Below are 143,064 nucleotides of genomic sequence, written 5' to 3'. Positions count from 1 at the left end.
GGAGAGGTGGTTTTACATGGATGTAGTGAGGTTATGAACAAAGCTTTGTGAGGAACCTATGTCTGGAATAGCAGAGGACATGCAGGGCACATGCTGCACGGGCACAGATGTGCAAGAAATCTGGAACTGGAGTAGTGCGTAGAAGAGGAATGCAGCAGAGCAACCTTGTAACATGGCAGTTGAGTTGTGTAGTGAGACTATGAGATTAGAGAAGTAGGTTACAATACCTGGTAAGCAACGGTGAGCCCTCCAACGTCAGCTGTATTCTCCAACAGTGTGAAAGTACCATTGACCTTAAAGCTATAGCTTTCATAGTGTTCAACCAAGCAGTCTATAGATTTCTGTAGTGCACTCCTGTTGCATGTAGGACAGCCCCCAGGCTGCACTGTGGGGAAAAAAAACACCTAGAAAGTAAAGGTATTTCAGGCATACACCTGTATTCCTCACATTAATCACAGAGTCTTCTTAGTAGCCAGCAGGGCCCGGAATGGGTTTTCCGTAGCTTCATCTGCCTTAATAATATATATATACATTTATATAGGGACCAGGATTTAAGATCCTCGGAGGAGAAGTACCAGTGGGGACCTAGAAGAGTAAACAAAGACACCACAGCCGGTACCCACCATAATCATAGAATGTGTGAAGAAGTTCATGTGCCATGAAGACCCCGATAGCTCCAAAGTTCACAGCACTGTAAAGTAAACATGGAAAGAGTGCTTTGGAAAAGAAAAATAGGGCAGGTGAACATTCTTTATAGCCACTGAGCACAACTGTGGTCTGCACAAGAGCATTCTACTGAGACCATACAGAAGCACTTTCTATTTATTGTCTCTCGGATGTGGTACACAAATACAAATTCAAATACAAGTGTAAATTACTCTACCAATGCTTAAAATTGTACTATGGGCTTCATTAAAGTATTTGTAGCTAACAAGCCATCATAACAATGAAGAGTCTGTGAATAAGATTCTGCTTTATTAACTCGAATGACACGTATTGTTGTTGAGATATGTCCTTATTTACCCACTACTGGCTGAACTGCTACACAAACAGTAACTGCAATGGTAATCCCACAAAAGCAGGATGGTTGGAGAAGCAATCTTGCAACAGTTGTCTAGTGAAAAATCATACATAAAACTAGCAAGACAGATTGAAATCATGAAGGTTTGACTACAATTACTTTGGTCTAGCATTGGTGATCTTGCTACAAGCAAGAGATTGTACTAGAGACCTCCAACAGTTCTGTCCAATCAGAATTTCTATGATTCTAAGAAATGAATTTACAAATAGTCACACAAGTAAGAGTACATTTAAAATGCATTTCCATAATATGAAATGATGGGCTCATTCTTTCTTTACATGCCCTGATTAACGCTGCTGAAGCATAAAATGATTGTACTTGATCATTACTACATCACTGGAACTTAGTAGGAAGTGACAAGAACAGAACTACTCATCTTCTCTTAGAACTGCTCTTTCATAAGCTCTATACCTGATAACATAATTGTTGCCCAGATAAGTTGTGGATGCCTCATGATTGGAAATGGTCAAGGTCAAGTTTGACAGGGGTTTAAGCAACCTCATCTATTGAAAGATGGCCCTGTCCATAGCAGGGCAGTTGTACTAGGTATCTTTCAACTTGCCTTCCAACCCAAACCATTCTATGATTCTATGACAATTGTATTGCTTTGCTGACTTCTTATTTTAAAAACTATCCTCATAGTCATCTGTATTGGCTTTTGTCAGTAAAGTTTAAACTTTGGAGAACCATCTGAGAAAATGCTATTATGCCAACTCACCAAAAGCTGATCAAGTTTGAGTTATCGGTCATCTCAACTGGGATGACAGTGAGAAAAATATTTTTTACTAACACTGAATAAAAAAGGAATATGATGCTGTAGACAATTTTTCAGAGAGGCAGAATATGGTAACAGCCCATACCACTCGAAAAAAAAATTATTATTCTTTTGAGGTGTCCTGTTCTTCATACTACAATGAATTCATGAAATAGTGCAAGCACTAGAAGACATCATACAGCTAATGGTATAAGATCACCATGGATAAAATAATTACTTTTAACTGAGATACATTTCTTTCAAACTTCAACCTCTTTCCACAGTGTGAGTTTATTTTTCAGTACAATGGCATTAGGAGAAGTATCTATCCATAACCATGCAAAAAATGACATCAAATAATATTTTTACAGTCAACTGTTTTAAGTGCTTTTAATATCAGAAAAATATTGTTTAACAATTCTGTTGCATATGTGAAAGAACCCAACTATAAGAGTATGGTCTACAGAATTGTCATTGTTGCAATGGAATGTATTTTCTTATTAGAGAAGGTTTCATTAAAAACAGGAAGAGAAGAACTGTGTTTGATCCATTTGAAAAAGATTTCTGACAAGAAGTTGCTCTGGGAGGCTCCTATTTTCTCTGGATTAGATTTCTATGGGTTATATTTCAGGAATTCTTGGAATTTAGAAAATGAGAAGCAAAACTGAAATGTCTTCTTTGAAGTTCACCTACATAAGACTTCTGCCTCTTTGCTCTGGAGTAATATATTTGGCTTCGTTTAGTTTTCACCTAGATTCTAATTTTGCACCACCAGAGTCAATGACCATACTCTTTTAGAATTCTGAAGACAGTATCCATATGGCTTTAGAAAAAGCCATTTCCCACCCCCACCCCCCCACCCTCCCTTTACTGTCTTTCTGGCATGCAGTAAGAAAAAGAGGGAAACGACAGACTCGTTAAGATTCTTCCTGGAAACATGGTGCAGCCAAGGGACTGCATTCACTTTCCACCTTTGCAGCCCCTCCATACCTGGGAAAATCCATGTGGAAAAAAGGACTGCGGAACATTCCAGCAGGGAAGACCACCATGTGGTGCCTTATTGAGTAGTATGAATGCACTGCCCAGGGGGACACACGCCAGCTAGAAGCAGAAAAAGAGAATGAGAGAAGGTATTAACTCCTTATCTCGTATCTTGCTCCTTTCCTCCACTGGGCTTGCAAAAATGGTCTCTCAGTACAACTGTTCATAGAGCACCAGCAAATGATGAAATTCACATTATCTAGAGTTAAAGGTGTTTTAAATAAACCTTCACTTGTTTACAGATGATCAGAGCTAGTAGTTTAGCTTTCATAGACGTTAAGAGATTCACCCTCACGACTTCCTTATCAAGTAAGTCAGGATTAGTAACCTCCTGTTAAGTCCTGCACAGAATACTCTTCAGGCAGTGTAAGGTCCTAAGCATGCCTGTCTTCTAAAGCATCCTATGTCCTGCCTTTGAGATGACCCTGCCAGCATTCATGTCATCAGAGCATTTTGCTGGGTTTTTTTGCTGCTAAATTCAGGACACCCAGCTAGCCCCTTTACTAAAGGGTTCATGAGAAAAAAAGGTCCTTTTTTCAGGGGTCTGGGGCCAGTGGCTTTTTTTGGTAGCATGAGCTCAGCCTGCATACAAGACAGGCTGCCAGATTCAAGGCTTTTTTTAAGCAGGATGAAGCAATGCAGCCCTGCAGGAAAGGAGGACAACGACATCTTGTCTTTCACTAGAAGAAGTGTTGCCAGCAAGTCAAGAGAGGCGATTATGCCCCTCTATCCAGGACTAGTGAAACCACATCTGGAAGTGCTGTGTCCAATTATATCCCCCATCCCCCCACCTGCCCTCCCACTCCTTCCCCAGTAAAAGAGAGATATAGACATACAGGTCCTGAGCGACCTGCTCTAGCTGATCCTGCTTTGAGCAGTAGGGTTGGACTGTGTGATCTCCACAGGTCCCTTTCAACCTCAGTTAGTCCAAGAGTCTGTGATTCTGTTATATTTTTCACATCGGTATCTGACACTTACTTATCCTGCGAGCGATGCTGAAGGAGTTTCAAGTAGGAATTTTCCCTCAGTACTTCCAAGCAAGCCACCACATTGAGGAAAAAAGTGTCTTCATTTATCTCCAACTGAGGGAAGAGGCAGGTAATGTGACTGTCTTAGGGCATGAATGAGGAATGAATTGGAGAAAGAGAAAAGTCCCATGGGTGACTGAGAAAAAGAAAAGTCCCATGGGTCAAAAAAGGGTTCATCAAAAGACAAACCAATGGAATACTTGTGTTTTTTTCTCTCCCAGTTATGAAGACCTTCAATTTAAGATAAGACAGGAATGTTATTTGCAGGCCAAACACAACATACAAGCAGGTCACAACAAATGTCTATCAGGCCAGCCACTCTGAATAGGAGACAGCATAGGCAACAATATAGAAGCAATAGATAAAGGTTCTCCGGGCCCATACGTTCTCAGAAAACAAACAGTAAGAAATCTGCATTGCTCCAGAGGTCATAGACTGTTTTAGCAGCAGACAAGATAGCAGCTGGTACAGGTAAACTGCCAATAACAAGGCAGGTATGTTTACATTATAAAGCTCACATTCTGGTATTCCAGGTTCACTTTGGCAGTCTGGAGTATGTGAGCTGGATAGCCAATCTCCACTTGTAGTTTGGAAACCTAAAATCATAATAAATAAACAAACAAAAAGAAACGTGACCAATAGGAGGCTTTACATTCTAGAAGTCCTTTTTCTAAAGTCCTGTTTCTAGAAGTCCTGTTTCTAAACAACTGAAATATAACCTGTGAATCAGCCCTTCACAATGACAGCTACTCTGTTTCAACAATACATCTTCTCTTGCTAATCTGATTTCTTAAATCAATTACCTGAGGCCTAATGTTGTTCCACTCTTCTTTTTCTTTATAGAATGGTGTTTTGGCATTCACCTTTATAGTTTTTAACCTCTCTAGGTGTATAAAACTGAACTGTATCTCAATACAATTAATTCAGAGTATCCATGGATAAACACTGAGCCTCTCTGTGCCTATACATCAATGTACAATCATACGTGTGTGATGGCACTTATAAAACCACCTACAATTTTCCGTGTGTATAAGACATTTAAGATTGTGTGCCTGTAGAAGCAGGTAGGAATATGTGAAGGTGCAGGCCCCTTCCATTCCTTCTCCAAAGGCTTCAGGGAAAGGAAGGCCTCAGTAACTTCTGCCTTCTGCACGCACCAAGACTTTAGCTTCTTGGCGAGTCTGTTCATCCATCCACTCCAACTGATCCAGTTGGCCATAGAGGGCTTCTTGGATCTCAGAGAACATCTGCTCAGCCTGCCATGGAGAAAAGAAAGCATGGTTAGAACTGCAGAAAAACATTGTTTGGGCTTAGCTACCATCTTCCCATGTTCCAGCAATTAAACCGCAGAATAACTGGGGGAAAATCCCTCTTCTTGTGATGAAAGAGATTCCAGTTTCTACAATGATTTAGGCTTAAGTTATTTGGCATCCAGTGGTTCCTCACAGGACTCACCATTCTCTCCCACACAGCTTTTCATCTTGCCTCTCACGGGAAGTAAGAGGGAAACATAATTCTTTTTCATTCAGTCCCTGTTACGATAGGAACGGACCAAATGATTGCCCCACTTCTTGAGTGAAATGAAAATACAGTATCCACAAGTATTTCACACTGGTGTCTCCCTTTCCAAAGTTATGGCAATCGGAGTCTCTCCTTCACAAAATCATGGTTTTTCATTCAGCTTTGTGCTTCACTACACGTAGTCTTAGTTTTCCCATTAGCGTTTCTTGGGGTTATTTACTCTTGTCACTTTATACGCTGCAAACACTTTATAAAACCTGGTGCCTACACAAACTTCCCTCAGAAGAAAAAGGAACTCTGCTTGTCATAGGATAAAAAAGAAATCTTTTCCACACTACAGGCAGGTGTTCCTTTCACTGTGTATCCACTCAGAATGTTTTGGCGTTGATTTGTTTCTGTACAACTGGTCATATGATGGCTTACTGGCTTTGCAGTCAAAAATCTTATTTAAATATGTAAGATTGGTGACTGACTGTCATTCCAGGAAGCATACTGAGATTACATGCATTTGTAGGTCTGTCATAGGTATTGGTGCTGCACACATGACCGCTAACAGTTGAGATAAAGATAATAACAGGTATTTTAGCATTCATTATTCTAGCAATGACAGCAATGTCCTGTTCTGACATCTTTCATTCCCCCAAAAAAGCAGGGGAAGTGCATAACTACAGGAATATGTAAAAAGGTCTAAGACCTACACAAGATTTTGCTGTCTTGATGTGGTCTTAAGTTGGCATGTCAAAAAAGAGAGAGAGATGAAGCTGAGCTCTGCTTGGGGGTTAAGAGTATGAATACCTACAAGTTTCTTGGTCTGCTGAGGGAAAATTTGTTTCACAATCATCTGCCCTAGAACTGGCTCAAAGAAAAAGCTGGTATCAGTCAAGCACTTCCTCCAGCGTTCAGCTGGGATCTGTAAGAACAGAGAAACAAATAGAGACATATGAGAGTGAGGACAAAGAGACAGGAAGACAGTAAAAAGATATGTAAACGTGCAGTCAATAGCATATATGCTGCCATCTAAAAATAAAATGACATCAGTGAATAAGTAATGTAGTTTTGTTTAAAGTACCTCAGAAAGCTTTAATCAAGTAAAACATCGATTTCCTTATGATTTACTCCGCTTTCACACAAGATGAAGATTCATGTGCTAGCTGAGACAAATACATAGAAGGAAGGTAACCATCTATATATTGTTCCCTACCCCATGATGCAGTGAACTTAGCTCTCTAAAGTTTTGAGTACCATGTCTACCCCCCCGCCCCCATTTCTTTGAGAAAAAGGAAGCATTTAATGGCCTAGTGAGAGTAGTTTTCCTCCCCAAATCTGACACTCCATCCAGACAAGGCACCAAGAGAACACCCAGAAGGCGTGTCCTAGGGTGTTCAGCTGTTGGGGAGGCTGAAGGCTAACTCACCATGCTAGATCCCTTTTTTCCATAAAGAATCTTAGATAGCTCCACGCGTGCATCTTGGAATCGACTGTCAAGGGCTGGGAAGAGATTCCCAACCAGACAAACAATCATATAAATATGAAGGACCCTGTAGGAAAATGACATTTAAAAAGACTGAAGATTGAAGGCTGGTCACTATAAACACAGAGACATGGCAAGAGTGAGAGGAATAATTTGAGGCAGAGGAACACTAGTAACCTGAACAAAGACAACAAAGTACTCTGAATGGGCTACACCTGGGGCTATCAAAGGAGGATGATTTGACATGAATCAACGAAAGAAACTCTCTCCTCAGAACACCATGAAGACTCAGGGGGTAATTGCCTGATGGGCCACAGGATTCTTTATGGTAAGCAGGAGAAAGAGCATTTTTAGGACTGGGTGAAACTTATTATAGAGCATTTTGAGGGGTCTGTGGGATTATGTGAGACATATTAGGGGATGTTTATGGGAAGAGCCAAAGGCAGGGAAAGGGAAAGATCATGCTGGATTGGGGTGAACACACGTGGGAAAATGGAGAGGAAAGGTGGTAAGAGGGAATGGTTGAGCATAAACTTGTGGGTTGCCAGGATGACTGTCTGATTGAGCCCTGCACATGGTCACCAGAATCTGTCCTATGTTATTAAATGGTATTCTTAAATAACACTCTACTCTCCGGCGGGGGGCTGCGGGGGGACACTGGATACTGGAGAGATAAGGAGTCTGAGAGTTGGCCACTGGAAGGACTTTAGTTCAAGCCAGCTTCTGAAGAAAGCAGGGGTCTGAGAGTTGGCTATTGAATACACTAGTGGTTTGGACCACCTACTGGAGAGATATGCTCATATAAGTGTGTTTGTAACAGGAAGAGATCAGAGTACCAGCAACCAAAGTAGGGCTGCAAGACTCAGGGGCCCATGTACCCAGGTTCCAGCAGCTGTGGACACCAGGGGATCTAAAGCCAGCTTCTGGATGGACTGAATATCTAAAGACCGGCTATTGGAGTGATCCATATTGTTTGTGTACATACATAAATTTCACTAGTATACACCAAACCTGATCAGCTGGGCAGGAGGAATAGGATCAGACCATCTGAGCTGTTTGTACAAGTGCTAGGGGTGGGTGGGTGCCAGTAAAGGCACTGTGTTCCATCCCTGTTGATCTGTGTGGTGCATATATATACACACATATATAAATATACTTATACGTGTGTACATATATGGTGCATGCATGTGCAAACCTCTTGGGAATATATGCTAAGCCTTAGTACTGGCTAAACCTGGTGATATAGAGCCACAGCAGCCTTGCAATTATTAGGCTACTGAATTCAGGAGCCTCTAACATGGACCTCTTTAATTGATGGTATCTGATGTTAATATTTCTTGAGGCATGAACAACTAGAACCATAGATATTGACTCTTACCTTTCCTTTTGCCATTCTTCGATGAGCTGTGACATGCCTCTTAAATAGTCCATGTCATGCACTACAATTGGCTGAGAGAGGTTCATTGGCATAGGATGGAAGACAGCCTGGAGACATGACAGCCAGTCAATAGCAGGAGCCTTTTCCTAGAAGTAAAACAAAGCTTACATGCTGAACTATGAATCTAAATTGACTGACAAGAAATAATAGGGAAACTAGGATAGTCCTTCTAATACTGTTAAGACATACTTTCAACAAGTTAAACTGGTTTTATGATGTGGGTATTGATTATAGTAGAAAAGGAGAATTTACTTTTTTTTATTGAATTAGCACTGGGAGGGGAGAGAGTTGTGGGCCTGAAATATCCAACTGCTGTCAATAAAAGACCGTAAGTTAATAGATCATTTAAAGCTCAACAGACTCCAAGTGCAGGCTGCAAGGGAATGGCATCTAAACAGAGTGCCTCGTATCTCTTTTGATCTACATCTGTAAAATATGAATGTCACGGGTAATTGTGTTGCCCAAGTTCTAAGGCATAGATACCTGTAGCTCTCTAATGGTAGTGCGAAAGAACAGCATCCCCCTCTGCTTTCTTTCTTGCAGTGGGGTGACAACTCGCTGGAGCTTAGAGATGAAGAACAAGGTAGGGGAAAATAAATCAGGGGAACCATCCTGTGGTACTCCAAGTAGGCCCCCCAGTTTCTTCAAATATGAGAGATACACACGGAGAACCTGCAAAACAGAGGATATGACCAGTGGGAGAAACATGACTGAAAATTAGTCACCCCATTCATCCATCCATCCAACCATCCATCTTGACCATATAAGCTTCAGTCTTTCAAAACCACTGCAGACCCATTCCTGAAACTGTTTTCACTGCAACATCCTTAGGTAATTCTTCATGTGGAATACACTAGCCAAGTACATCCTTTTTCAGGATTGAAATTCCCAAAAGGTTATTTTTGTCCAGTTTACAATTACATTACATACTGGAATAATTTGAGAGATGTAGGCCTGCCATCTCTGGAGTCAAAGGAGGGACGTGTAGTGATATAATGAGACAGTATTTTTGACACAGAGAAAATGCCAGCTTCTTGCCTCTGTGTTCATGAGGTATCAAAGGAATGCTCGTGATGGGTAGACAGGCTTATTTTATTGAGGACTCTTCTGAAAGAGTCAGATTGAGAAACTGAAATCAACTCAATTTTTATAAAGTTCAGAAAAATGACAGAGCTGTGATGAAATTAACTTTGTTGCAATAATTCTCAAGGTCAAAGAACTTGTTTCCCCAGCTTAGGTTAAAACATTTTAAAATAACTTTACAAATGCTAGCTACCCCTCCTCCAATACACAGATTTTAAGTTACAAAGCCTTACTTTGGACAAGAACATTTTTTTTAAACATTCATTTAAGGTGAAACCTAGGGGGAAGCCCAGGTTCATATTACTTAACAAATACCAATTAAAACGATAACATTCTGTTTCTACACTAGAAGTTTTAAACCTGGCTTCTAAAAATGGGTTACATTTTACAAAGTATCTTTTTGGAAAAGTACAGAGTTTTGTAAATAATTCCTTCTGTAGACATGTTCAGAGGTCACTGACCGTAACCCATGGAAATAGACCACTTTTAACCTGGAGGCAATTCAAGGAGATCCCTACACCAAATAGCTATTTTTACCTTTCCTCAGCCTTTGATATGTTACCTCAAGATAATTTTTCTCTTTGAATTTACTCTCAAGTGGCACCTCAAACTCAGGATGGTCAATCTGCAAAAAGGAGTAAAGAAAAAACATCTTGCTATTTCCAGAAACAATGGAAATGGGAGGATATCCTCAACAGGCTTTATTAATTTCTGTGTCACAGAATTTGAAATAATAATAAATTACTTTTACTTTTCAAAAATGTTTGCTAAGTAATTTTTGTGGATCTATCATATTCTGCAGCTCATTAACAAGCTCATTACAAATCTGCAGTGACTGATATTCAAATGTAAACCACATTGTTAAATATTTCTACATGGCGCACTGGTTTTGGCTGGGATAGAGTTAAATTTCTTCATAGTAGCTCGTATGGGGCTATGATTTGCATTTGTGATGAAAACAGTGTTGATAACAAAGAGATATTTTAGTTATTACTGAGCAGTGCTTACACAGCGTCAAGGCCTTTTCTGCTCCTCACACCACGCTGCCAATGAGTAGGCTGAGGGTGCACAAGAAGTTGGGAGGGGACACAGCTGGGGCCGCTGACCCCAACTGACCAAAAGGATATTCCATACCATATGACACCGTACTTAACAATAAAAGCAGGGGTGAAGGAGGTTGACCAGGGCTGCCATTCCTTGGGAACTGGCTGGGCAGCAGTCAGTTGGTGGTGAGCAACTGGGCTTTTTTTTGCATTGCTTCTTTTTTTCTTTCTTTTTCTTTTTTATTTTTAATTATTAATCTGTCGTCTTCTCAACCCATGAGTTTTCACACTTTTACCCTTCAGATTTTCTTCCCCATCCCACTGGATGGAGGAGTGAACAAGCGGGTGTGTGTTGCTTAGCTGCCTACCAGTTTTAAACCACAACAGTGAGCTGCAAAGTTCATAGTACTCTATGCGTATTAGACACTTAGCATCTATTATTGTACTAGTCATACCTGTGAACACAAGAAGAACCAGACCTTTCCATGACAAAGTACAATCTACACTGTCAGGCAGAAGAGATGAGAGAAATTAAGCAATTTATTCTTCCTCATCTGCTCATTTTCCACAAATAAGTGCTTTTTATGTAATAAAATCTAGTAGTTTACTGAAATTTAGGAAAACTTTCTTTAGACAAGAACATAGGCTTAACTTGAGCAAGCCTGGGTCTCATGTGCTGTGTAACTGACTCTTTATTCAGGGTGCTTGCTGATATTTTCTCTCTTTAGTCCACTCACCTGAATAACATTGGCCTTGAGGTCAAAAGGACTAGGTCCCACATGCACTCTGAAAAAGGGAAAGGTGCTGTATCTGCCCATGAGAGTCTGAAGAGTTTCATTAAAATCTTTTGCTTTCCCCACATCTGTGATATTCCATCCACCAACCTAGAGAGGGAGAGAGACAGCATGACACCAGGTGAGAAAAACATTTGTTTGATCTATCTTTACAAAATCTTTTTTCGCTCCTATGAGCTCAGTCATTATGACAACGGAGAAGCAGAAAAGCAAATAGCAACAGAGGAAACTCATGAAGATTTCTATATACCCTGTTGGCTTTAAAATGACCTGTCACTTTCACTTAAGCAAAGCAACTCGCTGCAAAATGACACAGGGAAAAGAAATTATAATTATCAACAGAATAAGATGTACAGGAAAAAAGCAGGAGAACAAGCAGAGAGGAAAGGGGTCTCATTTTTCTAAAGCCATCCAGAAGGACAACCCAGGATCAGGGATTACAAGTCCCAGCTCCCTGCCAAGCAGATTCACAGGTGGGCCTGCAGTCACTATTCATTCTGCTGGGAGGTTCTACATCCTCCTTGGAGACGGGGCATAATTGCCCTTTGCCAGCAAGAAGATGTACAACCCTTCCTGGCACTGAGAGGAGTCTCCTGGAATGGAAAGAGAAGCATTTTTCTCTTTAAAACAGCTCCCTTGAAGCCTGGAGCAGTGGATGGCCATCAGACCTTAGACATAAAAATTTCACCTGTCTTGAAAGATATTCCCTGATCTGTAAGTTGGATCCTATTGGCCTGAGCTTCTAAGTGATCCCTCTTTGTAGTTTTGGTTGTTGTACAGTCCTGAAGTAATATGTAAGGTCATGAGGAAAGAGTCAGGTAGCTGATGTCAGAAAATCAAATCTTGAAACAGCATTTAAAGCTAGAAGATTTGTCATTTAGAAGTTGTGCTGTGAACTATGAGGTTATTTCAGGGCCAGATGCTAGCAAAATTCATCATGTAGGACCATACGACCCTAACCTCACACTTTCCTTTTTCCTGCAGGAATTATCTTCTGGAGGGAGAGGAAATACCACAAACATTCACCTGATTTAGGAGGTCCTTCAATGGTTGACTTCCTTGGGATTCTATCCGTTGGGTATCCATGCAGGAGCGATAGAACTGGATTGCTTTCTCTTTAGCTGAACCTTTTATGCCAAACTGTGGGCTCTCTGAGGAAAAAAAACATATTAAAAACTACAAAAATGGTAAAAAATACCCTATAGGGCAGTGTTAGAGCAGAGAAAGGTTGTAAGAAAATATTACACTGCACTTTGATTCAGAACAATTTAGCAAATACATCTACACTTTCCACCGTCACTCAAAGCAAAAGGCATTCTAGTGCCATGACTCTTCCTGAGGCCAAATATGTGAGTTTCTTTGCATGGAAACAGGAGTACAAAAGGAAGGTCGTGCGCATCTAGGCTTCAGTCACACATGGAGCCAGGACACATGACCAGAGTGCACATTCAGACAAGCACAGCAAGAAACAGTCTGCTTTTACAAGGCAACAGGCTTGGGTTGCTGTCAGTATTTTAAAGTGTGACTTTCATCTGTTACACTTGTCAAGGGCAATTAAAATATTTAAAATGCAGCTATTGTAAGATGACATGCTCAAGAATAAATCTGTACCTGTAATGATAGAAGAATTAAGAAACTGAACTCAGTCTCTGTTCGGAATGATTGTGCTCTCAGTTATTAGTATTTTCAGCTCTGACTGAGGAAGATGTTGAAGGTAACACACCAATCATCTGTCCCTACCTAAGAGCCTCTTCAGGATCAACTGGTTTTCTTCCAACAACACATCAAATACATTTAGTGATTCTTCTGTGGTTCGGCTTGAGTGTTTGCCTTCCCAGCTGCCACAGGCGTATTTGTAGAAATCCTCACACGGGTCTACAGTGTCATTCCTAGAATTCAGGAGTCTGGTCAACAGTGTAAGACCCAGCTTGGCATCGCAGGATCCTGGGCAGGAAGTAAATAGGAGAGAACTGAGCAGTGACAGTGGAGAGCGAGAACAACTCCAAACAAAACAAAACAAAACAAACAAACAAACAAAATAGGAACTATCTCTGGGACATTTTCCCCAAAAGATTTATTTTTGGTACAAACTCCTTTGCATGCAGAGTGTTGAATTCCTTGTAATTTTTTTCTGAATATGGAACAAAGTGTCTTCTGTCTTTCACTTCACAGGAAGATTTTCTTTGCACTTTATAAGGGAGATTCTTTAAATAAAGGACAGGTTATCAGTCCAGAGGTGGTGTCCTCTGTTCATACTAACTAGGCGGTCACAGGTTGGATTACTCTGCCTTCTCAGTGTATTTTCTCTGAATCAGACAAATTTGGCCAAATGATAAACAAGAAGCAACTGATGGTGCCAACACACGAAGAAAAAGGAGGACATAGCACAGAGAAAGTAAGGAGGTAAGTTTAAATCATGGAGGGAGATGTTCAAGCATGGGAAACATTTCTCAGCAATGACATTTGTTAAAACAGGACCAAGACTTTCTAGTATATCTTGCTTTGATCTAAAACTCCCTTTATCTAAACTGCTGTGAAAACCGCTGTGGGTATGTGTTCTCGTTTTGGTTCAGTGTGATGTTTCAACATCAGATCAGATTGATTATTTACTGAAATAAGCCACTTGTAAATCAAAGTAAGACTTTCCATACTATGGTTTAAACTGTTGACATGGGAGGAGGCAAACAGAGTGGAAATCTAAACTAACAGTTTTCCCTTGGTCTCTGTAACAAACGGTCTCCAACACACAACAGGGGCTAAAGAAAAATGCTAGGTGAAGAGTCAATAATGTTTATTTTGGAGCAGGGAATCTCTGTATCCACCTTCAGTACTGAGCATTCCATATGCATAAGCAATTACATGGACCATTCTGCAGATAGTTGATTAGCAAATTTGAAAAGCAAATTAATATTTCTGATCTATGCTCACAGCTCCCCCATTAGCAAGAGACTATGACTTTTCTTTCTACACTATGACTGCACTGGTCTGTGCTAGAAAACTAGGACGGGACTTGTTAAGTCAGAGATGGAACTGTGGAGGAGGAGCTCCAAATCTCACATTCAGTGCAGTTTGCTGGAGGTGACTACAGATAGAGCATGACATGACGATGACATGCAAGAAAATATAATGATGCTCTCCCTCAAAAGTGAGCCCAGGCATATTAAATGGCAGGCAGAGGAGGAGGACAGGTGTGGGGATCTCTTCCCACTATGACTCAAGGAAGAGGCAGAACAGTGTGCCTTTTTTGCAACTGATGCTACAATTCTTTGAGATTCTGAAAGTCTGATTCTTAACAGAGATGTTAAGCCTAATACACAATGGAGGCAGATAGGAGAGAAAGCAGTCTTACAAATGAGGTGGATGAGGAAGCAGGAAAAGGATATCCCATATTATACCTAGACCACAAGTCATCACGATGTAGGTGATAAGTAGTGTAAAGCCAAGGAGAGTACTGACAATAAGTGTACACAGAAGTAGGCTTTTCCCCTGAAGGCATCGTTCTTTCTTTGCACCTGTTCTCAGCTCCTGGTCACAGGTCTAAAGAGAGAAAAATGAGACAAACAGAAAAAATGAAGAAAGAAAAATTCATATTACAGTTAGCACTGGTCATATACTCTGTCTTCTGCCTAATCTACGAGAAAATCACTCAGAGGACTATTGCCAGAATACCAACAGTCGTCCAAGTCATCTAGGCAACTGTACTCCCGAGGGCTTTCTCACCTCCTTTGTTTCCTTGTCTTTTCCACCTACAGCTGGTGCACAGTGTTATGAATTATGCATCAAAAAGCCAGCTTGCCATGAGGAGGCCTGTCCCTCCATTAGCTCCTTCTGGTTTACGGAATCACTTTGCATATACCTCCTGAAGATATCAAAGCCTTTTTGGGCCCATAAAGCTAATAACAGGATGGCTAGAACTGGTCATTCTTTATTCTGTTACAGTCTGGCAAACTGAGCCCTAATTTCAGATTTCTCCTCAAGAAATAACTCCTACATCCTAAGTCCTCCAGTCCAGTTGAAGTGGGATAGAAGACTTGCCCTGTTCTACAAACTGCAGTAAGCTGTAAGTCACAGAGAAGATCTTGTACACAGGTTTTATGTCACTTAAATTTAGTTGTGTTCATAAACTAGGTGTGTCTTTTTGGTCAGAGGAGAAGGTTGGGCACAGTATGACTACGGTTTCTATTTTAGACATCGGTCTTAGGATCCTCCAGAGTTACCGGTCTTTTTCTACATTGACTGCAAAGGAAGACAGATGGCTCATAACGTCTACCTTCATAAAGTTAGATAAAATGACATTTATCGTGTGTGTCCACCGTTTCTACCTACTTTGATGTACACAAGACTGGAGAACAGCATATTACAAGAGAATAGACGTGGGAATGGATGCTGGTAATATAAGGAAAGGGGTACAAGTGGAATAACAGAATAAGAATATACAGTGAGAAAAAGGAGGCAGAAGGAAAAAAACCAGAAGATAATGGAAAACCTGGGAGGAAGAGGGATAAAGAAAGCAGTATAGCAACGAAGGAGTAAATCTTATAGGTGTGAAAGCTTATGGAAGTGCCACTTTGAGAGTCTTACATTCCAGTGCCAGGGCCTGGCCTCTACTGTCCCCACAGCCTAAAGTTTAGCTCCCTGTGCTCAAGCCTGGTTCTCTGAAAGCTGTTTGATAAACCTTGACAGGCTTTGGAGCTCTTTCAGAAAAAGCTAGAAGCAGCCTTGGTTGGAGGTGCCCACTTCTTCACTTGGGAGCTGCTTTTTGTAGCTCTCAAGTGATCTTCATCTGAGCTATGCCGCGGTGGCAGCCATGTGCCCCATTGATCTGAATCCTGACCTTAACCTACAGACTTGATTCTGCAGGTTTGACCTTGGACCTGCCTCCTCACAATGCACTTGCCTTATAGAAAATAGAAATAGAAAATCAGAGCTCAAACATGCTTTTTATTCATCATTAACAGAAGCCTCTCAAAAGCATATGTCAGCTTACTTGACTCATGGAAACTGCTAACAAGGGTTAAATACCTAACTGCTTTTCTCCCTTTAATATCCTATTCTCCTGACTTCCTTAGGCAGGATACAGTATAACTAAATGGAGAGCAAGTACATACAAGTGAATCCTGGCATTAAAAGGTGCTAGATACAGAACATGACCATACTGGCAACATACAGCTTAGGAAATGTAAAGGAGGAAATCCAAATTCCTTTCATACGCCCCTGTAGTAAAACACTTCAGCTTTTACTCCTCAAGTAGAGAGTAAATGTCATGACCTAATAGTATGTCAGGGAAGTGAGCAACATAAAATTTGCTCGGCTGAAAAGGAAGAAGAAAAAGTATTCTTCAGTGTGCAAGTCCCCATCTCTCACTATTTAGGTGAGAGCGAATGATTTACGTTCACAATGCTCCTGACTTCTCTGTTGCAATAGACTTCTTGTTTTTCACATTGAAAATCTGGCCTATTCCTACTATGGAATATTTATAATTTTGCAATTCTTTGGTCCCATGTCATCAGAGGATATCTTTTTCTCTCTTTCAAGTAGTAAATACCAAGGCTATGGAGATACTAATAAGAAATCTGTATTTCAAGACTGACATTGCCATTCTGCTGAACTTCTGGTAAACAGTACATCTATATTTGACCTATGCATTATATTCTTCAAACACTTCACCTTTCATAAGGAATATGTATCTAATCTTGCCTCTGTTACTGGGGCTCAATTTGAGAGAACTTGTGGACGTACGTAAACAGAAAAAAGAGGAGGGCAGTCATGCTTCGTTGTCCCTTATATCTTTTTCATGACAACAGTTTAAAGAAACCTAGACAGACAAATACCTGCTCTTTCAGTACTCTTTTAAAGATACTGACCTGAGCAATATCCCTGTCAGATTCTTTACCTAGCATGAACTTCACTTTTATGCCACAAATGGACTAAGTGGTTCACAGGCACTGAAATACAGAGCCCTTCCTAATTCAGTGATCCTTGATCAAGGAAGTGTGAGTTTAACTAGGTGGAACTGGAGGTGGGATATAAGAACTTCCAGGGTACAGGATGCAGGAACGTTACATAGCTTGCAGGAAGCAGATACACTTTGTTGTGGTATGTTTTCAGGCTTGTTTGCCTCTTGCAGCATGCTCTGTATAAAGAGACAAGTGAATAGTTTGAACAAGCCTGTGGAAAAGGTCAAACAGCCTTTAGTTTCTGACAGAGCTTTTCCATATGGGCCTCATTTATGAGTAAGTGAGAAGAATGATTAGTATTTGCATGAAGTTGAAGATGAATGCAATTGCCAGTACAGTTTCAGTCCTTTCATGCTTTTCTTTGAGATGTGTAAGTGCTCAAATTTAAATGGCTTCTCTGTAGCTAAGTGAGATCAAGTGGCTGTAAAATCACTAAAAGCTGAATTCTAATTGTCCTCAAATATAAAATGATTAATTTTGAATTTATGTACTACATGAATCATCCGATTCAATGCAAGCATGACTTTGGCGAGCAGAATCTTAACAGGTACTGTTACCACTAAAGAAAGAACAGTTTGATGCAGCTAAATCAGCCAAAGAATTTGATTTTCCTTCAGCATCTCCTTCTTTCTGTGTGTGAGCTATTCCTGAATTCTGCAGGGACGTTGAAGTTCCTCTGCCTAATTCTTCCTCACCTTGCATTTTCCCAATGTTTAGTGTGCTGTTGCAGAAAAAGAAACATCTAACTGTTATGAAAAGAAAGTAAATTAAAATAAAGAGATCAAAGGCAGAGAGAATCGGAGTTATTTTTCATAATTATTTACCAGACAATTTAGGGGTATTATTTTTCAGCCTGTAGATTATTCGTGAATTACTGACTTTGGCTGTTTCACAAATTGTGTTTATCACGTTACTCACGTGGATGACATGTTTTCAGACTAATGCCCCAATAATCACAAAAACTTCAACATTTTCTTAAATTTATCTTTAGTCAGCAAATCACTTAAGGACATAAATTGAGCACATTAAATGCCATTTGAGAAATAATATTTCACCCTGTGTTCAAAACATAGTACCTGCTAACATGAGAAACTAAACAGAAAGTTTGCTGAATTATATTCTGGGCTACTGAAAGTTTGAAGCATAACAATGGCCAATAACTATTTAAAATTATGACTGTTGTCTGATCTTTATCACACAGAAATATGAGAATGGATATACAAACCAAACATTTTTGCAAACACTCCAGCCAGAAAAATATAAACAAGATAAAGTGAGCATTTGCATTATAACCACAGCTCTTGCAACACTGAACGGCTCTCAACATAACAAAACATACACATTTCTTTTTTTATATTATTTAGTTACATAGAAAGCTTTACTTATCTCTATTGTCTTTGAATGTTTTGTACTTTTCAGCAACCCTGAGCTAACAGTTCAGTTCAGTGTGATTTGTCTGTAAATATGCAATTAACACTTTACTAGTTATTTATATAAGACATCAAAACAGGAAAATGACACTGTGCTACATGGGGAGCAATTAGGCTGTCATTCTTACATTCAGAAAACTATGCCATGTTTACCCATAATCATTTGTAGGGAAAAATATTGCATGTTTCTGCGTAAGTAGTTTCTTAAAATAATTTGTTGAAAAAATGGAGATGCAATAAAAGATGCAAATAATCATATTATTACTACTACTACTACTACTTACTGGTCAGTTCTTCAAACAGATATGAATACAGCCTCAGAATGGCCATTAGGATCACTAAGAGGAAGAGCAGTAACCCCTAAATCCTCACACCACGTCCCACATCATTAATTCTGAGACCTGGACAAGCCCCTTCTGGATGCAAACTGTCAAAACCTCAACTGCTCCAGCTCCCTAGGCCAATAAGCAGTTTAGCTGTGACAGGGGAAGAAAAAAGAGAGGGATGCAATGAAGGTACCTCAGCGGACTGCAAGACAGACCTGTTTCCTTACCTCTGGAACAGTCCTCATCCTTGTCACTGAGCAGGCTTTGCTCCCGTCGTTGACACAGTTGTCAATTCTGTTTACTTGTTTACTATCAGTCTTATGTACCAAGACACACTCCGAAGTTCAGAGACAATCTCTTCTTCCCAGCTTGGCTGATTGCTGTGGGGAGGAGAAAAGAGAGGAAAAACTGTGAGAAAAACGCCCTTAAAGAAAATGGGAGGGAGGGAAATGGATACATTTCTGCAACTCTCCACCCACCTTCTCTTTCTAACACCTCCGCTTCTCATAAAACTATATTTTTTGTTCCCTTCTGCCTCTCCCTGTGACCCATGTGTCTTTGTGTCTTGTGGAGCTGCACTGAAAACTTTTTGAACAGAAGTATGTGATTCACTCTCCCCGCCCCAGCCTCTTCTCAACCGTTTGCTGCTTCTTTTGACTCCAACAGCCTTACTATCCTGCGCACCCAAGAAGCCTGTTTTAGTCTGATATTCTCGCAGCTACTAGCTTGTTTCAACCTGCTGCTCTGGGGCCTACACGCCTCTGCCTATTGCAAGATAGCGTGGGTTATGGATCCTAGTGCTCCTCCCCCTGCGAAAGAAAGGCCAATGTGCTGACTGTCTTTCTGCTCTCTCTCATCTGCATCCAAAAGTCCATTCAAGAGGTGAACACAAATCCCCTTCTGATTCTTTTTCTTTTGCATTGAGGCATAAAAGAAATCATTCATTACTGATTCTATTTACAGCTGTTCGTTGCTTCTCAGGTGGTGGTCAGCCTGTCTGTCTTTGCTTCCTTAAGGATGCATATTGGAAAGATTTGGGAGGGAAGTTTCTCTGCTTTGAGGACTGGGAACCAGAATCACTTGCCTGAGGCAATAAAAACTGAGTACTGGGCATTGGGAGTGGAGACCTTCTCAAGTGGCAGTTGGGAGCTGAGAGAGATGGTGGGGACCAGTTTGGTGTCAGCTTCCAAAATGACTGAAACAAACAAAATAAATACCAGGACAGAACTGCTTACCTCCCCACCTTGCTAGTCCCTCAGGGGAATATGATATCTTGATTCACTAGTATGAAGATAATTAGATATCTGTTCAAGTTGTTCAGAGCTTCACAAATCTTTGGACTCTCTCCTAAAGTCCAAATCTTCTTTCCACCTTCATCAATCTGATTTTTTCCCTATTCCTGTAGTGCTTGCATAATTTCTTAACATTTTTGATTATACTGCGACAACAGGATTCTTATATAGCCAAAACAAATTACTTACTCCCAGTTCTTTCTACCTCTTAGGTCACTGGTAGGTATATATTTCAACCTTTACCCAACAGCTCTAAATACTGCAAAAAAGGTCCTTTCACACTGCAAAAAAATGTCCTTGATGACCTTTTTTTCCTTGCAATACATCACTTCTCTTCAGCGTAACATCAGAATCCAATTTGCAAATACTTCTTGCATAAATGATTGAGACTCAACTTAGTGGAAGTAACACGACACTCTTTTGGTAGTCACAACTCTTGCATCACTGCGAGGAGCATTACTGTGGTCCATACTGTCCAACAGATAGGCGCTTTGTTCATTGTAGCCTAAGTTAATCTACAGCTAGTCAAATCACAAATCTTTGTGCAAATGGAGAAATGGGAATATGTAACAAAATTATTTGTTAGCCCTTATTATCCTTTGTTCCAACACAGCTTTAAGTCTTCCATGTGTTTCTGCCACATTTGCCTTCGAGCCTTTTCCACACTTCCCTACTTTACATCTTTTTTCTCACAATAGCTACAGTTCTAGTACTCTCTCACAAACGCTTTTCAGTAATTGCACTGACAGTACAGACAAACGAATGGTATGCAAATGCACGTAGTGACCTGACTAGGTTTAACTATAAGTGATCTCACAGTGGAGATATCTTTGTAAACTGACTGGACAAATTGTTCATGACAATACGCAGTTATTTATCTGTCTTTTCTATGTATCTGAACTCTTCCATCTTCATAGTTACAGCATCTAACAGCTCCCAAACTTTAAGTAACAAAGTTAATTTTACCTCTGTTTTCTCTAATGAACACTATCTAAGCTTTAAAATTTCACTGGGCAAAGAATTTATTGCCTTTTTGATTATAAAATGGCTATGATCATTTTAAACACAATGTGATTTAAACTAAAGCAAGTAATAAAACCTTGACTGAAGTATTCAGTTTTAAAATGAAACTTGAGAAGACCAAAAATATTTTGGTCAATATGCCAATGGGATATGATTAGAGTTAACATGGTTTCGTGAGCCAGTATCTTTTAAACACGTCCTCTTTGTCCTCTTGATTAAATACAAATTTACCACATAATTTGAAAAAATGTTACATTGATATTGCTACACCATATGGATTGACACACGCACACTACCCAGAAATAATTTGAATGCATATATATGGATGATTTTTTCCAGACCTTGTAAACTAATCAGGACACATCTTGAAAAGTAGTTGGATGACAACCTCGTTTTAAGTGAGCATAGAATGTTTCAGGAAATGAAACGCACATCACTTTCTCAGTAAAGAGCGTGGGTCTTTGAATTAGTACGTGTTTCAGTGGTCCTGTGATGCTGAGAAAGCTGTCTTGCAAGGTCTGGCATGGAGGTGTTGTTCCTTCTCCTAAGTCATCGCAGACCATAATAACATCATATACTGGATGTAGCAGACACTACTGTTGGTTTCCATTGGAAGAGTATGTTCCTGAGTAGCATTCTGCTGCAACAGAGTCTGTTAAATAATTCAGTAGGAAAGTTGAACTGTTATGGAGACAATCAAGTTGTTAAAACTTTTATTTATTCCAAAATTAACATCTCTCTTTGGAGAGAATGTGGATTTATTTCACATAGGTGCTCTGTCTGTCCTTGTGCTCTGAGATATCCAGGTATAAGAAATATTTTATCCAAAATTATGACCCACACTTCAGAAAAATCTGTTTGACTGTGGTCATTAGCTGAAACTGAGTAATTCACACACTGTAGTCATGTACCTTTCCACGCAGAATTTCTTGCATCTGTCAGAGTAAGGACAGAGCACATTTGCATCTGTCAGCAATAAGCCAGGGAAGCATATCTTACATTTTCCACACTACCAATTGGATATGGAAGTCTTCTTCAGGTTGTGTGCCACAGGACAGTGTAGTGTCTGTGTATGCATTTAAGCCTTGAAAAAGGTCTCCCTTGGAGGGGATTGCATGATGGCAGTGTGCCGTCAGAGGTGTTTATTGAATATACAGCCTATAGAGCTTTGGGGATCTTGTGAGCTGAATACATGAAGTATTTGCGTATACAAGAGTATGTGCTGTATACCTGCAGTTGTTTTTTCCTGCTAGCACATAAGTTTCTTTGAAGACGCCTTTATCAACTACCTAAAGTGAAGACAAAAAGTTTCCCTGTAAACTTTTTCTAACTACAGAGGCAGGAAGAGGGGTTGGGGTGTGTGTGAGGGGGAAACGTCACAAATAATCCTTATCAACTGATTCCCTTCTTATCTCTAAGGCACAGATGCCAGCTCTGCTCTCAAGTCGACAAATTAGTGAGAGGACCTCTGGCTTTTTTCTCTGTGACAGACACTTTCTCTTCTCTATACAGTGCACTAGTTCTTCCAAATGTAACACTGATCAGCCCATTGTAAAGAATACAGTGTTGGACATGCCTTCCAGCTGTCACACATGAAAATGTTTAATGGCAATTATCTTTTAGATACCTCTTAGATTTAAATAGATGTATGATGCAAAGAAATGTGGAATTATTAAGTGCATTGATGTGCATTTGACAGATGTTTTTGCAAGCTTTTCTTATAGTTTCAAGATGGTTAGGAATCTAAGCAGATTTCAGAAAATTATTTTCTTACTATCTGTCCTGAAGTGAAATTGAATTGGGACTTTGATCTTCTATACTGTGTGAATAGTAAACTCCCCTGCAACAGTCTGTTAGGGTGAAGTTTTGCTTCATAGATTGATATTCCAGCTTCAACCTTCCAAAAATATTTATATATCATAGACTGCACAAAAAAAGCCAGCTTTATGTAATTAAATAAATAAAGAGCATTAGAAAAGCATGATACAGCAATGTTAATGTCACCAGCCGTCTTGAAAACTCATGTGGAAAGGTTATCGCTTACAAAGAGACTGTACGTAGTTTTAAAAATAAATTTGTCTAACTCAAACTTTTCTGCCCCAAATGGTCACTGATGGTACTACCAGTGACCAGTGGGATTTGTGGATTAAAGTAACATGAAAGAAATTTTCATATTCTCATTTATATGAAAGACAGTTTGCCAAAGGTTAGTAATAATTTTGGTAACAATCAAAAGTACAAATTTGTTTTGAAAATGTCAGAACACTGTAGCGCTGTGCGAGCTTGTTATTTCACTAGAGAAGTTCAGAAAACTGGAGGCAGGATAACCCGAGAGCCATAATGGATGGGAGGACCAACAGAAGGATAAATTCATTTTAAACAGCCCATAATTGTAGCTGCCAGTCAGGCATCTAGCAGACTATTCTAACTGCTCCATGGGTGACAGAGAGATCCCTCAGGGGCAAAAATGCTCTCAGAGAGTCCTAGTCACATATGCAGACAGGAACTTTTCACTACCTTTTTTTCCACCAAATTCTTGCTTTCTCATCTACCTTCAGTCCATCAGTTACATAGAATCATAGGATGGTTTGGGTTGGAAAAGCCTTTTTAGAGATCATCTAGTTCCAACCCCGCTGCCATGGCCAGGGGCATCTTTCAGTAGATCAGGTTGTTTAAAGCCCCGTCCAGCCTGACTTGAACACTTCCAGGGATGGGGCATCCACAAATTCCCTGGGCAACCCCTTCTTCCAGGTTCTCTGGGCCACTTGTTCAATACCTTTATTCAGGAAAAAAGGACAGAAAAGTGGCTGATACTTCTAACCCCTAACATCAGTCAAAAGATTTTAGGTTCAGAAGAGAGAGGAAGAAGGGGAAAGGCCAAAGGTTGCAACCACAGACTAGCGCAATGTGTGGTAGTTCAGTTACCTGGTTGAATCAGTTCAAGATGATGAGAAAAAAAGGTGGGACAGCCTGACCTGTGTGGGTCCTTCAATCTGAAGATTCATCAATCCACCCAAAAGGAAGAGTATACTTGACTTGGAAGCCAAGTGGATGCAAGGTATGTGAATCAGGAAGTAGACAGGAAGGGTAGCCTTGATGACAGAAAAGAAAAGGGGTTGGTTTCAGCTGCTAGAGAAGAGAAGTCTGAGAATGAAGATAGGAAGGTAGAGAAGATAAGGCAAGAAAGCCAGGTGAAGGGGAAAGAATTAAAAGTAAGAATGGCAGGAGAAGACATTGAAGCTGAAACTACAAAACATCCACCTTATTTGCGTGAGTTTCCCTGGGCATAATCCTGACCTACATTAATGTCTTGTATTATTTCTTATGTTACTTTAGTATCTCATTTTATTGCTTCACTGGGCACAATCTCTAAGAATTAATAGGCTTAATTATAATATCACTTCAGGCTATTGTTAATGATTTTGTAGTTTGTTGTAGTTACTGTACTAGTGAGAACTTGATCTTTTTCTGTGCAACAGGGTAAACATTTATATTAAAAAAGATTTTTTGTAATTGTATATCTTTTTACATATTCAGACATTAACTGTGGAACCATCCCAAAACACCCATGAGGCATTGTTTTCCATTCAGAAAAGCAAGTCCTAGCCTCTGAAACTTTTATTTAAAATGAAGGAGGGCAAGAAAGAATAAAAACATAATCCCTGAATAAGCAGACACACTTAGCATGCCTCCTCAATAGCAGGCTGTGTGGCTGCTCAGAGGACAAAAGAGATGGTTGCCCCCATAAAATTTTTAGAAAGCTGAAAATGCAGTAGATAAAAATAAAAAAATATTGTGGTTCAAGCTATAGACAGAGAAACTAAATGAAGAAATATTCAAATGAAATGTCTGAGCCCAGGAGACTGCCAAAGGGCATCTGTTAAAATTGAGCCTGTAACAACTCTGTTCTTGCTTCTTCGCAGTGCACCACTTTCCAAAATACATCCTAGAAAACCATTTTCCACAGTTCTTTAAAGTACTGACTACCTACTTTGCCTTTTACAATTGCTTACAGGCTGATTTAAAAGGATATTTGCTCTAAAATTCAGTTCTGATTCTGAAAAATCAGTAGAACGAAAAATCCCCTTTCGTATTCAACATAATCAAAAGTGGTGAATTTAATAATATAAAATCTATGTGCTGTGTTTTACTGCATTAGCCCTAAAGAAACAATCTGAGATGAGAGGCAACCTTGTGTGAGATGTGCAGTTGTTCACTAATATCTACTTACGACAAACTCAGGCTAAATTCTGTGCTTGATGATAGTAAAATAGAACTAAGCCTTAGAACTTGAATGATAGGTGCTAACATGTGAGGTGAAAAGGGCCTTGAATTTCAGAGATTATGGGACTCACAAACAGAATCAATTATATTTCAGATGTAGATTAAATTCTCCTGATGCAGACTCACTTGAGTCATGACTGTTAAAATGCAATAGTCACTTGACCAAAACTCAGAGACTTGTGTCTCAACATGTATATTTTAAATGCAATGCCCCAACAAGAAATTACATGGAAGTATTGTGTTCACAGTTAATTAGAAACAGCAGGAATTCCATAGGCATTGGCAATGCTTTAGAAAGTGTTAGCAAGAACAGTGTTTCTCAATATTTTTTTGGATTGAAGTACATCCATGTTATTTACCATTAGTTACAGCTGTGGACCAGATATTGAAGTTTCATCAGTCATAAAAATCATAGAATCATAGAATGGTTAGAGTTGGAAGGGACCTTAAAGATCACCTAGTTCCAACCCCCCTGCCATGGGCAGGGACACCTTCCACTAGATGTCCTTCAAAGCCCCATCCAGCCTGGCCTTGAACACGTCCAGGTATGGGGCATCCACAACTTCCCTGGGCAACCTATTCCAGTGCCTCACCACTCTCACAGTAAAGAATTTTGTCCTAATATCTAAGCTAAATCAACCCTCTTTCAGTTTAAAACCATTACCCCCCATCAAAATTCTTCTCTTCTGTTCGGTCCCCAAATCTGCTGTCCCCATTTGTGGTTTAGATTGTACTTGATACGAAAGCTCTTCAAATAGAATCATAGAATCACCTAGGTTGGAAGGGTCCTTTCATATCATCTAGTCCAACCATCAAGCTAACTCTAACAAAAACCATCACTAAACCGTATCTCTAAGCACTATGTCTACCTGTCTTTTAAACACCTCCAGGGATGGTGACTCCACCACTTCCCTGGGCAGTCTGTTCCAGTGCTTGATAACCCTTTCAGTGAAGAAATTTTTCCTAATACTTTGCAATATCATAAATAATGCTTGTGAAATGCAAAGAGAACTGACATATTTTTTTCAAAAAAGAAAAGTGACCTCATGTCTCCTGGGCAGAACCCTCAATTTCCTTGCCCTGTATTTCCACCAAGTTTTCATTTTATGTCTTCTCTTCTAACCCTTTTCATCCTGTTCAGTATCTCTAGTTATTGCACTGTGTTTCAGTAGTTAAGGCCTATACTTAGGATGCTGGAGATTTCAAGTTCCACTGCTAACTTTGATCCTGACATGATATGTGGTATGATTCGATGATCTGCTAACTTAGCAGTGCATGTGTAAAAGGGAGTTGTTTCTATCTGCCCAGCAACAAAGCATGTTTTGAAATTTACTAAATAATTTCCTATGTGACTATGAGGTATTATTAAGTACCAAAGACCCCAGTACACAAAGTCAAAAGACAAACTGAACACCCTAATTAGCAGCAAAAGATTTTCTCCCAGACTGATGAAATAGAAACAAATGCATTTTTAGTAGGCCTCTATGAAGTTAGATGAGTAAGCTGTGCTTTCATTCACTTCTCTTCGCAAAGGCAGGATCAGCTTTCCTTGTGACATTCCTGCAACTTCTTGCTCAAACTCTTCTAAAAAGTTTGCTGTGAGAATACATGTGACTTTTTTTTTTCTCTTATAGTAAAAAGAATCTGACTTTGTCATTATGAAGCCTGTTGCTCCTTGGCCTCTCCATAACGGACATGGAGAAAAGCTTATTCCTGTATCTTCAGAGTTATTTTTTGCATATGTAAGCCCTTTTGCAGATTTCTTCTCTCTAAACTAAACAAGGCTGGTATTTTCTATTTTTACAAATGTTTTAAATTTTTGCAGTTCTGCAACACAACCTTAATAGTGCTACATAGAGCACTACAATGCCTTAATTTGTACAACAAAAAAAAAAATTGCTCTTTGTATCCCAGCATGCCACTTATCTTTTTTACAATTTTCTTCACAACTGTTGCTGTACCTACCAGATCCTTCTCTGCAGTTCTGTTAACTGACAGCTTCTTCCCTATCCATTATTTATGCCCATGTTTATTCATATCTATAAGCATTTGTCCACATTTTTTCAGTCTGCATCTCCAGTGTGTCAAGATAATTTTGAATTCTGAATCTGTCTTCCGAAAACTTTGCAGCCAGTCCAAGCCTGGTGTTACCTGCAGATTTAATAGTTCTCCAGTCACGAGAAAAATAAAAGTACCCCTGAATATTGGATGCAGTATTCCAGATACTGTCCTTAGAAGTGCTGAGGGAATCACTTCCCTTAATCTACTGGCTATGCTTCTGTTAAAACAGCCCAGGATACTGTACACTGTATACTGTGTCCTTACTGTCCCCTCCTGCCCTGTAGTGATGCTAACTTCCTGGCTCACCTTCCCTTATGGAACAGCTCCTCCTGCTGCTCCTTGACACACACATGACAATTGTAATCTATGCTTCATTGATAATTCCCCCTCTGGTTTTACCCCATGTCGTGTAGCTTTTGAAATGGATGTACTGATAGCAGCCTCTCAATAAAGAGCATATGAGGATATGTGCTTCGTTAGTTGTCTCCATGAAGATGGGGAGTTCAGGTTCAGCTACCGCCCATCTGATCTCCGTGATGTTCCCTGGGGAATACCGTTACAGGCCTCCAACTAGACTCTTCGCTGCTGATCACAGCCCTTCGAACTCTGCCGTTCAGCCAGTTCTCAGTCCACCTCACTGTTCACTCATCTAACCCACACTTCCTCAGCTTGCCCATGAGGCTGTTATGGGAGACAGTGTCAAAAACCACTTGTACTTCCTGCCACAGTAAAAATGACTGCAGTAATACACAGACAGCAATATGGCGGCAAACTAACTGCATTCCTTCATCAGCAAACACTGTTGGAAGACACATAGAAAAGATTGCTGGAGGTTTGAAGAAACAAGCATCAGTACAACTTGCACAGTGTGAGAGCCTTGCTATGCAGCTGGATGAAAGTACAGATGTTTCTAACATGTCTCAGCTTATGATATTTCCTAGATTCTCTTTTGATCATGAAATACATGAAGAACTACATTCTGTGAGCCACTAAAGGGAAGATCTACCAGAGAAGCTATATTCGCTACAGCAAATTACTTCTTTAATAAACATGTTTTATGGAAAAACTGCAAGTGTAATGACAGGTGGAGCAGCTGCCTTTTCTAAGAAAAGGATTGCGTGGTAAGGTTACGCAGACAGCACCACACCTGAAATTCAGTCACTGCATTGTCCGTAGGCAAGCTACTGCAGCAAAGAGATGGGAGCCAGACACGCACAAAGTGCTACAGGATGTCATCGACGTGGTTAATTTAATAAAAAACAAGACCTTGAAACAGTAGAAACTCTACAATACTTCATCATGAGATGGCAAGCGACCATGGAAATCTTTTGACCTTGGCTGGCTGCCAGGTGCCCACCAAGCCACTCTATACTGCTCCTCCGCAGCAGGAGAGGAGGAGAAGATACTGTGAAAAAGCCCATGGGTTGAAACAGGGAGATCACTTAGCAATTACCATCACAGGCAAAACAGACTCGACTGGGGGAAATTAACTTAATTTATTGCCAATCAATAACAGAGTAGGGTAGTGAGAAAGAAAGAACAAAACCAAAAACCTTTTCCCCCGACCCCCTCCTCTTCGTTCATGACTCTCCTACCTCCTCCCCTCTCCCCCCGCCCCCCCCAACCGTGCAGGAGGATGGGAAATGGGGATTGCAATCAGTTCATAGCACTTTGTCTCTGCCACTCCTTCCCACTCACAGTATTCCCTTGTTCCAATGTGGGCTCCCTCTCACGAAGTACAGTCCTTCAGGAACTGCTCCATCATGGATCCTCTCCACAGGGTGCGGTCCTCCAGGAACAGACTGCCTCAGCATGGGTCCCCCACAGACCACAGGTCACAGGTCCTGCCAGAAAACATGCTCCAGTGTGGGCTCCTCTCCACAGGTTGCAACTCCTGCCAGGAGCCTGCTCCAGTGTGGGATCTCCACAGGCTGCAACTTCCTTCAGGGCACATCCACCTGCTGTGGCATGGGCTCTCCACGGTCTGCAGGGTGGATATCTGCTCCAATGTGGTCCTTCCTCCATGGGCTGCAGGGGGACAACCAACATCACCATGGTCTTCTCCAGGCGCTGCAGGGGAATTCCTGCTCTGGTGCCTGGAGCGCCTCCTCCCCATCCTTCTTCACTGACCTTGGTATCTGCATAGCTGTTTCTCTCACATTTTCTCACTCCTCTCTCTCACAGCTGCTGTGCAGTGGTTTTAACCCTTTCTTAAACATGTCATCACAGAGGCACCGCCAGCATCACCAGTTGGCTCAGCCTTGGCCTGCGGTGCGTCCATTTTGGAGGTGACTGGAACTGGCTCTGTGTGACATGAGGGAAGCACCTGGTCTCTTCTCACAGAAGCCACCCATGCAGCCCCTCCCACTACCAAAACCTTGCCACATAAACCAAACACAGAATTACACAAACATTTGCTAGTTATCTTGTGGCAACGGGCTTAAAAGAGTTGTTGAATTTAAAGACCAGTTACACATTTTTCTTTTACAAAAAAGTGTTCTGAATTTTCTGACCTTTTTTATGACGACGAGCATCTGTCAGCAGCAGGTTACCTAGCAGTTATTTTCAAAAAAATAAACACACTTAAAGTATCCCTTCAACTTGAAAGTGACATCCTAACGGTGGGTGAGAAAGTAACTGCTTCTCAAAAGAAATTTGTGTTGTGGAGACTTTTGTGATTTTCCTGCCAAAAATGATGTGTGTCACCTACAGAAACTCTCATACATGTGCACTTACAAAATTTGAAAACAGAACTTGCTAATCTGTTTAAAAATCTTCCAAAGGAAGAGTTTCAGTGGCTTTTGAACCCATTTGTTAAAAATGCAACACCTTCTGATTAGTTTGCAAGAACAACTGATTGACATCAGGGAAGATGGGCATTTACTAGCTGAATTTCAACAGAAACTTTTGCATAAGTGGTGGATGGGATTGACAAATGAGCATCATGATTTGGTCAGTGCAGCCAACAATATACATCTTCCATTTGGATTTATGTATGAGCCAACAATATACTTCCATTTGGGCTTCTGTATCTGTGTGAGATATGCAATCACATTTCTCTGACTAAAAATAATTATTAATAATATTTTTAGTGTGAACAAGAAAAGGCGTTGTACCATTAATAAAATAAAATAAAAATTATTTTTAAAATATTGTTAATTCATCTTTAATCCCTTTTTTCATTTCTGGTCTTGCGTGTGTTTTATAATGTACATAATAAGTGCATTATAGAAGAGGCCATGGTAATTATTTCTCATGAACTCAGAAGTGATAATTGTGCAATCCAGGGAGAGGTTTAGGCATCAGATATAAAATACAAATATGGGCATGTAAAGTGGGACATCAGACACCAGAGTTCAAAACTGTAGTTGTAAAAACAATTCAGCTGCTGCATAACCCCAGACATGTCTGTATTTCCTAGCGTTAGGATGTCGGTATGTCATCTGGTCTGTCACCTCTTCCTCTGCCAGTGCAACGGAAAGCATCTGGTTTCCCAGTGATCATTGAGCAGACCCAAAGGAAGAAAAGGAAAGAAAATGCCCAAGTCTCTCTCAATGGAGTGAAAGAGATGTAGATACTTTCGCATCCAGCGTATTGTTCACCTTGAAGTACCTTTTCAAGGTAGAGAGAGATTTCTGTTCTTCTTGGTAATGTCACTTTCAAATAATTTCTGAAATTATAAGGCCTTTTTGCCATGGGAAATGAGGCAGGGACCCTGTGTCTTTCTCTTCTACTTTATAGCAGTCAGGTCATTTAACTGAAAGTTGGAAGGCTTGGACAGATTCTCTTCTGACCTATCCCCCAGACCACTCTGCTCCAGCATGGTGGGTGAATAAAAAGAGGGACAAGAAGTGGGCTGGCAGCAGTCAAATCAAAGAAACAATGCAGTAGATCAGATCCACATCATGACGTGATGATCAGCAAGAGCAAATTGTGTGCTTGCTTCATAAATTACCTGGTAGGAGTGAGTTGCCAATCAGTGTAAACTGTACTTTTCTTTTCAGTTGGCTTTGGTGTGATTAGTCCTTAAAGGTGTAGTTAGGCTGCTGGCCACAGAACTTTAATGCTTAGGGGCTAGCTCTTCTGACGGGTCAATACATCAAAAAAACCCACCACAGATTCAGTGGTGGGGGGAGAAGAAGGAAAAAAAAAAAGGCTGTAAAGCAAGTGCACTAAGGTTCCCTGATGGATGGGATGCTCTCCTTAGATAACACTAAATATTCCATTACAAGTCCATAAGTGGAGTTGAACCAAGCTCTGAATCCTTTGTTTTGTTAGGAAAAATCAAGCATATAGTAGCCAGGCTGTGAATGTCTTTTCTGCAAACTTCAGACCCACAGTGAGAACGCTGGTGAAACAGTTGCAGGAGCGAGGGAAGAAGAATATTAACTGCTTGATGGTCAGATGTGGAAATCAGATCAGGCTCCTCAAACATGTTTAAGAGACTTCAGGCATTTGTGTACAAAATGTAGTTCATTGTGTATTTTCTGAAAAAGTTTAGTATTTCTTGCACTTTCTGATGTTGAAACAATCTTTCTCTCCCCCCAGATAGGGGTATGGGGCTCAATCCTAGCATGAGGGAGAATACACACATCTGAAACTCTTCTCCATCTTTACATACATAAATTCAGAGGGTTCTGTGCAAACTGGACTACAACATTTTTTAAAATGTGTCTGAGCCCCTTAAATGCAAATCCTTTCTCTGAATTGCAAAGACTGTAATTGAATCTTTATCCTGTTTGCATGCTTAGAGAAAGCATCTGAGCTATTAATAACCCCCCAAAAATGTAAAACAACATAATATTAAATTACTTATTATGATACTTCTTCCTCTGAGATAAATAGGTGAGCATGTGCTGATAACAGCTAGTTGGGATTGGCATTGACCTGCAAATTTGAGGCTTTCAGGAGCCCATGAAAAGCCAAGTAAAAATTGTGATTTTTTGAGTTGCTATGTTCACAGTATTTTACCTCCTGTTTCTAACAATTGCTATAATTGAATCCATAGCAGGACTTCTAGGAAATGGAATTATCTTGACTGTCAGTTCAACTAGCTGCATCAGGAGCAAAATATTGTCCTCATATGATATGATTATGATCTTTCTGAGTTTATCCAGATTCTTTTTGCAGTCCTGGCTGATGTTGGATTTATTCCTAAGTCTGTTTTGCGAAGGCTCCTATTATCAAGAAAATTTGTTTGTAATTTTCAAGACAGTTTTTGTGTTTCTGAGCTACTCCAGCCTCTGGTTTGCTGCCTGGCTTAGTGTCTTCTATTGTATCAAGGTTGCTAGTTTTACTCAGTCTATCTTCATCTGGCTGAAGCAAAGAATTTCCAGTCTCATGCCCTGGATGCTGATAGCATCATCTCTTTTCTCCTTTGCAACCTCGCTTCCTTTCGCCTGGGATGTCTACAACGTACAAGACAACATCACTGCTCCTTTAACCATGACAAACTCTTCAGAAAGGAGAGTCACAATGAAAGACAGGGTTTTTCTACTGATTCTTCTCTGTAATGCTGGTATAGCTTTGCCTTTAATACTGTTTGCTTTTTCGAGTGTCCTGCTGATTAGGTCTCTGTCAATACACACCAGAGAGATGAAAAACAATGCAACTGACTTCCGGGATCCCAGCTTAGAGGCCCATATTGGTGCCATCAAGTCAGTCTTTTCCTTCCTTATCTTCTATGTTACATATTTTATTTCTTTGGTTCTCATTTTATACAGCATTTTTTTACCTTTTAGCATTGGGGAAATCATATGTATAGCTGTAATGGCTGCCTGCCCTGCAGGACACTCTATGGTCTTAATCTGGAGCAACCCCAAATTTCGAGAGGCGCCAGCTAGGCTTTTGCACCACGCAAACTGCCATGTCAGAACTAGATACATATAAAAGATGCAGGGCTAGCCTGGACTTTCTAGTTTAGATCCAAACTAATTAAATTGAAGTCACCAGAGGTACAAAATAATAGAAGCACAAATGAGTGGATTGTGGCCCTGACCTGGAATCATGAAGAAGCTGGGAATTTGCTTCACTTGGATGTGATCCTTGTAATGAAGATTTCTGTAAGTTCTCTTCTGTTTTAAAAGACAGTTGCCTGCAGAATAGAAGTACTGTACCTGCTGTACTTTCTTCAGAAATCATCACCATTTCTCAAAGACAGCAGAAAAACAAGGCCAAGACTCAAGATAATAAGGTAATCAATTGAAAAGGTTTAAGTTACAAATCAGACTCTCATCAAACTAAGAGAACAGACCTGCTTAAGCACAGGCACGCTCAATTCAATGAAGCCTGGAGGCTGTTTCTGGTTAGTACAAGCACACAATGAGGATGCTAAGTAATACCCAAGAATTTGGTAATTTCTTACTGATCATTTTTGACTGCTTGTTGATTCTCTAAGTTGAAAAATATTTTTTGATTCTAAAAGCATCTTTAAGATTCAAGCATGATCCAGTAAAGAATGACACAGCCTTTTGAGCTTCATGGTATTGCTGAACTAGTAATCAGTGTCTGCATTACCAACAAAAAGACACACTGGAAGACTCTCCAAAATCCTGTGATTAGAGCTAACAGGAAAAAGATTTTCCTTATATGAGACTTTTCTGAAGAATTAATTAAAAGGTTAATATTTCAGGTTTTGTTATGGAGAATATATTCCTCAAATCAGAGGCATGGATTTGTGTAATTTAAATATTGTCAAATATATTTAAATTACTAAATTATTAAAATTAATTAATTAATTAATTAGCATTATTGAGAAAATAGTTCACCAGTGTTTACATATATGGCTTGAAACGCTCTTTAAAAGTTTCTAGAAATCGCACTTCTCCATGATGTGTCTCAATTTTGACAAGCTGTCCCCTGTAATTTTTTCTACACAGGAATTCCTTCAACTTTGGAAATAAATTAAAATTTCCTCAGCAAAACTCAGCACATTACTGTTACATTAGGACTGGAACTTTATGATCCTTTTCAGTTGCAGTGGGAGCTTACATTCTTTTAAAGTGATCATCACTGAAATATATATGGCTTGAGCCTTGTGTTGACTAAATGCATTCTGATTTAAAATATCTGGTTTTGATGTTGTCACAGTCAATCTGTTTGAAGCAATGTATCTGTTTAAACTGAGTTTGTGCCAGAATTGCTTTTTTAAAAAGATTTAAAAATACCAAGTTAAAGAATTTTTTCTGTTGGAGTCTTTCTTCCCATTATGACATACACTGTTCCAGAGGTGACAGCAGTGGCTTGCAGAAGAATTTTGTATGACGTTTAACAGACACGGGGAAAACTCAGGACGTGGCAATAACACCATGACAAGGCATTTTCACCATCTGTGAAAAATGGTGAGAGATTTGATCTATCTTCTCTATGGTGTCCCCTCGCTGGCCTTAGGGAAAAAAATCTCAGATCTGTCTGACCACAGGAACAAGCAAGACACATGGGGTCTGGTCAACCCATAAAACATATTTTTTCCTGCTCCAGGGTGAGCTATAAGGTATGTGGCTGCTCAGCAGGGATACCCTGAACAGGGTATCACATAAGTTGGTTTACGTTATATTATGTCTTCTCTATTTCCCCCCTCATGAGTAAACAACCTAACCACGTTCCTCAGTGGACATGAGATTTGAAAGAGGTTCCTGTGTTATTTTTCAGACTCTTTAAGTGGGTCTTCCCTCCAAAGCTTTCTTTGCATAGAGCTAAATGAAAAAGTTACCTGTGCATCAACATGCATTTTGGAATCTAAGAGGGAAATTAGACAGAAACACTGGAAGTGACCCCTTACAGGGTCAGTCTTCTGGTAGACCTTTCTGTAACTGACCAGCTAACTAACTTGGCATACTGATAAAAATATCTTTAAAATGAGTTTTATAAACAGTCTACTAAACCCTTGTTGTTCCATTTGATAAATTATTAAATAAGATCGTTAAACATTTGTTCTGGTGAAAAAAAACCAACCCATGTACTGGTAGGAAAACAATAGTTGCTAGAGTTATGATTCTTTGATGTAATGCACCTTATCTGATAGTAGGCATTTTTCTCTTTTCTCTGTTTTGTTTGTAAGCTGGGAGTTGGTTTGAGTCCCCCATCTTAAACTTACGAGTTTGCAAGCTGAAGAAAGTTTGAAATTCATCTTATCAGACCCTTCTAAAACATTTCAACTATTTCCACACACACCAATGCTACTTAGAGATACTGGCAGCTCTATTTAAAATCTGGTATGATAAATCAACTCAGGAAAAAAGCAAATTCAAAGCTCATCCTGTTCTAACACTAGCAGAATGAAATGATACAAATCATGTTTTCTTGTAGCAATTTTCATTGAGGATCCAGAAAAAAAAAATACAAGATTTTCTAGAAAAGTGCTCAAACATAGCATAAAACAAAGATGCCAGTATTTGAAACAAAGCTCTTTTCCACTAAAGAGACTTTTCTGGATTTCTGTAATTTACCAGTTTTACTAGAAGCCTTTCTTTGTGCCTGAGCAGCAAATTCCTTGTAAACTCTATGTGATGGGATTCCTGTTCCCTGAAGGAGAAGTACTATAAAATTGCAACATTATGACCGTATTTTAACAAAGTGTATTGTCTTTAGATTCCTTTGTATTGGACAGACAGAAAATTAGTTCCATTATACTGCATGGGTCTGTGGACTATCAGATACTGATGAAGCCATACACAGAAAAGGCCCCGAACAAAATGTTTACCGGTTCACAGTCAGAACTTCAGGTTTGTGACAATATCAATATATTGTATAAAAGTAGCCTGCAGATGACTGGTAAATCATAAAATCCTTCGTAATGATAAAAAATAATCAATGAGAAATTCAGAGGAAAAAGGACAACAGCCCTCATTTGTTTTCTGAATCAGAGTCTGGCCTCTTTTCCAAGTAATGAAACAGTAATTTGATTCTAGTCATTAGCTCAAGGCAAGAAATGCAAAGATGTGCTATGTAATTGATAGATCACTACGGGATCATTCTCTGATTTGCATACCGGTAAGCACAGCTGGAATTTTCCTAACTGAAATTCTAGAAAACATGCTATGGATTCTACTTTCAATGCACATCAGAATGGGATTTTAAGAAATAGGAAAACCTGTCAATGGTACACAGATACAGCTCATTCCTCACAGACCTTCCTGAAACGAACACTGCACGTGCACACCAACATATACCTGCACATGCACACACTGGCAAGCAGGCGTCTTGTATGATGGTTCCTCATACTTTTGCATGTGCGCATAAAAATGGACGGCAGGACTTCCACATTAAGCTGGATAGCAACTTAAAGCAAAATATACATCTTTTAAAAGGGCATAGTTTCTTCATTACACTTCATTTTCTTTCATCTTCATGTGGCTTAATTTGTGGACATATGGAAATGCAACTGTTAGTCATGCCTAAACCAGCATATCTGATATGGCAGGTTACAAATGTCTTCCACAAGTCCAATTTTGCTGTTTATTTAAGCCAATTCACTGAGCTCTCTTTGTGTCCACCCTCTTACTTAAGCAGGGATACCTCTTAGAACAGTATCTTTGTTGCACAAAGGGGAGTTAAAACAGTGATGCCTACACTTAGCATTTGAAATATTTCCCTCTGTCCTATGAAATGGAATTCTTTTCTTTCCTTTTTGTCACCTGGAACGCTACACTAAGCTCAGAGAAGAAAAATGGGATTGCTGTTACTTTCAGGTTGTTGCGAAGATATGTGTTGTATGAATCTAAATTACAGCATGGACAGAAATTCCAGTTTATTGTGATAATATATATGTGTTTGTAAAATCCCAGGAGCCGTTAAGATCAGTTCCTCCAAAACGGAAGACATTTCTGCTGAAAGGATTTGTCATCAAAACACAGTTTGTCGAAACAGAATCACAGTAAGGCTACATCTGCAAGTATATCTTACATTCATATGGATTCCTACATCACTTATTTTAAAGGGCAGAAAAAGACACCTGAATAGAAAACCTCATCTTTCCCAGAAAAAAATGCTCATTTTAAAACATCTCAGCTTCTGTGTGTCTTTGCATTTTTGTGTGTGTTTGTGAAAAGCTGTCCTGAAAGTACGTATTTGCCAAACCCATTTTCTGCAGAAATCACTTTTGTAAGGCTTCTAAATTTAAACTTCTTCATTGGTATACAGACACTGAGGTTTGAAAAGCTGAAGTGACAGACATCAGCCTTAATGGTATAAGAGCTACCAAATTTTTTTCCAACATTGTTTGATCAAAGACTAAGAAGATGCCACTGTATAAGAATAAGGCACGAAGTAACTTACACTCTCTAAAGTGGGGAAAGAGTTGAAAGGGAAGACAAACATGACACATACTCAGTGCAGGACAGAGAAAAACTAAAGGAAAAAAGTAGACTGTTGTAAGACTGGTTATGAGTACAGGAGGCTAGCAATATGAGGGGAATTAATTAATTAATTGGTGGGACTTTCCTTAATCATCTGTACCGGCTTTTTCTCACCATCTGAGCACATGTTTCTTCACCATTTTTGTTGGAGGTCACCACAGTTTTCAACTCCTGGACAGGCAAGATCATCAGAGTCTTCACTGCTTGACACATTCCTTCCAACCAGGGGCAGGAGCAGAAGGACACGTTATACAAATAGCCGATATCATTTCTCAATGGGTTGTATCTTTTATGGCAAAACTTGGTCATCATATGGAAGTAAAGCAGAGGGGACAGCATGCTCAGACATATTTCAGTTGCTAGAAGAACAATATAGACTTTCTCAGGAAGAAAGAAAGTAAGAGAAGGACATTGAATTATAGAAGAATTTCACATACATATGGATTTTCCCTGCAAATTTGAAAACAATTAAGACTATTTTTGAAGGAAGCCACAGTTTTTGTGCCTAATATTTTTTAGCAGGGTAGCTTAGTCTTGTAGTTACACCAGAAATGAGGCAGAATTTTGGATAATTCTGTGCTCATTAAACACAAATGTGTCTCAAGGGTTTGGTGGGTGACTTGAAACTCCATACATACTTTTCTATGTACCCAATACTTTAATGAATGAGTAAGTGTAAGGTAATCCTTCAAATTGTTTCGAAACGCCTTTGTGCGGTTATCATATAATTGTATAATTATTTGGTTTGAATGTAAGTTTTTAGCGTAAATGGTATTATAGTTTCACACTATATACACTGTATTTACATACCGTTTCAGACATTTTTTTAGATAATTTCCTAAATTTGAATAATTCTAGCTTTTGCATTTGCAAGGAAATTTTTATGATTAAATAAAAGTAAACTGTGCTTAGTCCTGTAATTTTTTTCATCAAATAATACCATGTTATGGATTAAAGTGTTCTGCATCTCACATCCAAGATTACAGGCATATGGTATCTGTGGATGGATTTTTTGCAGGCTGTTTTTTCACAGTTTCCTGACAACAGTGACTTTGAGAATTTTGAAAATAAAATGACTGTTGTAACTGCTGTTATCTGGTGTGGTTCATCTTTACTAACGGGTTAATCAAAACACTTATGAACTGTGGTACACGCCTGCTCCCTGATCACAGTAAGAACTCACAGATACCAGGGCTACAGGTACTACAGATAGCTACGTATTTAGGAGAAGGCTACAGAGGAATTAACTTGAGAAGCAGTAACACCAGTCTCACGTGTGGGCATCATTATGCAAGTAGGTTTGATATTCTTGAGAAGTAACTTTTCTCTGATTATTGTTGCACTTCTTTATATTTTTGTGACTTGCCAACAACAACTCATCCTAAACAAGGGTAGTGTCAAATATAAAGTCATTGTCACTCTGTTAGGAGCAACAACCATGCTATTTCTGCAAGCCAGAAGAGGACTTAAACCTTACTATTTCCTTCACATAACATGTTGTAAGAAAGCCAGATTTGAAACAGAAGTCCGAAAAACACTGGAAGAAACTCCTAAAATTTTCTAGATCTCTCATTGCTTATCTTTGAAGTTTATTTGCGCCTAGAGCTTCAGTTCTGCAAGCACCAAGAAGCAGTCTACACTATTTCTGACTCAAATTCTGGTGAATAAAAAACAACACCTAGGTAAAGCAGCACATACATTTGCCATGCGTTATGTTTGCCCTGCCCACATGAAGTGTGAATCAATAGAGTTGAGCAGCTTCAAAGATTTAATACCAGCCACCTTATATTCGTGAAGAGTTAGTAGGAGAGGAACATGGCTCTCCTCCCTTTCCTTGCCTACTGTCTAGAAAACTTCTTCAAGGAAAAGAGCCTGGACTGAGTGTCTTATGAAACCTGATAACATGCAAACAGACATACCAGCAAGAGGTTATTAGGCTGTAAGCATGAAGGGGCTTGGGCAAGTAGGAGGTTCTCTCCACTCACTTGGTTGAGATGCTTCCTAGTATAAGACTAATGGCACACAACAGAGAAACTGCCTGCCACTTACCATAGTAAGTGTCCTGAACTAAGAAGCAAAGTCCTTGTTTCCAGTTCCTTTTCTATCCATGGATTATTAGATTTAGATGAAATGTTTGTTGGACAAAAACCCAGTAGAAATGGGGGAAAAAAACCCAGATGCAATCCTACACGTAGGAGCTGAAGTGTCTTCCTGGGAATCTGATGTCATGCTCGGGTTTGGGCTACACACCCTCGGCCTACATTTTTCTATAGAACAGTCTTAGGTGTTCTTTGTTTGTACATGGGTTATCAGTTCCCTATGGGGACCCTATCCCTTTGCTTTACCAAATCAATTTCATACAACCTCCAGAGACTTGGTTACTGATATTAGCTAAGTCAGCTTAATTCTAGGTGTATGATATTCAATTTTTCTTCTGTAGAGTGTTAGGCTGCAGTTACAAATCAGAAGCATTTTGACTGGCACATCTTGCAAATGAATTCCTGATTTTTTTATTGCCTGTTCTTTCTGGGTACAGGATGGAATTGTACAGAAAGATGATACACAGGTTAAACATAGAAAGATTTAAATGATCCAAACAGGATATGCAAACAGCCAGTCACCGTAGTTTGCATTCTTATGATTACTGATTGGACTTTTACAATCAAAACATTCTTTCCTGAGATAAGAGAAATGTCTTTGGGACTTTCTGGGAGATCCACAACTTCGTCTTTATCTGAGTATGTATTGTAAGAGCAGTACTATCATCCTGATTTTAGTTTGATTAATATCTATATACAGATGGTACTTGTGAAAGGCGATAAATAATTTTAAGGCAGCATCTTGAAAATATGCCTAATATATGTTGTATAAAAATATAAAAACCTCTAAAGATCAGTCAAAAGGGACTAATCATACTTGATGCTCAAATTTTCAGTGCTGAAATTATTTCCTTGAAAAGATATAGGCATTCTTCTATTCTCCAAACTTGAAAATGTAACAATTCAATCAGACATACATAACCGGAGCATTTAAAACTCTTGAATAGATTTTCTGCTTCTGTATATCAATACATGCGACATCAGGGTTATTGCAAATTCTACTTTCCTTGACAGAAGATTATGTCATGGAGAAACCCAGATCACAAACGGTATTTACTTTAATGTCTTTTATTAATTAAGCTGCTATTTTATTAGAATACATTTTTCATTAGTAGATAGCTATTCACACAGTACAGACACTTAACTCCTTACACAGTTCCCTCTCTCTCTCTGTCTCACACACACGCACACACACCCCCCTCTATAAATGCTCACTCATAGTAACCTGGTCAGAGTAATGGCTGAGACCAACCCCAGCTGTTTATTCAACAGCTGTGCAACAGTAGCTTTTAGGTCAGTGCTCAGAAAATTCCTAAAGAGATCCTTTATCTCATCAAGTATATATATATATACACACATATATGTGTACATACGTATACCTATATTTGTATATCATCTTCTCCTCTTTTTATAGAACAGCTATCGCCACCTCGGTTGACAAAAATTTTTGTGCTTTTGCTGATTTTCTTACATTTAGGGGGAGTTTGTAGCCTAATTTGGCATTTTTTTGGTGTGCCACCATGTAGATGCAGATGAAGGTGGTCATGGTTTCTTTCTCCCTTTAAGCCTCTCTGACACTTTATGGAGGGTCATAAGTCAAATCTGAGATCTACTGAAGGAGTGATTGTTTCTTTCAAGTGTTTGGTGACATGTTGCCTAACAATAACATTCTAGAAGTTCAAGAGTACGTGCTAATTCAGAGTTTCCATATTGTAAACCTCAGAACTATTTTTTTAGCCTTTTTAAGGATCAAGAACCCTGAGACACAGCTAAGTTCATAGGATAGGTATACTTCAGATTAATAAGTAAAAATCTGTTAAGGATATCTGACTAACAGCTATACAAATAGACAGAAAGCAATGAGCGGAAAATCAAAACTCAGTCTAATCCCTCTGAATCAGCTACTCCTAAAACCACTGAAGAGTACTAATTTAGTAATTATCCCTGTTGTAAAACACTCAGTGGTGATTCAGTTCTCTTTGGAATGCAATGCAAGTGAAGACAGACTACTGCATAAAGGAGTACAGAGGTTAAAATGGGGAGCTTGGGGGAAGAGGAGAATTTTGGGATTAAACAATGGAATTTTGGGAATGTAGAGGAAGAATTAAGGGACGTTTACAGGGAATAGGGAGGATCATCTTATGGAGGAAATTGGAGAAATTGGGAAAGGGGAGTATAAAGGATGCCATTGCATATAAGCAGTAAACTTGTCTGATCATTACAGACTGTCCTGTCTTCTTATTAAGTTCTAACTGTTTTCATGTGAGTATGCTCTCTCTTTCTTCTGCGTGTGTGGTCTGCCAGCAAACTTCAAGCTTGACTCTCTAGTGAGTGAGAAGTTCATGAGCTAGGTACTGGAGAATCCGAGGGTCCAGAAGCCAGCTACCAGAAAGACCCACTGGTTTTTGTTGGAAAATTTCTGACGGCCACTTCTCAGAAAGCATTTGGACCCACGAGAGAGTAACAAAATGTACAACTAGCTTTTGGAAGTTTTTGACAAACACATTCATAAAGATTCACAAATGTAAATACTACTCCAGATGACTTCATTTCAGATGTTTGTTTAAACTATTGTCAGTTTGAGATACAGAGATTAATCATTCTCAAAGCTCAGTTTTAACTTAACCACAGGATACATCTCATTTCTCTGAAACTTAAAATCCCTCCAGCACGGTCTGAGTAAGGAAGAAAGTGGTTTCCTTCCTAACTGCTTGTTTTCCTTCAGACACCCCCATCTTTACCTTAGCATTAAGTGTATTAGCTCCATCTCTTAGCTCCATCTATGTTTTATTTCAAGATAACATCAGTTCGAAGATATGCATACTTATGTAGTCCCAAAACAAGTTCTGAAGCAGCCTATATTAACTTTGGACCACACGACATGTGTTTGCGTGTGTGTATTTATCTTCCTCACCCACTTTCATAGATGTATGGGACTGAAGGTCTTAAGACCTGGAGGAAACTTTTTGAAACATGTACAGCCTCCTGTACAAAAGGGTTCATATTCTGATTAAATCAATTTAATAGCACTGTAGGACAAACATATTCAAGAATTTGGTTTTACTTGTAAGCCTAATAGTTTGAGATCTTACCAGAAACCCTTACTGATGGCACTGTCTGGTAAGCAGAGAGCACAGCATCTCTTCCTGAACACTGCAGAGCAACAAGTTGCCCCAGTGCTGGGGCAGTAGCTCCTTCACCTGCCTGCCTTTAGCAGGCTGGAGAGGCTGACATGGATAAGCAGCCAAGGGGCAGCAAAAGCAGCTGCAGGATAAGAAACGCTGGAATGCTGTCTGGGTGGAGACCAACAAATTACAGACAAAGATTTGCTGTGCTCTGCCAAAGTTAATTGGAAAACTGTGTGCCCCTGGAGTCAAAAGTATGGAAATACAAATACACGGAAAAACTTCTTTACAGTGAGGGTGACAGAGCACCGGAACAGGCTGCCCAGGGAGGTTGTGGAGTCCCCTTCTCTGGAGATTTTCAAGACCCGCCTGGATGCAGCCCTGAGGGATGTGCTTTAGGCAACCCTGCTCTAGCAGGGGAGTTGGACTAGATGATCTCTAGAGGTCCCTTCCAACTCTGAAGATTCCGTGATTCCGTGATTCCGTGAAAACAGAGCTCTATATGGATACAGTTCCTGTCATTCTAAGGGAAACACTGTGTCAGCTGTGGAAACACAGCCACCCAGCATGGTAGAGGGAATTAAACAATTGGCGTAGAGCTGTTTGCCTCTTAGTTATGTTGCAGTGAGTGACGTATTTTAAAATTCTAAGTTTTAATGTGCAGCAACCATAAGACACAAATTTCACACAGATAGAGGAGAACTGTGTCCAAAGGGACTGGAGGTAAAGATTACTGCTGCAAGCTGAAATCGTGGGAGTGGAGAGTGTCTTGTGGAAAACATTTTGGCTTATGGGTCAGCTCTGGTACTGCATTTCTGTCATAAAAGCCTGTATTGGGTGAATATGTATGAATGAGCAGTGCCTATGTGTGTGAATGGAAAGACAGTAACCAGAAATCAGATCAAGGAATGGACGGGTAGGTGCTGAGAGGCAGCATGTTGAAGTCTCCCAAAAATATATACGGTCTGGAGAGTCTCAGTCCTGTGGATCCACAAGAACAGAAGAACTCAGAACATCAAGAATCTCAAGTCTGTCAGGGCCACCAGCACACAATGATACCAGCTTAGATAACTTAGACCACATCCTAGGATGCAGTGTCTTCTGTATACAAAGACAACACACCTGCTGAAAAATGGGCCCTAAAGGACCTTTCTGAGCTCAGTTGGAAGCCCTTGGCATCACAACCCTTTGCTTTTGGGATGGGCCTCCCAGTCTTGCCCTAAACGGTAACTGACAGTGAGTGCCTGAGTGTGAGGCAGTAATTGAGCGTACTGTGTGAAAAGTTATCTGCTATTAATAATAACAGCTTGTTTCTATTAACGTTTTAACTAGTAAAACATCATTTAATAAACATTGATTGTGATCTTTTTCTCCCCTGACTTGAACACCTATCAGGAAAATTTACAATTCTACTGATGAAACCATCCTGTCCTTGCTTGACTTTTTAGGATTAGCACAGGCTCATCAGTGGTTGTCTGCCTGAGTCCCACCTGTACCTCACTTGACCAATAAGTATTCCCTTAGTACTGCTCATTCCCTCTTCACTGACCTGCCTCCCCTGCACTTTGTTGGTCACGGTATAGGGAAATCTGAGGGTTTGCATGTCCATAGGGGAGGGTCCGTTGCCAAGTACCAGATGAAAATGCTACATTGTCACGACGAAGTACGTTTTTTCGGTCTACTCTACAGCAATCTTCCTTGTTCATATTCAGATTTACTTCTCTGGATAATTCCAGGAAACAGAGGAGGTTGTAGTTCTACCACATCTTGCACTATGCATTCTCTAATGTTTCTACAGCAAAAGTATGATTTATACAGAAGGTCTATTGTGGTAAGGGATTTAAGGGGACAACCCCAGTCATCAAGTCTACATTTGTGTTAACCGAAAGAAACGTGCCCAGTAATTCCTTTCAGTGATTACAACCTTAGTCATCACTAAAAAAGTTTCTTTCTGTTACCATTTTTGTTGGAAGCTTATTGCAGGACCTCATTTTTCTGATTGCTAGAAGCCTCCTTGTGACATCCAGTCTTACATGTCTTCACAGCATCTTTATACTTTTCTTCACATTATACAGTTCTTGTTCCAGTTAGTGTTAACCTGTCTGAAAATACTTAGAAGCAGAAGTTTCTTTTGTGAGACTGGCATTTTTTGTTAGTTTCTTCATCACCCTTTGACCGTAAGACAGACTCTGTATTCCTCTGATTATCCTTAAAGGCCTTCTTTGTATTGTTCCAACTCTAGTACATTATTTTACTTATACATGAGCAAAATTGTTAACTGCAGAAAATACTCTGTAGAGTAACCTTAAGAATCCTCTATCTGTACTGCAAATTCTCAACTAATACAGCCTAAAATTGCATTTGCCTTTTTTTATAATGATATGATTCCGCTTCATTGATTACAGAATGAAAAGATCTAGGCATTTTTCTTCCTTTTATGTAGTAATATGTTTCATCCAGTCACCTTACCCTCATCCTCAAGTTATCTCCTTCCTCCTTGGTGCTGTTGGTGCGTCCTAACTTTGCATTATCTACCCATACTACTCTTACCACTGTCTTAAGGGAACACCATGCTTGTTTCAGCGGAATGTCTCAACAAAAAGTCCTTTTCCTCTATATGGAATTGTAACAGGTCTGCTTTTAAAAATATTTCCCCAGAAGAACAATCTGAGAGCTAACACAAAGGGCTGTTGGTAACCACAAGGGTGTCTTCCTCATGAGCAGAAGAAAAAACCTCATAACAGAAAAGATTTTGAGTTAAAATTAAAAACTCACGTCCAAAAATCCATAATGGAACAGAGTCTTGATAGGATTAATGTTGCAGCACAACCAGGGTATAACATGACCCAGAAAACAGAGGTAAAACCTGAAATTAGGAATAGACAAAAATTACAACCCAGACAACAGAAGGAAACAAAAGAAAAGGAGCTTTAAGGGAAAAGGGGAAACATAGCTAATTGTAGAAGAAGGAACTACTACAGATTCAAAGAGTTGTCTCTAAAAGAGAACACTGAGAGCCTCCTGAATATTTAGAACATGCCTTCCACCTCTGTTATACATACAAGCAGAAATAACAGACACCATATTAAATCCAGCGTAGCTTTCTGTGTCCCTTATTCAAATCAACAAAATATCTTTAACAGAAAGGGAGATTTGGAAGAACTGGGACAAACGATATACTCTACATTTAAAGACGTCTCATAAGCTACTTCTAAGGAAGGAATGAATTAAATGAGATTCCCTATTTGTTTAAGAACGCAAATATAAGATGGAGATAGAACCTGCCTTTCAAAAGTCTCTTTACCATCAAGAAAAGAAAAAAAAAAACCACAACACAAAAGAAAAGTTAAAAAAAGAAACATTCCAGTTCAGAGAAACTGAAAGACTTGTTCTCTAGACTCTTCACCAGCTTCATTACTCTTCTTTGGACGTGCTCCAGCACCTCAATGCCTGTCTTGTATTTAGGGCCCAAAATTGAACACAGTATTTGAGGTGGAGCCTCACCAGTGCCAAGTACAGCGGGACAATCACTTCCCTTGTTCTGTTGGCCACACTATTTCTGATACAAGCCAGGATGCTACTGGCCTTCTTGGCCGCCTGGGCACATTGCTGGCTCATATTCAGTCAACTGTCGACCAACACCCCCAGGTCCTTTTCTGCCAGGCAGTTCTCCAGCCGCTCCTCCCCCAAGCCTGCAGTGTTGCATGGGGTAGTGGTCAACGGCACCACTGCCTTCTTTTTATCATATCCCCAGGTATCTTCTAGATACCATTGGCCTAAACCACTGCCTGGAGGAGCAGCTTTTCTCTCATCCCATTGCAATCCACCAAATATGTGGCTCTCAGCGAGGCAGCTGAAATGATTCCAGGTGCTGCAAGAGAGACCAGGCAATTCCCAGGGAGGTGATGCCTGTCTGTGCTCCCTTGTCACCACACGTTGCCATCCCTGTGTGTTGAGCCACCCTCAGGCTATCCCTTTGGCTATGGCAAGGCTGGCAAGACCTAAGTACTCCTCTGCAGCAATAGTCAGGAAATTGCAAACGGCAGGCCTAGCAGCTCACCTCTGTTTCTGAGAGAAAGTTCCTCTTCTGAATTCCTGCTGAGGCTGCCATTGGGTCTGCTGTGTGAAAGGTTCAGCAAGGTCTAGTACTGATATGCCTAGAGCTGAGGAAGATGATGGCATCTCTGTTGCTCCCTCACTACTAAAGCTTCTGGCAGCAAGAGCCTCAGAAACAGTGTACATCAACATCCCTGATTTAGCCTTCTTGAAAAGCCCTGAGTTAGAGCTCGAAGCAGTTTGTGGCAGGAGGGCTTCTTGGTATGCAGAGATCAAACCTGACAGTTGCAAAGATGGATACACTGAGCTTTTTGTGACCTGAAGATCTGCTGATGTCCTGGATCTCCTGTCCCCATAGGTTCCCTGTGTCTACCTGCTGGACAATCCTGTGTCAGTGCAGCTGAGGTACCCATTCCCATTGTCTCCCATCCCTCTATGACTTTCTTTGCTTCACCTCTGTTTCTCGGGAAATGGTCTCTAACAAATGTTTTCTGTGTTTTCTTTCCTATGTTCTAAAAGGGCCTGAACTGCCTCCTTTGTTGCTTACCCTGCACCAGTGTGCATGCCTGGAATCCTGCAAAGGCTCCTTTGTAGTCCAGATGATCCAACAGAGAGCTTGCTAATGGGTCTTCTTAGCCATCTCCACTACAACTGCTTCCTAAGAGATCTCCCACTAGACAGCTCTGTACTGCCAGGTCTTCAAAACTCTTTTAGAAAGAAAGTTTTTTACAGACTGCAAGGACAAGACTTTTCTTGCTGACGTCCTACTCTATATACCTCATCTTCATGTGCGTGGGGAGGGATGCCCCATACTGTCATGAGGATGAATCCTGGCAGGTGTCAAGAAGGTCAGGGAGCTCTTCAGCTGGAGGAGAGAGAGATCGGAGGGACTGTGTGGGTACAGCTACAGGGCACGATAAGCAAGCAAACTCAAGCACTTAACCTCTGCCCATGGCTCAGGTGCTCGTTCAGCCGCTAGCTTTGCTTTGGCACACTTCAAGGGAAATGTGAGATAGAGGGAATTAATCCCATGCAGTGCTGGCACAAGTCAGTCTGTGTCACTTGACACCAGTCCCAGGAATCAGTCCCTGACCAACTTTTACTTAGCACTGTAGACAATACTTGTGCTGACTGCTTCAAAAATGAGATGAGCCTCTAACCACATCCTTCATTGCTTGCTCCAGAAGATGAAAGCCCCAGTGTCTCCATGGTACTTGCTGCCTTAGGTGAGTCAGTGTGAAAACAGTCCCTGCACACCTCTCAGCTAAGGGGTCCTGCCGCACAAGCCTTCCAACTACTCTTGCTACACAACCCACGGGTGGTACCCATGCAGCCTGCTTCAAAGCCATGCAGCAGCATCCTTATGTGTGTCAGTTCCCCATGCTATCTTCCTTTGCAAATGCAAAGTGGCAAACTAAGGAGCATCTGAAGAGAAGAGAGAACTAATGTCTCACTATACTTATGATATAAACCAGTGATTTCTTTATGAAACAGAGGGCTATTTATTGGGCTTCTCCCACCACCCTCCTTTTGCAGGAAGGTAAGTATCTCCTGTATATGGACAGATCCTGAGAACAACAAAGCTTCACTTTGTGCTCCAACCGGATTGTAGGCCTGCCCCCTATCTACTTTTCTTCTTCCTTCCTTGCAAGCCGGAAAACAGTGGGCTCTGCCACCTCTAAATTTTTGCTTATTGCAGTAAGGAAAACTTTCTTGCAAAAGAACCAAGAAGTAATCTTTAGCCAGTAGGTACCCCCAGAGCTGACAACAGGAGCCCCTGGAAGAAAGTGCTGCTTGGGTGTCTTGAAGCACCTACTCAGCAAACACAGAAACAGCTGTCAACCAGTATCCTCAGACCCCATTTTCATTTCTGTGAAGAAATGTACTTCATTCTGCTCTCAGAATGTGTAGTAGGGAAGTCAGACAATTGATACTAGTACGATGTTTCTCATACAGCACAGGAAATTCTCTCTTTATTTCCTTCCTGCTTTCTCATGCAATCTAACTATTGGCTGCAAAATTTCACAGTTTATTTGGGATCCTGTAAGGGTCTTCTATCTCTTTCAGATTCTAGACACCAATACCTGTTACATCTTCCTGTCCAAGGGTGTGTGCTAAACCAGTGTCCCTGCAACTCTATATGCAATATGATTTTAAGTTACAGAGTTGTAAAGTTTGTTTTCAAGTACTCAATGTTGAGTCTTGTCCCCAGCACATTTTGTTGCATGCTTCCAGACCATAAGGGTTAGTTTTTGTCCATCTTCCCAGGCTTTTCTGGTGGGGAAACCAATTCTGAAATAACCTTCACAAGTGACAGAAACCATCCAGAAGTCCCAGAACTCATGTGGAGTCAAAAAAAAGAACACCAAGAATTCAGAAATGTATGTTCACATTGGGAAAACTAAACCTAAAGCAAATATACTTCAGTATTTCTTCATAAGTCTTGAAGTCATTCCTAGTCTTCCAGACCCTCTTGATGACCTGCTATCAGCTGCCCTTGTTTTAAACTTCCAATTCCCTCTCTTTGTCCCGTTACAAACTTTTGCTGTGGTGATCAATGTTTTGTGGAGGAGAAGGCATCTATTTCTAAGGCTAACAGCAGGAATACAATGTGGAAAGCATCAGGGAATACTTCTGAAAAGGTGGGGATGGACCTCCAGAGGGATGAAACTGATGGCAGAGAATCTTTTCCAAACAGGTACTCACTTTATGACATTTGAACTCTGCTTTAAAGACAACTGCAAGATTCCTGCTCAGCATCCCTATTTCCAGGAGAGAAGAGACAGAATCCTCAGCCTGTGACTGGCTTATAAGCGGCATGGGAAAGAAGTGAAGAAGGGAGACAGTTTGACTGGAGGGGGTGTGGGGAGACGGGAGGTAGGGGGACATAGGTGGGTTCCTTAGAGAAGAAGGAATTGTTTCATCCATCTGAGGAAGAAGCAGAACTTCTGGACGCGTAGAACAAGATGTTTGTGCTTAGTGGAGATGATGCTGGTTTTCCTTCTGCTATCTGAGCGTATATGGTGTCCCAGAATGCCCCTCTATCCAGACAAAGGATACAAACAGTTCTGATGGGCTGTGGAATGGTAACTGATGAGTTACTGTTCCATATAGGAACATTCTGTATACAAGTCTAGTGAGAAGATACCTTTAAGGTCCTTCACAAATATTGCTAGATGGATAAGGCTGGATGAAAGACATGATGTCACGTTTCCACTGAACTTGTCCTAGAATAGATGTCTTCTCCTGGTCATTTGGCTAGAAGCACACCCTGGTCTCACCAGACATATTCAGGACTTGTTAAAGTCATCACGGGGACTGTGGTTTTTAGGTAAGCCCTCATGGCCATTGGGCACAGGAAATCCATGCTGCCAGTCCCAACCCAAGTGAATACTGATCCTGATGGCATCCCTGTCTGCAGTGGGAAAGAGAAGAAAAGGAGAGTAACAGCTTCTCCCCAGAGAATTCTGGAGTTCTAACATCCATGGGCATGTACCTGGTTACTTGGTCATAGTGCCCGTGAATGAGACTCTGGTTATCAACGGACAGCACGCTGAGTAATAGATCTCACTCTTAGACTTCCTGGAGTGGGTTTAAAATGTCAGTGAAAATTCTGTTGATAGCTACTAATCAGCAAGGAAAAGAGTGTTAAGTGAAACCACTGAACTTCAGTACAGGAACAGATATTATAATGGATACCTTGTCTATCTCTCATTAACACATCTGTAGTGGTTTTTTCCTCACCCTGGCCACATTTCAAACAGAGTGGAAGCGACTTTCTGTTTTTCAGAGATTTATATCAAGGAGGAGAAGCAGGCTGCTCTGCAAGGGAAGGTCAGCCAGGAACTGAAGTTGACAGCAAGCCAGGCATGAGGCAGGATCCTCACCAAGGGGTACAGTCCCATAGTACCTGAACAAGAAGAACCAAATAGGTCCAGTGACTGCACCCAGGTTAAGTCAGCAGCTGAGGCAATCCAAACAAGACCATAGTAAGGTGGCAGGTACAAGATCAAGCCATAAAGTCAAGTCAGCAGATCAGCTGACTAAAGTCAGTCAGCAAAGTGCATGGCCAGACCCTAGTTTGTGTGCCATATAGCTCTAGCAGAGACCACAGGCAAGTGTCTGAGCTCCTGAGCAGCTCCTGAGCAAAGTATGGGCAGCCTCTAGCCAGACTTCTCTCTGCTCTTCCTCATGCAGCTCTTTCCCCAGCAGTCTGACCCAAGGTTACACCGCTGCGAGGTTATACAGACCCTGCACAGGCAGTCAAAGCCCAGTGAGAAGGGAAGAGGTTGCAGAGCTTACTGGTGTACTAAGGACCTAACAGCTTGGACATCACTGAACTTGGGATTCTGGATAAACACCAGATAGCTGCCATCAGACAAAAAGAGCATGTGCGTTGCTGTCATAAAGAGGATTGTGTGTTCAGACCAGTGTAAACAGATCATGCTCTGCAACTGGTTCCAATTGCAAGAATGAGTCTAGTAGCCACAGTTTGATTAACAGCAGCTTTTATTTCCCTAAATTCATCATCATAAGAGAGTGGGCAGAACTACCAGCAATGGTCATACATAACCTGAAACAAAAAGAAACTCAGTAGACGAAACAGGAAGTCCTGTAATTCGCATCCTAAGGAAGATGGTCTTTCAAGAGCCTCTGCCCATATAGTTCTCAAGTTTTGACCGAATAAGGAAACTCCGAGCAGCGCTTGCCTCAAAGACTGAGTGAGTGTCAACTACTTACGTTGATTTTACAGTGGGGGTACAATTGGTCCCAAGGAGATGGATGAGCTACAAATCTAGGGATTTTCTTTGCCTTTTTCTCTTCCAAAATGATTCACAAAATGACCAATGTTCTGGACTTTCACATTGTTTTGTCAGGTGAGAAATAACCATTTTGCGTACTGCTCTGCCTGTACTACCAATGTTGGTCCCATAGTAAAACAAAACAATATCGATAATGACATCAGAAGCGCAATCATCCTTCATATATGGTCACAGGCAAAATTTTTGAATTTTATTGGAGGTTTTGGTTCTTTCAGATTTGAGATTAATCTGTTGATAATGTCTAAAAAGGTGAACAATATTTCTATTGGTTCCTTCATGTAGTTCATGCTATCATGTGAATCTATATTTCCTCCTTTGTAGTCATTTGTGAGACACAGAGAAGCCCATGCAGAGTTTGGTCTAGGCAGAGCCCAACAGAGAGTGAAGTTTCTTCTGTCCACAATCAGAATGGCAACAGAAGGACATCTTTCTACTCCAGTGTTGTGGCTGCTTCTCCTCTCCGTTCAGGTCTCCCTGGGTAAGTACACACTTCATTTCACGTAAGGCAGTGAGGTAGGAAAACTATGTAAATTCAGTATAAATACATTGTTATTCCATCAATATGTAAGGCAAAGTGTCAAGAAGGTGTTTAAATACATTTTTGTCTTTGATTCAGTCTCCTTGGTGATCCTGAGAGAAAGAAGGGTAAACCATTTGTAATAGTTTTCTATTTTACACAGACGTCAGTGACCGGCCATTCTCATAACAATTCGAATCCAAGCTTAGTAAACGGCCGAGCTGTAATGGAAGCCAGCTGGGTATTGTTACTACTGTCTTGCCTCCCCTGTTGAGCTCTGTGTAGACAGAATTAATTACTCCAGGTCTTAATTCAACACCAGTTAAAATGATGTTGCTGTGCTCTGTGTGTCCAGTGGAGTTTGGCTGGGTAACATACCGGCCCTTCAGTTATTCCCGTGTACCCGGAGCTTATTGCTATTTGTCTCTCTGCTCTTTTAGAGCTATGTGTACATGTTTGAAGCTGATGACGAGAGCCAGATTTTGGAATCCCCATTTTTGTCTCTATACACATGGAGGTGGCGCTACGGCATTGTGACTGGTGGTCGCACCCTCATGTGATGAGAACAAGACTTCATGGTTGATACTTTGATGTAGCGTGGCCCTAATCTTAATGGTTCTCACCAGTTGTGTGGATGCAGTCACCGTTGAAGCAGATGGGAAGAGACGGCATGGGCCTTTCTGTGCAAAGGAGCGTGAAGAACCATATTAAACATTTGTACTTGGACATCTTCATAGCAATGTTTGAGCGTCAACTGACCAGTACTGTAGAAATGAGAGTGAGTTTTCTGCCAACTTCTTTTTATTAACAGGGGATAATACCCGAGTGACTCACTGCCAGATGCAGACACGAGTAGCTCTAGCTTGACACCATGATCAGCACCCGCAATCCACGTCTCTGCTCTGGCAGTACTTGCACTCTCCGTGCTGCCTCAGCCCCCTGCTGTTCCCCAGGGAGGGTGCAGCCCGCAGGCAGTGCAGGAGGCATGGCCCTCGGGGAGTGAGCAGGCAACCTGCGACCGAGGTAGCACGTGTGCCGAAAACCTCCACTGAGGCTCTGGGTACGGGGCTGCACGGCTCATTCTCATCCCTGGCCTAGGAGAGGAACGAGATATTCAGCTAGAGCGAGCCAAAATCTGATGCCGCCTTAGCCAAGCAGAACCTCACTCTGGGACTAGTACCACTGAATTCAATGAAGGGTGGGACATGCTACGGACCGTGAGGGATACAAAAGAGTGTGCCTGTAGGTATCATAAAAAAGCACATAAGACTGATTACAGCAAATGATAGTTTTGATTAGGGAATATTTAAATCTGTTGATCGGGTTATGCCTACTTCTGCATCCAGCCTTGCATGCTGTGACACGTTAAAAACATCAGATGTTGGATGATTTAAAACTTTAAATGCAAAGAGGTCGCTCAACCAACCAAGCGACAAGCTGGTTTACTCCTGGATATGGCTGATGGAAATACATTATCTGTTTCCTTTAATAATGTATTATGAATTTAATTTTTCTTAGAAATTATTTCTCTTTTAAATATATATATATATTAGCTAAGAAAACTCCTTTCTGGGATATGTTCTTCAAGTAAACTGTGGGTTGTTCTCCAGAATGTCTTTCAGAAGAGTCTTAAAAGACTTATTACAGAAAGATTATACTCCTGAGACAACATGTGGCAAGTACAAAGGGATTTCGTAGTTATTAGAGACTTGTACTATGTATGTGAGAAACTTTCTTACTCAGGAAATTTGAGAAGAGAGTACAGTTTGCAGAAAAAATTGGTTTTGGGAGTTACTAGTTGTCAGTCACTTGAATAATCTCCCTTAAATTTTTTGCATTTCTGAATCTAAATGATAGGCAGGAAATTGTGAGGAAGACTAGCAGTATTAGCAAAGAGGTAAAACCTTTGCCTATGTACAAGAGGTGATCATGTATCAAAGGTGTATTGTCTGTGTGTGATGAAGCAGGGAAGAAGCAGGCTACAGACCATATGGAGATGGAGGCAAAATTTTAGTTGATTACTGCAAGGGCTTTACTCCGGAATGAGAAATGAAATGATGGTTAGTTACTGAAGGAAGTGGCTGCATTAGCATCAGTTACGGGCTAAGACTGACATACTTACAGTGAATAGAGAGAGGAATTATACTTGTTTTCAAATGCAAAGAAAAATTATATATTCTTGTTTCACAATCTCAAATGACAGCAAGCAGTGTGATACGTAGGAACCCCTCTCTCTTGATTAAGAGAGGGAAGGTAATATTTTCCACACCAGATTGTTTTAAAAACTCTTACTGGAAAACCCAAGGGTCTTAGTGCAAATTAATTATCTTTTGTCATTTATCAAATGCCATGATTGATAGGAGATGATCTCTGAGAGGTGTCTTCCTGGACTATTTGCAAGATGTGCATAGCTGGACTGTTTTCTCTTCACATCACTGTCCAGTGCTGGGTCATAATGAGTACTGCAGGTTTCTCTTGGTACCTGGTCAGGTTCTGACACCTTTCTTGCTTCCAGTGCAGTCTTACTAAGAATTGTGGTTGTCTTAGCTAACTGTGTCACCTTTGGAGAGGTGACTCTGATGAGTTATGAGCTCTAGAGTTGGTATGAGGGCAAGGGCCAGCTGCTCCATCTGCAATAACATGTCTGGCAGGGTGAGGGCCTCACCAGCCCAGGGCCCAGCCCCGGAGAATGGAAGAGCAGCAAGAAGGGCAGACCTAGGGGTGGCAGTTGGGTTCTACTCTTGTTGCCAACTTGCCTCATATCATCAGGCAAGTTCATAGAGATGAGGCAGGTCCAAGGTCAAGCTGAGAAGTCAGTCTGTGCCTCAGAGTGCCGATCAACAGTGCCCATGGCCAGGTGCAGCTGTGCCCAAGTTGAACACAGATGCACCAACGATGTAGCTCAGGCAGGACAGAAGGTCCATGCTTGTGCTTAAATAGAGGCCTGGGCCCATGGACAGAGTGTGTGGGTGGGGACCTCAACTGGAGAAGCTCAAGGCCATTAAGGATTATTAGTGCACTCAGGGCACTGACAATTGGATCAAACCTGTCCTATAGATGTTTGCTTTAATTTTCCATTGTGTGTCACGTTTTGAAACAGCGCTAATTTGAGACCAAAGTTACTAGGCTTCCTATGTGACTGTCCTGTAAGCGTTGTCTAGCTATGTGGTCAATCTGAATGATCCTCCAGGACTCAAAAGAAGTTGCTGGCCCTCTTCAGGCATTTCCCTGTTTCCTGACATGCTGAAATTCAAATCTTGTCAAAATGAAGACAAGTCTCACATGTAGTGGCTAAACTCTTCCTGAGTGCACTTAGTTTGTAGTTTGTCCTTAATATGGAAATACCAAAGTCTTGCATGTGGGTTTCTACCATTTGATTTCCTACCCATTTTGTTGTCTCCTCTTTCATGCTCTAAACACCAGTGGCTTTGCATTCACCTGGTTCAGTAATGTCAACACAGCTTTTTTTTCCATTTTCTCCTTTTAAGTTTTCACCTTGAGAAGCACAAAGCTCATATCCAACAACTTGGTTACAAGGGGTGTATGAGGTGACTGATAGATTTAGGTTGAATATAAGGAAGCCATTTTTTACAATGAGGGTGCTGAGACACTAGAACAGGTTGCCCTGAGAAGTTGTGGATGCCCCATCCTGTTATCCCAAAGCGGGGTCGTTTACCCGATGTGCAAGATGCCACTATACACACAGAGTAGAGGTATTTATTGAAATCATTGCTGCTGAGATGGGTGCTAGGTGGCAATCCTCAAAGACAGCACACAGGCCTACACACTCCTCAGAATATTTATACAGTTCAAAACACAGAAATACACACCTTTAATTACAATTATTGGTTAATACCTTATCTTAACAATCTGTATTGGTTAGTACAGCGTCTCGCTTTCATTTAAAGCCACAATGTCTTTTAATTGATGTGCGCATGCTCCAGTACAGTGGGAGGGGCTAGTTCTGTTCAGTCTCTAATTGAGTCAGTGGTCGCGATCTCCCACTGACGCCTGTTCCTTTCCCCAGTTACTGCAGATCTTTGTTGACTTTATGCTTCATCCAGCAGCTGTCCGGGTTTCAGCTGGTTTCAGTGCCTTCTGCGGAGGGATGTTCCCTTGTTATCAACCTTCTTCTCCAAGGGTATATTCTTTAGCAAGCCATGTATTGTTTAAAGTGTCCTGTTTCACAAGGCCTTGTAACCTTTTCACAGCTCTTTGCTCTTGCTTAGTGAGAGATTCTACCTTCTGAAATACATTCTACCTTTTAAAGTTCATCAGTTCTTGGAAGTGTTCAAGGTCAGGTTGGATGGGGCTTTGAGCAACCTGATCTAGTGAAAGATGTCCCTGTCCATGACAGAGTGGTTGGAACTAGATGATCTTTAAGGTCCCTTCCAATCCAAATCATTTTGTGACTCTGTGATTCTGTTTTCTTCTCTGACTGATCAGAATAAAAATCCCTCAGTGGAAATACAATCTGGATTCCTCCAGACACTCAGCCCATCCAGTATCTGGTCCTGGATCCTCAGCGTCTGTAGCTCATGCACTGACACAAATGCAAATGGGTCTTTGAGTTGACACCCTGACCCTACCATCTCTCCAGTAGTTGGTCCGGACCCTCTGGTCCTTCTAGTAGCCAACTTCTCCAGTTACTCGCTTCCAGAGACACATACTTCGCTCCCAGGCCAATTAACTTACTCACTGGCTAGTCCAGCTTGATATTCGCTAGCAATCACACACTGTCATGCAATACCCTCACTCACTCCAGTTGCTGGCATCTGTTGTGGCTTAACACCAGTAGACAGCTAAGCACCACATAGCTGCTCACTCACTCTCCCCTGGCAGGATGGGTATCACAATCCATTTGGATCTCTTAAATTTACAGGACAACATATACTCTGTGAATTAATCTTTGTTTTAGCCGCTCATTAAGAAATACAATAAACAAACACAACTACAGGGGCTCATTTCCCCTTTGCCCAGGCTAGTCTGTCATCTGAATTCACTGATTCAAGTTATAAGGTTTCATAATTTATAACCCGTAACTCTTAATTTGTGCACTTATGAGAAAAAAAAAACAAACAATTTAGTTACCTAGCCAACAGTGAGAGTCCTCATCCTTCCTCCTCCATCACAGTGTGGGCACCCCCTGTATCACACTGGGAAGCATGAACGCCTCAGCACTCCAGCTGCTGCTGCATCTCCTTCAAAGGCTTTTTGGGTAAGCTGATGTTTTATAACTTCCAGCTTGGAAGTTTTGTCTATACCATTTCCATAAATTAGCAGATTCTGAAGAGACTGCCAGACAAAAGCCAATGGCTGCAGGAACCAGCAATCTGCAGGTGATAATGGCTGTATTATAATGGCCCTTTATCTCTTTCTGGGCACCTAGACCGCCTACATGGTGCTCTCCCTTTGACCTAATGGCTCTCCTCCCAGCACACATCAGGGTTTAGCATGAGCTGTGTTAGCCAAAATCCGAGCAGGAGTTGAGTGAACAGTCTCAGATGGGGGAGAGGTTTGGAAGGGTAAAAATGAGAAAAACTCATGGGTTGAGATAAAGACAGTTTTATCGGTAAAGCAAAATCTGCGTGTGCAAGCAAAGCAGGGCTCCATCACTCCTAATGGCTACTTGGGAAGACAAACGCCCTAACTCTGAACATCCCCCCTTCCTCCCTCTTCTCCAGCTTCTATTGCTGAGCAAAGTGTCATATGGTATGGACTATCCCTTTGATTAGTCGGAGTCAGCTATCCCAGCTGTGTTCCCTCCCAACCTCTTGTGTACCCCCAGCCTACTCACTTGCAGTGTGAGAAGCAGAAATGGCCTTGATGCTGCATAAGCGCTGCTCAGCAAGAACTAAAACATCCCTGTGTTATTATCAACACCGGCTTCATGACAAATGCAAAACATAGCCACATACAAGCTACTATGAAGACATTTAACCCTATCCCACCCAAAACCAGTACAGCACCAAAGACACGTGCTTCTGTGACCTGTGGTCCAGCTCCAGTTGCTGGCACTTGAAACTCCATACACACACATCCACACTGAATAGAGTCACCTTACCCAGGAAAACAGTTAGAAATAGATTTTAATAGAAGGACACAATGGACAGTGCTGATTAGGTGCAGGGCATAACCAGACAAGCATGCTGTCCAGCAGCCTGCTTACCCACCACTGGACGTTTTCACAGAATCACAGAATGGTTGAGGTTGGAAAGGACCTCTGGAGGTCATCTGGTTCAACCTCCCTGCTCAAGCAAGGAAGCCAACTCCACAACCTCCCTGGGTAACCTGTTCCAGTGCCCAGTCATCCTCATGGTAAAAAGCGTTTCCTGATATTCAGACAGAAACTCCTGTGTTTCAGTGTGCCCATTGACTCCAGTCCTTTTATCCACTTACCCTTCTATTTTCCCATGCTTGCTCCTAACTTAACATCCTTGATCCCTCCCTTTCCCCACCTTTGATTCCTCTTCTAAACATCCCATAATAAACCTTATGCAATTCCAAGATGCTCTTCTCTTGCATCCCACAGAGTGTCCCATAGCGTCTAGACAGTAGCCCCCCTCAGTCCCTAAGGTGACACAGAAAGCCCTCATGTTGATTCAACTGATGGGTTTCATACCTGGACAACCCTAGAAGGGGGCAGAGCAGGGTCCTGACTAGATTATTGGTGTTCCCCCACCTGCCATTGTTCCAGTGTTCTTCGCACATGGAGACAAGCTTTCTATCACATAACCTAACAAATGAATGCCATCCATATTGTTGTTTAATTACAACAGTGACTGCTTTTGGTGGAATTTGGCAGAAGGTTTGGGCTTTTTTTTTTTTTTTGCTTCAACATTTGTTTTCACAAATATCTACAGAAAATCATTGTCTACATCAATTCAGAATGTAAACTCAACATGTTCTATGATTCTGCAATTCTGCATGTGATTTTTACTCAAACAGAGTTTTACCTTTCTGCAGGTAAAGAATCTTTTTTATGAAAAGATGTTCCAAAATTCTTGCCATAAAATTCCTGACTGGGAAAAAAACCTTAAGACAATTCCTGAAAAATTCCACTTTTTTTCTTTATGTGTCATTACATCTTAGGCTACACACCAGTTTTTCCAGTGTTTACTGTGTCTATGGAAGACACAATCTCAGACCTGTTCCCCTGTGTTTCTAGGGTCCTAGCAGGCCTTTGTGTAGCTTGATTTCCTAAGAACTGCTTCTGTGTCCCACCATCATTCCTGCATTTGAATGTAACAAAATGGTCCCTGTGTTTTCTAGCCTGTAACTCCCTGTGCTAAGCTACTGTATAACATTTGATGAAGCATCTATAGTAGCAGCCCAACATTGTAAAGCAAGAAACCAACATGTGGATCTTCCCTCTTCTGTCCGTCTCTTTATCAAGTGCTCTGTGATGACTGTAATGTTATTTTGTAAGTCCACGGGTAAAAGGACTGGGAAACGTGTATCCATATAAAAGGAAAGAGGCAGACCTGGGAGCAGAGGAGGAACAGAGGTTCCTTTGGGCATCAGACCCACCCTAAGAGATGGCGGGGCATGAGGAACAACATGAAAACCTACCTATCTGTCTTCTGTTTATGCTGCTGCATCTCCTGAGATAGTTTGCCACCGCTCATGACTAATTATCTTCTCTCCTCAAGTACCCCTGACTAGGGGACCCTGTGGCTAGGGCAAGAGAGAAGAGAAAGAATAAAGAGTATTGGGACACTGAGTTGCAAGTAATAGTTTATCTGAGGGGAAGAAGTTGAGGCAGACAAGAGAAATTGCTTCTTCACACCATATGGAACACGGGAATGAAGAAACTGGTGCCCAGTGAAAATTTTCAGCTGGATATCATCATGACAGAACAACAAAGAGAAAGGAGGAGTTTCTGTTGAAGCCTTTGTGAATCACGCAGCAGGGATATTACTCAGCATTTCCCAGCCCTGGTAGGTCAGAAGAAGAGAAAGCTCACCTGTCATTAAAAATAACTTACATTTTAGCAGTGCAGTTAGCTCAAACTTGTAAATACAGACACAATTCCCTGCAAGAAACCTTTAAATTGGACTACTTAGAAAGGTGAGCCAAATAGCTCTGATTTAAGAGTAAATTAAGAGTAATAATAATATCATTAACCCTCTGGAATAGATAATCATGATTAGGCACTGTCCTTTCCATAACCTTGCTCTGTCTCTGTGTATGAAGGTGCTGATGAATTGAGGTTGTCAAATGGAACTGGCCCCTGCTCTGGGAGAGTGGAAGTAAAACACGAGGAGGAGTGGGGAACTGTGTGCGATGGTGACTGGACCATAGAAGATGCTGAGGTTGTTTGTAAGCAGCTACAATGTGGATCTGCTGTTCAGGCCCTTAATCGAGCTCCTTTTGGAGAAGGAACTGGACCAACATGGTTGTATCGAGTTGATTGCCGTGGTGATGAATCTGCTCTCTGGAACTGCTCACACACAGGATGGGGTGCCTTTACCTGCCCTCATTACTTTGATACTGGAGTGATGTGTTCAGGTAAGAAGTCACCCAACCTAATATAATAGAAAAATGCTATGAGGCCGAGGTCAAACTTTGTCCTAGCTGGATAAAGCCCAGTATTGCACAGAGGTAACACTTCCTCCATGGCCTCCACTCAGCTAAAGCAAGTTGCACTAGCATTAAGTCTTCTGCTGACTACAAGTGTATGTCTCCTTTGCCTAGGCACAGCAATGACATAGCCTTAAAGTACACATAGTAAATGACATAGAGCAGAAAAAGAAACACTATTTGTTTCTACCACAGCTCTCCCAGGCAAGAGGAGAGCAGTACTAAACTTGTCTTTGACCAGGCATGGGGGCTACAAAAGCAGGTGTAGATAGAGAAGCAAGAAAATGCTGTGTTTTGCCATACAACTACCCTTCTTCTCCAGATCTCTGTGTAAGCTGAGATGGGACAATCTGCAATGGCAAAGAAATCCAATGTCTGTCTGGCTGCCTTCCTCTGCAAGATGTGTTTGGTTTTGCTTTTTGGATAAAGCACCGTTGCAAGAGTTTTTTTCTTCCTGACTTTACATTTGCCCTTTTCGATTTTTGGTTGTGGTCAGCCCATTAATCCAGCCTGTCTACGTCCCTCTGAATGGGAGCTCTGCCCTTGGGTTTATCTCCCACCACCCCCAAATGCACTCCATCACCTCCTCCAGGTTGTTGGTAAAGATTCTGGTCCCACAAAAGACTCAGCAAGTGGTACTCCACTTGTTTCCAGCCTCCAGGTAGAGTGCAACCCACTAATCACTACTCTTGGAGCCTGACTGCCCAATTACCTTTTTAACCATGTAGTTGTCCACCTGCCCAAACTGTAACATCCTAATTTGGACACAAGAACATTGTGCAAGACAGTGTCAAAGGTGTTGCTAAATGTGAGATAAATGATATGCACTGGTCTCCCCTCATCCACAAATTTAGTCACTTTTACCAGAGAAAGTAATAAGTTGTTGGCGTGATTTACCTTTGGTAAATCCATGCTGAGTCTTCCCAGTCACCATCTTGTGCCCAGAAATGTTTTCCAGGAGGACTCACTCCGTGGTTTTCCCAGGTAGCAAAGCGAGGCTGACCAGCCTCCAGACTGTCTTTTCAGGCTTTTCTGAAGATGGCTGCAACATTTCCTCTTTCCAGTGTGCTTCAGCTTCCTATTCATTTGAATAATGACATCTCAAGGACACACAGTAGTACATGGCTTTTTTTACTTTTTTTTTTTTTTCATTTGGGGATTGCTATTTCTGAAGCATTTGGCAAATGCTCAAAATTTCCCTCCTTCCAAAGGATTCAGTATTTTCACATATTAAGAAACAAGCATTCCCACACACCATTTTCTCTCTTGTCAGTGGCATACAGGAATTGCCACAATCGTTATTTAAAAGTGTCAGCAGTCCTCAGAGAACTTGTCCATGAAGGTATGGTAGTTATTAAATTAGGTCAGTACAACCAGCCCTTGATGCTGGGTTTCTTGGGGGTTTATTTCCAGGTTTCTCTGGGCTGCATCTGACTGGAGGGGACACTGCCTGCTCAGGACATCTGGAAGTAAAGCAAGAAGAAACTTGGGCTACAGTCTGTTTTTCGCACATTGATTTCAAAGCTGCCTCTGTTATTTGTAATGAGTTAGAGTGTGGCCAGGCTGTGGATATCTTGAGAGGAACTCACTTTGGAGACAGACATGAACTGATCTGGCAAGAAGAGTTTCACTGTGAGGGGAATGAGACTCACCTCGCCCACTGTCCCAGGATACTGCACCATATTAAGACATGCTCTCATGATGCCACTGTTATATGTTCAGGTGAGACTTTGGACTGATGGATATAATTTATGTGTGTCCTATATGTCTTTGTCCCGTCAACCCACAGTTCAGAGCCTCTGTATATTTCTGTGGTCCTCAGGGTGCTTGAGTGCTTCCCCTATCACACCTTGAGCCATCCAGGGAAGGCCAGGAAGTAATAGAGAGCAGCCCCACGATCTCTCATTTACTCTACTGAGAGTCTACATTTAACATGGGCTGTTGTTACCTCTTCACTTCTGCACCAGGGATGCAGATCTCAAAAGGGCTGTAATTTCTTTTATACTACTAAAGGTATGCACTCAATAGTGCTGAGAATTCCTTCTTACATAAAAGGAAAGATGGCCAGAGCAGACAAATTGAATGTATCTTCTGTGCTGCCAGTGTGCATGTTAATCTCTGGCACTTCAGTTAATTGTAAAACTGGAAGAGGTACCATACCTCCAAAAAGTCAAAGGAGGCACAAGTTACAAATTTAAGTTATTAAAAAAAAAAATAAATAGAAAAGGTTGTCAGAGGTCTGGATAGCTTTAGTTGTGACTGCCAGGTAACATTATTTAAGAACTCCCTAGAGGCAAGGCTGCTGGGGACTCTAAATACAGTTAATTTATTGCCACCCACTACAAAAGTGATGATTAGACCTAGCAAATGCAACTTTTTTCCTGAGGGCACAAATCAAAAGGGGCAAACTGAATGTGGGGCAGAGCTGCTGGCAACACCCTGTCACAAAACAAGCCTGGAAAGGACTGCAGTTCATATCCATTTCCCAGCCAAAGGGCTGCAGTCCGTTTCAAGACTGTCTTGGACACTGTCCCACTGGCCATGGCTATCTGGAGCACTGGCTGGGGACCTGTCACAGCCAAACGGCCCAGTTAAGGTATCAGTAACTGATAGGTCTTGGTTCCTGCCTCCATCTTGCAAGAGTCACTGCTCAGAGTGGAAATACAGGTCTCATTAGGGGGAGTATGATGCAAGGACCAGGCAAGGGTGAGAAATAACAGCGTGAGAAGATAGAGGGACTGCACAGGGCTGGGAGTAGGACACCACCTACCCATGCTGCACTTAAATTATTGTGAATATGCCGATGGGCATGGCCTGTTGTGTTCAGAACCTTGTGCTGTGGCATGGGTGAAAGTTGAGAACGGCACGCTGCAGTTGCTGCTTACCAGGTAATGTGAGATGACTGAGAGAGTGCTACTAGTAGCTCCTACTCTGAGTTTCTCACATGCTCCATTGCATGGCAATGCTGGAACTGCCTCTGCAAGAAACGATGCTGCAAGGTAGCAGAGTATTGGGGGGTGGGGAGGGGAGTGCGGGGGAGAAAGCAGAGCAGAGGAGGAGAGACTGAACTTAAAGAGTCAAAAGGCTTTTAGTCATGTAGCGCAAGCTACAACATGGACAATAAAGACTTTTTTCAGAGCTGGCTTATGAGCATCCTGGTCTAACATGCTTCCCAGCAACCTGAGACATACTGAGTGCTAGTTCCTTGCAGTTAGATCTCTCTTACAAATTTCAATGCAATAGCACACCAAAAAAATGACAAAACCAAAAAAAAACCCTAACAGCTAAGTTCCTTTATTCTTCCTGCAGGCTATGGTGGGTACAGGCTGGCAAATGGCAGTACCACATGTTCAGGGAGAGTAGAGCTTCTTCATGGAGGCACGTGGGGAACCCTGTGTGACTACCTGTGGGATTTACCAGCTGCTAATGCCCTCTGCCAGCAGCTGGACTGTGGAGTCGCCCTACTGATACCAGGTGGACAGTCCTTCGGGAAAGGAAATGGATCTGTCTGGAACGGCACATTCAGCTGCAAGAAGAATGGCTCAAGCCTGGGAGCCTGTCCTGTCAGTGTGTTACCGCAAGATGAATGCCCTGCTGGAAAAGACGCTCGTGTGATATGTTCAGGTGAGCAGCGGAAAGGACTAAGAGGAGAACTGAAAAACTCCTTCTTTGAGGAAAAATATGGACCCAAAACCCAGAGGGCATCTGTGGAGCCAAGCTTTGTTTTTTGTCTGCTACGCCAGGCATTTCCAGGGTTTGAGGCTGCACTTTGAGCCTGCACAAGGCTGCCCTCTGTGAAATGCTCCCGGTGTCAGGCAGCAGCAAGAACAGGGCTGCTCCACAAAGTGGGATGAGCTGGGGGCAGAGGGCGAGGACAAGACAGACAGTGTCCTTACCCACCAAGGCACAATCCAAAGCATCTGCACAAAGGACAGAAGGAGGTACTGATAATAATGTCTATGGACAGTCCTAGACAAGGCAAAGTAATCAATCCGATGCTGGGTCCAACTGGAGAATAGTCAGGAGCAGCAGGAGACAAGACTGGAGACAGTTACACCATTCACAGACTGCAGGCATGGTCCAGGTTTAAGTGAGGCCTTGGACCAGTAGGATGCACAGCTGGAGGCCCCAGGCGAGGCTGGTCAGAACAATTAAGGTCTATTAGTTCACCCAGAGCCCTGAAACCTAGTGTCCCGAGTTTAAAAATTGCAAAGGGGACCAGATCCTGATTTCTAGTCATTCTTCTTAGTAAAACAGGGTGGACTGAAGTCTAGTTATGAGTATGGAAGTTCCAGTGGCCCAGTGGAATCTTTTTCACTACTGAATGATAAGAGAAACTCATTTCCATTTCCGAGTCACTTTCAGGCCATGCCCATGAGCAGTTACTAACATGACACCTCAGTACCCACTTTCTCTTATATTCAGGGTGCCCAGGGGGCAGGCTGGTGAATGGCACCACATGCTCTGGCAGAGTGGAGATCCGCCATGGAGACACCTGGGGAAGACTCTGTCGCTCCCACTGGAATTTGCAAGCTGCCGACGTTCTCTGTCATCAGCTGAACTGTGGCTATGCAAGGTCAATCCAGACAGGAGATCGTTTTGTGGACGGGAACGGGCCTGTATGGAGGGATGCTTTTCACTGTGAAGGGACAGAGTCCTGCCTGTGGGACTGTGCTCAGGTGACTTTGGGCAATCCAGCCTGTTCAGCCGAAGACGCAGCCACTGTTATTTGCTCAGGTAAGTCAGGAGTGGCCTTTTATGGGCAGTGCGACTTCAGACAAACGCAGCATTAGTGATCTCACTCCGACAAGTAAGTCTGGTTTGTCAGCCTGTCTCCAGTGCCCCTTCCTTTCCCTCACCCAGCCAACCTTTGCTTCAGCATAAAAACTTCATTTAGTAGAGGGATTCATATTGTTTAGATGTACTTGACTCCTCATCTAGTCTTTGAGCTGGGGAAGCCTTTCTCACTTCCCGTTGCAGACTTATGTACATGAAAGCAAACAAAGCCCTAACAGAGGTGGTCTCCTTAACCCGCGGTGAGAATTATTTTCTTTACCAACATAGAAATTTGTCTTCCATCTCTGTCCTGCATGTTATTTCTATTCTATGCTCTTACTGCAGTAAGAGCAGTAAATTCAATACATTTTTCAACTCTCTTGAGCCCAGGTCTTGCTGAATCACTCAGACTCTTAGGTGGCGAGAGCCGCTGTGATGGGCGAGTTGAGATCTCTCTCCATGGCACGTGGAGCAGAGTCCTGGATGATGACTGGAACATTAAGGATGCTCATGTGGTATGCAGACAGCTTCAGTGTGGAATTGCCGAGAAAGCCTATTACCTTCCAAGGTCCGAGCGAGGCAAGGGTCTTGTGGCCTTAAGGAATGTCCAGTGTGCTGGAAATGAGACTCAGCTGATGCTCTGTAAGACCTCCCATTCTCAGACAGTGCCAACGGGAGTTGCTGAAGACGTTGGTGTGATTTGCTCAGGTGAGTTACTGCGCGAGGGGAACAGAATGCTTCCTGGGTTGCCTCTAGCCCCGCCTTGTGCTGTGGTCTCGCCAGATCTTAAATAGGCATGGGTCTGAGTGTGTGACACCCACCTGCCTGTATAATGATAGTTAAAGAAGCAAGTGTAATTTATATAATGTTTTCTTCTTCTGAATTTCTTAAAGAATCTATCTCACAGAATCAAAAAGAAATGATAGAATACAGAAGTCATAAAAACATTAATTTGGCCATGACTGCCACACATTCTGACTTGGCAGTTAAATAGGTTTTATGTTGTGACATTTCTATATGTATAGATATCTGCAGGCTTTCTAAAGTAAATTAGAACTGTTTCTAATCTTCTCGTATTTTGTAACCCATCTGTAACAGAAACTGTCTCTGTTTATGTAGAAAATAGCTTCTCAGGCTTTCTAAGATAAGATGATCTCCTCGTATACTTATTATGACTACACACTCCTTGTTTGCAACAACTCACAGGAATTATTCAAACATTTACCTGATGCAGGAGAAGGCCTTTCCCTTTATGAGGTTTTAGCATCACAGGAGTTCTGCCCAACAAATCATAACAGAAGAACTGGAGTATAACAGGAACATGACATGGGTATAACAGGGAACTGCTAGAGAGGGTGCAGCAGAGAGCTACCAAGATGATTAGGGGACTGGAACACCTCTCTTATGAAGAAAGGCTGAGGGATTTGGGTCTCTTCAGTCTGGAAAAAAAACGGCTGAGGGGGGATCATATCAACACTTATAAATACTTAAAGGGTGGATGTCAGGAGGATGGGGCCAGGCTCTTTTCAGTGGTGCCCAACAACAGGACAAGAGGTAATGGGCACAAACTTGAACATAGGAAGTTCCACCTAAACATGAGGAGGAACTGCCTTAATTTGAGGGTGGCAGAGCACTGGAACTGGCTACCCAGAGAGATGGTGGAGTCTCCGTCTCTGGAGACATTCAAAACCCGCCTGGACGCGTTCCTGTGCAACCTGCTCTAGGTGACCCTGCTCTGGCAGGGGGGTTGGACTAGATGATCTCCAGAGGTCCCTTTCAAACCTATGATTCTATGATTCTATGATGATTCTATGATACCTTAAAAGTGTTTTAAACATACAGTCATTACACTGACCTGTGCGTTGTCATTATATCGCATGTTGACAGCTGGGTTTTCTTCCTGCAGGTAGCAGACAGATCAGGCTGGTGAATGGAACAAACCGCTGTGCTGGGAGAGTAGAGCTTTATCATGACGGCATCTGGGGCACCATCTGTGACGATAAGTGGGATCTATCAGATGCTAATGTTGTTTGCAAACAGCTGCGATGTGGACATGCCATCAAGGCATTTGCCTCTGCTCATTATGGCGAAGGCTCTGGACAGATCTGGCTGGACGATGTGAACTGCACTGGGGCTGAATCTGATCTCTGGGCATGTCCCTCTAGGGCATGGGGCCAGCACAACTGCCAACACAAAGAGGATGCTGGAGTCCTCTGCTCAGGTCTGTTCAGAGATTCTTTTTCTGAGCCTGTGGGTTGAAAAGGGAGGGTTACATGAAGGGTAAGCAGAGAATAGTGGAGACTTGTTTGGACAGCCTCTTGCTCTCTCTTGACTACAAGCATAGTTGGTCGGCACATCCCCTTGGTTCCACCAAGACGCAAAAGGTTTACAGAAGTCCTTCTTTTGCGTTAACAGTCACACACAAAAAGTGTGTGGTGGGGTGGGATACTTGGGGGATAAATTGGAGGGTTTCCAGCAAGGGGCTGTGGGTGTTCCTTGTGCAGGAGGAGGTCATCCACTGCCGTGTGCCCATTACAGTCAGTTACAGCTGGCTCTAAAAACAATGGAAACAACCCACTGTGCGCCAAAGCATCAGTCAATCAGAGGAGCACATGGCCGATCTGCTCCTGTGTATTTAAGACAGAGTTGCAGCTGCAATACAGAGGAGAAATGAAGAAGTAGGAAAAGACAGAGATGGGGACATGGCTGGAGACATGGTTTCCATGCCAGAGGAGGTATGCCTCTGAGAGGGCTGTGTCCTGTGGATAAGCCACACTGGAACAGATACACTCCTGAAGAGACTGCAGACGGTGGAGGGCCCACGATGCAGCAGGTACCAATCCTGAAGGAACTGCAGCCTGTGGTCCACAGTTGGTCAGACATGTTGGACCAAGTACAAACCCTGAAGAGACTGCAGCCATTGGAGAGCCCACAATGGAGGAAATACAACCCCTGAAGGGACTGCAGCCTGTGGAGCATCTATGCTAGAGCAGAGGAAAATAAATAAGAAGCAAGGAGCAGCAGAAAAAAAACACAGCCTCCTGCACTGCCACCCTCACTGAAGGAATTGGCAGGGAAAACAAAGGAAGTTAGGACTAATGGAGTGCATCAAAGGTGTTTCCCTCAGTGTTTATTTAATTGTTAATGTTTCTTTTTTCTTTTCCTCATCGCCTAAAGCAATAATTAGGATTATGTTAAGTGCAAAAAGTAAAATTAAGTTTCCTAAGTGGAAACTGTCTTGCTCATGATAGCAGGCAGTAAATGTTGGAGACTCTCTTGCCCAAACACGAGTACCCGGCATGCCCTGAGACTGCAATAATTGTAGTGACTTCAAAGCTCCAGAGAAGCCTTGATTGTGATACTGGAAAGTTGTTGTGGTGTGGTGTAAGTGGTACACCTATTGTTGGGGGAGTGGGGTGGAAGGATATGGACTATGTGTAAACAGGTGGGAAATGGAGAGTGTGACAGACCTTGTTGAAGGGCAAAGTGATTGGGAAGAACTCCAGCGGCCTGTAGCCTGGATATTTTTCTGTCCAAGAATATCAGCCTGAGAGATGCAAAGGGGTTTTACTGCCTGTGAAACACCAAGAGAGTGGTGTGTTGCTTTGCTGTGGGGTACACCAGAGCCTACCATGTGTTCACAGCAGGGCTTCAAGAGGCACTGGGACAGCTTAGCAGAGCTGGGCAATCTGGCTGACAGTCTCAGTCAGAGCAATGGTCTGGTAAAAGTGGTATTAACTAGCGCTCCGCACAAAAGGGACAATTCCGATCAGAAATTAGCAGCTAGTAGCACTGAAATGGTCAAATTTCAAGCTTCAGGCTGCTTGTGGGAACACCTAGAGCTTAAATTCATGGAACTAGACACATTGGGAGGTGAAAGTAGGGGCTCGTCATGAATTAAAAAATGAGTCCTTTCAGACAGCCCTAGTTACAGTAATTAAGGAGCCCCACAGAAAAGGGTACGCTGCTCTCCAGACTGTGACCACTCAATGGGTCTTTACTCTGAGTGTAAATGAATAGAGAAATGTGGAGAAACTTACAGTCCCTGCTCTGCAGTGGCATTGCTGGGACACCAGAGCAGATGAGATACAGCTGAAAGCTTGAGACAGCAGGACTTTGGGGAGCTTGGGCATAAGACACTTGTAAACACTGTCCTGAACAACGTAGCAGGGCTCTGGGATCAGTTTCTGGAGAGATGTGTTGAGTGGTGCCTGATCCTGCTGATCCTACAAACAAAATACCCCTTTGAAAGGACTGGGAAGAAGGAGATAATCAACAGCAGTCTCCTGGACTCCTGGAGTGTGGTTACAGGCAAAGGGAGAGGGACCCTGAAAAGCTTGTGATCACTAATGTTAGGGCTTGAAATCTCCAATGGCTAGGCACAGTTGCTAATGCCCCTCTTGTACCATCTGGCGGGATGGCCTGTTGATCAAGGAGTAACCTATGTTTACCATTCTGGAGTGAGGACGCCAGAAGAAGAGCGCAAGCTAACAGCACAGATGAGGATAATACCGAGGATCCAGCAGTATGGTCAACCTCAGGAAAAACATGAAGAGAGAATGAGAATTCTGCATGTTCCCCTCCTACACGCCAGGACTTTAGGATGTATCTGAAAGAAAAGGGAGACAATATGAGAGACTGGGAGGAAAAGCCCTTCACAGACCTAGCATTGTGGGCACAGGAGAGAGGTGAGAGCTTATTTAAACTATTTTCTTCTGCTGCCCCCACTTCTGGACCACATACTGCTCTGACAACTGATTTGAACTTAATGCATCAGGGGGGTTCTCCCTGGCCTGGCAGTGGATGAAGCTAACCAAATAATTTTGACTGTCCAGACAAGGTGGCCAGGCACCCTTGCCTCAACAATACTGTGCCCTAGTGGGTACCTAATAATTGCGGTGCTCAGTGCACCTTATTGTCCTCTTTGTGTAGCAGTGATAAACAAAGAGTTCTTGGAGTAACTAGAGGATGTTAAGTCCAAAACATGCCCAGCTTTCGAAGAAGGGAACCTAAGCTTGAATAGATGGGTTTGGTACACCTCACTTGTGGCCACTGGCCCTACTGTCCCTGTCATCCTTGCTTGACTATCTTGACCACTGAAGATGGATGGATGTGTAAGGAAGGCTTTGGGTTTTTTGGAATAGGCAGTGTGGCTTGCACAGGTAAGAACCAGCTATGGGACTCCCCAGGACTCTCTAATCACCCAAACATTGCTGAATTTGCTTAAATAAACCCAGGTGTCGGTCCCTTGGCAATACAAGTAATTTGCTGAAAGTAGTATCAAACTGACCAAGGGGACACTGATGAAATCCCCAAAATAATTGTTTCCCTGGAAAAACAAGGGTTGGTCTTAAACAAACAGTCACCTTACAACAGTCCTGTCTACCTGTGTGGAGATCTGCTGGAGAATAATCGTTTACAACAGCCTTCAGAGCTCTGAATAAAGTCACACCTCCACTAGCTGTTACAGTTCCAGACACATTGTCACTTTTGTATGAGCTAGAAGCTAAAGAATACATCTGGCATGCTACAACTGCTGCTTTTTTTTTTTTTTTTAATCCCACTGGTCAAAGAAGCAAAACTTCAGTTTGCCTTCACCGCAGTGGTATGCAGTACGCCTGGAACCAACAGCCCTTTGCATCTGCCATGGCAGCATCCACAAAAATTTAAAGCAACAGAATGCCAAAGAACTTTTCCTCTACCTTGATGATGTTTTGATTGGAGGAACAACTCCAGAAGTAGAATTAAAGGGCTATAGAAAATCATTACCCCTCTCAGTGCTGGATTTGCCATTAAGCACTCTGAAGTAAAAAGGCCTCCTCAAGAAATTCAGGTTTAAGCCATTAAAAATGGATGGAGATATATGCCAGCTGATCACATTGCTTGGATAAGCACCATGGGCCTCCATGCAATAAACAAGAACCCAGGGCTTCTTTGGCATTACTGGATTTTGATGTACACGCATCCCCTGTTACAGCCAATTGACCAAACCCACATACCAAGTGACGTGAAATAAGTCTCATTTTGAGTGGTAAGAGGAACACCAGCAAGCTTTGGAGCTGATCAACAGAAGATAGTCCATGCCATGCCATTAGGACCAATATGGGTAGGTAGCAATACCCAAAAAAAGTGTAATATACACATGCAGGAAAGAAAAGCATTAAATGGAGCTTGTGGCAATGAGCATCTCAAGAGATGAGAGACACTGTTGGAACTCTGGAGTCAGAGCCACAAAGGAGCAGAAGATATCTTCTCCCCTCTAGAACAAGAAGTCCTAGCTGCATGTGCAGAGGCTGTCTGAGTGCCACTGAAGTGAGTACAGAGCAGTCACTGTGGTTATGTCCTAGACTAGCTGTCCTGAATTTTAGGTTCAAGGATTCAAGACTACTGATGGAAGAGCAATCACAACTACCTGGCAAAAAAGGCTACTGGCCCTTTACCAATCTGCACATATCGGTTCAGGTTCCGGACCAGGATTAGTTGAATTTACTAAGTCAATAGCTGGTAAATCAATAGTATGAGGAAGACCAAACATCTTTGGCTGTCGAAACCCTAGCATATGATGAATTAAGTACTGAAAGTAGACAACAGAGTTTGTTCACTGATGATGGATCCTGCAAAAGCACAGCAGGAAACAGGCACTGGAAATCCTTGGAACCCCTCTACAAGAGAAGCTGCCATCTTGAAGGAGACTTGAAGAACTTTGGAAGGCCTTGAAAATAGCCAGGAGCATTGACAGACCCATGTATACAGACTCCTGGATGGTGAATAACGTGGTAGGGAAATCACTTAAAGAATGAAACTGTGATAACTGGCAGCAGTGAGGAAAACCATTTTGAGGAGAAGTATGGAAAGTAGTACAATCACTGCTTGAAGAAAGACCTGCTTAGTATGTCATGCTAATAATGCATATATCCCAAATTCAAAGACAACTCAAGAAGAGAAACACAGCAACCAAGCTGAACAGCTGGCTCAACATGTCAGTAGAGATTTGGGATGGGAGCGTAAAGGAAAACTATTTTTAGATAGATGAGCCTATGAAACTGCTGAGCATGCTATGAGGGATTGAGGACAGAGAAGGCTGCTGAGGTTTGTCTTGGGAAGACATAATGCAAGCAATTAGGCTGTGTGATGTCTGTGGAATAACGCGATATACAGTGTGAGTGATGAAACAGTATGCACAGGGAAAGAAATGAATGTTTGGAGACACCTGGCAAATGAATTATATAGACCAACCCCTTCCTCCCCAACACCACTGGCAGATGCTCTCACAGTGGCAGAGCATCACAAGGGTGGTTAGAAGCTTTCCCCACTCAAACAGCAAATGCAGGTAGCATCCTAGAAGGAACAGAGAAACATCTCTGTTGGCACCATGGAATGCTGCTTAGGCAGGAATCAGACAATGTAAGTCATTACAAAAATACAACCATTCAAGAATGAGTAGAGTGGGTACATCACCACGTAGCTGGAAAAGTAGAGCTGTGCGATGGTTTACTTAAATCCATGCTAAAAACACTAGGGAAAGGATCTATCAGGGAATGAATGACATCCTCGCCTTCCTCACCTGTGTGGCTAGCTAACCTTGAACCAGGAACTTGTCATAGCAGCCCAAAAGAAAACATGAGCTCAGCTGGGTGATAAAGTACCAGCCAGTCCTGATGCTTGGATTGGGAAGCCTGCAACAGTTGAAATTCCTAAGAAAGTGGTCTTTACTGTTCGAAGAGCAGGGTTTACTTACAGGTTGGTCTTTGGAAAAAGAACAATGAAATGTGTGCCTTTACATCAAGTAAACAGAAGAGAGTAATCTTACTTTGCCTCATAAACTACATTCTTGTTCATGCGTTTTCCAGGCACAAGGTCTGAATTTTGTAATAAATGTATGTTGAGATTGGTATGATGTTAACTCCTATACTGTTGTTCCCAGAATGAGAGGTAGCATTTTATTGACAACATGTGCACATTGTTACAACGTCAGTACCTGTTGTCTGGGACTAAGAGTAGAGTTTATAATGCATGTATTTTATGATTATGGTGATGGTAAAGTAGAGTGTATAATGGATGTATGTTCAAACACTTCTCTTAAATAGGTGTTTCTCAGAGGTGGCCGGTGAAATGTATTGTCTGTAACTGGCAGGGTTTCAGGCACCAGAGGCTGCAGGGGTGCCCTGTGCTTCTGCAGGGGAACTATTCCAGCAGGCTCCTAAATTACTGTAAGCAAGTCGTTGCGCACCAAAACTTCAACAGATCAGAGGAATGGCACGTACGCTTCAACACACCAAAGAAATATGCCTGCGACTGTGTGGTGTGGCCATCACTGTTGTTTGTTTGTGCAGATGCTGGTGAATGCTGGCTAACCAGAGAGGATCACTGTACAATTTTTTGGTTTTAAGCGTTTACCACTCTGTAGTGGTTTCCTCTGGCACCTTCTCATTCAGAGTGATTAGCAGGATTATTAGCAGATTCTGGTTTTCACTTATCACAGCCAAGTTCCTAGCAGGGTCAGGCCCCTCTAATTCCATTTTTATGTCTTCACTTCTAGAGTTCCTGGATCTGAGGCTGGTGAATGGCAGTGACTGTGCTGGGCGTCTAGAAGTTTTCTACAATGGGACATGGGGGAGTATTTGCTCCAATCGTATGTCTCAACTCACTGCAATAACTGTGTGCAAACACCTGAACTGCGGAGATGGGGGGGAAATCGCAGCAGACTTCAAATACGGCCCAGGTTCTGGGCCCACATGGCTGGACCACATCGAGTGTACTGAACAACATAACTCTCTCTGGCAATGTCAGTCAGACCCCTGGGATGCTCAGTCATGTGGTAACCGAGCAGAAGAGACCCATATTTCTTGCTCTGGTAATTAGAAATGCATCTGTACGGGACTACTCAGACATACACATAAACCTGTGCATGCATATATGGACACTGTAGTAATTACCTCATGTTCATTTGCTATCTGATATATATTATTTCTAGTTTCATGCAAATGGCAGAAACACTTTTCTTTGGCTATATCCTTGATGTAAATGAGTGAATTAAAATTACAGGAGTGTCAATGAGTGCAGTTACCCAGTGGAAATCCCAAGAAGTCCCCGATAGGATGGTGCCATTGTGCATTTTTAAAGCAAAAATCCATGACACATGGTCAGTCTGTGAGATCTGAGTTAGGATCAGACTTCTCAAGAAGTCTGGAGGCATGTATGTGTTTCTACATGTATGGAGGCATACCAGCGCATATGTCCATGTACACACATGCACGCACACAGCCATGGACAAGTGTATGAATTAGTTCAGTTCTAAAGGTCCATTTCTAATGCCTGCTCTTATGACAGTATTTCATACTGTGGGTTCCCACTATAACACAAATGAATTCTAGATGACATTCAGATCTCTTGAAAGGGACGGCAGCTGCCTCACACAAGAATAAAGAAAGCACAGTCATCAGGAAGATTATTTAATTCACAGCAATAGACAAAGTGATCCACCAAATACTAAATAGGCCATATATATATATATATATCTATCTCAATCTCATAGGAAAAAATTTACTTAATTAATTTTCAGGCATTTTATACTCCCTCGCTCTTTTCAGAGAACAATGAATTTACCTCAGTATTTAAATTCTGCAGGAAGAAAAGAGGCAATGTCTCCAGCCACATTTGCTGAGTGTCCAAACTCTACAAGTTGTTCAGGTACCTCTCCCTCTTTGTTTCTCCTTGTTGGTCACTTCGGACCTTCCTGCAGTTTCAGCAATACAGAAGGTTTCTGTGTTTTGCAGACAGGGAGAAGTTACGAGTCATAGGAGGAGAGGACGGATGTTCAGGCAGAGTGGAGATTTGGCACCAAGGTTCTTGGGGAACAGTCTGTGATGATTCCTGGGACGTGGCAGATGCTAATGTTGTATGCAGGCAGATGGGTTGTGGATCTGCTGTGTCTGCTCTGAGTGAAGCCGCCTTTGGGGAAGGGACTGGTCCCATCTGGTTGGAGAAGGTGCACTGCAAAGGAACAGAGCTGTCTCTTTGGGAATGTCCTGCCAAGCCCTTGTTTGGCAAGAACTGTGATCATAAGGAAGATGCTGCTGTGAATTGCTCCGGTTAGTGACTGGTCCTTTGGCTTATTACACAGACCTGGGAAGGAGGTGGATAGAGGAACATTATGTCAGCTGTACACCCCAGTGACTAGCCCCCTCATAATTTTGACTACAGGAACCTCACAAATGATGTGGAGATGTTCTTGCTATTTTTCACACTTGCCTCTTCCTTAATCTGGACTCGCCTTCCTTTTGCAGGTGTGACAGAAACAACAGCATCGCCCACTAGAGCAGGTAAAACGTTCCTTCTTCCCCCTTTCTTTCTCCCATCAAATGAGGATTTAATGTCCCCAATACTGCATAGCAGGTAAATCAGCAGTATATTCCAGCTCATGAGAAAGCATCTCCTGCAGCCTTTTGCAAAGGAGAGCCGAGTGGCACTATCCCCAGCTGCTGAATTCTGGCTGCTTGAGCAGGACCCACAACTGGGCAGCTGGTGGCCCGCCTGACCCTGCCAGCACAGCAGGAGGCTACAGAGAAGCAGCCCTTTGGGTCACCTGATTCTCTACCTATTGCTTCTTCATTTCCACTCAGATCGTCCCCGCCGCCCTGCAACAGAGAGCACAAGAATTTCAATGCCTGTCATCTTCTGCATTGTCCTGGGGGCCCTTCTCTGCATGGTCCTTGCCATTCTCGCTGGACAGATCCGAAGTGCCAGGGCACAGCAGAGAGGTGGGTCCCTCAGGACTGGTATGGAACACCTCCTCCACACAGCTGGAGCCGTTTAGTTGGATGGGGAGGCTGGGGGGATGGGTGACCGGGATGAATGGCATCTGCTGCCACGCTGAGATTTTCACTTACCATCTGGCAGTGAAAGATTCAGCCCAGCAGTGCTTATCCCCAGCTGGCACCTCTTGGTGAATTTCTGGGTACCAACTAGGCCACATAGACCCAATTTAGGTCACTTCTCCTTTTCACGATCCCAGAGACTGTGAGTGATCACTGCCTTTTACTTTCAGGCTCCAGACTATCCTATGACCCCTTCTCTGAGGCCGTCTATGAGGAGATCGACTATAACCTAATGAGGGAAAAGCAGAGCATGACTGGCCTTTCAGGTCTGTGTGTCTTGATCTTGTCAAAGGAAAATAACTGAGGCTATCTCCTCCTGGTGGCCCAGATCCCCATCTGATACTTTGCAGCTCCCAAATCCACAGGGAAAAGGAAAATTCCTAGATTTGAGGAGAGGGGTTTCCTGCCCACTGGACTCTGACAATTCCTCTCCTAGGGACAATTCATTCTGTGCTATCTTCACTGCAGCCATAGACCATAGGTCAGTATAGGTGAAACAACCAAAAAAACCCCTTCTTTCCCTGCCAAAAAAAGGCTTTTGCTGCAATTATTTGAAGCAGGAACAAACAAAGGAATAATTGTATCTCCTTCCCAGCAGCTACGTGTCTCTGTAGGCTTCCTCCTGTCGACTGCTTTTCTCCTGTCGTGGCTTGCCTCCCAAAGAGCCACGAGAGGCCCTGTGAGCCCCCTGAGGGATTCTGTAAGCCCTTTACCTTGCAGGAGTAATACTGACTGCCCAAGAACCTTCTTGACTTGTGTGGTATTGCTGTAGCCTATTCTTTTCCTCATGATGCAGTCTTAGCAGGTAAGGAGAATTTAATCTGATATCACACTCTTTCTCATTCTCCTAGATTATTATTCAGAGAGTTCAAAAACAAAGGCACGGTTTTATAGCGGGGACAGTGATGAAGAAAATGGTCCTGGAGCACCTCAAGGTAATAGAAGATGGGTATTCTATAAAGAAAGAGACCCAAAATCAGAGTAGTTTTTCATTTCCAAAGCATTATTGGTGATTAAACTAGTTTCTTGCTGCACTTCATGTCCACTATTGATGTTTTGATGTGAACCAAAAAATTTCTGTTTAACTCTTGTGGTGGAAGAATGTCATACAATCTCGTATACAAGTGCTAGTCTTCTCTTCTGTATCGGAAGTTGAAAATAAATGTTTGCTAGTATTATTGCACTTTTCACAAGATGCAGTCACATGAATCCAACAATGTGACAGCTGCTTCTCCCAGAAATTGCAGCTGTAACAGCTTGTAAGCTTCATTTCTGAGCTACATGGGGAGAATTTAGACAGAGCTCCAAATAAGAACAGTGGCATACCATTGGAGTTGATCAGGGAATTTTAATCTCAGTGATCTGAAGAAAAAAGCAGTTTGCCAGATGTGGTTTTTTTGTTTGGTTTTTTGTTTTGTTTTGTTTTAATTTGAAAAAGCTGAGGAAGAGAAAGTGTTTGGAGAAGGATTTCATTTTCCTACAGCTGATCTTAGCTCTCAGCTGGTCTCAGAGTTCAACTGCCAAATGCACAAGCAGTTTTGGACCTCGGCTGCCCATATCCCTAACTCTCTCTTGTGTTAACGTCTTTATTTCTGTTGTTTTCCTTATATTAAGATTTTTTTATTATTTAAATTAAAAGCTTTTCTTTTCTGTACTTGCTTGGAAATGCTCATCACGAAGACAATTATTCCAAATAAGATCTCTTTTTCTTATTCAGATTGAATACTGAGTACTAGGTAAAAAGTGAAGTAGGAGTGCTTTGATTGACTTTAAATTTTATATACGTATTATTCGTATGCCCATGTGTGTATGTATATACTATAAAACAGTGAAAGCTAATATTCTCTGAGGGATGGCTTCCAGTTGAGTACAGACCACAGCGCTAGCTGCCCCTGAGGAATCAGAGCGCTGGCTACTCACAAAACTGAGTTTTATGAATGAATAAGGAATTGGCTGGATGGCCGCATCTAAAGAGTTGCAGTCAAAGGCTCGATGTCCAAATGAACATCAGTAACAAGTTGTGTCTCCCAGGGGTCCGTACTGGAACCAGTACTGTTTAATATCCTTATTAATGACATAGGTAGTGGGATTGAGTGTACTCTCAGCAAGTTTGCTGTCAACCTGAGTGCTGCAGTTGATACGCTTGAGGGAAAGGATGACATCCAGAGGGACCTCCAGCAGGTCGATGGAGGTGATTCTGCCCCTCAACTCTGCTCTCATGACACCCTACCTGGAGCACTGCATCCAGCTCTGGAGACCTCAGTACAGGAAAGACACGGACCTGTTGGAGTGGGTCCAGAGGAGGGCCACAAAAATGATCAGAGGGATGGAGCACCTCTCCTATGAGGCTGGGGTTGTTCAGCCTGGAGAAGAGAAGCAGAACTGCAGACATTTTTCTCTAAAGGTTTGGCCTAAATTTGTAGCCATGCATCCATAAGTGTCCTGGCTTATTGTTTTAGATGTTGCTAGGTAACGTTTACATTAGTCAAGGTCTTTTTCAGCTTCCCATAGAAGCTGAGAGGGAGCACAGACAAAGGAATATTCCATACCATAGATGTCAAGCTCAGTATATAAATGAGGGTTAGGCAGGGGGCAGGAATCCGCGATTAGTGCTCGGGATGGGATGGGCAACCTATCATTGGGTGGCAAGAGTGACTTGTGTTGTATCGTTTTATTCTCTGTATTCTTTTACCATTATTATTATTGTTATTTTACTCTTCCATTGCCGTTCTATTAAACTGTCTTTATCCGAGCCCACAAGTTTTTTCCCTTTCTTCTCCTTTTGTCCCTCCCCTCCCTACCCTGGAAGAGGGGGGAGAGAGCGACTGGCTGCGTTGGTTCTGGTTGCTGGCTGGGCTTAAACCACAACCATAGGCAAATGACCAAGGGTGGCTACTTAGCTAGAACATTTCAAAGAAATTTAACAGAAGGTCGTTAAAGTAATGAAAAGACAAGGAAGCAGGTGCTACACAGAGATAAACAAGGTGCAATTTGTCATTGTTCAATTATGAAATGCAATGGGGGATCTTACTCTGAAATAAAGCCTGTCACTAATTGTCTACTTCTCCAGATCGTCTTTCCCCTCCTGTCCCTCCTCCATGTTGATTTTCGCTTTCTACTTGTTACAGCAATGTATAACAATTATTGGAGCTATACCATTGTTGTCTGGAATACCTTAGAGTCCTCAGAAGGATTCTTGGTTTATGATCATTCATTATCATCATAATAATATGAGTATTACAGGCCCTTATTGCTGGATCATCAGCTACTGCTTTCTCTAGCGGAAGATCTCTCCCTGTTACAGTTAATACCTGTACTGTTCCAGATGTCTCTCCACTGCCTGGAAATGCCCTGGAAGATGGTTATGATGATGTGACAGAAGCTCCTGGACCCAAAGATGCTTCTCTTTCTGGTCAGAATGAGCAGGAAATCATTGGGATCTCTGAAGAAAGTGACAGAAACAAGGAATCACGGACAGGTGAGTCCAGAAGAGCAGTGCTGTTAGTTTTCATAATCTATAGTTACTGTCGCGAACTCAGGGAAAATCAAGGTGGAGGGTACCTGAAGGGATCACCTAGGTTTTATCTAACTACTGTCAGGGAGGAACACTACTTACTTAAATGAAAAGTGTAGGTCAGATGTTTGTTATTCTGTTCTTACAGCCATTCAGTCGCAGTGTTTCCACAACGTCTGCAGGTAATCTATACCCAGGCAGTGTTTTCCTTACAGCTATAGAATTCTTGCCTGTGGCCTAACCTAAGTTTTCACTGCTGCAAATTAAAATTGTTACTTCTAATTACAATGACCATGGAGATACAGGAGTTGCATTCATCTTTGTAGCAGCCTTTTAAGTACTTGAAGACTGTTAACATATCTCCCCTCAGTTCTGTTTTGTATTTCATTTCTCTAGACTGCCGTAACCTAAATTAGTCATTTTTCTACTTAGGTCTTGTTGACTAGACATCTGCTCATTCTGTATGTCTCCAATCAGGCTGTGTCAATAGGTCCGTATCTTCCAAAAAGTGTTTCCAACCCAAAATTTTACAGTATTTCTGTACAGCATGGTACTGTGACTTTACTAGTGGCATGTAGAGCAGAAGGACCACCTCATGTCTTACAGGATATCCTTCTGTTTATGCATGCTAGTGTGAAGTTTCCCTTTTTTGCAACAGCATAACACTCCCGAGAGTGTTCAATGTCTGGCCTGATGCATCTTCAAATCCTGGCCTGTAAAATTACTACACACCATTAGACACCAATCTTTCTAATTATGCAGTTTATCACTTCTCTCTTCATCTGCAGTCTTATATGTGTCCTTATTAAATTTCATTCTATGTTTATGAATACTCTGCCAGGATCATTTGAATTACAGTATACTATAATATCATCTGGAAAACGTAATAAGAACAGGTGTCTTTTATCTTAAGAGTTAATAAAAATACATAGTTGTATCTAGGGCTGTCAAAGGATCTTACTTGGTACACTGAGCTACACTAAGAATACCATTTTTGACTGAATTTGTACCCAATCTACTGAGCTTTGAGTTAGACCATATTTCTCTAGTTTACTTATAAAAGTATCTTGTGAAAATTTTTTCTACTCCCTTATAAAAGCATTTTTAGATAATCTAAAAGAAAAATCAGATTTATCGGGTGTGATTTATTTTTGACAAATCCACGTTATCTGTTATCTACCAGGTTTTTTTTCTTCTGACTCCTTACAAGTAGTTTATTTGTTCTCATATCTTTCTGAAGTTGAACTTTCTTCTACTCCTAATCTTGTTTCTTCTACCTCACACATCATCTTAAAAATAAGTATATGTTGTTCATGTTTTCCCAGTCTTTCAGAGCCTGTTCTCTGTGAGTTTTTAAAGACAGTGGATAGTGCCTGGAGGATGGATTCAGCTAGGTTTTTATCCTAGCACTAAATTTTGTCAGGCCCATCTAATTCAAAAAGAATTAGCAAAAAAAAATATTTAAGATAGACTTTTCTTTCTCAATATAACTGTGGAACACCTTCTGATCAGCAGCTCAACTCCACCTTTTGGGGTAGTGATAAATATATTTGACAGACTGAAGACATAAAATAATAATCAAAATGTTTTAGGACTCAAAGTGATTAGAGAAACATTAGAGATTTTTTTTAACAGCCCGTGATTATATTCATTTTAACATTATATATAAAGTTGTATATATCTCTACCTTGCTTAAAGGAATTCTCGGTGTCTTTGTGAACCTCACTTGCTGTTGACTTCATACAAAGCTGCTCTGTTGCATTGACAAACTTTGCTGTTCGCAAAAACTCTGTATGGCTAAAGTATATTCATCTCTCCCATCTGTTGTTTGCTTTCTAACAAGTAGAAGATAGTAGGGTTTGCTAAATCTGGTAGTCTGATGGAGGTTCCATGTCCCTACATCCAGCCAGTAGTGAGGCTGAGCATGCGTAGGCATGCACATATATGCACGAACATATAATACATAGATGGAGATACACAAGGCTGGCTTGTAGAGCCAACACAGACCGAAAACAAAGCACTAAAGCACAAGCCGCACCAATAGCCTCATCCTGTTCCCCTCCCTGGATGACCACAATGAAAGCCAATTAGTGGAAAATGTGTATGTACACACAATATATGGATCGCTCCAGCAGCTGGCTTTAGACAATCTATCCAGTAGCTGTCCCTGGATCCTAGGTCTCTGAAGTTGCTGGCATCTGCATGTACGGACCCTGGAGGCCCACAGACCCACTCCAGTTTCTGGTAATCAGACCTACACACACACGTATGCATACGAACACTATCCTTCTGCCAGTAACTGGCCTTAGACACTCTGTCCAGTAACTGGTCCTGGAAAAAACCATGGCTTTCCAGTTACTTCACAAACCCACATGCACACTAACACCCACGCATATGCACAACACGTCCCCCAGTAACTGGGCTTAGACATCCAGTCTACCAAGTAACTAGCACCTGGATCCCTTGACCTCTCCCAGCTGCTGGTGCCTGGGCATGTGAGCTCCCGAGACTCAGAGTCCCACCCGAGCTGGTCGCACTTGAAGAGTTCTGTCCACTCCAGTCTCTCCAGTTGCTGGCACCACAGATGCACAGACCCCTCTGACACATGGTCCAGCTCTGGTTGCTGGCACTTAGACCTCCATACACACACACACAAAATGGAGAGCCCCCTTCATCAGGAAAGCAGTTAGAAGTGGAATTTACTAAGCAAACTCTTATATTTGAGAAGTCGTGGCAGTCCAGTGAAGTTCCCGCTGACTGGAAAAGGGGAAACATAACCCCCATTTTTAAAAGGGGAAAAAGGAAGACCCAGGGAACTACAGGTGAGTCAGTCTCACCTCTGTGCCCAGCAAGATCATGGAGCAGATCCTCCTGGAAACTATGCTAAGGGACATGGAAAATAAGGAGGTGATGGGCGACAGCCAACAGGGCTTCACTAAAGGCAAATCGTGCCTGACAAATTTGGTGGCCTTCTACAATGGGGTTCCAGAGTTGGTGGAGAGAGGAAGAGCAACTGACATCATCTACCTGGACTTGTGCAAAGCATTTGACACTGTCCTGCCTGACGTCCTTGTCTCTAAATTGGAGACACATGGTTTTGGCAGATGGACCACCCCGAGGGTAAGGTTTACTTGCCACCAGCCCCTTTTATCCCGTTATCATTCTATTTTCTCATGTTTCTTCCTCCCCAAACTATGTTGATCCCTCCTTTTCTGTGCTTTTGTTTCCTTCTCGAAGCAGCCCATAGTAAGTTGTCTATAATCCCAAGATGCTCTTCCCCTTTATCTCATAATAAGTCTCCTACCTTTGCAGGCAACAACACGCCCCAGTAAGTAAGGTGCGTTACATCTTCTTAATGGGTTTCGAACAAAGACAATGGGCTGAGCTCCTATGAGGAGCCACATCGGGGCACACTTGTGGGATGGACAAGGACCGATCTACTAAATTTGCAACGTGTCAGATAACGCTTGAGGCAGTAGAATGGAGTTGGGCTATCTAGGGATTTTGAAGAATTGCCTTTAGTAGAAGTGTTTCCAGTTAGAACAGTAACTCGTTTTCTGGGAAGAGTAAGCCTGATCCTTGCATATGTGTACGTATAGCAGGAGGCTGGATGAGACAAGCATTTCTCAGGGCTTTCACAGCGATGCATATCTATGGTTCTCATTTCTGGAGAAGACAACGGACAGGCCATGCTGCCAAGTGCACAACTATATAAAGGTAATACCTGCAGGATATACGTTTATCTGAGTGTTCTTCCCTTCATGTTTTCAGACCGGAGTCCTAATGTGTCAGGAAACAGGACCTCTGAGTCAGAGAGACATTCATCCCCTGCTCTTGAAGATACAAGCTATGATGACATTGAAGAGCTGGGACGCTGACAGATACTGCTGAGCTGTACTGACCCTTTTTGGAAATACACCTCTGTTCACAAAATGCTAATCGGGTACTAGCAGAACACGAACAACCTGCATTTAGGATTAGTTTACCTAAGTTTGGTTTATTTTCAGCATGACTGTTAAGAAAATCTTTCTAATTTCCCTCTTAGTTTCTTGTTGCCAAGACCGTGTGAACACTTTTGCTTTTTATTTATGAATACTTTCATTGCATTTTTTTTTTCTGCTGAGTTAATTTTTCAAGTTATGATCTTTTCTTATTAGAAACTGTTTAAAGATCTCTCAAATTTATGCTTCTCCTTCCAGATACACAAGGCAGCTTTCTGGAGATTATTAGGAATGGAGACTGAACTGCAAGAAAACAATCATTACGTCTTTTGGACGTAATTATTATATCATTTCATCTTTTGGATATTCTTGCTTGTCACACAGAATGTGAGGACTGGAATAAATTTTCTAGATAGTGCTTTGTGAGACGAGAAACTCAGCAAGAGGTTATTCTTGTCCTCACTTTACATGCATGTCCGTCATTTGAATTTTGTACCAGTGAATCACACATTTGATTGGAGGGAAAAGCTGTTCTCTTTTCTGCCTCTATACCATCATGACTTATTATCTCCCACAGTCATACCAGTTATACAGTAAGAGTATACAAGTAATAAATTAGAGGACAAAGAGTGGGTTTTGCTTCCTTCTTTCTGTCTGCACTTTATTTTTTTACCTTACTATGAGTGTTGCCAGATGTAATGTTCAGATGGACAGCACTAAGTAATGCATGGTTTGGGTAACCTTAGACAGCTGAGTCAAACACCTTAAACACAAAGAGGAACGACATGTGCTCCACTCCAAGGCAGCCAATCTGACTCTCTCAGCCAATCTCTCCCTCTCTTTATATAAATAAGCATAATATGTAATATAAGCAGTAATTCTGAGCTAGTTTGGCTTCTCCAAGGGAAAATTGAACTTCTTGATTGTTTATACTATCAGTGAATGAAGAATTGAAATCAAAAAAGTGAACTGGATTCAATTTGTAGAAGCACTCAAAATCATTTAGAAAACACGTATTGATTATAGCTGTTAATGACGTCAGCCCATCCTTACGATGTCATTTCAGAACTACCTGTGAAACAGCGCATCTTCTTTCCAAGGGTAGATCTGTAATGACCAATCAATATAGTTTCATAGATTAAACCTGTTAATTATAAAGACAAACAGTTCTATTATAATGAACGTCTTATTTTTCTAAGGCATAAAAGTTTGTAAGCAACCATGGTTCTATGCTGGAAACTGTTATAATCTCTACATTTAAAATCTATTGTCTGAAGTTAGACACATTCATGTTTTAACTTATTGAAGAGGAACAGGCCCATTTTCAGAGCTTTTGAGCACTTAGAAACCTATAAAACCCAGTGGGAGATGCTCATCCAAGAGCTGAATTTAGCCCAGCATATTCAATATTATTAATTGATATAAGGGAGGAAGAAAAGACCAAAAAGCCGAGTCTGTAGATGGTACCTCAGTTACTCCAAAGAGCAAATACTCAATGGTGGAAGAAGGTGGTGGGGAAACATACTGCACTTCCAGATCAGGGAGCATAAGAGATGAAATCCACTTCTCTAAGGCCAGATTGTGACTGTCTCTGAGGATGAGGAGTCACCTGAAAAAAGAGAGGATGGAATTAGCACAGGCTGTGTGCTTTTGGAAGAGCCGGCTTTGTTCTGTTGCTCACGTACATAAGCCACACCTAAAATAGTGAAATGAATTTACTGAGCATATCAAAAACGAGATGGTGTGCCCTAGTTTGTTGTGACCCAAACCCCAACATGGTGGCAAAATTTTATCTTGCTACTATGAGGACAGGCTGAGAGAGTTAGGGTTGTTCAGCCTGGAGAAGAGAAGGCTCCAGGGAGACCTTATAGAGGCCTTCCAGTACCTGAAGGGGGCCTACAAGAAAGCTGGAGAGGGGCTTTTTACAAGGGCACGTAGTGATAGGATGAGGGGTAATGGCTTCAAACTGGAAGAGGTTAGACTTAGATTAGATATCAGGAAAAAAATTTTCACGAGGGTGGTGAGGCACTGGAACAGGTTGCCCAGGGAAGCTGTGGGTGCCCCATCCCTGGAAGTGTTCAAGGCCAGGCTGGATGGGGCTTTGGGCAGCCTGGTCTAGTGGGAGGTGTCCCTGCCCATGGCAGCGGGGGTGGAACTAGATGATCTTTAAGGTGCTTTCATTCTATGATTCTACTTCCCACGTGATTCAATGGGATATTGGAATATACTTGCCAAGACTTTTAAATATCAGAAAGGAGACAGAATGAGACTTACAGATTATTTGACTAGTGTAACACAATACAATACCCGAAAAAAAGATAATAAAAAAAAAAAAAGGAAAAATAGTAATTGCTTCCTGTGCTTTAGATTGTTGCGTAAGAAAATACTTTAAAATGTCAGCGTACTTAGAAAGAATGGTTCACAACTATGAATTTTCCAGCTAGCAAGAACTTCAACTTGTTACCCCAACTGATTCGGTTTTGGGGGGGAATTTTTTTGCCTTTTTTCTTTTTTTTTTTTTTTTCAATTTTACATACAGGCTCCAGCAGGGAAGGCGCGCTCCCAGGAAAACATGCTGGGCTGCTTCTCCGAGTCAGCGCCCGGCTTCCCTTCCTCGGGAGCCTCCTCTCCTCCCGCCTCGCCATGGAGAAGGGCACAGGCTCCCCCCGGGCTCCCGCCCTCACCCCTCCTCCCGCTCCCGGGCCGGCCTTCAAAGGAGAGACGGCAAAGGGCACCCCAGAGACGGGACCGGGCCTCGGACAGAAAGAACCAGATAGGCGGAAGGAGGAGCGCGGCCCAAGGGAGCCGAAGGCCGCCCCGCCTCCGCCACGGCCCGCCCCGGGGGAGGTGGTAGTGCCGCGGGGGCGCGCTGGGTAGAGGCGGCAGCGGTGGAGGTCGGGACGGGGCCGAGATGGGGCGGACGCTGGTGGAGCTCTTTTACGATGTGGTGTCCCCTTACTCGTGGCTGGGGTTCGAGGTGAGGGCGGCCGGAGGGAGGCCCTTCTCGGGGCGCTCCGCCGTTCTCCTGCCGGGGCCGGGGCCGGGGCCGGGCGGTCGCTCTGCCGCTGCCTCGGCCTCGGTCTCCTTCAGCAGGCGGCTGAAGGGCGGCTCGCCCGGACGACTGGCGAGGCCTTTGCCGCCCCGCTGCCGGCGGCGCCCTCCCCGCCAGCAGTTTCGGTGTTAGTTTTACCTCACTTTTGAGGGGCATTTCGCTATTCCGGTTTCTTCATCGGGGTGTTGAAAACCAGGGGCGCCGGGGAGGCGTGTCTTCAGCCAAATGGCAGCGGTGGCCGGCGCTTCTTTGCTGAACGTTGTGTTTTCGGGATAGTTAGGATGTTTAACACATGCGAGTGTGCACTCATAAGCGGGATCTTATCCTCATTTACCGCTGCTTACACTTGTGCAGTCGTAATACAAATGTGGTCCTTTCAGTTTTTGTGAGATGGGAGTTCTCGGGCAGCCTCCAAAAAAGGATTTTATCCCCAGCACTAATGTAATAGAAAAGCATTTATCTGCAGTGTCTATTAGCGTTATTTCCTAGCTGCACGCAGCTCTTACAGACATCTCCTCTGACTGTCCATCACTGCTTTTTTTATGTTGCAGGTGCTCTGCCGGTACCAGCACATCTGGAATATTGATCTGCGCTTGCGTCCGGCTTTCCTTGGCGGCATAATGCAAGCAACTGGTAGGCAATACGGGGAGATTAGCTCTGTGGGGAAGTGCCTTCACTAGTAGGACACTAGTGGGAAAGCTCTTAGTGAGTGCAGAGCCCGCTTTAAACTAAGTTTTGGCACCAATAATAGATCAATTATAAGGTTGTGGAGCTCAGTAGTGACTGAGAAAGCAGCCACGAGGAATTTCACGCAGCACAGACAGTCTATGCCAAAGTTCATCATCCCTAGAAGTATTTAAGAAAAGTGTAGATTTGGCACTTCAGGGCATGCTCTAGTGGCAGAGATCGTAGGGTTTTTTTGGGTGTGTATGGTTGGACTCAATGATCTCAAAGGTCCTTTCCAACCATGAAGATTCCATGATTTTATGATGCTAAAACAGGATAATAATAATTTCATATGGAATGTTTTCCTACAAGTTTCCTGTTGAGTTTAAGCCAGAATTAATTTGTGGAACACTTGCAGGTTGTAATATGCATGAAGGATCCAAGTATGCCGTAAAATAGAACTTGTGGCCTTATTAGAACAAGTTAATCACTGACACTTATAAATCATGAAATTAACAAGTCTCTACATTTGTTTACCCGTGCATTAGTAGTTGTTTAGCTTAAAAGTCATCAGTCTGAATCAATATAAATCCCTGCTAGGACATATGTGCCTTGGTTTAAAACTTACTCTGCTAACTTAAAGAGTTGATCTGTGCAAAACCAAAATAAACCATGTTTAAATCCTAGCATTATCTTTGGAAAAGCTGTGTATGTTTCTGTAAGCCGGTATGAAATCATACTTTGCCTTAGCCATGAGGTCTAATTTGTCCAGTTTTGTTTTGTCTGGTGTTATTATAATATAGTTGAAAATCTAAACAGAACTTTTTCTGAAAGGTAACAAGCCCCCAGCAATGTTGCCAAAGCGTGGAGAGTACATGCTGAAGGATATACAAAGGATGGCAAAATACTACCAAGTGCCTGTAAAAATTTCAGAAGGTGACTTCCAACGTATCTTTGGTACAAGTAAGTAAGAGACTTAGCTTAGCTGCTGTCTTTCAACTCCAGCATTTCTGGTTCAAGTCCTGCGTAACAGTAAAGGTGAAGATGGATTTCCTGTCCACAGCCTCTTCCTGTATCTGTGAGCAATATGAAGTACGTGCATTTTTAACCATAAAAGGAACTTCTGGAGAAACATGCTTGTGAATGGTACTAGCATGGAAGATACTGTGAGTCAACATAAGCTTTACTAGTAGTTTGGGGACTGTTACAGAGAAGACCATACTGTTCTTAGGTAGCGGTTGTGCAGGCAGTATATGTTACTGATCCTGTGCCTTGTCTCAGTATATTTCTCTGTCTTCTCACTAATCCCAGGCACTCTTGGGGCCATGCGCTTTATCACAGCCATGGATATGACACAACCAGGATACTTGGAACCCTTATCTAGAGAGTTCTGGATACGTTTTTGGTCACAGGTCAGTATTTTATGAAGTCGACTTCCTGATCCTTTCTCTGTCACCCTTCCTGCCCCACTTCGCCCAAATGTGGAAATCGAGCAAGAGGAAGGAAATGTCTTTTAATGAAGAGTCATAGCAGAAAACTTAAGGTCTTAGAGGTTCAGGAGCCATTACAAGAAAAGAACTACCTTGTAGTCAGCTTAATTTGCCTTTTTTTAGGTGTGTATGATGAATCCTGTGGGCTGAGTGGATCAGTAGTTTGTATCAGAAATCAATACATTCCCAGATTAGGTGACTTACAACTTTTTCTGAGGAAATTTCTCCAGCAACTAGTATTGGTTTTATGTATATTTTCTTAGAAAACTGCTGAGCTTTTGTTCTTAGGTACTGAATTATTTATTTTATTCTTTTACCAGCGTGAAGATATCAGTCAGCCGGAGAATATATTGGCTGTAAGTGTCTTTTCTGTTGGTGCTTCTGTGTTTCTGATAGTGATTCTTATTGATGGCTTGGATCAGTAATAAACATGAAGACAGCTTAATCAAATGATAATTTGGAGCTTTGAAAAATTTCAGCTAGAAAAAAGTGGATTTCATTTCCCGAGCAGCTCTGTTTGGAATGATTTTTATTTTATTATATTTTTTGTTATGCTTTGAATGACACTCAGAAAAAGAATCTCCCTTTTTTGTTAATGCATCTGACGAGATACCCACAGTGGACAATGCATTATCTGTTAACAAAACAGTAGTGAAAATATGAACAGTGTCTCCAGAATGCATTGAGGTTTTGCTGCTATATGGAATCTTCAGGTGAAATGCAACACTTCGGAGTGATGGAGCCAGGCTTTACTATTAAGTTCAGTGTTGTATTGCCCTTTTACGTGCTTAGAAATTGTATCATAAATATGTGCAGAAAGCCCTTATGTAGTCTCTGGATACATCATTATTTAAATAAAGATAAAGCAAGGACATGCATAACTTCAGAGAAACAAACTTCATACTCAGAAAGATCTCTGTGTAATTTAGTTACTGTTTGGCGGCCGGTGAGTATGCCTCTGTCTTCCGCAAGGCAGAGAGGTACATCTCCTTGTTTGCTTCTGTCTCCCTTCATTCACCCCTGCTGCAAGTACTAGACTTTCCTCTCTTCTGAAGATATGCCATCCAAAGGTGGGTGAGGGGTCCCAGCCTTTTCATCTGAGTCTTTATAGGTGAATTTATTTTACACATCAATTAGAAAAATGGACTGCTGTTTACTTGATAGAGTTCCTTAGTATTTTTTTTTACTTCTTTTTTGTTTTAGTCAGCAGTAACTTCACTTAAATTACTATAGAAGCAATGTATAGTCTTTGAATCCTGCCCCAGTCCGCTTAAGTTACCCCTTCTGCCGTAACCTGGTGAGGACCAGATACTACGTCTCTGTGTAAATATTGCAGTCTAAACACTGTGGCTGCCAAGCACACACAGCATTTTGTTCTACTCCAGTGCTACACTTATCTCCTGTTGAAGCAGAGTCAAAAAGAGCTCCTAAGCTCCCTGATCTGGGAGTAGGAGAAGGTACAATAAAATGTGGATAATAAATGAGAAAGTGATTGAGGGAGAGAAAGAAAAAATCATTAACACCTGCATGTGCAGGATTACTGGCCCATGTGCAATACTGTAAGCATTTTTTAATTCTTTTGTGAAATACTTTATTAAAATAGGTACTTGTAACTGCGATGTTAACTGATAAACATTGGACCTTTAGCTTTGGCCGCTGTCTCGTTCCTGTGTGGCAGAGGCACAGAGGAGGCTAAAAAGAAACAGCAGTTAAGACTGGGAACTGTTAACACCTGTGAGAGTTACAGTCTCTTTCGTGCAGCACCACTTACAGATCCTGCGTGACCACATTTGTTACACAAACTGTTTTTGTCTTAGCAGGCTTGTACTGTAAGATTTTCTTTTTCAGAACATTATTTTTTGGGGGGTAAGTTATTTGGTAAGTCATCGGATCAGAGGTTAAACTTAGTATTTATCTTTTTTATTTCTTTTTTTTTTTCTGTTTAGGAACTCCTGAAAAAAAGTGCAGATTTGGGGCTTAGAAGTTTAAAATATCCCTTCTACTTTGTATCTGAAAGTTGATAAATGATGAACGGGTGGGGAATACAGCAAGACAGTGCTTCAACAGTACTCTGTAATTTTTTTGGTAATAGACCTTGGGTGATAAAACTGAAGATTAAATTAACTAGACCATAGTAGGAATGAGAATGTTTAGTATTAGAGTATTCTTAATTATATCATCTTTTCTCAGGTTGCCAGACAGGCTGGGCTATCATCAGAGCTCACCCAGAAGCTACTTGAAATGATTTCATCCCCTGCAGTGAAGAACCGACTGAGAGAGACAACAGAGGAAGCAATAAAACATGGGGTGAGAACCTTCCAATGCCATTTGGCATCACAGCTATGCATTCCTTCCCTATTGAGAATACCGGGAAGCAAGGAACAATGAAGGTGATGAGTAGAAAGCACCATATAGACCATATAAAGCACTACAGGTCGGTTTTGCTTTTTGAACATGTGCAAGCTAACTCACTGTTGTTGGTAGTTTGTCATCTGGGAAACCAAGGTTGACCCATTCAGCTCATTCCATCGGGACAGCAAGAATGGGGAGCTACAGGACCAGTACTAAGAGATACCATTTGTCGCTACTTGACATAAAACTCTGGATTTATCAGGTTGCTTTTTTTGCACCTTGAAAAGGGGCACACAAGCTCTGGAGAGTCCCCTACTTTCTGATGGCTACATTAGACTCATCTTAAGAATGAAGAAGGTGAAAAGAAGGGCAGGAAAAAAAGTCAAAGCTTTTGCTTTTTATTCCTGAAGATTGATCATGTGTCTGCAAAAGTTTCTCTCATTGTAACATTCTCTGTTTCATCTCCACGGTGTCAATAGGCATTTGGGATGCCTGCTGTTGTGGCACATTTTAACGGAGAACCTCATCTCTTTTTTGGCTCTGATCGTTTAGAGCTGCTAGGCAGTGTTATAGGTGAGTGTACCTTATAACTTCACTTTTGATTTCATGCTTTCACCCTCTTCTAATGCAGTGTGCAATAAGCTAAATAAAACGCTCTTAAGGTCTTTCAAATATTAAATAATATTGGTATCCTTCTCATGGGATGAAACTGCAGATTGGAACATACAGTTCAAGTGGCCAGAGATGTAGTCCTTTTCCAAACAAGAAGTAACTCGAGTTCTTCATCCTCTCTTTGTATGTTTCAGGGCTTTGTGCTTCACATGCCATACTCAAATTATTATTGAAACTCTTTAGTTTTCAAAATGTTCATATTTAACTTTTTGATACCGGGCATTAGATCTTGACTAGGATTAAGACTATGGCTGATACTGCTTTTATTTTGTTTGTAGCTTTAACATTTTAATTTTACATCTGTTCCTTCTTAATATAAGGCACGTTATCACAGCTTCCCAATACATAATTTGTAATTACTTAACTACACAACTTTTAAACAGAAATACATATATTGACCATCTTTCTTTTCATTTTTCTGTTAATAGAATACGAACTTCAAATTTTTGAAGAGAATTGGAATAGGTTGTGATAACTAATAAAACTTAGACACCTGCTTTTGCATGAGTTAGAGGGCATTTGACTAGAATTTGTCACTGGAAAGAGTTATGCACATACTTATCCCTTATACATTTGTTGAAAAATTTCAGCAGCAAATCTTAATGTAAATTAAAATTAGTTTTAGGCTTAAACAGAAGGGAATTTTGCTGAGGTTTATTTTCTTTTCTGGATGGATTTCTGATTGTATAAAAATATTCTTGATGAAAATGAGAGTGAGGAAAATAAACCCAACACCCCCTATGATAGTCACTAATCCTGATTGGAGTGTTACAGCCTGGTTTGTAGTCTGAACTCCAGGGACTTCAACAGATTTGCCTTTTGTTTCTCTCACTCCCCAGCCTTCCACCCTTTTTCTCTTCCTTACCCCCAGTCCCTCAAAAAAGGACTCCTAAAAAGAATTGGCTTCACCATCACGTGGAGTGCCACAGACCTGTAGAAATCTCTCATCTGTGACAGAGGAAATAATTCTTCTGTACAGCTTCAGTTGTGACTAGATGGTGAAGGATTTATGGCGCTGGCTGAAGTATGCCAAACAAGATATAAATCTGTATTCCATCATCAGTAATTACCCTTCAAAAGAGGAGTAAGAACGCTCATCCTACTGCAGGAATGTGACTGGCCAATCACTTCTATGTATTAAAACTTAACTTTCTCTTTTGTGCTGGATTGCTTTGCAGGTGAAAAATGGCTGGGACCAGTTCCATCGGTTCCAAGTCCCAAGATGTGAAAAGTCCTGGGGAAGTATATGAATGAAAATACATATGTACATGGTCAGTCTTCAGCAATTATCTGAATGTATCCAATTTTATGGAAAGATTACTTTCTCGTCCTTAATGGCTAACTTTACAGCTCATTCTCATTTCTAATTAAGAAGAAATTCAAGGTTTGCCAGTATTACCAGTCCAGTGAGGTCTTTACCAATACAAATGTGCTGCTTTTCTTTCAAAAGATTAATGATTAACATAAAAGATGAAACACTAAATATTTAACTTCTTGCAGATTAAACATTCTTTTCTGATTAGTTCTTTCTTTTATTCTAAAAGCATGAGGATTAAATTTTTGTTGTGGGACTGTGATCTCAGACTCTTCTTGCCTGTCCGTTAGAAACACACACACACACGGACACAGCCGAAGAGAAGCTGGCTGCATTCTCCTTTTATTTTAAGTCCAAGATAACTACATATACACTAGAAGCACAGGACAAGGTATTCACGCTTCCTTTTACTCTGCAGTATGGCAAGTGGAGGGGACACAAGAGAGAAGAGTAGAAGAAAGAGGGACAATTCCAAGCCCAAAGAAAAATCTGGGGAACCAATCAAGTATTTCAAAAGGAACTGTCCCCCCTCCTGGACAGTGTTTTGTACTGCAGGGACTGACATGTGAGAAGACCACCACACACAGGCATTCTTGGGCATGGACCCCAGACCTTGCAGGGGTTTTTAATTAGTGCCAGTTTCACAGTAATGTCTTTGGAGGACAATGGTGAATACCATATAAGTTTGGTTCAGTTATCAACTAGACTGTGTTTTGCTTCCTCAAGGATGGCCTAATTGCTGCCTATCCAAAGGTGATTTGAATAGGGCTCTGAGGGACTTCCCATCATATAGTCTGCAGAGGGAAGGAGATGCAAGCAATAAAATTAAAACCAAAAGGCTTTGATTTTCACTCTCATCTCTGATTACAGTAGTTAGAAATTTCACGCTGAACTAGTTTGAACCTGGCCCTGTATTGGCTGAATTGGAATAACACACTGAAATTGATTTGTATGAGGCTTGATTTCTCAGTGGTTCCTGGCTGTCTCTGACACATCACTGAAGGAAGCAGAAGAACTAGCAGCAGCTGGAATTCCATTTTTTGTCTCTTTCTGAACTTTAAGATAAAGCATATTCATGCTTGTTCACTTGAACTGCAAATCCTGGAACAAAGCATCAGAAAAAAAAGTATCTGTATCGTGCATGTTCTTACAGCTCTAAGTGTTCTAAGAATATAATTTGTTCCCCTGGCCACAATTTTTCCTTCCTACACCTCTTCAGGAAATATCCTATAATTTGAGACCTCTTTCTTCCTTTCCAGCAGTGCACCCATTAGTCTTTGGGCAAATCCAGCCTGGAATTTAAGGAAATCTTTGTGAGATATAAGAGGCCACATTTATTTAGGAGTTAGAACTGCGGGGAAGTTATCATTTATGTGGACACCATAGATTTCTTTGAGTCCCTTGAAGCCACATTAAAGAAATTTTTTTTTACTATTCTTCCCCCCTGAAATTTGCTAGTTTCCAATTTGTGCTATCAGACTGATTCTGAGGTTGTGATTAGAAACGGAATGACTGAAACATCACTTTAAGCCAGATCATCCCAGTGACCTGGGGCCACTGCCATAGGCAGTGCTGTCTGAGAAACAGGTGAAATAGGAGGTAAATGAACTCTGGTGGGGAGGTGGAGAGAATGCAAGGAACGTCTTGAAATAATCTCATGGTGAAAGCCAGGGTCTCACGAAGCTTTGTCCTTCAAACCAGCTTGACTTAAAAAAAACAGCCTTTGCGACAAAACATTGTTGATTTGGCAGATGGACCAAATGAGATGGATCTTAGAGACTGCAACATATGTCCCAAAATGATCTTAGATGCCCTTAGACCTACTTGAAATCAGTGGAAATAAAATGCTCAAAGGCTTAGGTACTAAAGTAGTACTTAAACACTACTGAAAGAAGGAAAATCCAAACTCAGGATTTTCCTTAACATTGCATGTTGCCTTTGATAACCACTAGTAAGCGGTTACAGCCTTTGCGTCTCTCTCAGTGAGTATGCATATTGTTGCAATTCTGACTGCATACCTACTTCGAGAAAAAGTTGTCTGTTTTGGAGTAGATCTTTGAGGAAGTTCTGCCTCTTGTTTAGGCAACCTTACTCCTGCGTTACAGAGACCTGATCGCATGCACAAGCACTTGGCAGACTCTGTCGATTACCCCAGTGAACGCTGGCTGGCAGCTATACATTCTCGGTACTTGTCTTTGGCGTAGCGTGCATTTAAGTAGTCTCAGAGCTAAGCACCAGCTTTTTTACCTGGCTTCATGGAGTTGACCGTTGAACTGTTTATCTGACTGCTCTGAATGCCACCAGGTGGCAGGGCAGCCAAAAGTGGAGCATTACTTGAAAAAAACATAAGAGGATCTAAACACTTGTGTCTTTTTACCAGGCACGTGGGTAGATGCTAAGCAATAATAAGAACTGCCAGCTATTTAGGAATAGCTGGAAGAATTTTCTTCCATGAAGAAGAACTTCTTTATGGAATTCTTCTACTTTGCTATATACCAAAATAGTTCCTGAGAGCCTCACGTCCACATCACTTTCAAGGTAGCATGCTGTTCAGCTGTCAAGCCAGAGAAGATACTGGGCAAGGAAAGGGACTTTGAGCCAAAAGAGAAATTCTCAGCGATGCAGGCGAAACTGGATTACAGACTCTAGGGAACAAACTTTGAGTTGTGTTCCCTTTGCTCTATTACAGACCTCATCAGGAGATCCAGTCCCACTTCCCATGTCTGGAAAAGCTGTGAAACTGGCATGGGGAAGTAGGTCCAACCAATGCTAGGCTGAAAGCAAACGAGCAAGAGTAGAGATAGGCACAAAGTCACAAAATGAGAAAAAGAAAGTGGTTCAGCAAAATAGTGAAACCATAGGAAGCAGAGAATAGGGACAGGTAAAGCCAGGTGGCATCTGAGCAAAGGAAACCAAACAATGGAAGAAAAAGAAGAGAATAAAGCTAAGCATAGATTAGGGCAGGGAGAGGTGTCTCAATGGGAAACGCTGTTCCCTGAGAGGGAGCCGGCAACCAAGAAAGGCAGAGCTGAGGTCGATTAAACAGGCCGGAGTCAGCTGGCCACGGAAGATCATTTGGGGAAGAAGGTGTAGGATTAAGTCTATTTGCTGTGAAGCCCTACAGTACTTGCTGCACTCTTTCTGTGAGGCCAGGGACAGCCCAGGGACCTGCCTCCACCCTGAGCCATGGCGCTGTGGTGCTCTTCCATGTCCGTTACCTGTGCTCCTCACCCAGCGCACGCCGAGACTCTCCTCCAGCGGCGGCCTCACACGCAGCACAAAATGGAGGCCTGCAGAACAAGGCAGTTCTTTAACCTTCCCTGCAAGCACCTTCTTCCCGTCCTTTCATAGAATCATAGAATCATTTAGATTGGAAAAGAGCCTTGGGATCATCGAGTCCAACCAACAACTCCACTCTACAGAGTTCTCCCCTACACCATATCCCTTAACACCACATCTAAACGAGTCTTAAACACATTCAGGGATGGTGACTCCACCGCCTCCCTGGGCGGCCTATTCCAGTGTCTGACCACTCTTTCTGTGAAGAATTTTTTCCTAATGTCCAGCCTAAACCTACCGTGCTGCAGCTTGAACCCATTCCCTCTTGCTCTATCGCTAATTACCTGTGAGAAGAGACCAGCACCAACCTCTCTACAATGTCCTTTCAAGTAGTTGTAGAGAGAACCCTCAGCCAGCAAAGCCTTGCCTCCTAAATTAAGTCTGTCTCTTTTTCTCCCGTCCTTATCGCTCTGCAAGTGAGAAGGAAACATTTTATTAAAGCACTTACTGGATTATGGTGCTGAGCATCTGCTTTGCTGCCTTTTCCTTTTCCAGTGGAGCCAGCAACACTGCTGGAAGGAAGCAACCTGCTTCCTAGAAGGGAACCAAGCACAGAACAATAAAGAAACAATCAAGAGGGCATCCCAGGAGCTGCACACATAGCTGGTTTTACCCCAAACTTTTCACAAATCTGTGGCTTATCCACGGGTAAGAGCGAAAGGAATGTATCTACACCCAACTTGACCTACTTCTCATTCCAGCTTGAAACACAAGAAAAGCGACTACTTAGCTTTCGTTTCATTCAGAAAAATCACTTTGTCCCCTGGTTCCAGACTGTGTGTCAATGCCACAGCGATAGCTTCTTGCCTAAAGAAGCTACGTCTGTAGCTATCTAACGAGTAATGAAGGCATTCTCCAACTTTCCCAAATGTTTCCATCAATCAATATCAGTCACGTTTTCAATTTCTGTATCGGTCTACTGTTTTACACAAAAAATTGTTTAAAATAATACAGCAGGTTCCAGTAGGTGACAGCATCATGCAGTCAAGCTAAGAAATGCCATTACTGAATACATCTGTGCAACCTGAATGCCTTAAGAATACACTTTGTGCAGCAGAGTCTAATCTTATGCTCTCACAGTGTTTCTCTTCCTTCTTCTCCCGCTGCCCCCTCCCTTAGGATTCTCACATCTGACCTCAGGGTTCTTCTCCATTTGGTATATATCCCAGCTCCAAGTACTATGAAATTTAATTGTGATGTATATTTGTAATTAGTGACTAATAGACTGAGTAGCTGAATAAAAACACACCTAAAACAACTATGCATATTAACTAACCTAGAAGCATCTTAAAGAAAGCGTTAAGGAGGGCTGTAGCTGAATCCTGACCTTGGGGCTAGGGAGAAAGTCACCTCTGCCTCATGTGAAATGCACTGGCATATAAGATATGTTGGTGCTTTAAAGCCAACTCAGAAAACAGCAGGTTTGGCAATGGTAGTTCTCTATGTCTTTATCTAGCTCTGGTAGCATAGTGACCACAGACTGCTGCCATTTTTTTTCTTCTTTTCTGTAACTTTTCTCTCTCAATCTGAATGGCAAGTTGGAGAATCCAAGAATGTGTATATGGGCCAGGAATTCTAGAATCATTCAGCATAGGATACGGGCTTACAGAGGGCATCCAAAATGTCTTAGGTTTCTTCATAAAAAAATCAGTTCAGTCTGATTTTAGACAGTAGCTTAACTGTGGCTGAACAGTTACTGTATAGCTCACTAAAGGACAAAACTAAAACACCTGTGTGCCTCTCTGTGTTCCAAAGTGTTTTCTTTGCTTTCAGTTTAGCTTAACTCTGACATTTCTTCAGTTTATTATGCTTGGTTATGGATAATTACAGTTCTTCCCTGTTACATAGATTAACCCAAATTATCAATGTCCATTTAAATGTAATTTTGTCTAGGTGTCGTGGTTTAACCCCAGCTGGCAACTAGGACCACGCAGCCACTCATCACTCCCCCCTGCCCAGTAGGGTTGGGGGAAGAGGGAGAGAAAGGAGATAAAAAAAACATGGGACGAGACAAAGACAGTTTAATAGAACAGTAACAGAAGAGAAAAATAATAATAATGGTAAAAGAATATACAAAATAAAGTGATGCAACAAAAATTGCTGTCACCAGCCAATGATCAATTGCCCAGCCCATCTCGAGCAGTGGTCACTGATCCCTGACCCCATCATACTGAGCATGATGTCTAAGGTATGGAATATTCCTTTGGCCAGCTTGTCCTGCCTATGCTCCCTCTCAACTCCCATGGGAAGCTGAAAAAGTCCTCGACTTGATATAAACATTACTTAGCAACAACTAAAACAATGTGTTATCAACATTATTTTCATACTAAATCCAAAACACAGCAGCTACGAGGAAGAAAATTAACTCTATCCATCCCAACAGAAAACAGGACACTGGGAATATTAACATGTATTGCCACACTTGGTCTTTTGGTAATTAGTTTTCTATCAGGACTGGCTTGTAGTACCTAAATAGAAAACTTTTTACTACTTGCAAAAATCAAAATAAATATATCATCCTGTGTTTTTTTCCTAAACTTTTTATCACAACACATTGCTCTTAATCCTATCTTTTTCTATGTCAAGAATTGTCAGAATTTCTGTAAAATGAATTTTCAAAAACTTCGAAATTCCTAGGGACAAGATTTCACTTTGTGCTTAGAAAATGCAGGCTTAACTCTGCTACCTCACGTACCTCACAGACACACGTAATCTTTTATTTCCTTCCTCTCTACCCCTTCATCTATTACGACAAACACATTCTAAATGGTGTGGATGGTGACATCATCAAGCTTCCTTACTGGCACTTGAGGCTACATCTCTACAGTCTCCTGATTGGGTGAGCTGATTTCAAAGAGTCAGAAAAGTATCCACTATGTTTATCCTTTTTAACCATGGCTCTCCTGGCATAAATCGAAGTCCAGATACAAACCTGCATGTTTGTTGGTGTACCTTTATATACTTGTTCGGGTTTTTTGTAAAAAAAAAAAAATGTCTGCACTGAAGATATAAAAGTAGATATGATACAGAAAAAAAATCCCCAGTCCTGCAGGGCGCAGCTGCCTTACCTTGCCAGGGTACCAAGAAACCACGGTGAAAGTTTTGCAGTGTCAGTATCAGGTCACCGCCATTGACAATGGAGTGTATAAAACCTAAAAATTTTGTTGAACTTTATATCACGTTCTCTGTAATGATTATTCTCAGTGATACATATTCATGATGTATATACCTGTGGTAAAATAAGGAGTCAGCAGGTAGGGAAACTCTCTAGGAAGAGCAGCAGAGGCCACTGGAAAGCATGCCTACTTCCAATATCCATAACAAAAGGGGAACAGCTAGGCTGAATAACCCAGCACTCTTATGCTGGAGAGTATATTGGGCCAGCAGCTTTTCCCCAAGGTGGCAAGCTAGTAGCTCACAGTGAGTTGGGCCTGTACTATCAACCTAGCACTTGGATCCGGATGTGAAAGTTCATAGCTCAGCTACAGCTCTAGGATCCAGTGGGATTTTCTGGCAAGAAATAGAATGCAGGAAGGAAAACGTTGCATAAATGAGTAGAGGGGTGTGCTGGTTTTGGCTGGGGTAGAGTTGATTTTCTTCATACTAGCTAGTATGGGGCTGTGTTTTGGATTTGTGCTGGTGTTGATAATACAGGGATTTTTAGTTATTGCTGAACAGTGCTTACGCAGCGGCAGGGCCTTTTCTGCTCCTTATTCTGCCCTGCCAGCGAGTAGGCTGGGAATGCACAAAAAGTTGGGAGGAGACACAGCCAGGACAGCTGACCCCAACTGACCAAAGGGATATTCCATACCATGTGATGTCACGCTCAGTATAAAAAGCTGGGGGAAGAAGAAGGAAGGGGGGGATGTTCGGAGTTGTGGCGTTTGTCTTCCCAAGTAACCGTTACGTGTGATGGAGCCCTGCTCTCCTGGAGATCGCTGAACACCTGCCTGCCGCTGGGAAGCAGTGAATGAATTCCTCGTTTTGCTTTGCTTGTGCATGTGGCTTTTGCTTTACCTATTAAACTGTCTTTATCTCAACCCACAAGTTTTCTCACTTTTCCTCTTCTGATTCTCTCCCCCATCCCAACCGGGGGAAGTGAGCAAGCGGCTGCGTGGTGCTTAGTTGCCGGCTGGGCTTAAGCCATGACAAGGGGTAAAAGGAGCGAGAACCCAAGCCAATACAACAAAAGCTTATAGTGGATGTCATGCGGGCTTCCACTGTGCTTTACATGATGCAGGTAGATGGGAGTGATAAGCGGATTTGTGGAAAGAGCACACTTGGATTAAACTATGGGCCATGTCAGGGGAGGCCTAACAGCACTGCATTATCACTGTGCCTGGGAATGCTCTTGGAGAAATGGACGGCAAAGGGAACTGCAGTTACCCTCAACGTCAAAAACAATGGGAAATCTTTTACTTGATGACAATAGTCAATTTCTGATACTCAAGCAAAACAAACTACTTTACATTACACTAATTTTATGCTCCCATTAGTATTTGCCATCATGAGTAAACACAAGCTGTTTGTTCGCTTTTGACAGGAACCATCTTTCCCACCTGCTTGGTCTCAGTGCAGCGCCACAAAGGCAACAGGAGTGAATAAAGCTCAAACATTTGTGAGGGGAGCTGTGGCCTGCTCAGGATAATCCCAGACATGTGGAAATGGTAGCATGGGCAATGCCACGGTGATACAGTGACAACCCTCACACCACCAGGCACAAAGAAGCTATTGCCTTTATGGTGTCATTTCTAGATCCCTTCAAAAAGAGACAATTTAATCGTGTTGGGCCTCCTGGCCTTATAGCATCTATTCATCACTCTTGCTCTGAGCTGATGACACTGAACTCTTTCTTCCTAGCCTTCCTACAGAAGCTCATTCCCAACTTCTGCCTCTTAAGCAGTTCATTAGCTGTCTTCTGCTGTGAAGGTTCCTCACATGCTGCTTTTTCATGTCTCCACATTTGATACCTTTATGTCTCTCCCTCAGTACAGGCAGACTCTGTATATAGCACCCCACTTCCTAATTATAGCATACAACATGGCTCTCTCCTCCTCCGCACAATCAAAAACTCCACTTGTTTTTCTTGTTCTTCCAGAGTGTCAATACCAGCCCCTTGGGCCCTCGTGTGCCTCTAAGTGTACAAGCCCTCGTGTTGTGAGTTGTTCTGCAGAAGTGGAGAAATCTTACAGAACATCTCACAGAACAGAGGTCTCTGCAGAACATCTCACAGCATCATATCTTCATTGATGTTGCTAAGACACAGGCAATTTTAAGCAGGGCCACTCTTGATGTCTCAGGGCTGCTGCAGAGACTGAGGCACAAAACTCTGTCTTCAAAGTAAATTGGCTTCACTTTCTGACCTTGTAATCCCTTGTAATCTTTTTCAACAATCCCTTTTCACACAAGTCCTATACAGATTTCACTGTTCCTTCCAACCTATTTTCTTCCTTGCCATCCACATAATCCCTAGTATCTCTTACCATCTTAACCTGCTCCTATTCCAGAATCTTTTAGCAACAAATGTTGTTTTGCTTTCCACAGTTCCTAATGATTTCCCAATCTCAAAAGCTTAATCTTTTCAATCATACTTTCCCAAAATCAAGGCTGAAGCCTCGTTCTCAAAAACAGACTGAAAGGGATTTAAATTTTCCATAATTTTAACTTTTCTGTAATTCAGTGCGGGTTAGTTACCTGATTACCCACCTTCTCAGGAGCATACTGCTTTGTTCAGGAAGCACTGTTTCTGTTTCTGTAATTCCCATATCCAAACTACCTAATTTATAAAGGGGCACTGCATGCAGAAAAGCAACCGTTGAGATACATGCTCTCCACAGAAACACGTAAACACATTACTTCTTTGCAATCTACTGTAACTCCTTCTGCAGTGTACAGCACTATTTATTCATGCTACTGAAACACACTTCCCCTTCCCATTCTCTCCCCATTACAGTTTGCATGATAGCTTCTCTCCCCATTTCTCTGAGCCTGTCCATCATCTACCTGCACTTCTCAAATCTTAAGTATACCTATACAAAAGATTTTGCCAAACAAATATGGCTCAACCTCACATATGCCTCTAGAAGCATCAGCAAAGGATTTTTTTTCTGATTTTCTTTCTTTTCTTTCTTTCTTTCTTTCTCTTTCTTTCTTTCTTTCTTTCTTTTCTTTTCTTTCTTTTTTACCTGGTGAGCTGGAAGTACTGGGTGTGCAGTCACTGTCATCCAGCCACATACTCTGAACCATTGAATCCTGTTTTGGAGGGCCCTCAAGAGAGCACATCAGCTCCTGGAGAGGGCAAAGAAGACGTGTTTTAATAATGGACTTGGTAAAATCAGGGAGGTAGCCTGTTTGTTAGAGATCATACACCCACCCTGTCATTCTCGTCTTCCTCGGATGTTTCATTTTCCCTCAAACCACTACAACAACTGCTTACACTGGATGAAGAACGTGAGAATGGCTGCATCACACAGTATCCTGAAGTCTGACTCCTGAGCAGTCTGTGAAATGCAAGCATTCGACATCATCATGCTTATTGTTACACATAGCCCTGCACTTTTTGTGACATAACTTTATTATACAGCAGTCAGAAACATTGAGAAGAAACTATTCATCCACAGTTAGATTTTCCACATAGGAACAGAATTGAGGTGAACTGGCTTGCATTCCTTAATTTCTAGTTGCTGCTTCATTTAGTAGAAACACCATTGCTTGTTTCCTTGCTAGATAACTGTATGAAAGGACAAGACTAAGTAAATTTTTAAGTCACAGACCTAAGTGTCTTAAAGCAGAGTGAGTCAAATCACCTGCATTTAAGCGCTGTTTACCTCTAGACATTCATAAAATCAACGGGTGCCTTCGTTTTGGAGATCAGATATTTTAAAAGCCTAAACACAACAGGATGAGGTGTTAAACTGAGTATGAAGGGAAAGCACTACCCAGCCTAGGCTACCTGTTCCCATAGCCACCCTCAGCCTATCATGTTTGGTCTTATGTGACATTCCAGACAGTACAAGGGGATTATAAAAGCACATTTTTCATGTCACAGAGCTTATAAACTGTCACCACTATGTTTCTGAACAGTTGTAACAGGAGGAGTCAGGAAAGCATATAGAAATTAACCAGCATTATAGAATGGTTAACTAAGAAAGCTTGAGGAAGCAATGAGAAGGTAGGAAAAAAATTACTGAGATCTGCATTATTTTAGGATATCTCTGTGCCAAACTATTAGGATCAAGTGCCAAGATCTCACACAGACAGGTCAGACCCCCCCTCTTCCTGACAGATAGGAACATATCCAGGTTAGGATGGCCATCCTGGTGATTTTGCATACGCCCAGTTGCCAGTAAACTGGCTCCTGTAGGTCCATCCCACCAGACTTTTAGCTCCCACAAGGTCATTACAAAAGGAACATTCAAAGCAAACTGCATTGGATCACTTGACCACCACTCTCTCAAATGTCATGGACACTGAGGTGGCCTGGTGCATGTTTCTTATCTGTCAAGAAAGACCCTTAAGGTCAGCTTCTCCCAGCTCAGAATTTGGGATCCACTGCTTGCAGTCATCTGGGAGAGAGAGCAGTCCATGAGGCTGATTGATAAGCTTACATGGTGGAAGGTGCACTGTGCATGTAAGCCTAACATTTACGGTGAAATACTGCCTGCACAAGAGACCAGTCTATAAGAGAGAGATGAAGCACTTAAAAATGTTAAGAACCCCCAAAAAAAGCTATGAGAAGCAAGAAAGATAAGACACTTTTAACATACTAAATATATTTATTCCTTCAGAAACACTGCAAAATGTGGCCAAGTCTTGACCTACAAGCAGTAATGAAACCTAAAGCCCCAGGCATATTACATGCCAGCATGCAACAGGGAGAACAGTAAAGACAGGGCCAATATAGGCCGAAGATACTTCCTCAGGAGATTAGGAAATATATTTTGGAGGAAATGAAGGCCAACATGCTTCTCCCTTAGCAGAGAAAATCAATAACATGAATTTAAGTGAGCTGGGACCTAGATTTCCACAAAGCATCTCCTTCTCAGCATCTTTCCTCAGCAGGTTTCTCCATCCTCGTTCTCTGCGCTGCACTTCCTGACCTATGTCATCCGAAGGCACTAGAGACAGAGGTGGAAACGTATTCTCCCACTCTTTCCTTCTGCGGACGACCTGTTCTCTTCTCGCTCATTTGAGCGGAGGGGAAGAGAAGGGGAGGCACTTCCCCTCCCCCATCCTCCTTCCCCCATCATTAGCAGGGGCTGGTTCAGTGGCTGCTGAATGGGCAATGGGAAGGGCATAGAACCAAAATGCTCCAATAGGAGCTATCTGTCCATCTCCCTTTCCCAGGATTTCTGCTCTAGGAACTGCCAGTGGAGCGTTACTTGGTGCCACTTGGTTTCTCCACAGTCCTTGAGGTCCTCTAAGTAAGTTCATGCTCCTCTTTAGCCAGGACTCTCATTTCACCCCAAAAGTCTTGCCAGTATCTTCAGTGAGGTAACCAATGACTGAGTAGCATCCGGTCCACTCCTGATTGGCTTGATGTCCCCACTCAGATGTGTCTGAGGAGGGAAAACACACACACAAAAAACCCATGTACTTTTCCCAGGATTTGGACATACACAGTACAGTGCTTGATTTTTCAGATGCAACCCAGAAAGCCGTCTGATCCTGAGAAGTTTTGCTACCCGGTTACTTAGGCTGGGTTCATTCTCTTGAGTCTGTCCCTTGGGAAGAAGGATTATTTGGAAGGCTACTTGGACAGTGGAGCAGGAAAACTAAAGAAAATTGTCCCTGTATGTGGGAGAGAAGACACTGTTAGCCCAAGAGAACAATGCGGTTTCACAGATTGCAGGCTGATCACTGCAGAGCATGTCGGAAATCAGCATATGGGGACAGAAAGTAAGTGCTGGTTTGTCTCTACTGTAAAAGAATTAATCTATCATTTATGTATTCTTTTTGCATTTATTTCCAAGTTGGTTTTAGCAGAACATAAATGAAGAGTTTGATCATTCAAGTCTGGAATCTGAAATGATTATTTAAGACCAGCAGCAAGATGCTGGAGGTTTTTGCAATAGAGAAATTTCCTGTGATGCTATTCCCTGGAGAGAGCCAGGAGTGGACTGATGACGTACTACCAGGGATAACATTTTTAATATGGGCTGCATAAATTACTGTAGAACCAGCCGGAACTCTTTTTGCATTAGAAATATACCTATATCATGATCCTGATTTGTGGTTCCACAATTAATGGACAATAAATAGACTATTTCAGTAGAACTTCAGTAGAACTGTCTCTGAGACAGACTGTTAGAATTACACACCTAGACTGTTCCTGCAATACCGTGCCAATACTGTCTTGGTGAAACTGGTGTGCATTACATGGTGGAATTACGTGTCCTTGATTCCCTGTTCCAGATGTGATGCAGAAGGTATGGCTGCACGTGGGCTGCTCCCTAACTCTGAAATCATGATCCTAACTATGGCTAATCATCAGTTGTGCAAAACTCCATGCTACATCCCATCTTGTAAACAAACTTTCCAGGAATGGGCTGAACCACCACAACTGTGAAAAGACTTTTTCTGGTGATTGTACAAGTGGTTTTGAGGCCATGACTGGAAAAAGATGCATGGAGAGAAGCCTGGGGACAAAAGTAAACAGACTGCCAAATCATGCAGGTCATGTCTCATGTGCATAAACAATATTCATGCTAGTACTTCTAGTGAAATCCCATGCTATGTTTGCTCTCCGAAAGCATGTGATATCAATTTGAAACAGATGTTGCAGCTGGCTCACCTCCTCAGCTGATGAATGGGGAATGGGGGTGGGGAATTGGGGAAAGCACACAGTCAAATGCAGAAATCAGGAACAGATGTCAAGAAAGCGTCATCATTTTTTTCCAGGACATGCGCACATTCTACAGTAGGGTAACCAGGACTAGCCAAGCTATGAGATGTTTTCTTACTAGGCAGAATTCTTGCTGATTATGCAAGGTTGCTTCAGCTACCTAATCAGAGCAAGAGTCCCTCACACATGCCTAGCCAGGAACTTCTGGTTCACTAACAAAGTCCCAGGCAGGAAGAGGAAGGGGAGGTGGAATGATGTGGTAATACTGGAAGATGGGGGGTGCTGACCAGTCGGTGGTTCCATGTCCTGTGTTCTTTCTTGTCCTTGGCTGCCAGAACTAGCATCTTAAATGGTCTGTATCTCCTAGCTGCGCTCCAATCCTCCTTCCCACCAAAATTTTGGACACCCACTCAACCCAAAAACTAGTATCACAAAAGTATACTTAACAGACCTCTGCACCTTGGCTGTGACAAAATTCTGGGCAGTCCTACAGCATACAATTGGGTAGCTGAACTACTGCAGTCACCAGCCTGTATTTCTCAGGGACCATTGGGTCTAGTTGGAAGGAAGGCCCTTCCTTGTCAGACTTAGCACCAGGAGCAACCCACAGAGGCCTGGCTCTAGGGCACCTCCTGGAATTTTCTTAGAGCAGCCCCAGTCCTAAGAAAGGGACATGCCCAACTACCAAGTACTCAGTGCCCTCTTTGCCACAGGTCTCATACAAATTCTCAGTGAAAAAGAAATTCAGGTGTGGCAAGCTGCTCCAGAAAGTCAGCTGCAGTCTTGGATTTAGAGACAGGCTGCTCCGGAGTCTTGGAAATGAAAATGCGTGGTTTCCGTGAAGTCTTGAAGTATCCTAGATAGGATCACACCCCAGCATAATACAACTTAGCAACAGCAAAGCTGCGCTACCCGGAAAGTGCATTTTTCCAGTTTTTGACCATCAGAAGCTAGAGAACTGTTTTGCAGACTACCACATGAAGTGCTTTGCAGGAGAACACTGGGTGCGGTATGGCGTGCTTTCGCAATGAAAGATAGGTGCAACACATGGGACCCTGCTGTAACACTCTGTGAGGACCCAAAACAGGCTAGTTTATGCTGGTTGGGAGCAGCAGCATGAATCCTGCTTAAAGGGGCAGAACTTGAGTACAACCCAACATACCCTTGTCCAAGCTTCTCCATGAAGCTCTAAAATCACTCCAGAGCAAACTACGGAGGAAACATACACATGAGCAAGCATGGATAATCGGACAGCTAGGGCTTTGTGTAACCTATTGGATGTGAGCTAATGTTACAGTAAAGATATAGCCAAAATCACCTTTAAGTGGTCCAATTTTTCTTCACTGACTGTTTAAGGAATCTGAGTTCCTTACTTACACGGCCTGAATTATTGTGCCATGGCCAGACATCTAACTTTTAAGATGCTGCAATGCCTGATGTGGACAATCTCAGAAAAGCCTTTAACAGAGCAAGACATGCACCACACTTAAGCCAATACCAGACACAGTGAGCATCTTTCAAACATTAAAATTATTTTCAACTCACTTGTTCTTCCTGCTGGGGAACTCTGGGGAGCTGGGACTGGATGATCCGTCAGACTTCAGGTCAAAGAAAGTTCCTGGATTGTCCAGCACCTTCTGTATCCTCTCTGCAGTGTCTCTGCTGGGACAAAAGAGAAACCAGCTATACCCCAGGGCCAGAGTTAACCACTGTCTATTCTAACACTTCCTTGCAAGCTACAACACAAAGCTGGATCTTGCCTATACACATGAAAGGGAAGCAAATACAGTTGTATTTAAAAGGGCAGACTCCTTAGATATGACCTGTTGAGGGCAATATATTAGAAATGGCCAACTTGAAGCTCCTTTTTAATTGACGTAAAAGCCAAAATTAATTTCAGGATTCTCCTTTAATTCTACAAATTTTTCTTCTACCTTCCCCATTTCATTGGTCTTAAGAAGCTTTGAGATTGATTAGAGATCTTATATATTTATTGCATAAAGAAAAAGGATTCAGCTAATTTCTCTGTTTCAGGATGGTTACAATAGTTTTGTTTCTACTAGTACTTGTCAAGATACTTCTGAAGAAAGCTGTCTGTGTGAGTAACTGGAAAGTGGGATATGATTAATTAAGGACTGGATAACTCGTGTTTTTGTTGTGGGGTTTTTTTGTGGCTTCAGTGATGGAGTTCACAAAGTTCCTCCTCTGCTCTCTCGGTCAGTTGATCACAGTTCCTCATTCCCTCACTTGTGCTAATACAACTGTTAGGGAGACTGGAAATTATCCTGGCAAGAACCGATCCTACATGACCCTGAAACTTCTATGACACTTGAACAAGCGGGGTGGACTGGGTCGGCTCTGTCATCAAAGCCTGCATATCGTTAAACTACAGCTTCAGGGTGAAGTCACACATGACACGTTGAGCTCACTGTTGCCACACGGAGAGCCTGCTCCAGCCCCCTCCACTCTTGCTGAGCGTACTTTCCATCAGTCCTGGTACCCATCGGGCTTCTCCATGAGACAGTTCATGGCAGAACCTGGCAGACAATTAATCCAACGAAAGAAAGTTGATAGTTTTCTGTTGGATTAATGGACTGAGTCAGTCCACTAAGCATCTGAGCCATCACGAGGAATGGGACAGGATTGGGTAGTTGAAAGAGACAGTGGGAGAGGGAAAGTGTGATACCTGCTTTACAGCAGCCATGAACTATTAGACCAGTTGCTTGTCCTTCAAGAATCACCCAAAAAGTGTTTCAGAAAACACAAGATAAGGCTCGCTGTTCCTCATATGTAAGATTACAAATAAGCAAAAGGAAAGCTGAGTGAACCCAACGGCTCACCAATTCCTTCCTAGCAAAGAGCAGGAAAAAAAGAAAATAAATCCAGGGTTTTTCCTTGTTGTAGAAAACTTTTACAGGTCTTTTAAGGGGATAGTGAAGGATGTTGCATGCAAAATAATGGATTGAGGGGCACAGCTGCATAAGGTACAAAATTATTTAAAGTAGTGAGGAGCTGTGGCTACTGTGTTGGCTTAGACTGTTACAGGGAAGTTGTCTCAGAAGATTTTATTTTTCTCAAACAAATTTCTATACTATTTTTATTCAGATTAGGTCATAGGCACCTCATTAATGAAAGGTCCAAGAGAATAACTGGAAAGAAGGGAAAATGTAGTAATTCTTCATGTTGTGAAATCACTAGTTTCCACATTAAAGATGGCTTTCCGCCTTTTACACTGAGTCTTTAAGCTGTTCCCTGGAATTCTTGCAACTGGGAAAACTGTATGTTAGATGCAAAGCACTCCTGTGAGACTTTTGAGACTGTATAATCTTAAAAAGATGTCTCAGCTAGAGCCAAAACAAATTTATTGATTTAACTAAATAATTCTGTCAAATATTCCAAATCACTCCTTAAACCTGTATGTTACCCCTTAATCATAATTATTGTTCAGACCATCTAATTTAAACGCTAGTTATTTTGACTTAAACCTTTTTTTAAGAAATCCTTTTTTAAAGTTATCAGAAGTTTTGTTTATTTGAATTTTTTAACATGAAAACAAACAAAAAATCAAACACCCAATTCCCCCTTCCCAAGTAAAAGCCTTTCATCTGACCCTTACCTAAAGTGGTGAATACTTTTCGCCACAGGAGAACCAAGAGTTCCAGATCACAATGCACGATGTTTAAGAGCGATCTTACCATATTCCTCCACCCATCTCCTCGCTTCTTCCTCAAATATTGATTCTCCCCGTTTCCAAATGTCCTTTTTTATTTTGTTTGTTTCTGTCATTTGTCCATTTCTCCGTTAGCCGATAATCAGGCTTTTCTTCCCATTCCAACCATTTCCATTTCAGTTCTCATTCCTGTCGATTCCCTCTCTGTCCTTATATGTGCCTTTCTACCTCCCTTTTCTCATCTCCTCCTGCTTTTTTTCCTCTCTTTGTCCCACCTTCCCACGGCTCATACCTCTTTTCCTCCTGTATGTTCTCAATGCCAATGGCACTACTCCGTCGCCCATGGAAGCGGCTGGCTCGAGTACGTGATGGGCTCCTACCAGGCAAGGCAAAAGACTAGAAAAAAGGAAAGTGTGACAGAAAGGAGGGAGGGGAACAAGACAGGAAAAACCGGAGAACTGGAAGTATGGGACAGGGAGTTTGCGATGTGGATCCAGATCCTCTTCTTTACTCTGCAATACAATAGCACGGCCCAGCTCCACCGGTGCAAGAAGTACTTTCTGTCAGTGAGAAAGAGAAGCTAGGGCTCACAAAGGTGGTATGAGAAAGAGACAGAGAGATATAGAAACAAAGGCAGAACAAGATACACAGCCAGCGTACAGAGAAAGAGGCTCAGGAAGGGAGGTATCCCCATATTACGAGAGGAGAGGCAGAATCAAGAAGGCAGAGAAAACTAGAAGTTAAAGGAGAAAAGGAGGCAGTAAACCCAAGTCATTACTATTCTGTGACTTTGTTGTGCTGACATAAAGAATGCATACAAACTGTCACCAAGAAATTTCCACACTGAAAGGCACCTTCTTGGCTTACTCAGAGATGTTTTTTCGTAGTTTGCTTGTATTGACATCAGTAGCGTAGAGACCACAATAAGCTGGATGCACTTTGGCCAAGGTAACCATATTTCCAATATTAGAAACATATATCCTTTTCTGGAAAAATTTGTCACGGATTTATTATGCTCGCACTGATCATATATGTTTAGTATTCCTAGAAAATAAAAAAGACTTTGATAGTGACTAAAAATATTCACTCTTTCTCTCACCCCAGACTTTATTAATTCTGCTGTTTGTTGCCAACATGCAAATTCTATTTGCAGCAAAACAGCACACTGAATAAACATTGTGCACTTGTTTATATTACAGAAAAGAATCTGACTGGCGAAATTGAAGAAAATGGAACAAATCTAGTGTCCTTATGTTCTCATCTCTTGCCACATGACAATACTGTACCATTCTGGTCAAACCACAGTGCATTCATTTTTTTTTAAGGTATGGCAACGTACAAGATCTAATCCAGGATAGCAGAGATAGATGTCTGATACAGAATCACGTTTGGCTTTCTTCTCTCAGTCTGCATCAGTCTCAGCTTTAGTTTACAGATGAACTGGGGCTAGGCACAGACAAAGCAGACTGCAACATGTGCCGTCCCCACTTGTGAAACGGGATGATACAACAAAGAGAGATTCACAGAAGGACAAGAGGACAAACTAATAGGGAAAGAGAAATAGAACGCACGAGTGGGTCACAAAGGTATGCTGGGTTTCTTCTTACAGCCCACCCAAATACCTTACCGCAGCAATGGCCTTAGGGCCCTCGGCGACACTCTGGCTGAGGGCAAGGCCAGCTGTAGTTGGGCGGCTGGGCAGGGTGGCTGGCTGCTGCTTTCTCATGGATATCCCCATGGTATCCAGGCTCTGGCTGCGGCCTCTGATCACCCGCTGAACAGAAGGGAGGCAGGGAAACAGACAAACATGGATACACATATAGACATGCACACGGTAGGGCAGCATGGAAAGCACCACAGATTGGGTGGAAAGTTGTGACAGACCAACACCAGAACCACAGAAATCCTAGCTCCTAGAAGGCAGCATCTTAGATGTTACCCGTTTTTGGTCCTAGGTGATTCATGGAGCTCACTGCCAGGGAAGAACTCTTCCTTAAGTACGTGCAATACTTTCACCTACCTTGTCCTGTTGCAATAAGCAGAGATTCCCTACCAGTATCCCAGTATACTGGGTAAGACAGCATCATCTGGAGCAGTCCTACCCAGCACAGGCTACAAACCACAAAATCAAACTCCTCTTCAAGACTGTAAGGTTCAGTCTTGCATGAACTTGAGTTCAAGGGGAACTTGAACTTGCAAGGGGAAAGCAGCCATATCAAAATCTGCAGCATTTGAAAACGCCATTTTCTGAGTTTAATACGTAGTCTTTTCCAGCCTTTTACAAAGGTCATCTGTGTACATGACAAGCAAATCACAGCATGCGCTAGAAGTCAGAAAAGGACATTTTGGGATAATTAGTGGAAGACGTGGATGGGTATGAAATTCCTGGTTAGCAGAAAAGGCAGGGTAGACTGTACGTAAAAATACACCTCACCAAAGCACCCTCGCTCTGACCAAAGCTACGCATATAGCTACCAAACCTATATGTGAATGGATTTGTTTCACAGCCCTTAATGACTCTAACCAGCCCACCATACAAAGGAGGTGGAGGTCACCTGAAGAAATGCTATTTATAATATGGCTCTATGTCCAGACAGATAACTTATTATAAAAGAAGTGGCGAGGCCCTTCCCACAGAAGTGGGAAAGGGGAATTAGGTAGGAAAGTGATATTAGATTCTCTCAATACAATCAATTCAAAACTCAGTTTGCCTTTTCATACAAAACCTTTGCTTTCTCCTATCACCTTTATCACTATTGAGAGTAAGTTCTGTCACACCTGATCTTGATTTATTAAAAAAAATAAAAAAAAATAAATACAGTGTCATCTACACTGAACAAAGATAAATTAACTCTGTCCTTTAGAGGGTAAGTAAAGCATCACAGTTTTTCTGGACAGTACACTCACAGATATGTTAGAAACTCTCTTGCAACTCTTTCAATTATAACGAAAATTAATTGGAAGAGATCTGCTGTAGGAACTGAAAGCTGCTTGCTACTAGTTATTAAAATTCCTCTGCAAACACTCACTCCTTTTTCTGTAAGTCATGGAGTGAAACCCCATCTGACACTAGACACCAGCAGGAAGCATAAAGAGTTTGACTTCTCAGGGACAGCATGAAATTCCACCCTAGATCATGCTGTAGCTCTGTAGAAAGGAGCACAGAAAGGGGGAAAATTTCTTTTCTTGAGAGATATGATAAAGCACAGTTAAGATGCTCTAAAGAAAGGCTGCTGGATGGAAAGACTTCTTTTCTGTCTCACCCTAAGCACAGCTGATCAGCAGGGTCAATGTTCCTTGGAGGGACACATAATGAACTTGAGAAAAGTGTGAGCAACTGGGTAAGGCATCAATCCACTATGGCTCACCTTGAAATTCTCGAGGAAGCCCCCACTGCCATTCTCTATCTTGTCATCCTCCCCTATGGGCAATCCCATCATACTGCGACTGCGAAGCTGCAGCTCCTCAAAAAGGCTTTCCAAGAGGGCACTCCGGGTTCTTTCCTGCATCAACATTGGGAATGAAAACACAGCTATTATTGGGAGAGAAGGGATTTCCCCGTCCTCCCCCGTTTTTGCAACATCTCACATCCCCCCTAAAAAAAAAAAAAAAAAAATAAAAAAATCACCATAAAAATTAATTTAAATAGTTTAAATAGTATGAAATGGCTTTAGCTGTATAGTTATGGAATATATTAGAGTAATACCCAGCCCTTTTAAACTGTTTCTAAAGCAAGTCATAAAGGACATCAGTACTTCTTTACAGGTGATGAAACAAAGGCATGGATTGAGGGCAGGTTTTTTCTAGATCAGGTAAGCAGCAGAGTCTGGAGCAGAATTTTGGTACCTTGAACCAAAATCAGTGATATCAGTACGCATCCTGTAGCACAATACCAAGTTTCAGCTAATACACAATTTCCTCCAGCAAAATGTAAGCATCATATTCCCATTCTTACTTGAGCGTTAGATCTTTACATTAGTATGTACCTTTTCATATTCTATCACACCTGCTGTGAAATACAAAGGAAGCATCACATAGCTGAGTATAATCACAATTCATCTTCCTTTTTTAAGCAACACAAAACTAGAAGAAAGTAACAAAATATATTGTATTTTCTTAATCTGGCATTAATATAGTTTTATAATTTTTAATGGAAGCAACCAGGTAATAGACCCACCTCTAATTTAGCAAATTTCTCAGCTCGATAGCAGCTGTACTCAGCATTGATGAGCTTGGCCAGGAGGAATTCACGAAACTCTGCACTCTACAAGACAAGATGAAGGCTAGACTGGAGATGAAAACAGTAATAAAAATGTCATATGAGAAAAGCTCTGCCTTACTGCTCTTTAGACCTCCAAAGTCATCTAGCCAGATTGACGACACTGACTCAGAACACAGAGGTGTGTACCACATCCCCCTGCCATCTAACACTGGACCAGAGAAACAAACCTTTCTAAATATGGCTGGATTTGGCAGAGGGGGTCCAAAGAAAGGGACGTCATCTCGGGCTGTGACTGAAACCTGAAACAATATAAGGGGAAGAAAAATAAGTATCATAACACCAGTGAGACTATCAAAGCCTTCAAACTGCCACGGTATATATACGGTATGTCCGATCCCTCCTGAATCATTTACATATCGAAGAGAAATCTAACATGATGTCCTGTGCATCCATCTGTTTCTGTACTCAGTCAACAGATGTGCTGATTTATCTCCCGGAAATTCAGTCAGTTAGATGTGCACACAGTAAGAGCAACAAAATACAATTGAGCAAATTGCTTTTTAAAAAAAATATATTTTTAATAAATATTTTAAATAATAATCAGTTCATTTAGAACAAAAAAATGAGATGCTTCTATCCAGCCTGCAAGATTTACCTCCACTAGAGGAACCTTTGTCAATACGGTTGGACTGACCTATTTTTTTTTTACAAGGAATCCTCGGTGGAGATAGACTGCACGCTGAGGGGAGTGTCTCAGCGACACTCCCTCTCTGAGTCACATGTGCTAAGTCTACAAAAGCACTTTCCCAGTAATACATGTTTCTGTGTTGGTTTTTTTGTTGTTGTTTTTGTTTGTTTTTTTTTTTTTTTTTAACATGCTCCTACATGACATAAAAATGCCAAAAAAGTAACCGTAATGCAGTTCAGTTTTTACATACTGTTACTTGGCTCTTCACAGTGCTTACCTGTAATTATATGCAGCTATCTTACCAGATACATACAGCACTTACAAATATCTCACAGTTACTTTTTTTTTGTCATGTTTGAGATGGAACAATACCATTATTTGCCATTTCATACAACAGGGAACAATGTCAGAAAAACTTAACAGCAACTGCCTCAAAATAACATTTACACTCCAGTGTAAATGTCACCGAGACAATGAGAGGCATGAGTTTAATGAGTGGAAGAAGGAAAGGGGCCTTTGATTTAATTCAGATTTCTCACATTATAGGCCAGCTCCCCTAATTACAAGGCCTCCCTCTCCCTCCCAACAGAGATCTACCAGTCAAAATCCTGCTTTGCATTTTTATTTTCTGATTACAAAAGTTGATTCAAATAAACGAATGCCATTAATTTTCCAATTTAACCACTAGGCACTAAAGCTTAAGTAAATGCAACAAAGGATGGAAAAAAAGTCTTCTCAAACTGCAGTCTTTTAGGTACTAGAATGCTCTCAAGGCAGAACGAGTTAAAACCGCTTTGGAAGAGCCTTTAGAGAACACTCTGCATTGGCTCTAGGGTCTTGACTGGAACGATTTCTTTTTCATGAAATGATGCAGCCAACCCTATTATACTGAAAAAAAAACCAATGCCATTGCAGACAGGCAAAAACAATAGCAGGAAGAGAAAAGAGAAATGGCAAGCTTCCCGAGCTCTTTTTTCTTGTCATTAAAAAATTCCAGTGAATTTCTGTGCCCTACAAAACAGAGCAAGAGGAGAACTGGAACCCCATGCTCCTGATCAACATGAAGCTATCGGGTCACTGCAGACTGGCTGCCCATAGCATAGGAAACAATGGAAGGTTTTGTTCCACCACCAGCACCCTCTTTGGTGGGACAGGAGATGGGGATCCTGTCCTATTTTTTACGTTCTTGGTGTTCTTGTAGACCTCCAAGGCGTAAGGACTCATCACCAAATCAGAATTCCTACATAACATGAGACATAGCACTTTAATTAAAATATTTCGGCAATGGAAAATCCATCACAGAATGCAAGCTTCTATATATTTTCTGCTCTCTCAGCATGACTGAAAGTTGGACATAAAGTTATATAGACATCCATACAAAGTCACATGACAGAAAAACAGCTGTGTCCAAAGGCTGCAACCAGGGAATTTGTGTTCTAGAGGGGGCTTGTTCATGTTCTAGCCAAACTGGTGGGCCCTAACAGATAGCAATTCCCTGCCAGATGGGCATCAGTTCTGGGATCCCCCAAAGCAGATGTAGCTGGTTGGGATTCCATAGATGAGGCCAACCAGCTGTATCTGACCTGCAGTCTCAGGCAATGCAAGCTCTCAGCACTGTGCTCTGCAGCGTGAGCAATGCAGACATGGCTTTCAGTCAGGTGAATGAGTTTTATCTGGCTTAGATAATGTAAACAAGACATCCCCCAAAATGGCATCAATTGCTCCTTGTGCTCTTTGATGTAAACAAAAATTTTTTATCCAAATTCGTCCTGCTTTCCCAAGCATCATCAAGCATTCCCAAGCTTTAAGCTTCAGAAAATAATTAGCTACTTCGAAAAACATATAAGTACATTCTAGTTTCATGTGTAGATATACTTAATGAATTCATCAAATTATTCTCTGACCTTCTATTTGCTAGGTAGGGGCAGTAAGCAGTCCTGGACTCCTTTCAGTAAAACACTTGTGTTACAGGATTTTAATCATTCTCAGCCTCACCTCCTAGCCCCGTCCAGCTTACGAATACTTTTATGAAATCTGAATACTCAACAAACGTGAACACAGATTGCTAAATAGTAGGAATCACAGCAAACAGAGGGGACCTCTGCAGAAGTATAGAGTAGAGAACAACAGAGCAGGAAGGAGACTCCCGGTCAGAGATCACAGGGTGGGTGAAGGGCAAGGAGAGCTGGTGGCAGCTACTGGATCTAATTATTGCCTTTCACTGAAAACGTTGATCAAGTTTACTAACAGAGCAAGCAAAGCTGAGGAAGACAGCTGGCTGAACCTGTACCTCTCCCAAAGGCCCAAGAACAGGTTTCCACTTCAAGGATCAAAATCAGTGAATCAGTGCAGAGGGATCTATTGGCTCTGTTTACCTTGTAGAAAGTGTCTCCAGTGGTGCCAGGGGTGAGCTGAACTACCACATAAGCATGTAGGAAATTAGAAGCAATCATATCAGGGACAAAAGGCGTGCTTTCATCCTGGAAGATGATGGCTACAATGTCATTCCCAATATGACGCTTCCGCTGAAGCTGGAGAGGGGAAAAAAACAATAAAGCAAAGAAGGCGGGTGAAAAAGAGTAGAACAGTACGATGGGGCCTCAAACACCAGTCTGTCTAGCATCTCCAACCATTTGTTCAACCAACCCCCTCATCACTACTTTCACCATTACTCCAGCCGTAATTCCCAACATTACATAGTTAGGCATTCTCCCTTCACCACTGGCCCCTCACCAAATACCCCTCCCTCTTAGCCACACTGTTGAATTCCATAGTTCACCTTCCAGTACCTGCTGGGAATCTCCCTCTGTGAAGGGCAGTTTTGTAGACACATGAAACATGATCTCCTTGCCCCGGAAATTTGTGTAGACTGACTCAGTGCCTGTTTGACCTCTAGTGACATCCAAGCCTCCCCGGAACCTGAGCAAATCCATACCACACCAGAGGTCAGGCAGGGCAGAGATGAGAAAGTGGAGACAAGAAAGAAGATATCAGTAACAGTAGCTTGATACATCGATATTATCAAAGGTGATTTTTAAGAAATCAGTGATAGTGGGGCACCAAACCTTCCCAAATCAAAGGCACTGACTGAAGCTGTACGATGAACATACCAGCTTGCTAAAAGCTATGAAGCTAAACCATGGATTCTCAAAGGAGCTACTTTCTTTGGAATTCTTGTGAGAAACACAATCCATATTTTAGAAGTACAGAAAGGACAGGCCGCCCCACAGAAAAAGACTAAAACAATACTGACCCCTACCGTTGTGAAATAAACTTACATTTGCAGTCAAATAAAATTATTCTATACCGACACCTTGGGTCAGACTGAGATACCAGGAGACCTTTAAATGAAAATACCAGCAGAGACCTAAACTCCAACTGGTTCCCAGAGCGGGTGGTTGACAAAAGCATTCTGGGCTTCCCCGCTTGCGCTGGGACACAGCACTTTTCCAAAGGCAAGGCTCTAACAGAGTCGCGGCCCCTGATCATGTGGCATTCCCTAACTCAGTCTGGCTTTCCAATGGCACTGGGTACGCACCCACGGAAATCCTGCAGCTGAATCTTGTCACCAAGGAAATCCAGGAACTCCAGGAAACCCAGACTCTCTTCTGTGTTACTGAAGACTTCTTCTTCAGTCGTCTTCAAAAGGAAAGGAGAAGTCATAAGGAACACAAGCAGTACAAAGAACAGGCAGTAATTTCTATACACAGTTCAACCAGCTTTGAGGACCTGCACAAATTGATCAACATAGGGCAAGCTTCTATCCTTTCTCTTTACAGCATCTGTATTTTTCACAGGATAGTGCAGACCTTGTTACTATATTTATGCTAAGAGAACTGAGTCTGGATGTTTTGCCTCAAGTATCCTGGGATTTGAGGGAGCTTACCTGTCCAGGTTTCTGGTAGATGACCCCAAATTTGAAGTTATTGCTTATGACATGTTCATCAAATGCAACAATAAGCTGAGAAGCCTGAGGTAATGAAAATACAAATTATCAGTCGGACGTCAGCAGCCAGACCTTGATGGAAAAGGGACATACAGACATATCAGAACATTATACCTTGGGGTAGAGGACAGGAAAGAAGCGTTCAACATTCACATCCTCACACAGTAGCTGTCGAGTGAGAGAGAGAGAGAGAAAGAGAGAGGGAAACAGAAATGTGATTACCATGTGCCCTAGCTTGCTGCGGGCGTGAGAGCGTAGGCACTGTTTATAATTATCTGACAGGAGTCCCTTCAGGCAAAAAATTCTGACGTAAAATTAGAAGAGAAAGAAGAGAAGCTAAATCAAAGTGAAACAGGGAAGTATATGACAGTACTACTGGGGAAAAGTAGAAGAAGGGAAATGGGAGGAAAGCAGTGAAAATAACTTGAAGAATGAGGCTGTAACAGTGAACAGGCAAACACGGATTTCACCTTTGCCATCTGGACAGCATTGGGAAACTCATTCAGACAGGAAATGGGGATCAGGTCGTGTTTGGTGCCAGTCCGAGTCCTGACAAAACAAAAAAAGGCATTAGAGCAAAATCTGAAGGGAGACATAAGCAACACTGGCTCTTGAAAGAAAGAGTAGCCATTCCTTCAGATTATCTCTTAAACCTGCTGCATAAAATCACTGGGAAAGGGACATATTTACACTTCTTATTGCTCATCATTTGTTGTGTGGGAGCAGAGGAAGACAAAACAGGGATGCTTAGTCTCTTCCTCGTTTGCATTCTTTTCTTGCTTGAAAAAAATATTTTGCTTCCTCCTCCCCACCCCCCTGCCATTTTCTTTCACAGAAATCTAAATGTTGAAATACAATTCATGGACACAGTCTTATATAATATATATATATAATGGATTCATAAGATCATACAGTGAGGGTTTGAAAGGCTGCTAAAAGGTCTGTTAGAGACAGCCTAGGAAAGCAGATCTATGCAAAGTATAGGAGGTAGAAAATGGTGTAGAAGAATAGGAGGTAGAACTGTTTCCAGAAAGTTGATGGAGAAAAGCTTCCTTTCTCTCTGTATAAGAAATGTCTTTCTAGGACAGATGTCTTTCTATGGGAGAAGAAATATTGGGCTGTCAGAGTCCTCTTCAAACCATTATAAACAAGCTATTGAGCGAAAGGTGCAGCACATAATACAATATCTTAATAGAGGAATTACTACCCTTTTGTACTTCACCAGTCTCTTCCATGTAGGAAGGTTTCTGGGCTCAGATAAACATTCCCTGGGACAGCTCACAAATAGGCTTTCTCTTTCCCCTGCCCCAGATTATTGCTCTGCCTGGTACTCTAAAGTGTTCTCCACATACAACAGAGGAAACTCACCAGTAATTCTCTTGTGGCTGACTCCCATGCAATCAGTATTTTCCCTCAGTCCTGGATAAGTCCTTGTCAGCAGCAACTGTACGTCAGTTGCTTCCAGCAGCATATTCCCTATTGGAAGTGCACCCAGCCCATAGTGTGGTAAAAAGCTTTTCTGCAACGTGCCTCTCGCCTATGCAAGATCTATCTCTGTCCTTTGTCTAGTTCATTCATCAGCTCTCTCGGGGTAATGGCTCTCGGTGGAAGCCCTAAAGGTTATGGCACTTTGTAGGCTATCCTGGGAAGCTAAGTTCTAGCTCACCTTCAAGGGAGCCTTAGCCTCAGGTACAAAGTTCAAACGCAGGCCTGGGCCAGGCTGCCCTCCATCAGGGAATCCATATTGTCCTAGAGAGTACTCACATGTCTCTAAGTGAACAGAATAAATGTAAAAACTTTCTTTTTGAGGAAAGAACAGATGTTTTTCACACAGTAACTATGAAAATGTGCCTGCAAACACTACTTCAGCTTCCTGAAGGAAGCTGCTGAGAGAAACTCAGAGGCAAAGGCAAGAAAAGAAGGCTCAAAGGTTCCTTTGCAGTCCTCTCCAGAAGACATGGTTCACAACCATATCTATGCAGAGGATGCTCAAGACACACAGCACAGTAACATACACTTCAAAAACAGGCACCTCAGCAACAGGCGTAGATTTTCCTGTTTCTCGATCTGTTCATACTTCACAGAAAGGACCAGGTAGCCCAAGGACATGTCACTGGAGTAAAAGTTCTGGTGCTCCTGAAAACAGGAAGCCAAAATGCATTATTCTCAAAACACTTCCCAGAGAAGTTTACCAGATTTTTTGCATACAACCTGTCACTCAAGATTAGCTAATTTTTTCTTTAACTAGCAATGGCATGCTTGAAGACATGCATACACTGTCTCCCAGCCCCCTTGGTGATAAATGCATGAACATATCAGTCAAAGTTCATCCACTGCCAGTTCAGTTCCTCCTCAGCTGTCCATCATTGCAAGGGCTCCTGAGAAGGAATAGGATGAGAACACTCAGCAACAAAAGTTTCTTGTATCTTTCATGGACTTTCCCTGTATGCATTCAGGCTCTGCACGACTAAGTAGTGGTCTCCAGCACTAAGTAGTGGTCTCCAGCACATTCGACTGGATGTGATCATGGGACTTTTCTATACAAACAGTAATGGCAGGATCATTATACCAAATGGTTGGTCTCTAAGAGCGCTCACATCTCAGGGAGGATGCAGTCAGAGCTTCAGGCAACTACTTTGCAAATGAAGACTGTTCTCAGCAGTGTCGCTAAGACTGCTTGAGCTTTAGTGGAGTGTGCCTCGAACAGAGAGACTCCTTCAGTCAAACAATGAACCATAATGCGTTTTAGGTTTTATAGAAGTGGCTGCGGCCATACATTTCTTCTGGGTATACAGCCATGTTCCAGTGGCCTGGGTATATCAGTATATATTTTTATATATATACTTTATATATATAAATATTTATTGACATATATAACCTCAAACCTCAAAAAGTTAAAGCCTTTTGACAAAGGACATGAATGGAAACTTCTAGCACAATGAGAATACTAAATAGGTGGAATCATCCAGACATGCTTAGATCACTCCCATCTTCCCAGTGGAAAACCACTTTATGGCCAGTTTTGGGAGCTGGCTGCTACATAAACTCTGATCAAATAGAGATCTGAGACTGAACTCACGCTTTCAGCAAACAGTCCAAAATTATTGGGCTTGAGGCATAAGCAGGACAGAGAGACAAATGAGAATGTCATGCGGGTGATCTGATTCTCTTTGGATTAGATTTGATTAGATTAATATCTTAATCTCTTGCTGCTAATGAGACCTTCTGTTGAAAGAGGCAGTAGCACATTCCAGTATTTAGCCTCGAAATCAGGAGAATATAGTGAGATTGGTATGGTACTTCTGGGCTAGCAATGATGGAATTTGCGGTAAGACTCCTTCTCAGCAAAGCAAAATAATAATGAATAAATAAAATAAAAAATAAAATAAAAATAAATAAAAAATTAATAAAGAATCATCTCAGCTACCCTATAGCAGAATTATGAGTGCCTCCTTATGCCTTGGAACCATGAAAATCTGGAGAAAGTCATGCAGCAATCTGCTGACAGTGAAATCAGGAATGTGTCCACAGAGATCTTCAGTGCAGAACAGTTTAGGCAACAGCAAAAAAATTAAAATATCAAGGCTTTCTTTTGGTATCTTTTGTAGACAAATCTTGGGATTTTTCCAAATCCCAGATGATGTACTTCAAAATATACAGCTGGACTGCCCAACTGTGGCTCTGTAAGAAAAAGAATCTCTGTCCACTCACTGAGAAGTCAGACGCTCCCAGGATATAGAATGGACATACTTTAATGGGGAGCTCGATTCCCACATTCCACTTGTCAACTGTTTCACAGAAAAGAGGTACCAACTGCTATTTTGTTTGTTGATACATTTTCTAATGATAGTGTTGCCCATCACCAAGTTACTTGAAAGATATAATCAAAGTGCTCTGAGTACACTTTAGTGTGTACAGCTTCTGTTCTGATGTACACCAGTGGGTTTATGCTGTTTGGTTGTAGAAATTATCTTCTCAGCCTAAACGCGAAGTGTTTTTCACGATCGAATTAAATGGAGGAGAGAGATAAAACACCATTCCCCTGCAAATAATGAATGGGCTGTTCTACCAGCAGAATAGCAGTCATCTCAAATCAAAGACAAAGTCACTTGCAACACGAGAAGACAGCCAGGGAGCATGAAGACTCAGAAGGAGCATCATAGGATGCACTGTATAAATGCATCCTTGTGCATGACGCAAAAGTGTTATGCACTGAGACAGTAAGTTAAGTGTCCAGTTGTACAGTCAGAATGGGCACGATTTGGAATGTGTTCTGTGAAAGGAATACTCTGGACACAATTAATTAATAATATGGACTCAGTGGGAGCAAAGCGTGTCATTTGATCAGAGAGAGTTGCTAGTCTGAGAGATCCTTCCTCAGCCTTTTGCCTAGAAAATACAGACAGTCTGTTCTGCCTCTGGTGGATTTCAACATCTCTCAACACACTGGTGAGATTGCCTTTTGCCATGGAAAATATCTAGGCAATTTTTTGTATTAGTCATAGTTCTGACTCACTGTGAAACAAAGGTACATCTACTGAAATACTCTGATATCTACGTGGAGGTAGGCATCTTGAAGTCAACAGACACAAACCAATTCCCTTTTTGGGAAAAAAAAAAAAAGAATAACTAAGACTATAGTCGCTACCCTGAACTTTGATGTGAAGATGAAGCTATTGTACTTCTTTAAGTATTAGAGATATCATTGTCCTCACTTCCTCTTTGAGACAGAAAAAACACCAACACCCAGAACTGCCCTGCTACTGACTTATGGTGAAAAAGTTTCATGTCTTCTGGTGCTAGCATGGTCTACCTTCTGCTGAAGAAGACCGAACAAGTGTCTCCTGGAAAAGATAAGGTATAAGTAAAGAGCAGCAAACAAGCAAACAGAATAATGCGACCTCTAGCTGCAGTGTTCAAATTACAGAAGTCCAGCGCGATCAGTCACACAAGTCAATGGTAGTGACTGAACTTACCTCTAGGTGGGAAAAAAGCTGAAATCAAAGGAAGCCACAAAGGCTGAGAGCACAGTTAATTTTTCCTGACCATGGCTTTCACGATACTAGCAGATTTTGGGGATGTGAACAAGGATCAGGTGCAGCAGTCATTGTGACCAAGGGCAGAAAGACAGAGCAGCTGAGGAATAGAAAGATTCAAGGGGCAAAACAAGAGCACACCCAATGATCAGTTGAAGTCTAGAATCAAAAAGGTCATATGCTAGGGTGGATGCCCAAGACAGGCTGTTAAAGAAAAAGATGGTGCAATGCCAACAAAAGTCAGGACTAGAAGGCAGAACAAAGGAATAGGAGCCAAAGCCTGAGGTTAGATGCAGCCTAAGGTAAGACTGAGCTGCAAAGACCAGAAAACAGGATGCTTTTTGATGAGACTTCTAAGCCAGACCCCAGCAGGTCCGATACATTGGAATCTCAGTTGTTTTGAACCCTGGGCTATCAGCTCTGCAGCCGGCATAACCGGGCAGAGCTGCACAAAGGGGCACAATCTTCACAGGGGAAAAGGCACCAGAATTAGTGGAGGTCAGAATAATTGAATTTTTGTCAATGCTACTCTGGATGCCTAGCTTGATCCTGAATATAAGCCTGGGTTTTAAACTGAGATCTCAGTAATCGTATGTATAAACAAAACTATAGTTTCCCCGTTATGACTTTTTTTTTTCTCCCCTCTGTGATTTTCTTTCTCTGTAAAAACACATAGGTAACAGAAGGCAGACTCAGAGTCCTTCAATGTACAACAGCATTTATCATTTGCTGCCCTGAAGTTCGAGATGAACCATCAAAAGGCTTTATGGCTTATACTGAAGATTGCAACTCAGCGGTGGCAAGACACCCTGGAGCTGAGATGACCTATGTATAGGTACAAATTTGTTCAGCCATAGAAGCCATTTCTATAACATTTAAGGCAGTCTGAAAGTGAGTTCTGGATTTCAAATGGATCTCTGTAAAAGCAATTAAGTATCTTCCATGGGGCCAAGGGAAAAGACTAACAGAATACACAAGGAGTGCTGACAGTTTGCCTGGGAAGTTATAAAGCTATTAAGACATTTGCCACATTCTTAGTTGCTTGGGTTCTTTTTGATCAAATAGAATAATTTTTCACTACTTAGTAGCAGCAATTACACCAAAGATGAACAAACCAGACAAAAGTACAAGATGTCTTCCCCGTGGGACCTGGTTTCAGTCCTTTTAGCAATCGAAGCATAGGAAGCCAGAGAAGACAAAAAGATCTTTACAGCTTTCAAACTGGGTTCATTAGTCCATTCTCTTCCTTCAGGACAATTGAAAATTAAAAATACAATTAACTTTAAAAAAAAATTGGCAACCTCTGTTCACGTGGTAAAATACTGTGATTATTTCATCCCTGAAGAAGAAACAAAAGCAGTTTGGGTGGCCAAATGATGACCTACAGGAAGACAATAATACCTGAACATCCAAGCCCATCAACAGTGCTAGATAACTAAATGAACTTACAGTACTGAGTAGGCAACATCATTATTCCGTCAAGCCTTCTTTTCGTGAAATCATAAGGTGTAGTTTGCCAGTCAGATGATAAGGACCTAGGAGCTACTGCTATTGTTGGCAACTGCAGAACACAGACCCACTAAGGCTGGGCTGGTACTGCAATAATACCTGATAAGGTTGTCTCCTTGCAGGCCCTCCCTGCATCTCTGCTTGGAGAAAACTAAAAATAAAATAAAAAAAATCTTGGGCTGATGGAGCTTGTTACTGTTTTCATGTCATGACAAGCTGACATAACACATGCATTTGCATACCAGAGGAAAACGTTCCTGAATATGAGAAGATTTGCAGTCTGAGCAAGTCAGAGAATACATTTACCAAAATTATAGACTTGTAATGAAACAAAATTACAGACACTTCAAAATAACAAAAGAGATCATTACAATTATATCTAATAATAAAAATGTCCTTTCACTGCTTCAAACAGTTTCCACCTCTGTCCTAGGTTAAGCTAGAATTTCACACTAATAACTTAAGAAATACAATAATAACTTTCTGCTGAGAGGACCCCACTGAGTAAGCTCCCCAACAGTTCACATCATTGCAGCAACAATACTTTAACCAGCACAAAGAAAAGGACAGCATAATGGACATTGGACGTTGTTTATCTGGACTTTGGTAAGGCCTTTGACGCCGTCCCCCACAGCATTCTCCTGGAGAAGCTGGCGAATCATGGCATAGACAAGTGTACTCTTCACTGGGTTAAAAACTGGCTGGACGGCTGTGCCCAGAGAGCTGTGATTAATGGGGTGAAATCCTCTTGGTAGCCGGTCACCCGTGGTGTCCCTCAGGGCTCATTTTTGGGGCCAGTTTTGTTTAATATCTTTATCAATGATCTGGATGAGGGGATTGAGTGCACCCTCAGTAAGTTTGCAGATGACACCAAACTAGGTGGGAGTGTTGATCTGCTTGAGGGTAGGAAGGCTCTACAGAGGGACGTGGACAGGCTGGATCCATGGGCCAAGGCTAACTGTATGAGGCTTAATAAGGCCAAGTGCTGGGTCCTGCATTGCAGTCACAACAACCCCAGGCAACGCTACAGACTTGGGGAAGAGTGGCTGGAAAGCTGCCCGGCAGAAAAGGACCTGGGGGTGCTCATGGATGGCCAGCTTAACATGAGCCAGCAGTGTGCCCAGGTGGCCAAGGCGGCCAACAGCCTTCTGGCTTGTATCAGGAATAGCGTGGCCAGCAGGAGTAGGGAAGTGATCGTGCCTCTGTACTCGGCACTGGTGAGGCCTCACCTCGAGTACTGTGTTCAGTTCTGGGCCCCTCTGTACAAGAGGGACATTGAAGTGCTGGAGCGTGTCCAGAGGAGAGCTACCAGGCTGGTGAGGGGTCTGGAGACCAGGTCATATGAGGAGAGGCTGAGGGAGCTGGGCATGTTTAGCTTGAAGAAGAGGAGGCTGAGGGGAGACCTCATTGCCCTCTACAACTACCTGAAAGGAGGTTGTAGAGAGGTGGGTGTTGGCCTCTTCTCCCAGGTGAATAATGACAGGGCCAGAGGAAATGGTCTGAAGCTGCGGCAGGGGAGGCTTAGGTTAGATATTAGGAAGAATTACTTTACTGAAAGAGTGGTCAGGCACTGGAACAGCCTGCCCAGGGAGGTGGTTGAGTCACCATCCCTAGAGGTGTTTAAGAAATGTCTAGATGTGGCACTTCAGGGCATGCTCTAGTGGCAGAGATGGCAGGTTGTTTGGTTGGACTCGATGATCTTAAGGGTCCTTTCCAACCATGAAGATTCTGTGATTCTGTGAATGGAGAAATACGTGACCGCATATGAATGTATGGAAAGAAAGCTTCTCTCATAAGATTTTACAGCCTTCCTCCTACTGGCAAAATTAATCTTACTGAGTAATAGTCATATAAAATATAGACGATGAAACAAAGAAAAGGAACTGAACTATGGCTTGTACGCCCTTGCGCATTTTTTGTGGTTGTTTTATGGGATCTGCTACAAAGTTCTGCAAAAAGTGTCAAAAGAATTGTCCAATTTTGAGTGACCTAGGATATGCACACCCACAACACAGACATGCATATTAAGTTTGTAATACCACATATACTCTAATCTCCCATCGTGCTTAAAGGATATTCCCTAAACCACTGGCTATGCCTCTCCCATCATACGATGCTTACGGACTCTTCAGCTGAGAATTGTTCGCAGTTATTCAAAGCATGCAAGAGACCTTTCTTTACCTTTCTGAAATAACCTTCCCATGTTATCAGCAAGGAAAGGACCCAATCCACATAGCATCAAAATCACTGGTCTCTCTTAACTTTGAGCTGAAGAAGTATTCTCCTCGTGGAAAAGCTCTGAGCTCTCTCCTTACCTTAAGCTATGGGTAAAGACATGGGTAAAGTTTTCTACCCGTGGGTAGAGATTTCTGGGACAAAAGTCCTATTCACCTTGTTCTTTTCTGACACTGACTTGCTCAAAAATTTACATGTTTAATGGAACACAGACAAACATTCATGTCAATTAAGACAAAGAATAAAACACTGGACACTCTAGAAAAGAAAGAATATAGGCGAGAAGAGTTTTTCTGTAGTATTGAAGCACTGATGGTTGGTCACTTTGTAAATTGTATAGAGTCTGATGGTATGGGAATTCCTGGATCTCACTTGGAAGGAACAATGATGATATGGCCCTGGTTGAGCACGAGTATGGAAAAGATGAGCTCCACAGGTCCCTTCCAACCTCAACCGTTCTGAGATTTTGTGATATCAGGTCAGCAGTGATTCCTACAATCAGGCTGAAAAAATCATATCCCAATTTGCCTCTCATCCTAGCTGGCTCTGGAAACCTTCAAGCACAACCTTAAATTTACCTTGACAGAAAAATAATTACAGTTGGCACACTGAAGGCTTACAGAATGTCACAGGGTAAATGTCCATTAACAGATTGTACAGCAGATCTGTCAGTCTAGAGAGGAAGCCTCCAGGAAGGGTACTTTACATATCAATTGTATTAATATCAGTTTCTAGTGCTGCATACTACACAAGATCATTCAGACAAGTCCATCTACTGCAGAACAGGTCCCAGGCACTTCCCAAAGATCCACCTCTTCCTGGTTTTAAACTTACTAAGCAATCACAGAGGGAAACCACTGAATACGATGCAGCGTGAGTATACCTGTCAAGCTTTCTTATCTCCTTATGCCATGAATTGAATCTCAGAAAAGATCATGGGTTTGTTCTCACTTGTTCCTGAGATCCAGTCTGGGAATCAATCAATTCCCTGAACAGGCCAACCCAGATGGACCGTAATGGCCAGCCAACAAACATACACTTAGTGAGGCCAAGCTCTGCCTCCCTGTGTCAGACTGAAATTTTTAAAGTCAGGCAACACTTAGCACCAAATTTACTTAAATTAAACAACTATAAAACACATTGTGCAATTTCTTCATACAAATTCTGTGGTGACCATCCTTGCTATTTATCAACCTGAGGAAAATGGACCCTTTTTCTTACTACTGAGGGCCTTGCACTGTCAGTGCTGAAGTCCCCTCTAAAAATTATACCACCTCCATTTCCAATATTATTACAGTTTTTCCCCCTTGTCATCCCAAGGTTGGTACCTGTCCAAGAGTCTCAAAAGAGCTTCTTAACCAAATATAAGCATTTCATGTGCAAACCTTTCTCTTCTGTCAACACAAAGGATGACGCACATATCACAGGGGGACAGGAGCAACCCAACACACTACTAGTCATACAGTAGTATACACCTTATTTACATTAGTTCAAGGCATCATGAGGAACTGAAATGGAGTGGCTGTGCAGTTATTTCTAAATCCAAAAGGAAAAGCCAGAGATGCGTTTCAGCCTTGAGGCCGGGTGGGCTGAGAAGGCTCTGAAGATCACCCTTACCTTCCCCAGAAAATGTTTGCGGTACAGCTTGGCTGTAGGGTCACTTTCCAGTTTCACTTTACCACTCCAGGGAAAGGGTACGTCAGACAGAGTTGGACTCAAGCTGGAGAGGTTGTGGCTGGTCCCTTCAATCCAGTAGCCCCCAAACTGGGGTAAGATAATGAGAGGATATGGCCACCCTTTCTGTAACACCTATTCAGAAGGACACAGGAACATGAAAGCTGAAAGGCCAATAAGATGAAATGCCAATAAGCTGAAAGGCCAATAAAGTCTAAGGAAAACCAGAGGAGAGCAGTACTAACTCACCTCATGGATGCTGGGGTAAGGAATATACTCCTCTTCTGTCTGAAATCAGAAAAGACCATTAGCAAAAATGCATGATATCATTTAAAGTGCTATGCTGTCATGATGGCGCAAGCTGTGCCCTCGGCTTCCACTCTGCCCTTGTCCATCTTTAGAGTTTTACTTTAGGATTTAAGGTTAGACTCTATTTCCCAGGCCTCAGCATTATAATATAGAACTTTGAGAACAACAAATTTAGGAATCAGATTTCACCCACCTTCCTCCTTGAAACTACACAGAATACAGGTATGCAAAATGCCAAGGTAGTCAAACAACAGGCAAACTGGATGAGGTTAGGAGTGGAAGCCTCTCTCCTTTCCCTCCACATAGTGTTAGACAGCTGCAGACAGAGATGACAGTAGGGATGGTAGAAACAGTACTGTATTTACAGCTGTACAGTTGTGGTACACAACTGAGCAGTGCTAAGGCATGACTGCAATAACAGGACGAGTATCTGAGCCACTTTATGCCAGTTGGATGCCCCTTCCATCACCACAAAGAGCACTGACTGTCTCTGTCAGAATGGAGCTATATCCATTCTCTATGTGGTTTGGTTTTTGGTTTGTTTGGTGGTTTTTTTTGGGGGGGGGTGGTTGTTTTTTTAAGGTCATTCCAAGATTGAATTCAAGGTCAAGGTTGACTTTAAGGTTACTGTGCCTGAGCTGAGACTGAAAGAACAGAGAGGAAGAGTTGAGAATTTAAAGATGGGAATCTGTTTTTATTAGCCTAATATTGAGGGAAACCGACCAGCTTCCTATGAGTCCTCAAGCAGTCTGCTGAAATAAATGCAAAGTGGGTTCATAAATATTATTATAGCTCTTAAATTAAATAAAATTTAAGAAATTATTTAGTCAAACCTAAGATTGTTAATAATATTAAACGCTTATTGGAACCACTTAAATTTGGAAGTATCGATTCTGTTTCAGCTACACAGTTTCACTCTGTCACGCAGCAACTTAATAATTAAATAAATAAATAAATAAATAAGACAGGCATATATGTGTTCTTGGGCTGTTTGTAGGCTCCCTGTTCACTCCAAGATGAGAATACACTGCAAGCCCGGTCAGTTATTATCTTCCATTGTCAGCAATTTAGGAGGCAACAACAGCTTGGCCTGACCTTGAGAGGAGCTGGAAGGGAACATCTTTGTTCGTCCAGACGACTCCCCTGGAAACACAAAGTCACAGACAGCGAATCCCATGTTTTAGCATTTATGTTTCACTTACCCTCTGTGTCCTTCTCCATATCCCCAATAACTATATTTTGTCTCTCTCTGTAATCTTCTATTTTAAGCAAGTTTGGAATAAACGGAAGGAGTAAAGCTAGAACTTGGTCAGTCCCCTAGTTTTGTATTAAAATGGAAAAGCCCCCTCCCCACCTTACATCTTTTAAAAAGCAGAAAGCTAACAGAAATCAAAAGCAATCTCCTGAACTGATTTCCTTATTTAATTCTCTAATCTCTTCTAGCTACTTTACTTCCTAGCCCAAGCAATAAAAAAAGGGAAGAGGTAAAGACAGAACGCAAAAGAACAATATTTCAGACCATTCATTCCTGTGCTACTCTTCCCTCTCCCTTGAAGATACTGTCAGGCAAAGCACTGAGAACCTCAGAGCAGGGTTAAGAGAAGTAACAAACACTTGTTTTGAGGATTAGGGCTAGGCAGGAAGACTTTTAAGCAGCTTATGTGCCTTGCTTCCACCCACATAAGGGAACAAATCTGTCTCCTGGAGGTAAGAGAGAAAATCAGAGCTGCTCTCCATCCATCCATCCATCTGACCAGTGCAACAGCCTCCTGCAGGCAGCAAGGAGCCACATAGCAAAGCCCTGCACATCTGCTTTCCTAGGCACTGTCACTGTGAGATGGGTTGGAATGGCAGGGCAAAAGACTACTGGCTGGCTAGTTTCTTCCTGAATCAGTAGCTGGCATCCAGACTTGATTCTCTTCCTTAAGATTGTTCCATCCTCCGCCTTCTCACCATGGCAAGACTAGTTCAATTCCACCACACTTCTGCAGCAGAAGCACACGGGAATAGGAAAATTTTAGTGAGGACAGCCCCAACATGGACCGAGCAGAGAACAAGAACAAAATAAGCCAAAAATATATGGGGGGGCAACACGCTCCCATGAAATGCTGGTCATAGTCCAAGTGGGCATCAATACAGAGAGAAGAGTAAGAGGCAAAATTTGCATTGTCAGATAGGAAGCTGAAGACCAGGATTTAAGTTGTAGCTTTCTGTTATACACAATACATGAGTATTCAACTACTGCCACCTAAATCTTGTAACTTTCATACCAGAACATGATGCTGAGAATATGGTTTTTTATGCCGTCAGTGACTGCTTAATGGAGTGGCTAATCAGGGATTCCAGACACGATAAGCAGCTCTCGACTTTGTTCTGAAAATAAGCAGGATCTGATTTATAACAGCTGTGTAACAGAATACAATTATTCCGCAGTGGAACTAGCTTGTAAACTAGTATCTGGTAGAAATACATCTGAATGGAAGTCTACAGTAAGAGGCCTAAGAGCAAAAGTTTGGGGCCAATGCAGGGTGAAAAAAATGCTACTGTAGCAACAACAGTAACATTGGGCAATAGCAACATTAGATCAATGATTAATAATAATCGGGATGCTTCTTGCAGAAGCAACAAAAGAAAGAAAGGAAAAAAAGAGAAGGATAAAAAGAGAAAGGAAAAAAAGAGAAGGATAAAAAGAGAAAGGAAAAGAGAAGGAAAAAAAAAGAAGGGGTAAAGAAAAAAGAAGAAAAAAAAGAAGAAAAAGAAAAAAGAAGAAAAAAGAAAAAAGAAAAAAGAAGAAAAAAGAAGACAGAAGAAAGAAGAAAAAAAGAAAAAAAAGATATCTATTACATAAAACCTAAGCTATAGAAAAATGAGAAACCTTATTAAAAGGACATAAAAACGAGCCTAAAAAAAAAGCTAAACCTTCATGAAATGTTGAGGAGCCAGACCTCAAGCTCACAACAAATGGATAACACCTTCGAAAAATTCTTAGAAACACCAGAAGTAAACCAGTATGGCTAAACTCCAGGGTAAGGGAGACTAGTAATAGATGTATGAGGGCATTCTTCATAGGCCTGAAGTTGAGTTCAAACACAAAAAAATGGCAATATCAACAAATTTTAGTTGGTTAAATATAGAAACACAACAAGTGGGGAACAATCTGCAGGTAACATCATAACAGCAAAAAAAATATTTTCCTTAACTATACTTTGGCAAGAGAAAGAAGCTTGCCAAAATGTCTACAGAGTGACACAAGAGCAAACCATAAAAGCTGAGCTTAGAGAGAGTTACCCCCCCCAAAACCAAAATTTTAAAAAATATTTTATTTTTATTTTCAACAGAGAAGCCTGAGCAAATATCAGCTAAGAACTATTTTTCACAGAAGAAGATCTGTTTCAAATTGCAATGTCAGCACTGACAAAATGAACAACAAATTACCAGGACATGGTAGGTTGTGAAATCAAGATGGAGCAGAGGCTGACAAGCGATCTTTACCTTTTGCAGAGGTAGTAATAACCATTTTGCATTTGTGGAAGTCATAAAGCTGAGAAAGTGGAGTGTGTGAAATCTAAGTGTAAATGGATGTTTTGTTGATGTGATCTGGAGTTTCGCTTGTCAACCTAGTGTGTTGAGGTTCATCAGGAAGGCTATGTTCTGAAACAGGGCTCTCAGGAACAGTTTGCTGGGACAAGAAAGTCCTATGCTCTATCAAAGTAGGTTTGGGATAGGAGAGACATGCAAGTACAAAGCAGGCCCAGCCTCCCGGAACAAACTGTGGAAAGTACTGGGACAAACTTGCTATGCACAGGGGGATTTCTGCACACAGAAATGGAGGTTGGGAAACTGCAATTTTGTAAGATCTCTCTCCCCTTCCTTGGCATTTTTGGCAGATCTGATAACTGCAAAAATTTTCCCCTTTCAAAGGAGGTGCTGGTAGAAGACCAGTATCTCAGAGAGGCCTAAGGGAAAACTTCCTAGGCTGCAGTAAAGGATCTGCCGTTCATATCTGAGACTCTACAGAGAGCTGAGGAATGTGCAAGCACATTCCATGACTCTGCACTGTTAAAGGAGCTCCTGGTAGCCTGGGAGCAGAAGACGTAGGGCTAAATCTACCAACCTCTCCTCTGGAGTGAAGCTTAAGATACTGGCAAAGATCTAATTCAGTCTTGGGCCATAGAGTCCAAAGCTTTATTTCAGAGGGGACTTACAGCATAAGTACTGCAGGGAACTTACAGCATAAGTTGTTGAAGTGTCAAAGCATGGGCAGAACAACTGGTTGATGTAGGCCACGAGGATGATCAGAGGGCTGGAGCACATCTTTTACAAAGACAGGCTGAGAGAGTTGGGATTGTTCAGCCTGGAGAAGAGAAGGCTCCAGGGAGACCTTATAGTGGCCTTTCAGTACCTGAAGGGTACTGAAGAAAGCTGGGGAGGGACAAGGGCATGTAGTGACAGGACAAGGGGCAATGGTTTTAAACTAGAGCAGGGTAGGTTAAGATTAGACATTAGGAAGAAGTTCTTTACGGTGAGGGTGGTGAGACACTGGAACAGGTTGCCCAGAGAGGTGGTGGAGGCCCCATCCCTGGAGACATTCAAGGCCAGGCTTGATGATGCTCTGAGCAACCTGGTCTAGTTGAAAAAGTCCCTGCTTACTGCAGGGGGGTTGGACTAGATGACCTTTAATGGTCCCTTCCAACCCAACACATTCTATGGTTCTATGATTCTGTGATCACTGTCATTCCTCAAAAGGGAGAGGCATAAACTACAGCAGTTTCAGCCACCTGTGGAGACACCCATCTGGTTTGGTCCAGTTTGGCTTGCAGCGCTGCCTTTACGGAAAGACTTTCCCTCACTGTTTTCCTGGGTCACTTATTGTAGACAGCAGTGGTCTGGGAAACCAATATTCCCAGGGTCTTTTACAGGGGAAACACCTGGCCTGAGCAGGATGAAAAAATGGACAGCAGAGGAAAAAGCCTTCCAGACCCACAGTTGGGTCCAAAATGGCACAACAATGCTGTGATAGCACATGTTTTTTACAGGGAAACGGCAGTGCCTTGAGGGAACTAGTTCAAAATGGACAACTTGGATGTAAAAGGGGACACAGGAAAGCAAAAACATGAAAGTAGTTGTGAGAAAATAAGACTGAAGGCTGTGTTGAACTGGCATGAACGCAGAATAGAGGTAGTGAACATCACACCATAAAACACAAAAGCAGGTAGGTGAAGAGGGGTTGGTTATGCAAGTATGTAAAGACCTAAAACATCTGAGTTTATTGGCTGAAATAAGATTTGCTTGCTTTTCAACTGCTTGCACTGCAGAGTAATCTAGGAAAATGTATTCCTATGTGTCCTTAACAAAGTATTTACTATGACTTCATTACATCTGTGTGCATAGAACAATGTGACCAGTAGCCCATTTACTTCAAGTAATGATTATTAAGATTAAACAGGAAAAAAAAAAAAAAAAGGTAAACTTCCTTCCTAGATGCCGGGGACAGGTTTCAGTTTAAAAAGAGAGCACAACTTCACCTGTTAATTCATCACACATAATGAAATGGCTATGTTAATTTTCAGTCAAACAATTATACTCCAATCCAACTATTAAAATACTCAAAAGTACTGTGGCTTTGTTGTTGTTATTTTACAGGAGAAACATCCAAGTCTCCAATTTTGCCTTTTACTCACTTGATTGCTGCTGAAAATCCCAGATTTAATTTTCAAGAATAATTCACTAAATCTAAAGGATAGCCAGAGTCAAATGGAAGGAAAAGGAAAGAAAAAAACAAACAAACAAACAAAATAAATAAAGACTTAGTAAAAATATAAAGAAAGATCAAAACAAATAATATAAAGAAATATTGGGGGGAGTTTTTTCTTTTGGAAAACACCACTCTTCCCTTCTTTCAAAAAATTGCTGTCATACTTAAGCAGCAGTTATTAATTCTCCTAGTGCAAGACAGGTGACAAAACAAGCTAAATTAAAGAAAAATACCACGCCACTATACAGTCTTAACAATGGGCAGATAAGAAATGAATACAGATGCAAAATTAGGTGGTCTACATATGTTGGAAATTCTCATCAGCTCCCTCTGTTATATCTCTAACTAAAGAGGTACAAATCCAGCGAGAGACAGTTTTCATACGGTAAAGTGGGAGCTAAGAAACACTGAGAATCTTAAGCAACACAGTCTTCTAGTAAGGGACATCTGCTAGTGATTCTTCCTTATTTCAAAAAGGTTCCAGATTTCAAAAGGCCTGAGGAGGATTGTCATACCTTTCAACATGTGCTTGAACTGAACAAGCAGCTCTGCACGCTCCAGCTTACTTTCTAGCACAGAGTTAAATGAGCCAGGCAGGCTTACAGAGCCTGTGATTCTAAAGCCCTGAGCATATATCCCAAACACACTTCGGGTGTCAGAACAGTGGTTTCAAGGTCTGTGTCTGTCTACACGTAAATACATAGAATATATACCTTCGGCCCCTCCTTACCCCATTTCTCCTTTCTAGTCTGCCAAATAGTACACTTCAGCCTCATAACGCCGTACTCAGCATTTTGCTGCTACCTTCCACCTCCTCACCTTTATAGTCCCAGCAAAGTCTTGCTTTTTCCTCACGTACATAATTCGATCACCCAAATTCCAGAAAAAGAAGTTAATATTTTGCTGAAAGTTAAATTCCTGCACATAGCAAAAGGCAGGCATTACTTGCCGTGTTATGTGTCATGTTAGGTCAAAGTTAACCACAGCATTTTAAAGAAGGTGTACCACTCAGAAAATATTAGTAGTCTGTAAAGATGCTCTGAGAACAGAGCAGCTGAAAATTTTGTTTTCAAAGATTTTGTTGTAAGATATATACCATATATTACTGTCTCTTCATTTTGTAGGGCAGGGTTTTTTTCCCTTTTACTCTATTTTAAGTTTATAATGTAATATATGCAACTAAAATGCATGCATTTCCATAAGTGAATTAATCCAGAGTCATTCTTTCTTGTGCAAGTTAAAGACGGGGCCTACAGTAGTTATTTATTAAACTGTTTGACCTTGATAAATGCAAATATCTTAATGCAACTTTGATTTTCTCTCAGAATCACACTTGTGCAAAGAGCAGACAGAATTATAATAATTTGTGTCTATTCCTTCCATCATGCTGGTTGGAAAAATGAACACAGGAAAATGCTTGTGAAACTGCATTTAAAAGTAGGTATGGGAGCTTGGCCCTAGAAGAGGTAAATATGCTGCAGGCCCAAATTAAAGGGTATTGGGAGTAGAGTGACAAGAAAAATAGCAGCTGATTATTTGTTTGGCTATGAAAAATCAAGAGATCCCAAAGTTTGGCAGAATAACTTCTCCTTACCTGCATTTTTTCAATCATCTCAAACAAGTCCACAGTCTGTGAAAAGGAAAAGACAAAAGGGAAAAGAATTTAACGTCTGCAGAAGCTAACGTCATCTTTTGTGGTAACCAGATATTGAAAGAGCCATCACGTCCTTCCATGTTTTGGCACAGAAACTACTTGTTTGGTGAAGACAAGATGGAATTGTTCTGGAATGATGGAATCTGAGGCACCTCTCCTATAAAGACAGGCTGAGAGAGTTGGGGTTGTTCAGCCTGGAGAAGAGAAGGCTCCGGGGAGACCTTATAGCAGTCTTCCTGCACCTAAGAGGCCTGCAGGAGAGATGGGGAGGGACCCTTTATCAGGGAGTGGAGCGATAGGAAGAGGGGTAACATTTTAAACTGAAAGACGGTAGATTTAGATTAGATATTAGGAAGAAATTCTTTACTGTGAAGATGGTGAGACACTGGAACAGGTTGCCCAGAGAAGCTGTGGATGCCCCATCCCTGGAAGTGTTCAAGGCCAGGCTGGATGGGGCTTTGAGCAGCCTGGTCTAGTGGGAGGTGTCCCTGCCCAGGGCAGGGGGGTTGGAACTGGATGATCTTTAAGGTCCACTCCAACCCAAACCATTCTATGATTTCTATGATTCCTTAACTGATAGCATGGACAATACAACTGGCCAAATTGTCTTCAGCTTCTGTTGCAAAAGCTTGACGTGGAACCTGATCAGGCAGGTGCCAGGAATTCCCCTCTTTCAATGGATGAGACTACTGGCTTAATACTGAATAGCATAAGAAATTATTAAATGAACAAGTTTAGGATTCTCACAGAAGTGGGTAACTACAGCTATAACACATGCATGCACACAAGCTTTCTTTCAGTCATTTCTTCTGCTCAGTGGTTCAAGGCACATTCCAACCCTGAGCCAGAGGAACGTGGACTGCCTTTACCTTGTTGGGGACAGCAGGAGCGAGAGCACATGGAAAGCCTTGGGTGGGAGAGTCTATAACATCACTGAAGCAACGCAGCCCCTCCTCAGATCTCCTGCAAGAGACAGAGGCAGAAGGGAGGAAAAAAAAATAAAAAAAAGGGAAAAAAAAGGAAAAAGAAACATTTCTAACTCTTGGAGAACTCAAGATGCCAGTACTTGCCTGCAGTGCCTCCTTTGTCTTCTGCTTACTCTTCCTCTCCCCAGACCATTTCTTGCCTATGAGGAAGCTGTCATTCCCTGTGAGATTCCCTGAGCTGTCTTAATTTACCACTTGCCACCTGAAACATCATGGATGTAATAGCAAAAATCTTCTGGCCCCGACTGCTCAGTCTCTGTTCACAGGCACCATTTGCCTCACAACTGTCATGTAAGAGCTGAACAATCTTTTTTGCCAAGTTCCTCCTCTATCACAGATTTGCAGCAGAACAAAGGTCTCACAGGAAGCTTTGGGATCAGATCTCAAAACTGAACCATATTAAAAGAGCTGAAAGTTCTGAAATATCACCAAAATCAGCACCTAAAGGACAACACCAATTACCACAGCCTGGGTATTAGTCTCCAAGACAGGAGATGGTGCCAGAACAGAAATTATACACCCTGCAGGAGAGATGCAGGCATGGTTCTGTGGTACCACTGCTGGTAAAGCCAGTGCGCATATTAGATGGGCTTTTGTCTGCACATCTGCTATTGAAAATATATTATTATTTTGGCCCCTGCTGGAGCAGCAACGTATACAAATAGCAGCACCATTTATTTGATTTCATAGAAGAGAAAACAAAAAATAACACAAACAATACACTGTAGTTTAAAAGACATATATTGCATTGCTCATTGCACTCTGGACAGCCTCACTGTTACCTGCAGCTCTCCTGCTGCCAGCTAATAAACTTTCCACGCCATTCACAGATTTTACTAGCAGTCACAACTGGGATTTAAGTCATGGTGAGCGTCACATAGGTGGGGCTGGGAACAAAGCCCAAGTTTCTAATACAAGGGACAAGGCTCCTCCACTTTGGAATGCAATCATGAATTGTTTGTTAGGTCATATAATGCAATTATGAACTGTTACCCTCTAGCTGTTAGATTCATGACGCGTACTGCTTCCGTGCTGAGACACCAGTATCTGTAAGTCACACAGACTCTTGCTTTGAAACCAGTGGCTATATTCCCTGTTGTATGGAAATATAACGTATTTCTATAATCATGAAGCTACACTCTATTACAAGCTCCAAGAATCTCTATGCCCACCAACTCTCTGACAAGTCACAAACTATGTGGGTAGCCCAATGGCATCACGTAACTTGTAGACAGGCTGATCTACACAAAGAAACACAATGCTTCCATCCTGCAACTTTCTCCTAAAACTCAAATGAGAGAGATCTGTGTAATGCATCTAAAGATTAAATCCATAATGTATATGGGAGGGAAGATGTAGGAGTCAGTCTTGACATCCTCACATAAATATTGGAGTAGTCAGATGGCAAATGTACTTCAAATTAATATTAATATTATACCAGCACATGCTTTACTTATCATTTTAGTCATTTACTTGAAGCATGTTTGGGACTAACAAAATTTATGTCCAAGGCAGTACATGAAAGATTTTCATTGTTTCTTTTAGTAAGCTGAAGTTCCTGTTCTGTGAGCCCTAAAAAGCTAAGAACTTAATTTGATAAATTCACATTTTCAGAAACTAGCCATCTCCACAGAAGTGCAGTATTAGAACTTCTGTGCAACTGGATGCTCTGGGGCCTTGTTGCATGCTATAGTGTTTTTCTTTGGCTGTCACTGGTTTGAATACCAGAGCATTCAGTAGAGAGTAAAATACACACCTGTCTCATGAAAATCTGTCAACTCCTACATGAGGTCAGCGTGGCCAGTCCTGTCCCTGTTCTCTCACTGTAAATTCATCTCTACACTTTGGACTGACCTGAGCACTTCGTGCAGCAACTGCTTCTCACCATTCAATTCTAGTACAGTTCTATTGTCAAAATGACTCCAGCAGATGCAAAAATCACTGGTCTTATCATACATTTAAAGATGTTCTCAATTCTATAATTATCCCAGATTAGGAATGTGCTGAGGGACTTTAAAAATCCAGGAGAACGATTTAGATTTTATGTTATGTTTTACAAAATAACACAAAAATTTGGGGCCATTGTAACTATTGCTTGAAAGTCCAGTTGTGAATTTTGAACTTCTGGAATTAGAAGCACTAAGCTTTATTTATAGAAAGATAATATACTTCTTTTCAAATTGGAGCTTCAAACTCTTTGACCACAGAAAAGCAGAATAACGTCCTTCTGAAAAAGAAAAGCAATTCTGCAGACTGGGAGAGGAATACGTGTACTTGCTGAAGCTTTATTTTTAGGAAATGGCAACAAGGGGAAGCAGAGGGCAGAGAAAATGCTGAAGACTAAACTAGGATTTTACTAGCGACAGTAACTAGTGCATTAATTTCAAGCAGGTAGCCAAGCTAAAAGTAGGCAGTGCTGATCCACTGCTAAAGACTCCACTCCCAATACTGAAACTGTGCAAGAAGCACCTTTGCAGACCTCTAAGCCACTATCTCCACACACACACAACTCGGCTCATGTCCTGTATTCCAATCTGGCAGCATCCTCTGCTATTTCAGTCCTGGGATCTCTCTATACAGCTCTCAAAATCATTCCTATCTACTATAGCTGAGCCAGTTCAATAACCAAGTCAATGCAAATACTTGCTCCAAGAAAAACACAAATCGGCCTTGACAGATTTCATACATCCTTTCACCCACCTTTCATAAGTATTCCAGAGGTAAAGGGGATTTGTTGTGCTCTAAAGAGCGAAGTGCCCCAAATCCTCAGGGAACGTTCACAGGGAAGCAGGTGTATAGCTATTGTAAAAATGCTTGCTAATCTGGAAGCCTTCCAGTAGGAAAAACAATATGGCACAATTTGCAGCTAATTATGGAATGACAGTCAGTATAATATCCCGTGTCCCTGCCTGATGAGTGATTCTTGAAATGAGATGTTTTGGTATGTTTTTGAAATCATTCACTGGAAGGGACAGGCAACTCGGAAGAACTGAAGCTAATGTGAAACGAGAGCAGGCCTGAAATGCTCGTAAGGAAAATTCCGAGCAACCACTTCCCTTGAGCAACAGCTTCTGCTCTTTCACTCCCTTTTTTCTCCCTTAGAGAGACATATTTGCTCTACCAAATAAGATTTTTAGGTATTCAGTGTGAAAACACGACACGAATAGCCTTACTACTAACACCAGCTTTGAATTTTGCTCACACACAGATTCCTAAAATTCAAGAAAAAGAATTACCAAGACAGAAATAGGAAAAGGAAGCAACTACCACGGATGAAATGCAGTTTGTGTGCTCTGAGCTGGTCACAAACTTTTCTGCCCATAGGCACTCGACTTCCACTTAGGAACTTCACTTCCAGCTGCTGGGGAGCTCCTACCCCTCCCGCGGGAGCCACTGCTCGAACATGCAGCCAGTCTCTACTCAGGGCTTTCTGAGTGTACCGAAAAGGCCCAGAGAACCCAGCTAGCTCTGGCTGCCCACCGGCTACCACCCTGCAGGTCAGGAAAAAGAACTCCCGAGGGAAATCGATCTCGTCGCGCAGCCGCACTCCCGAGAAGTCCGAACTGGGGATCTCCGCCACTCCCGGGGAGGCAGGAGAAAAGCAAACGAGCCTCCCTCCCTCCCTCCCTCCCGCTCTTCCCCTTCAGCGAGAGGAGCCCCTCGCCAGCCTCACTCGCCCGCCTCCTCCCGACCAGAGCGGGGCCCGGGGCGGGAGGGACCGCGGTGGCTCCGCTGGCAGCGGGGACCGGCCCCAAAGCCAGACCTGCCGGGCCGGGGGACACGGCCATCGCCTTCCCCCTCCTCGGCTCCCCGCTCTTTCAGACAACACGTGAGGGCTCTTCCTCCTGCTTCCCACGACGTGGGGGAGGGACCCGCTCCACCGCTTCGCCCCAAGCGCCTCCAGCCGGTCCCGGTCCCGGTCCCCGTCCCCGGGCTGCCGGGGGAAAGGCCGGGTCGCCCAGTACCGGTACCGGTACATACCCTCCGCAGGCTCCAGCAGGGAAGGCGCGCTCCCGGGAAAACATGCTGGGCTGCTCCGCTGAGTCAGCTCCCGGCTTCCCTTCCTCGGGAGCCTCCTCTCCTCCCGCCTCGCCATGGAGAAGGGCACAGGCTCCCCCCCGGCTCCCTGCGAAGCCCCGGCTCCCGCCCTCACCCCTCCTCCTGCTCCCGGGCCGGGCTTCAAAGGAGGGACGGCAAAGGGCACCTCACAGCCGGGACCGGGCCCAGCGGCACAGGGAAAGACGGAGAGAAAGAAGAGACGTGGAGGAAGATGAGACAACGGAGGATGGGACAATGAGTTCTGCCCTTCCTCCGCTGTGGAAGATCAGTTCCCCCTGGATTTCCCCTTTCTGGGGGA

The 143,064-nt window shown here is 42.1% G+C and overlaps 5 protein-coding genes and 1 long non-coding RNA gene across 30 annotated transcripts in view; 3 read left to right on the top strand and 3 right to left on the bottom strand.

Moving 5' to 3' along the window:
• Positions 1-19,733, bottom strand: part of KEL (Kell metallo-endopeptidase (Kell blood group)) — a 33,331-nt gene extending 13,598 nt beyond the window's left edge. For 2 of the 16 annotated variants that reach the window (XM_054196661.1, XM_054196642.1), the window contains exons 1-17: positions 19,447-19,733; positions 19,195-19,347; positions 14,650-14,791; positions 12,995-13,198; positions 12,281-12,405; positions 11,198-11,344; positions 9,980-10,042; positions 8,818-9,006; positions 8,275-8,420; positions 6,840-6,963; positions 6,225-6,335; positions 5,062-5,160; positions 4,409-4,500; positions 3,855-3,983; positions 2,826-2,936; positions 624-691; positions 228-385 (exon numbers count right to left, since the gene is read on the bottom strand). In XM_054196661.1, the coding sequence (XP_054052636.1) occupies positions 228-385; positions 624-691; positions 2,826-2,936; positions 3,855-3,983; positions 4,409-4,500; positions 5,062-5,160; positions 6,225-6,335; positions 6,840-6,963; positions 8,275-8,420; positions 8,818-9,006; positions 9,980-10,042; positions 11,198-11,344; positions 12,281-12,405; positions 12,995-13,198; positions 14,650-14,791; positions 19,195-19,212 (1,926 nt within the window). In that variant the 5' untranslated portion in view covers positions 19,213-19,347; positions 19,447-19,733. Of the gene's footprint in view, positions 1-227; positions 405-623; positions 717-2,825; positions 2,937-3,854; positions 3,984-4,408; positions 4,501-4,919; positions 5,161-6,224; positions 6,336-6,839; positions 6,964-8,274; positions 8,421-8,817; positions 9,007-9,979; positions 10,043-11,197; positions 11,345-12,280; positions 12,406-12,865; positions 13,199-14,603; positions 14,792-19,194; positions 19,348-19,446 lie in introns of those variants that run through there. The other 14 variants (XR_008465661.1, XR_008465662.1, XM_054196625.1 and 11 more) reach the window with 14 other exon arrangements.
• Positions 19,734-32,580: 12,847 nt separating this feature from the next.
• On the top strand, positions 32,581-33,516 carry LOC128918318 (taste receptor type 2 member 40-like). Its single transcript, XM_054222394.1, has one exon. The coding sequence runs from the start codon at positions 32,581-32,583 to the stop codon at positions 33,514-33,516; it is 936 nt and encodes a 311-aa protein (XP_054078369.1).
• An 18,977-nt stretch (positions 33,517-52,493) lies between these two features.
• On the top strand, positions 52,494-85,503 carry LOC128913884 (antigen WC1.1-like). Its single transcript, XM_054212225.1, has 16 exons — positions 52,494-52,563; positions 60,799-61,113; positions 62,599-62,907; positions 64,495-64,809; positions 65,611-65,922; positions 66,352-66,669; positions 67,868-68,182; positions 74,501-74,815; positions 75,589-75,651; positions 75,738-76,052; positions 76,248-76,283; positions 76,584-76,721; positions 77,009-77,104; positions 77,690-77,773; positions 80,164-80,316; positions 84,124-85,503. Exons 1-16 carry the CDS (start codon positions 52,494-52,496, stop codon positions 84,228-84,230), a joined length of 3,261 nt encoding a protein of 1,086 aa, XP_054068200.1. The 3' UTR covers positions 84,231-85,503.
• On the bottom strand, positions 78,972-85,927 carry LOC128913890 (uncharacterized). The gene is made up of 3 exons (XR_008468099.1): positions 85,761-85,927; positions 80,150-80,280; positions 78,972-79,201 (listed from the first exon to the last, which is right to left on the bottom strand). It is a non-coding gene; the product is annotated as an uncharacterized LOC128913890 (long non-coding RNA).
• A 1,151-nt stretch (positions 85,928-87,078) lies between these two features.
• GSTK1 (glutathione S-transferase kappa 1) lies at positions 87,079-94,102 on the top strand. The gene is made up of 8 exons (XM_054212210.1): positions 87,079-87,270; positions 87,897-87,978; positions 88,846-88,974; positions 89,323-89,423; positions 89,822-89,857; positions 91,692-91,808; positions 92,333-92,426; positions 93,704-94,102. Exons 1-8 carry the CDS (start codon positions 87,205-87,207, stop codon positions 93,751-93,753), a joined length of 675 nt encoding a protein of 224 aa, XP_054068185.1. The 5' UTR covers positions 87,079-87,204; the 3' UTR covers positions 93,754-94,102.
• LOC128913851 (rap1 GTPase-activating protein 1-like) lies at positions 94,103-142,849 on the bottom strand. 10 transcript variants are annotated; one of them, XR_008468088.1, is made up of 25 exons: positions 142,689-142,849; positions 138,591-138,684; positions 137,662-137,697; positions 131,408-131,455; positions 130,253-130,291; positions 129,947-130,138; positions 121,582-121,685; positions 120,020-120,098; positions 119,664-119,717; positions 119,490-119,573; positions 119,142-119,242; positions 118,393-118,522; positions 117,979-118,134; positions 115,143-115,214; positions 114,871-114,957; positions 114,062-114,196; positions 112,321-112,467; positions 110,986-111,089; positions 108,569-108,682; positions 103,553-103,679; positions 103,365-103,467; positions 102,886-102,973; positions 97,628-97,713; positions 97,059-97,130; positions 94,103-94,941 (listed from the first exon to the last, which is right to left on the bottom strand). XR_008468088.1 is itself a non-coding variant. In XM_054212163.1 (24 exons), exons 1-23 carry the CDS (start codon positions 142,730-142,732, stop codon positions 97,107-97,109), a joined length of 2,160 nt encoding a protein of 719 aa, XP_054068138.1. In that variant the 5' UTR covers positions 142,733-142,849; the 3' UTR covers positions 94,103-94,941; positions 97,059-97,106. The 10 variants fall into 10 exon arrangements, 4 of the variants coding, with proteins under 4 accessions (XP_054068138.1, XP_054068125.1, XP_054068155.1 ...); XR_008468093.1 differs by lacking the exon at positions 112,321-112,467; XR_008468092.1 differs by lacking the exon at positions 119,664-119,717.
• Positions 142,850-143,064: the final 215 nt, after the last annotated feature.

The sequence above is a fragment of the Rissa tridactyla genome, chromosome 1 (genome assembly GCF_028500815.1).
Source record: "Rissa tridactyla isolate bRisTri1 chromosome 1, bRisTri1.patW.cur.20221130, whole genome shotgun sequence".
Lineage (NCBI taxonomy): Eukaryota > Metazoa > Chordata > Aves > Charadriiformes > Laridae > Rissa > Rissa tridactyla.
The sequence above is the reverse complement of the archived record's forward strand: the minus strand, read 5'-3'. Positions and strand labels throughout refer to the sequence as shown.

What these genes read in the sequence shown, in the direction of transcription:
- LOC128918318 (XM_054222394.1), top strand. Translation starts at nt 32,581, where the DNA reads ATGTTCACAGTATTTTACCTCCTGTTTCTAACAATTGCTATAATTGAA.
- LOC128913884 (XM_054212225.1), top strand. Translation starts at nt 52,494, where the DNA reads ATGGCAACAGAAGGACATCTTTCTACTCCAGTGTTGTGGCTGCTTCTC. An exon ending in CGTTGGTGTGATTTGCTCAG is followed by an intron (nt 66,670 to 67,867) that starts GTGAGTTACTGC and finishes TTCTTCCTGCAG; the next exon opens with GTAGCAGACAGATCAGGCTG. An exon ending in GACCCATATTTCTTGCTCTG is followed by an intron (nt 74,816 to 75,588) that starts GTAATTAGAAAT and finishes TAAATTCTGCAG; the next exon opens with GAAGAAAAGAGGCAATGTCT.
- GSTK1 (XM_054212210.1), top strand. Translation starts at nt 87,205, where the DNA reads ATGGGGCGGACGCTGGTGGAGCTCTTTTACGATGTGGTGTCCCCTTAC. An exon ending in CGGCATAATGCAAGCAACTG is followed by an intron (nt 87,979 to 88,845) that starts GTAGGCAATACG and finishes TTTTTCTGAAAG; the next exon opens with GTAACAAGCCCCCAGCAATG. An exon ending in GCTGCTAGGCAGTGTTATAG is followed by an intron (nt 92,427 to 93,703) that starts GTGAGTGTACCT and finishes ATTGCTTTGCAG; the next exon opens with GTGAAAAATGGCTGGGACCA.
- LOC128913851 (XM_054212150.1), bottom strand. Translation starts at nt 142,732, where the DNA reads ATGTTTTCCCGGGAGCGCGCCTTCCCTGCTGGAGCCTGCGGAGG. An exon ending in ATGCTGTCCAGATGGCAAAG is followed by an intron (nt 119,718 to 120,019) that starts GTGAAATCCGTG and finishes CTCACTCGACAG; the next exon opens with CTACTGTGTGAGGATGTGAA. An exon ending in GCCCTAAGGCCATTGCTGCG is followed by an intron (nt 111,090 to 112,320) that starts GTAAGGTATTTG and finishes CCTTTTTTCTAG; the next exon opens with TCTTTTGCCTTGCCTGGTAG.